The sequence below is a fragment of the Hyalella azteca genome, unplaced genomic scaffold, assembly GCF_000764305.2.
Source record: "Hyalella azteca isolate HAZT.00-mixed unplaced genomic scaffold, Hazt_2.0.2 contig14630, whole genome shotgun sequence".
In the NCBI taxonomy this organism is placed as follows: Eukaryota; Metazoa; Arthropoda; class Malacostraca; order Amphipoda; family Hyalellidae; genus Hyalella; species Hyalella azteca.
Genome location: NW_025944508.1, coordinates 1 through 107,281, shown reverse-complemented (window position 1 = coordinate 107,281; position 107,281 = coordinate 1). Strand labels below are relative to the sequence as shown.

Below are 107,281 nucleotides of genomic sequence, written 5' to 3'. Positions count from 1 at the left end.
CTCGAACAGGCCGCGAAGCGTCATGTGGCGCTTCGACTGGTCGTTGATGATCTGGGCGTATTCCTTGTACGTCGAGAAGCTGTTGGCCTTGGTCGCGTGCTGCAGCTTGGCGATCGCGTCCGGCGTCCACATGTGCTCTTCGCCGCGCACGAGGAAGGCGCTGTCTCTTATACACATCTAGATGTGTATAAGAGACAGTTGCTTACTACTGTGACGTAATTTGGATTATAATGTGGATATAATACAAACACCATATACCTGTCTCTTATACACATCTAGATGTGTATAAGAGACAGGCTATGTCGTTTGACGAATGGGTATTGTTGTTTAATGATTGGCTATTGTCGTTTGATGATTGGCTATGTCGTTTGACGATTGGGTATTGTTGTTTGATGATTGGCTACTGTCGTTTGATGATTGGCTGTTGTCGTTTGATGATTGGCTATGTCGTTTGACGATTGGCTATTGTCGTTTGATGATTGGCTATGTCGTTTGACGATTGGCTATTGTCTTTTGATGATTTGCTATTGGCTTTTGATGATTGGCTATTGTCGTTTGACGATTGGCTATTGTCGTTTGATGATTGGCTATTGTCTTTTGATGATTGGCTATTGTTGTTTGATGTTTGGCTATTGTCGTTTGATGATTGGCTATTGATTTTGATGATTGGCTTTCGTTATGACTATATAAAGTTCAACTGGTTGAATCAAGCTCCTTTGGTAACGGATGATTAAACATGCACATTGATAAATTGTCAAAATATCAACGAGAAAGCTGACATAAAGAATTGATAATACATACGACGCAACACAAACTCTAAATATTGCAAGCAAGACAGCGGCGACAATTATTATATAAATGATAAAAACCGACACGATAATCATATTTTTGCTTGGATATCCTTTGCTTACTACTGTGACGTAATTTGGATTATAATGTGGATATAATACAAACACCATATACCATCTAATAATATTTTAATATAGTTTTATAATGAAACTATGAAATAAAGCCGCCTTCACCAGCCTCCTCGGGATTTCACCTATAAATCACATTGCATGAAAGACTGTTTCTTTCTTTAATATTGACACCGTTTAACGGCCTCATTAAATCGTGCTCCTTCTTAATTACAGTTGCTATAAGTGAGGGAAAACTAAGGTAATTGTATTCATAATTGATTAAAAAATAAAAGGATTCAGTTTTGTTTTCAAAGTTAATCCTACATTACGTAAAATATTCCAATGATCACCGATTTCTGAATTGACTTGTCACATTTAATTGATTATTTAGAATATTATTTTATAAAAAAAAAGATTAGGCAGAGAAGATTGTCGGAATGAATTCGCGAACCATTTAGTGAAGTCATATTATGTGGAATCGAGAATGGGCATGTGCATAATTTGGCTGCTCGGCAATTGCAATATCGGACAGCTAAACTCTTTTAATTTCCGAATTGCATTCGCGCGGTGACCCAACATGCGCGTAATCCCTTCATGACCTCAAGATTAACCATTTAACCGCGTCATTAGCAAACAACCCCCCAATAATGGAGGCCCCTGTAAGCCCTTAAACTGGATTGGATTTGGACAGGAATTTAGGCTTCGTTCTGATTGGCCGCGTCAGGCACAGAAGCGCGTTAATTAAATAAAAAAATTCATATTTTTCGATTTGTATTTTAGTTAAGAATTTCAAATTAGTAATATATATATTTCTAAAACTGTGCATATATATTTCATTAAATTCTTTTCTGTCGTATCGTGTTAATATTGACTATTGTTATTAAAATATTAATTACTTACTCCATACTTTTTAGCGCATTTTCTCATTTATGGAAAAAATGCACTATTGTGCTCGCCATGTCCGTCTGTCCGTGACCTCAAGTTTTCGTCGACGAGAAAATACGCTCTCTGTCACTCACTGCAGTGAGTACTGAGTTATATTTTTTTCAGCATTGAATGACGGTTTGCATTTACTTTTTCATATCTTGTTTCTACTGAACTCCGCTTTCGCTTATTGCCACGATTCCCGCACTATCTCGTACGAGACGAACACTGAAAATTTAAACGAATTCTTGTGATGAAAGTTCATCCAGCCTTCCAAAGCTCACAAGCGAGGTTTAAACGCATAACATTAAATACTTACATTCGGTAGTTTCTGGGGTTTCCTGTCGTAAAACGAGGTTAAACTTGAGGGGACCAGGGGTAACGATTACCAATGTAGAAGCAGCGAGTTGGGGGGTTCGAATCCCGGAATACATGTGGAATCACGGGTCGAAATCCGCAAGGTAACCGAGTGGTCAAGAGTCAAAGGTGACACCAAAATGCTACAATACTGTTTTGTGATTTCATCGTCTCGTCTTGGTAGTTGATTAGGGATCAAATTGGAATTACAAAATATAACTGTTGTACTTTACACATATATTTACTCACCGAATAATACAGCTATGGCCCATTAACTACCTATTTCTGTCTCCAGTATAATCTTCTGGAAATCCTTAACTTAAAATCGTTGGACCTTTTTATTGCCTATTTCTTTAAATCTGTTGGCTTCAAGATGAATCAAATGGAAAATTTTGTGCGTCCGTTATTTCTTTACATTGTGAAACAAATATTAATTAAAAGTAAATTTTTTCTATTCTCGGTGGTTTCGAGTTGGAAAGGTTTTTCTTTTTTGCAGAGTTACACTAAGAGAAAAACATAAGAGATCTTTCAATTTACGTTATAGTGAAAATAATAACAAATAGGAGCTGGAAGAATCGTAATGCGCCTAAAGAAAAATTAAAATTAATTTTTCACAGGGGTAGTAGCCAAATTTTGACGGCGTAAGAGTCAATTTTTTACAGCATAGTAGCCTATTTTTGGCCGCATATTGGCCAACTTTTTAATGCAAAGTAGCCAATTTTTGACAGCATAGTAGCCAATTTTTTGGCAACATTTTAGCCAATTTTTGAGTGCAAAGCAGCCAATTTTTGACAGCATAGTAGCCAATTTTAAGGCAACATTTTAGCCAATTTTTGAATGCAAAGCAGCCAATTTTTGAGTGCAAAGCAGCCAATTTTTGACAGCATAGTAGGCAATTTTAGAGAATTACGGCCGGTAAAAGTTTGATTATTTTAGTGATTACAAGAAATATACACAAAAACACATAGATAAGATGTTCAGTGGAGATACAAGTAAATTGAAAAAACGCGTGAGCTTTAGGGAGACAAGTAGTGCTGAACAGATTAATTTCTCAATTCAATTAATTTCTATTAATTGAAACTGTAAAAAAATTTGCAAGTGAAATAAATTTACATGATTTCTCGACAGTCGAAGCTTACTTTTTTTAAGCAAGTTGGTACAGTGAATAAAAAATTTCTAATATTCAATATTCATAATTAATCCATATATATTCATAATTAATTCACTCATATATTAATAATATTCATAATTAATCCATTGCTTAATTGAGCGCGTCAAGTTAGATATTTCTACACACTGCTGAACTACTAACGTTAAATTAATTATTTCTACAACTGCTGAATAATTACCGTTAACTTAACTATTCAAATAAAAAAACTTTTCTACTGCAGGATTTAACTCACAAACCTAAAATTATCGATATATTAAAAACATTTATATCGAATATCCGATGTGCGCGGGTAACTCAGCTAGATCAGCAAATTTCAGAAATTGTTTACCTATGTTATTGATTAAAATTAATGATAGTATTACACATTTTAAAAGTAATAATACTAAATTATCCTAACAATGTCTTTCAAAATAATTAATCATATCTTGAATACTTGCCGACCAAAACAAAACTTAAGTGCCTGTACACCAAGCTCACAAATAGACTTCCGAAAACACTTGTTCCATTCATACTCGTAAACAAAACAAAAAAAATCCAACGAACTCCTTGGTCTAACGTATCATAACTTTTATAAAAGAATTTGCCTTCTCTCTAAGCCCTATTGAAAATTTAATTCATCATGTACACCTCACATTATTCTTAAAGAACTTCGCAAGCAGGTCTAAGCTTACTAGTTAGACACGACCGTATAAAAATATCATGATTTCCTTCAATAATACGATATATTTTAAGTACGGTTAAGGCAAAGCTGGCCGTTAAGAACTCGAATATCCCGCCTATATAGGTCTTAAAAAATTATTCACGATAATTATGAAAGTTATGAAAAAAATGTACAAAAGCTGTTCGAAAATGTTACGAGTAAGACACGCAGCCGATGCAAATTAAACACATAAAACTAAAAAAAGTTTTATCTGAAGCTAAGATTTAAATGCCTGTCATCTAATAAGCTAAGAAGGGCAATTCCACAAAAAATTGCATATAATATTTCTTCAATAATATATTCAAATCTAGCAACGTCTGCGATTCGATATGTTATAATTATGGACGAGTTTTTGGAATGAGAGTATCCGTTTCCCAATTGCACAAGCTTTTCATTAATGAATAATAAGAAGTGCTTGACACGAAACAGTCACGCATGGATAATAGTGGAATAAGTATTTGTCAAGAATGTGGCTGCATAATAAAGAGAAAAATGAATGGGTCGTGCTGTCCAAAAAGTTGCACACTTTCCTACCTACAACACGAGTAATATATGTATTGTATCTACTACGTATAGTACGACGTAGCTCTATAATGCGCACTTATAAGGGCCAAACTGGGTCTGGATGACTCAGTCAAATATATGAAAGAAGGCTTAAAACTATATTGACAATTTTTTGTTAATATTCCTGAGTGTGTGTGTGTGTGTACTCAAGGCTGTCTTCAAGTGTGACTCAAAATCAGAATTCAGTGGTGGAACAGCCAACTTCATCGCTACTTTTCCGCCAATAACATAGACGAAAAATTTACATGGAAGAAATGTTTCATAAATCCATTATGAATGACTTGGGGAAATTCTCTCAATTATTCAGATCTGGATATAATGCTTTTTCATTGGCAAAGACTTTTGTTCATCGAAAATGATATAACGAAAACCATTAATCTTAATCATACTAGCCTAGATCTTCTGATCGCGGCGAACTGGTGAGTTGACTGATGACATATGAGCCTTCAGGGACAAGGAGGACACTAGACAGATCAGCGATGGTTTCTAGCTTCTCTTCGCTTTGTTATTTTAATAATTATACAGAACCCCGCGCACAGGAAACAGATAAATGAAAAAGTGTGTTATGGTCCAAGTAGGCCAATGTGCTAGAACAATGTAGATAAATCTTCATCTAGAGCATGACAATGTCGAGTGCGTCGCATGAGGCTGCGGGTGGCAGGGCCAAGGACATATCGGACAGCAGACATTATTTGTTTGCAGAAAGACATTGTAACCTTGCTTCTGGAGGTGGGACGGAGGTCAAGTTGAATTGGATAGACATAGACATAGAAGGTTCAAAAAGGTCCGTAGAAGCTGGATGAACTTCATGTTGAGATGTTCACGCACTGCCAAGTCGTAACGTCGATAACAATTTTTTAATTTGGAGCTTGTTATCGCAGATGTTCCATATTTCAGAGCTCAGGTGTTGTGGGCTGTTTTCTGAAGGCACTAATTTTGGGTTTATGCTTTCTTTTCCCTCGCTGGACCATAACTGCCGTTAATTGACATTTAGCCAAGAATATCATTGAAACATCGAATTTATTCAGGCAAAGAAAATATTACAAGTTCATTCGCTTACTCGATGAATTTGTGGCCTGATGACGATATCTCGGCACAGAGGTTGCAGCTTCTTGGATGCGTTATCGCTTCGATTGTTGCCTAAATTCATATTTCGATCAGCTTCGCTTGTGAAAAAGTTTAGGTAGCTCGTTTTTACCCTAGAATATGGTCGGAAAATGAGTTTTTTATCAACTTCTTTCTCAATTTTGATCGCCGCTTTCACCTTAAAAATATTGGATTTCGTTTCATGATTTACAGAGGGCTTTATTGCCGTTTTTTCATGGATCTTAGCATTCGTTGGTAGTGATTCTACAACCTGTTTGGGTCTCGGTTGAGGCTCGAATGATTCGTAGTCACTCATGAGCAGGTCAGCCGGTGAGCTGTCAGTGTCTTGCACCTGTGTACCATCATGTTTATTCATCAATCTCTTAAATATACTGAAATTTGTAGTCATTGGCTTTTCTCTCTCATCAATCTCACGTTTTCCTTCAAAGTTTATTCTTCCTTCATATTGTGGGAGCTGTTGCAGGCTCTGCTTTCGCCTCCACTGTAATTTCTCCAGCAAATTTTCTCTCTTCAAAGAATTTGAATTTTGCAGATGACACATTTTCTGTTGTTTTATTTTCTGTTGCTTAAATAAAAAACTGCGAGCTGGTAAATTATTTTCATCACCGCTTGAAGTGTGATCACGATCGTCAGGTCCACAAGATGTTTTCTGATGCATAATCTCATCTTGATGTTCTTGCTCAAGGCCAGATTGTTCCTGCTTCAGCTCGTCCGTTGCTGGATTGTTCCCAAGTTGTGATGTCAGTAACAATTCTGGATCTTGCGTAGTCGTCTCGATCTGATTGTTTACATTGAATTTATTGTGGTCTAGCTGGTGCTCTTGTTGGTGACGAGTCTCAGATTGTGTTTGTTGCTCGTAATGCTGATGTTTGCTTCCCGACTGATGTTGCACAAGAGGTGAAATTGGTTGAGGAGTAAGTTTTTTACGTTGTAGCAACGGTGTTTGTGAAGCCTGTTGCCGCAGTGGCAGCGACATCTGAAGTTGTAGAGGTTGTAACGGACGTTGCAACGGCAACGATGACCGAGGTTGGAGTTGCAGTGAAGGATGTTGCTTGAGGAGTTGCAGGGAGTCGCTGGACGTGTTGCAAGGCATCACGTGGGGCTGCAGGGCTGTGGACCGCGTGTTGCACGTGGTGGTGCGCGTGGTGGTGCACGTGGTGGTGCGCGTGCTCGTGCCCGTACGCCCGCTCAACGTACGCAGACGCTCGCGGCCTCTCCTGCGCATCCAAACATTCTTATCAGTGTAATTTATTTCGAATTTTTGTTGTATATATGTAGAAATATAGATATATAATACAGTTTCTATCATTGTTTTTTTATTAAGTTTTGCCATGAGGTGAAAGATATCAATTGATGAGATGGCGATGTGCTTTTCTTAACAACTCATCAAAACATTACCAATCATAATAGTTATACTACTGTGAAAAATCGGCTTCATTGATATTTAGTACTTTCATGATAACTACTATTTCTGTCATGAAACAATTGTTAATTTGCATTCAATTAATCCAGTTAAGATAATTCAAGCTTTCGATTTAATTAATCGACGCATGTGAGCGTTATTATAATAACTCATGAAAATACGAACTCCTTTGTATTCATTGACTTCAATTATTTTCAGCATTATTGACTATTACACATAGAATTTTTTCATCTCATTGTCTCCATTTCGCGTTGCTGATAAAAGCCAGTAAAAAACAATAAAAAAATAGTAAAAAAATACAACTAAAATGAAAATGAGTTTTTTATGAGCGAAAAGGAAACCCGCATATGATTCTATTGTTTGCAAAACATTGTTTTGACACAATATGGAGATGGCCTCGAGGAGAGACACTACTTTGCCTTTCTATGCAAATCCTGGCAGCGTTACAACGCTAATCTCGACAAGCTATTCATTCCGTCCATCACTCGGTCGTCCATAGAATGACTTTTGTAGCGATGTGAAGAAGCATGTTTCTCTTCCGTATGTATCCCATATAATAATTTCATTTAACTTTGTAATTAATAGTCCTAATTTTATATTAAACCGTCATTTTCACAAAGAAATTGCTGTATCAAATATCAGTTGAAGATAATTTTGGCAATATAATAATATTCAATTTTCCCAGTTTGATATTGGCACAAATCTCGTTTCTGTCACAGGAAATAGTGAAATAATGATGGTAAAAGTTCATTGATGACTAGTATGAGACTTAGAAGCCAATCGCTACAAAATGCAACTTGCAATTCCCCAACAAAGCTGCGTTCTGCCGTATGAACGCGCAAACGCGTGTTCAGAGGTCTGTCTATTCCAAGATTGAACGCAACCTTAACCATTGCTGCTAACTATATTTTGGTGATCACTTAATTCCTTTAATATATTTTATTTAATAACAAATTTCAGCCATTTCAGTGATCTGCCATAGTGCATGGAGTTAATGAAAGAAATTAATGGGTTTTATTGTACTAAAACCCATTAATCTACCAACACACTATCTGTACTAAATAAGCATTAATGCGCCCTGTGCCGGGGCAAAACTGTGTCAGGATGACACACGAGGGCAAAAAGCAAAAACGCAGCGCCATTTTGACAAAATCTCACTTATTTCGTTGAGTGCGTTTGAGCGACTCATGAATGAGAAAATATTGAAAAAAATATAACTCAGTACTCACTGAAGTGAGCGACAGAGAGCGCATTTTCTCGTCGACGAAAACTTGAGGTCACGGACAGACGGGCAGACGGACAGACAGACAGACGGACATGGCGAGCACAATAGTGCATTTTTTCCATAAATGAGAAAATGCGCTAAAAAGATAGAGGCAGACAAACCCAGAAAATGTATATCCAATTTGTGACACGCTTTCTTACCTCCAGCAACGATCAAAGAGCTCTTGATGCGCGCTTTTTGTTGGTCAAACTGTACTAAGTTGACTCACACAAATGGTAAAAGTGCATCGCGATTTAGACAAAGTCTCACCCATATCCTTGAGTGTACCCTCTGACCTCTTGTTGTCGCGCAGTCCGCAGAGGTGGAACGCGCCGTAGATGAGAGGGTTCACGAGGCTGTTCGACATCCCGAAGAAAAATATAACGTCGTCCAAGTCTGAGTCCTGGAAAATAGGGCGATTATTAACTTTTAAGTATAAGTGAATAATATATAACGTCATTCAAATCTGAGTCCCGGAAAATATTATTATTTATCGGGCGATTATTAACTTTTAAGTATAAATGAATAATATATAACGTCTGTTGAATACCTGGTTCTTAAATGCGCTTCTCTTGTACATTTCGTTCGCCGGATGCATGTGTGTCAGTGACATTTTACTTTAGTTCAGTTTTAAAAGCATCTAGACTTTCAGTTGCGGTGTTGGCTTTGGACTGTACAGAAGGAAATGTTTGGTAAGCGTGTGCTATTTTTGAAGATTCGTGTAACGTGTATATTTGACTTTTATCGTGTTATATGTTCGAAATAAATTATTTTACTTCTCGATTATACCTTTATGTGCAATACTAATTTTATGTAACCATTTTTACCTTTGTATATTGTTTGTTTACAGAAACCGATTTATAAAGACAACTGAACGAAAAATCGTGTATTCAAATCCTTCGCCAAACGAATATACGTAACAACGTTATTCAAATCTGAGTCCTGGAAAATAGTATGATTTATCGGGTGAGTATTAACTTTTAAGTATAAACGAATAATATATAACGTCATCCAAATCTGAGTTCTAAAGACATAGGATGATTTTTCCGGTGATTATCATATTTTACGAATAATACATGAATAATATATAATGTCCTTCAAATATGGGTCCTGAAAATTAGGACGATTTATCCGGTGATTATTAATTTTTACGTTGATATGAATATTCAGGTTTCGTGGAATTTTATAATTTTTGATGCACTACAACGGATGATATATCGGTTATGCTAATCTCTAGTATGTGCAATTGAAAATTAACCATTGTAAAACTTAAATTCTTATCGATGCTTGCTCTACTTCCATGAATTAATATTTTACATGCTTCATCATACAGTTCAAGTTTAGGGTACATACATGTCCAATTAGAAAGAAACTGTAGCTAACTTTAAAAAATTATATTTCCATGATATCCGTGGAGTGTAGACTACCTCAAAACACGCCTTACGTCTGAAGTTGCAAGACCAGCCCTCGAATACAATACAACGTAGATTCTTTGCGATTGCGTTTAAACCCCCTAAAAAATTACAATCCCAATTATTAAATTCTTACAAGGGATCAAACACTCAGAATTCAACATTAGATCCGCGCTGTGAGAATTCAACCCTGAGGGTCAAAGCGGTGAAAATTCAAGATCCCAACTTGGATAATTCAACCCTTGGGGTACAAACGGTGAAAATTCAACACTTGAGGTCCAAACGGCTAGAATTCAACCCTTATTGTTCATGGTAATGGTTTGCGAAGCGAGTTTAACAGTCAGAACCCAACAACCGTAAAATAAGTTTTTTAAATGTTCGGTGCCGAACCCAGCAAGAACTGGCATTCGGATGACCCGATTTAAGTTCATAGTTATACCATCGTCAAGTACTGAAGGATCAAAGTGTGATTAAATAATTCAATAAATCTGATTAAGGCGAAGAAGCTGAACCGCTCAGTGAAAATATTCAGACTAAATGCAGCCACGCAAAAAGAAAACACTATATTTCCTCCTTTGATTTTCTAAATTGAAGCCAATTTAGGGCGAAAAATTATAAAAATAACATTGAAGATGAAGGTCTGGCAACCAGCATTCTGTGGTACGGCAGACTGAGAGGGAACACGTTATGTGTCATGCTGCCATCATGCGCCAAGTGTCATGCGTCAAGTGTCATGCTGCCGCTATACGTCATGCTGCGATCCACAAGGTTCATCTCATGGTGCCTGTCAGCTTTATTGATCGCAAATAATTAGTTATACGAATAATGCGGCACCAATGAACTCGAGGATCGCTTTTAGGAAGTCAAAGATAACGGCACCAGTAGAAACTAACAAACCAACTTATAATATAATGGTACTGTAATTATCGTAATACTTAATACTCGGATCATTGCTAGGATCTTTCAAATTCGAAAGATAGTAAGTAAGAGTAAGTTTCAAGTACCTAGCTGGAATAGAGTGCTTAGAGGTTTTTTTTCATCCATCTTCTTGTCTCATGTGGTCACCAAAGACGTACAGTACAAGTCCTCCGAAAACAATTGACCGGGAGAGTACTTACCAGCACCTCGCTGCCCTGATCCTTGCTGTCACCGAAGACGTGTAGTATCATCATGTAGTAGTATGGCGTCCAGCAGATGAGGAAGGCGAGCACAATTATGACACTCATGCGTAGCGCTTTGCTTTTAGCTCGCTTGATCAGACGCTGGCGGTTGCCACCTTGTCCGTCTTGCTGTTTGTTGTCGTTGCCACGAATATTCAGCTCACTCTCTGCCATCAGAGAAGATTGTAACAGCTACATTATATGTACACTTTTTATATCGTCTACACATAAATAATGCTAAATAATATTTCTCTACTAGCACAATCTAAAAAACACTTTTGAAAACACAAAAAATTATGTATGATAATGTTCACGAAAAGTGTAAATTTCGACAAATGATTATCTTGTATTATAAAGTGGTAATCACTCACTGGTGATCACTCACTGTTAATCGTTCATTAATTATTATCAGTTACTGTGCAGGGTGATGAAGATGGTGGCGTAGGTAACCACGACGACCGTGAAAGGCAGCACGAAGAGGGTTAGTATAGACACGCTGCCGTAGACCTGTTCTAGTCACCGAAACTTCGTGTATGATCCGTGCGTCACGCACTGCTCGAACACCTCCACGAACGGTCCCAACTGCACGCTGAACACCACCAACTGCAACCACACGAGCTCATAACGACACGAGTTGTTATATGCGACGAACAATTTAGACAATCTGATTCTTGGATGTATGGAGATCATTTCAGATCCATTTTTGAGTTTTTGCCTGGGAAATGCTCAATAATGTCATATGATTACTAGCCTGAAAATTCTGAGCAATATCGCATCATTCCTTGCCTGGAGAATGCAGAGTAATACATCATTCCTTGCCTGAGGAATGCTGAGGACTGCCGCCGTAACGTAAGCGATGAAGACAGCCGCGTCGCAGTAGCTGAGGGTCTTAGCGCGCTGCATGGGGAAGCGTACGGCGACCAGGCGGTCCAGCCCCACCAGCACCAGCACGAACGTAGACGCGTACAGACTGAACATCTGTGCAGACCATGCGGAATAAAAGTAAATCAATATGGATAATATGCCTTACATTATTTGGTGAATATATATAACATCTGCGTAAGTGGTGACGTCTACGTGGTGACCTCATTGAAGTATACATGTATACCCACGGTTTAAACAAGGTCCCAGAAGAAGTCCTAGAATTTGAAACAAGAACCAACACCAGGGGCCACTTCCATAAACTAAAAAAACTGCGTTGTAACACATCCATACGACATTTCTTCTCACTTCGAGTCACCGACATGTGGAACAGGCTTCCTGATAGCATTGTTGAGGCTCTGAGTATAAACGCCTTCTAGAACAGATTAGACGAAGCTATGCAGGAACAAATGTTCAGTCTTGAAATGACTAGCACCTTACGGACCTTACAATAAGTCCAGCAGCTATCTTAACCAATCGTCAGTTAAGGATATATCGGGTTCAAAAGGCCGGATCCCATGTGGAATCAAGTCACGAAAAGCACAAGAATCGGCAACAGGCTATGGGTCTCTTTCTTCAGTGCCGACACTTCTATTCTCTTCTATTCTAAGCCAATGTGAGCATGAATAAAATGTCCAACATTGTTTATTCAATACAGGAGCGTCTTGACTGGACATCTGCAAAGCAATGCTGAATTGACCTCTTCCACCGACTTCGACCGTAAGCAAACATAAGCTTGAATATAATATAATAGAAATGTCGGCACTGAAGAAAAAGGCCTATGACCTGTTGCCGATTCTTGTACTTTTTGTGATTTGATTCCACAAGGGATGCGGTCTTTTGTGGGATGTTAGATCCGGATGCGGCATCAAATCCATTTATTAACTGCTGTAGGAACTTTTGCATGGCCCTTAAGGATTTATGGAAGATGGTTATGCTGGATGTCTTTGAGACAGAGATAAATTGATTGCATAAGCGTGCCATTTACAGTTTAGTTTAAAATCACATGCGCGATGTAGAGCCTATTGGTTCAAGCAAAAATTGCACAATCTATTGTTCTGAATGATAAAATTAACCTTTTTTAAGAAAAATAATAGCTTGATTGATAGACAATTTTTAACTGAAAAAGAAGTGGTCAAAATATGCTGAACATTAATGCAGCATTCCACTTGCCTTCATCCCGGTTATTTAAACACTGCATTTAAACTTACCTGCAAATATTTGGCAAGTTTGCAAAGAAAATCTCCGGCTAACCATTCTACAGTGTAGGTCCAGATGGTCTCCACCAGCAGGCAAGCTAATGTCACGAAAATGTCTGCGATCGCCATGTGCAGAATGAGTTTGTGCATCGTGGATCTCGAAAGTAGCTTCTTCCGTTGCCGAATGCTGTAAACTGTGGCGCCATTGCCGATCAGTGAGAAGATCGTCATGAGTCCAAGGACGATAACTTTGACTAATGTGTCATGAGAAAACTGGGGCGCGTGTCTCCCTGGCCCCTTTGAAATTGGCAGAAAAACTGAAGAGTTCGAGAGAATTGCTGACATTTTGATCAAAAAGTAGTGCTGTCAAAAGATAACAACGAAACGAAACCTTGATAAATGAGAAATACAAGTGAAAACGTGAGTGCGGTACATGTCAGGATTATTGTTATTGTGGTATAATGGAAACAAAATTTCAACCAGTCGACTTAATAACAATTTGCAAACGAAAGTACTTCAATGTAATAGAGAGCTCAATTTGAAACGATATAATAGGACACAAAAACATTTTACTACCGAAACATTTGGAACACCGCATCATTTCAGCCTAAGAATTGATCATCTTTCTTTTTGGGACCATAAATTGTTTAAATGAACATATTTTTTGGCTTACGCATTAAATTTTCAATAAGGATTTGTAAATAGAATCTAAGGTAACGAATGCATTTTTAGAATAAATCTGGTATGGATTTATGGCACTCTGAAACGCAAACAAAGCACTGTTGGCGTGAATGCTGCCTTATTGAAGATATATATATATATATATATTTTAAATCAACTTCAGACTTTCTATGTGCAAGCTCATTAGTGAGCAACTCATTATAACCGGAAATTCGAGTTATCCTAAATTGCTGCAACCCCAGACAAGTCCAGGCGCGTACTGCGACATGGAACGCGACTCAGGCACTCAGCCAGCCAGAGAGACTACTGGAGGTTTGTCCCACGCGCGGGTGCGTATTGGACAGACCATGGCTGAACTATACATGCGTCGCTTCAACCATGGGACAGACCACCCACTTGAAGATGACGTGACCTCACTCAGAGTGCAATTATCAATGTCACTAGTGCTTCTCTACTCCAAGTTGAATGTAGTACGTACACTAACATTAACCACAAGTTATCATTTGTCACTCAAAAATTAACTTTATCTTATTGTTTGCCATCATTTTTCTTTATACCCGTGATTTAGATAGAAATTTCTCAAAGCGTGAATAATACGTTGAACATGGCATGAAATTAAAATTGTTAAATCAAGTACAAGTAGTATGAGCGTTTAACTGATATAGAACTGTTACCCCGGCCATATTTTGCTAATTTAAATTATGTAAGTGAAACCTCGCTTGAATGCTTTTTCAAGAAATCGCATGCTAATATGATTTCATGCTGAAATTGAAGACGGTTGTTCATAATGGGTGCCAAACGTCAGCATATTTCAAACATTAATGTATAAATATTACCAAACAAAGTATTGATTGAACCTAATATAGAACACCATAAAAAAATACTAGTGAGACTTTAAAAGTTATTAGTCAAAGGAGAAACGCCTATGATATCAATATATTATCGACTCTTTAATGTTACTTGGCAACGTTGCGATAGCTCAGCCCTCCACCCTTCTGTAGAAGGTGGGGAGTGTGTTTATGTGATGTAAAATTAGACTTGTATATCTTCAACTCCATTTCGTTCTTTATTATTTTTTTCATTAATTTAAAATTGTGATTTTTCTTCATATGAATCACTTCAATGGTGCATCGCTTTTTCTTACCAATCGAAAACAAAACATTGAAGACGCTTTACTGTGCCTACGCGGTAGCTAGTGTACAAATGATAACTTGACTCTAAACTTTTATTTGTTCATCTCATAAATTTCCGATCCTATCTCGCAGTCGCACTGCTTTTAGTGCTTTACATTTGTAAAATTCTCTATTTTTTAATGCAATACAAAAGTTAGGAAAAACTGGAATAATTTCTATTCAACAATGTTACAGATGAATTTCAGTTGAGGTCAGAAGTTCAGAACTATTCATGTCTCTGATGTCAGGATGTGGCCCATTGAGGCTTGAGCCCACGAGCCACAACCTAATTTACGAGTCTGACCATCCCTAGTCTTAGGCTAGACAGACACTCGAATAACTGGTCATTATATATATCCTATACCTTGTAAAACTCACCTAATCAATAAATCTGTAAACACTGCAAGTGCAAGGATACTAAAAACTAAAAAGATATACCTAAATTTTATGTCTTTTGCTCTTTTTCTTGCCCTGTCTGTGAATTTGTGAAATAAAGAGTAAATAGAACTAATAATGATTTTAAATACATTTTGTGTTCGGTTGCCTCTCTTGTAAAGTTGTGAGGCTGTGATAGAGCCATTCTGAAAAATTTAGCAGAAACCACACAATGCACCCATAAATCATTAAATGAGACCAAAAATGCCCTGACTGCTGCTGGTGCCTGGTGACTGCCTCCTAACATCTAGCCAATATAAAGCATTTTATAGTTTATACCCTAGTATACCTAAATTTTATGTCTTTTGCTCTTTTTCTTGCCCTGTCTGTGAATTTGTGAAATAAAGAGTAAATAGAACTAATAATGATTTTAAATACATTTTGTGTTCGGTTGCCTCTCTTGTAAAGTTGTGAGGCTGTGATAGAGCCATTCTGAAAAATTTAGCAGAAACCACACAATGACAATGCACCCATAAATCATTAAATGAGACCAAAAATGCCCTGACTGCTGCTGGTGCCTGGTGACTGCCTCCTAACATCTAGCCAATATAAAGCATTTTATAGTTTATACCCTAGCTAAATTTCTTCCCTAAAAAATGATAAAGCAAAATAATTTTTAAAGCAATTTTTTAATTTTGTAGTTAAATTGTCATTTGAATCCAGAAATTTTGGAAAATTCAAAACCATTTTCTGGATTTTGATTAGGTATTTTAAAATATATATATATTAATAATATTATCAATTCCCATTTCCCAATATACCAGATATGCCATGAAATTTGAAATATATTAAAAATTTCTCACCTTAACCCTTTCACGGGTCACGGGTAAGTTACCATATATGATCACTTGAAATTGCGTCACAAAAAGCATCACCACGTCTTCCTGTTTATTTTTGAGGCATCCTTATAAAGTTATAATGCCTCAGTCAATCGCTAATTGTCTGACCATCGTTCTATCTATAGCTTCACTTCACCAGCTGCAAAGTCCACAAATTGAAATAGGGTAAACGCAGTATATTCCGACACTGGCGACACATTAAGGACACATTGAGAAATGAAAAACTATAAAAAAACGTATGCGTTACGTAAGTTCTGTTGCCTTCACATGACTCTCAAAACACTTTAAGGGGACTGTTTTGGTCAAAAATAGAAAATTTTGGCTTTTCTGCTTTCTAGTCTCATTTAAAAGTCCAGAAACGGTGCATCAGTGCATCTGAAGAGCCCAAAGCCATGTTTGTGTGTTCATTTGCTCATTCAAGGCAGTTGTCAAAGCATTGATTTTACCTAGGCTATGCCTTCAATGATTACAAATTTCAGTTTTTTGGCTCTCCTGATAAGTTGGAATTTTTATCTTAAAAACCTCCTATGATTTTCAAGCTGCAGCATTGAGAGATATACCATTTGATCAGTAAAGAAAACCTCTACAATCCATTTGATCATTTTTTTATTTCTTTATAGTTAGGAATTTAGGATTATATATTGGAAAAAGGAATGGAGAGTAGGCAAAAAACAAAAAAATTTCAGAAAATCCTCCCTCCCACCCAAACAAATTAAAATTTCGAAAAATTATCTGATGGTTTCTAGATATGGTCTTTACAAATCAAATGATATGTGTCTCAGACTCAATGTTGTAGTATGTTTATTGAATGAGGAGATTTTACAGTACTTACTTTTTGCTGTTTTCTATTAATTATACATTTTCTTTTATTTTTTTAAAAGCACATAAAAAGGTCTTAGATTTTTGTGTAACAAGTCTCAGAACAATCTGTCCATAAATAAAAAAGTTTTTGATCAAAACAGTCCCCTTACTAAGTAGGAAACTTTGAATCTAGTTCATATTTCATAATAACATACCATTGATACCAAAGTGAAATAAATGCAATAACAGACTAACTAATCTGTCTGAAACCAGCTCTGCTGATTATTTGGATCTCATAAAATGGCCTGTAATTTTGCAGTATTCATAAAATTGTTATTGATATAAAATTGAACTCTGTTCCACAATGGAAGTGACAAGAATAAGAAATACGTAGAAAGTTTGAAGAGGGAACCAAGGAGCTGAAATTTTTCAATCAAAGTTGTGTTAGCTGAATGCCAGACTTGCGAAACGGCAGTATTTATGAAGCAATGTTTATGCTCAGCAATAAACATATATATATAATGTGATTACTACCAGTTATGCAGAAAAGCTTCTGCCTTAACTTGAAAAGTATAAAAATATATTTATTCCATGCCTGGTTATATGCATGTAGGGGATGATGTGGCATTTCTTGATTATGGCTAATAGTTTCAATATCCTATGAGCCAGCCTGTCTAGGTTTGTTTATATTTGTTGAAATGATCCCCCTCCTTATTAAGTGAATTTGAGTCTTCTAAGTAGACCATAAAGTATCATGAATGCCAGCATTAACACATGACATATTTTTGTGAAATCTTCAAGGAGACCAGCAAATTAAAAATTAACTGGTTTTTAAACAATTTTTTGTTTGCTACTTTGTCCTTCATGCCACAAATTTCAGCTTTGTACCTATTATGCTGTAATCAAATTTATAAATCTTTGTTCTGACGTGCACTAAATATATTCTTTTTTACAAGCAGCTAGTTGAGTAAAGCATCTGCCAGGTGGCAACTTAAGAGTTGTTGACATTAGGTCATTTAAGATCTTTTGTTACCAAGCCCAAACCGGAAAAAGTTGGGCAAATGTCTCCTATGAATGAGACAAAAATACCTGTGCTTGTGGATAATTGCACTCATTCTAATCACTCTTGGGAAATTTTTTTTTACAAAAATTATGAAAACTGGCATAATTTGGCTTGCAATTCTTAAAAATCAACTGTGGAATGGTCATTTTTACCTGTCTGTAATTATATGGAAAATTTGCTCATTATCCCAGAGTGATTCCAAGCCACAACTAAAACAGTCTTGTTATTTTGATCTGTAAGAAATTTAATCCAGTGTTAATTTTTTATTTTCTTGATGACTTAGGCACATATGTACAGAGCTGTTCACAACTCCAAAGCCTGTCCATAAGGACACTAGTTGGCATGACTGCCAAGTGGCAGCAGGAGGCCAGTACTAAAAAAACTGTTTTTACTGGGACATCTACCTGTATAATTGGATTTATTACAACTAATAAAATTGTTAACCCCTCTTATCATGGTAGGATTAAAATATTTTATTTATTATTATAAATTTTATTTCCTGTAAATAGGGCAGTTGAAGGTTGTTCAAAGCACATGAAAACCTCCAGTAGTTTTACGGTTGTGCAGGCATTGTTTTTTCTGGTATCTCCGAGTCTCACAGTATAGCTGGTTGTGCCATAATCAAAATAAGCCCAACTTGGGGCATAAGAACAAATGTACCTACAAACAGCCTCCTGGAATGGAACCTACAAATGTATTCACAAACAGCCTCCTGGAATGGAACTGGTTCATTACCTGTGGACCCCCTGTGTACCATTTTTAATGTGTAGATGTCAGTCAGGGCTACTTACTACAATGTTGATTCTTGAGTCATTGACTTGTTTAGTAATGCCCCTTGCATGTTAGCACTTAATGATGTGTTCTTTAGTGTGACCATTTGAATAGACAAGTGAAACTTTTGGTGTTTGTTAAATGGGAGAAATGTTTTAATATGTTTAAATTAATGTGTTTAGAAAAATCATGAAAAGTTAGCTGATATAAAAATTAATATAAATGTATTAAAAATGTCTGATAAATTCTTTTGTTTCTTTCAGATTATGATGTGCTTAAGGAATGTGAAAAAGAAACTAGGCCACTTATTCAATGGTTGCATGCAACGTGCTACATGTGATTGCTAATCCATTGTATTCAGATAGGCATAAGTGGTTTGGTCTTTTCTTGGAAATTGATTAAGGTAAATATCTCAGAAAATTATTCATGTTTATTAATTTGTATAAATCAATAAAGAAGTATCAAAGTTATTATTTACACTAATTTGTTATTGAAGAAATATTCTTTGGTTGTGCTGAAATAGGGTGGTATAAACATAAATATGTATGTATATTTTTGTGCTTGGATATTTTTCATCTATTTGACTAAAAATATTGGCAAGGCAAATAGCTCCTTCTCATAAAAATATTCAACTTATTTTTGTGTAATGCTGTGCTATCATATTTTTATCTTAATCTTGCTTTAATTTACTACTTGCTTTCACATCCAGACCAATATTGTACGAATTTGTTGTTTAACATTTTTATAACAAATATTTAATGTCAGATTTTTTCCATTTACTCATTAATATGTTAGTTATTGCTGTCACATTTTATTTAAACAAGCTCATTAAATGCTCAAATTGTCTTGGTTATTCATGTTTAATTTCAATTATTATTTTAAGTTTTTATTCCATCATTGTGTAACAGATAATATTGTTTTTGTACAGGAGCCAGAATGCCGCTTTTAAAGCGGGTAATACAGCCAAGCTATGTGTCCCGGGTGCCTCTCGTCCCAGAGTGGGTGCGGGACGAGTCCGGCCATGTTTTCCCCGCCCTCATGCCTGCCACTGAGCCGCCTCAAGACTTGGAAGCCTTCACCAACCTTTCCCTCTCAAATCTCATCTCTCAGGTACAGAACTACTGATCTGCACAGGAGTAAACCTATCCATTTCAGCACAATTTTGAAACTTGTTCAATGGGCCAATCATGCCAATTTCTGCAGGTCCCTGCAAAAACTCTTTGAAAACTTAATTGTGGGGCTTGCCTTGATGTCAAGTCAGACACCTAGCATTTGTTTGGGGCCTTAGTTGTTTAAACCCAAAGGAGGGGTTTTTGGGCTCCTGTCTCCAATTTTGCATGAATGCCGGTTGCTGGATAGCAAATTACGCCCAGATATTTTCACTCCTATGTTATGCTCATCCCACAAATACTGCAAAAATTAGTCATCTTCAAACCCCCAAAAAATCTTTTTATTTAAAAATGCTTCCTAATACTTTTTCCGTATGATGCTGTTGGAAAATGTATTATTTGTTTGGCATTTTTCCGAAAATTAAAAAAAAATACAAAATAATGATGCAACTGGAAAAATATGCATCTTCCAGGCATACCACAGAAATTTTTATTTAGTCAAAAAAGCTTCCCCAGACTGGTTATATAAGTTGCCATTGGAAAAATTTAGTTATTGCTCAAATTAAAAAAAATAAAGAACCTATAAAGCATCAAGAGTCAGTCACATCCAGCATCCAAGAATAAGATTGACAAACTGCAAAAAATGCATCTTCCAGACATCTCAAAGAAATCTTTTATTGGACAAAAAAGCTTCAGATGCGTTCTGTGGGATGTAACTGGAAAAAGTTAGTAGTCATTGCTTAAACTTTTTTTTAATAAAAAAAATGAAAAATGACAAAACTGCAAAAAATACATACCACAGAAATTTATATATCTTCAAAAATGTTTCCCCTGCTCTCATGAGAGGTTTTTGGAAAAAATTTAGTTATTGCTTAGACAGTTTAAAAATCTCAAATCCTCAAAAATCTGTATGATCAAAATAAAAGTTGAAGTCCCTGAGGAATTTACCCTCCTCAAGGATGGGTAATATGGAGTACATATTCAATGCCATTTTTCTTGGCCAAGACAAAAGCCACAGGTGTCAAATTTTGCACACATCTTGAGCATAATTTAAACCTTTTAGCACCTCAGGGGAGGAAAATGGCCAGAGGGCAGTTGCCTAGCCTCTTAGCTGGCTCACAATGCTGGTTTATCTATTGCTCCTGCAAGGGGTTGGGTGTAAGAAGAATCTTAATCTTGCTGCAAATAAATGAGTAATTATTGCATACTACATCTTACATGCAATTGAATGAAAGGGATAGTCTCTGCAAAAGATTATGCAGTGTTGGTTTTTCAGGATGCCCAGTTTTTATGCTAGTTAAACCTTTGTTTTATTACCAGTGAAAATTTTGCTGGGGAAAGGTATAAGGGTGACTTCAGATTGCCTAAGGATATATTTTTGTGATCAATTAGCATGAATACTTTACTAACTGGAATGTAAATTTAAATAGGCACCTGATAAAATTTACCAGATTTTTGTCTGTTGTAGTGACTGAAACATTGTAACACTATCTTTGGTTAGGATGCATTAGGTTAGGTAAGGTCAGGTCAGGTTAGGTTAGGTTGAGTTAGGTTTGTATTAGGTTAGGTTAGTAGGTTGTATTAGGTTAGTAAATAGGGTTGAAGATGTAGTTTGTTTCGATTGCTGTGAGTGCATTGTTTGGGAAAGAGTTGTTGTTGGTTGTTTGCAAATTTTTTGTTGTTGGTTGTTTGCATACTGTTGTTAATTTTAATACTAATTGGATCATATTTATATCAGGCTTCAATTCATTACATATTTCATAATTCTATACATCTAAATATAATCTTAATGTAGTATTGTAAATACTGTAAATAAATTTGTGCAGTATTTATTTAGATATTTATCATTTTACCCTAAACCTGAAGCATCTCTGTTTATTGAGCAGCTGTCATCGCTGTCTAAACACGCTGAAGATCTCTTTGGAGAAATGATAGCAGACTCTACTGCTATAATGGAGCGTACCATCTCACTCCAAGGCCGAGTTGATAAACTTGCTGTCAAGGTTAAAAATCTTGACAGTAACGTTGAAGAAGGTCAGTTGAATGCAAAATAGAGATGCCGCCAATATACTGACCATATTAGTTTATATATAAATGTGCGTAAATTCTGAAATCATAGCGTTCTACAACTCTGCAATTTGTATCTGCACGAACTTTAAAATTTTGGCAATTATCATTGTATTATAATTTGTTTCAGTTTCTCTACAAGACATCCACATGCGAAAAGCTTTCAAATCATCAATGCTGTTTGACCAACAAGTGGTCAGTCGAGACACAATCCCGGCTGCCATGCTTGATATATACAATCATTGTGACCAGCCTCCTCCGCTTGATGAGCTCAACCCTTACAGGTCTGATGAATACAAAGGAATATTGTATTTTTCACTTAAAATTTTATTTGCTTTTTCCAAAGTATTTCTTGAAATATTTCCATGGCGAAATGTACATGTTAACAGATATTTAGATCATAATGCTCGAGACACATTAATTATGTGGGTACCCAGTAATTCTAATGTGGGTACCAATATGTGTGTACCCAATTATTGCGGGTACCCAATTATTGTGTGTACCCAATTATTGTGGGTACCCAATTATTGCGGGTACTCAATTATTGTGTTTACCCAATTATTGTGGGTACCCTGTCACTTCTACAGCATTGCTTGTTTGAATCAGGATCGGAAGCTCTTCTCAGTCAGCTATTTCTTTGTTGTTGGCTTTTCAGAATAATAGCTTGCATTAAAGCTGACTAATGTCTATAAATTGTGCGTTTGTCTGCAGCTAGACATGTAAGTATTTAAAAAAATTGTTTAGTGTAAAATAAAGAAAAAATTCAAAATTGCTATAGTTTTCATTAAGTTATTTTCATTGTGGTTTATCTTGCCTGTGCAGAGATGACGGTAAGGACGGTCTCAAGTTCTACACAGATCCTGCTTACTTCTTCAACCTGTGGCGCGATGAGATCACCAAAGAAACTGAACAGATTAAGGATAACAAAAAGAAGGTCAGTCTCATGATATTTATATTAATTTTATACTCTGTCTTTATTATTGAGGCGATTAAGATTATCATGATTAATGTATGAATTAATAACAGTACGGTAATCATGAGGTAGGAGGTGACATTGTGTTAGGAAATAATGTCTTGAAGTGGAAATGGTTAATGATGTTATCCGACCATCAGTTGCAATCTCTGTATTTGTATTAAATCTTTTATATGTCCTGTGTAGGTGAAAACATTTTATGACGTCATCTGATCATCGTTTACTATCTCTAGATTTGTATTTAATCCGGCCTCATGATGTGCAGCCTGGCAAACCCAAAGGCGATGGTCGGAAAAAGAACAAAATTCGACAGGCGAACACCACGCGCATCGACAAGCACAAGCAGCAAGCCATTGAGAAAGGAGAACACATCCATGGCGTCCATTACAAGACGCCTGCGCAGGTATGCGTCTCTGTTATTGCTGCTGGTATCCTACGGTGCCTTGAGCATTCTGCGTTATTGAACTTGGTAAATGTATTGTTTTTCCTGCATATAAAAACCTATTGGACTTGGCTTGTGGTTTTCACTTTGGCCAGAAAATATCATTTGTGTGCCATGGACAATTGATTAGAATTCATATTTATGTTTACCAATAATGTTGTTGGAATTGTCCCTAGAAACAGAATTATTGTAGTTGTGCAGAATATTGTGTCCATTCTGTATAATTATGATTACTGCTTTGCCCTCCATTAATATTTTATTTTGTAGGCCGAGCAGGAAGTGCTTGGCTATGGATCCACTGGCAACTTCCCTCACAGCTACCACAACCAGGAGAACTTTGGCATCTATGGCCAGACCACTTACGACCCTAATGCTGAGAACGGTGAGTTCTCATCGTTCTGGCGCCGGCAATGGTGAGTTCTGTTGATACTGGTGCTGGTGATGGCAAGTTCTGTTGATAATGGTGCTTAGAATGGTGAGTTCTCATCGCTCTGGTGCTGGCAATGGTGAGTTCTGTTGATACTGGTCCTGGAAATGGCGGGTTCTCATGATACTGTAGCTGAGAACCTAATTTGCGGCCCATTTTAATACAGCTAGAGGGCCTAAAGTTGCCATTAGAAGACGAAAGGTTAAACTTGTCATCAAAGTGTGATTTTAATATGGGCCATAAAGAATTTTTTCAGAATTCAGAATTGAAGCTGATGAATGATGAAGTGTAAAAGCTTCAAGCTTATAATATGAGTCATGGTGAGTGTTATTTTATTTGTTTTATATATGATAAGTAAAGCATTAAATTATGTTTACAGGTGGCACCCCGAACCGCAACCTGCCTCGGGTGACGTCTAACAGACCTTCTCAGCCTCCCCCAGCCCCCCCTAGTGGCACCCTCANTCTAGATGTGTATAAGAGACATACTCAAGGCTATACGTGACGGTAAAGCACCCAGAGTGATCTACTCAAGGCTATACGTGACGGTAAAGCACCCAGAGTGATCTACTCAAGGCTATACGTGACGGTAAAGCACCAAGAGTGATCTACTCAAGGCTATACGTGACGGCAAAGTACCCAGAGTGATCTACTCAAGGCTATACGTGACGGTAAAGCACCCAGAGTGATCTACTCAAGGCCATACGTGACGGTAAAGCACCCAGAGTGATCTACTCAAGGCTATATGTGACGGTAAAGTACCCAGAGTGATCTACTCAAGGCTATACGTGACGGTAAAGCACCCAGAGTGATCTACTCAAGGCTATACGTGACGGTAAAGTGCCCAGAGTGATCTACTCAAGGCTATACGTGACGGTAAGGCACCCAGAGTGATCTTCTCAAGGCTATGCGTGACGGTAAAGTACCCAAAGTGATCTACTCAAGGCTATACGTGACGGTAAAGTATCCAGAGTGATCTACTCAAGGCTATACGTGACGGTAAAGCACCCAGAGTTAACTACTCAAAGCTATACATGACGGTAAAGCACCCAGAGTGATCTACTCAAGGCTATATGTGACGGTAAAGCATTTAGTGATCTACTCAAGGCTATAAGAGATGGTAAAGCTGCCCGAGATATCTGTTCAAAGCTACACGAGCTTTCAGCAATTTCTTATTGGTAACGTTTATCTATTTACTTCGCCATATAGTCAAATGAGGTAAGAAATGACCAGCCCATTGCGTGCATTCTAACTGCACTTGGATGAATGTGTAAGAATGTGTGTGAATTTGATGGATGAATGTGTTAGAGCAACCATTTCCAGTCATTTCAAGGTTTCGTTTAAGACTGTGCTGCAAATAATAATTTTTGGCAAATTTTAAGGAATATCTATGTGAACATAGATCAGAAAATAGGCCACCTTAAGCTCTATCTAATGACATAAAAATTTTTTGGCCAGGTTTGTAGATGTAGGCAGGTAATATCAACTTTTGAGCCATACTAGGCATTCCTACCTGCTACCCACTGCCTGACATGCATTCCAAAATGGGGTAAAAAAGGACTGGGCATGGGGTAAGACGAGACCACCAAATGATCCCTTATACCCCACAAGTAGTCCTGTTTTACCCTATCGTTTATCAAACTACATGGAATAAATAAATAAAGTAATGAAAATAAACTACATGGAATAAATGCAAATATAACATTTTTTAATAAAATTTTTGTCTTCCACGAAATAACCATCTTAACTTGTTTTAATTGGAGAAATTTAGTGCACTATTGTTAATTACATCAAAGGGATGGTGAAAATAGGGATATTTCTTCCCATTAGTGAGCTACTTAACTATGTGCAGGATCAGCTTGAGGAAAAATCCATATGTATGTAACTGACTGCCTTCAAAGATTAACTGACCTGGCCTGTGCTGGACAAGACTGGATTGACAAATTTTTGAAAGGGCATGGGCTATGTTCGAAGAAGCTCACCACAAATGCAGTTAGCAAGAAAAGTCATGACATCTGACACTTCAGTTAGGAAACATGTGGTCCTGATAGTATGAAGAGAGGAAAGAGAGAGAGCAGAGCAATGGAGGTAGCTGAAAGTAGAGTGACTGTGAAAGACACATTACAGCAAAATAATAAAAGGCAGATGCAAATAGACTCAGACACAAAGGCAATTATGACTCTGATATATTATATGAATCAACCGTTAAAGTAACAATCAATAAATTGGACAACTGAAAGACCTCCAACCAAAAGGGACCTGAAGAAATGTTGGAAATGACCATGGAAAAACGTGACCAATGACATAGTGGCTGATTACCAGATCATATGACAGACAATGACACTGGTGGAATAAACATCGAGTGCTTATCAGTGCGCTACAATGAACCAAATGCGACTTACTTTTAGGGCGAAAACTATTTGCCCTAAAAACTAACTTACTATTTCTCATGACAAAAACTCCAATGTAACTTTTAATGAAGTTGACTTCCTACAACACAAAACAGTAACAGATGGTTGTTTAATCAACTAATGTGTTTGTATATGGATAATATTTAATATCAGGTCTATACATTGATTAAAAACTGTAAGAATTACTAGTTGGTTCTGTCTTACCTCAGCGATTCACTCTATTTGCTCTATACAGAAAACTTTATTGTTTTCAAAAAGTCTGAGTTTTAGCTTAGAAGCCCATTGCGCAAGCACACCTTCTGGTAGATTCAGGGTTATCCAGTTATTCATGGTATAGGTGCTACTTGCTTGTTAGTGATTTCGGTCCTGTCTTCCCCCATCTGACTATATCTAATATAACTGTGTGCAATGATCAAACTGCTTAAGGTACCTATACTCATCAGCTTAGGGTGAGGTGCTGCAGGTTTATTTTGAATTACTTTTAAAAAAATTACAACATATAATTAAGCTTTACATATCTCTGGCTCTGGTCTATTTATTTTACTATGGAATTGATGTGTGTGCAGGGATCAAGCTGCGTAAGGTTGACCCTGTAGAGCGCGGCGCTGGAGGGGCCGGAGGGGCGGGGGCGCGGGTGGTGCCTGACCCCAGCAAGGACGTCGCCTCCATCCTGCAGGAGGTAAGTGGCTCCTGCTCTTGTGTTATTGGCTACGAAATTAGAATGTCATGGGAGACTGCATCACTTAAATTTCCTACGGCCGTAACCCTTCGAGCTATCGACCCCGAGAAGGAATCAGTGCCAGCGCTTGAACATGCCATTGTTATTGTTTTGTGTGTCATGGTGAACATTAATCTGTGATTATTACAATTATAGTTAGGTAGTTGTGTATTGTATGCTTGTTGGATATGCTAGAGATCGCATTTGAAAATAACACAGGTTGTGAAGACTTGGAATCGTGATTTTATTCTTGTCTATGCAGTATATTCGCTCATCATCTCGAAATTTAGTCAGAACAAATTTTCTAATTGGCATTGAACATGAAACACAGTGATTTTCCATTTGATTATAAACTTCAATTTGAGTCTTTAAAACTTTTGCGTGCTGTTGTCTTGTAAGATCACTGATAGCTTGCAAAGTTCGCGATCCGTTAAGGCTTTGAACATGAAAGAGTTATTGCTTTTTTGATAGGAAGACTTCAATGTAAATCCTAGAAACATTTGCGTATTGCCAGGAGAGGAGATCTGATTTATTATTTGTTTTACAGCGGCGGTTTGCGTTCGAAGTGAGCGACTCTGACACGTCATCAGACACCGACAGTGACAGCGATGACTGGGATGAGACCAGCGCGTAGGAGAGCTGTAGTGGAGCCTTCCCCTCAAAGTGGTGAGTGGCAGTGGAGCCTTCCCTTCAAAGTAGTGAGTGACAGTGGTGCCTTCCCCTCAAAGTGGTGAGTGGCAATGGTGCCTTCCCCTCAAAGTGGCGAGTGGCAGTGGTGCCTTCCCCTCAAAGTGGTGAGTGGCAATGCTGTCTTCCTCAGACGCGGAGAAGCTTTTTGGTGCCCATAGGTGCCGCCACTAGTTTGCCTATGAGTTAATATTTAAGAAGCTGGGTTCAAGCGATGATCAGCTAAGAGGCTACTTTAGCCACTGAACACATATTTTACTCTGATCTAGAAACGCCTATACTCTTATTTAGAAGACCTTCGTGCGCGTGAGCAGCACCTCATACTTTGTTGTTCACTGATCACTATATTCATTGTTCATCACCGAGTTATTCCCTATTTTCACAGTTAGGACGGACGTGTGAGCAGAAGAAGGGGGGAATTCAATGAGCCACATCGCGCTCTTCGCTCCTCTTTTCGCCGAGGCATATACTCCAGAAAATCCAGCAACATGAGAGAACAAACTTCATCATCATCCAAACACCATTGTGGCTCATCATCCAAACACCATTGTTGCTCACCATTGCAACAAAATTGTGATCCATTACCTATTTATGAAGAATGCGTTTCTGCTGGTGCTTCGGACCGCGGTACCAGAGCGACTTTAGAGCATCTTTCTGTCCGTGAAAACTTGATTGTTATCCCTATAGTGAAATCATCTACGCCAGCGGGCGCTCCTGCTGCGTCAGTAAGTAGTGCAATCATAACTACAAATGTAGAATTAGATCCAGTGGGTGAAATTCTTGGAAATGGAACAAAGAGTGTCGGGAGTGAAACGAGCGGTTTTAGCAACAATACTGTATTAACAGCAATTGAAGCAGTGATACAAACTACGGATACTGCAGAAACTGCTATTGAAACGGCGATACGAAACAGATATATGATTGAAACCGCAATTATAACAGAGGTACCCGCGCGTGACATTACCCATTCTGACAACGTTGTCCCTACTGCAGCTTTTGCAGGTGGCAGTGTTGTTTGTCCCGTGACCACATCAGACATTGAGTTTCATCACAATGATACTGAAGCGATAAAATTTTGTGATGTTAACATTTGTAGAGAAGATAATTTATTAGACGTTCCTGTTGGCACTCCTGCAGACAATGCAACTTATGTTTGTTCTAATGAAAATAGAAATTCATTGTCATCTGTTAATGTCTATGATAGTGCTGGTAATGTGTCACCATCATTAATTCATTGTCAAGTTTCTCGTGAGCAGTTATCATCTGTTACTTGTGGTGTTAGTGGTACAGAAGTTATTATATGTGTCCCCCTCGCCTCCAAGACCAATGTTATTCAGAGTGAATTAAATGCATCGTTTAGTAAATTCGTTACCAGTAGCCAAGTCTCAAACACTACACCTAATATAATTTCTGAACCAAAGCCTGACTGTTGTAGCGATGTTGGTTGTAGTCGTTCTGTTGGTGCCGCTTTGGGTGCTCCCTTTAAACAGAGACCTCGTTTTCCTTCGCCTGCTGGAGGCTCACGTGATAATATTCCCAATGAATGTAAATGTGCTGAAAATATTGTGCAATCTCCTGAAGTGATTAGTGAAACAGAATATTGTGATGTGAATTTAAATGTAACTGAGAAAGAAAATAGTGATGTTTCTAGGCCTCGCGGTGATGAAGCGTCTGGAACTCTCGAGTCTCGCAGTTATGAAATACCAAGTTTATTACCGAATACAGAAGCAGCTGGAAATCCTAGTAAACTTTCTCAAGACTGTAGCACCAAGCCAAAAGATGTCAAACTCGAAAACAGAAAAAATCCTCCTCCTTTAACTTTGGCAAGTGGTGGTGTTGTTGAAAAATTCAAAGTTTTGTACGAGAATGGAATGTTTGCAACATCCGCACCTCTGTCTACGTCACGCTCCGACCTAGATGCCCAAGGACGATCTCCTGACTCACTCAGTTTCAAGGAAACTCGTCAGTTCCTGACACAAAATTTACGTTTGAGTGTCAGTCCTAAGCCCAGAAGTGGGTTCTCCTCGTCTCAAGACGAGCGTCAGCTGCTGCCATCTTTGTCAACCTTTACTGCTGCGCCAAGCAACCCACGCAGCAAGCCTTCGTTTCCTGCTACAAACTCCGTTCATGGAGGAGTCATTGCAAGGATTCTTCCTGCGACAAGCCTACCAAGCAATGCAAGCTTTTCTGATTTAATAGAGATTGAAGCTGGACGTCGTAAGCAGAGACGAATGAACGTTCAGAATAATTTATCCACTCCAGATGAGCTCGAAGGTGATGAGATAGATTCTTTGCACGAGAGTAGAATAAAGGATAATTATGAATCTCATCACAGCAAAAAGAGCGAGTCATCTGAGAACATCGTCAGTAGAAGAAAGTCATGTGAGAATATTTTCGATTTTCAGAGCAAGACTTCGATTTCTACTAAGGCATTGAACGACCTATGCAACTTGGAGCCTCTAAGTGACTTGAAATCCGTATATTTCTTGACCCAACAAAGACTATCCAATCCCGACTCTTTTGCTTCCGCTATGTGTGGTGAAAGCCGCAATATCTCGAAGTATGATGCTGCCTCAATATATTCGTGCGTTTCGTCATACAAACATGTACTCACAGATCAGTCTGTCACTGGCGATAATTTGTCTAGTGTTTGCGTTCCTGACTGCGTAAACTCTAGCGCTTACAAACGCTATTCTCTAGCACCAGCAATGCGACGCTCATACGAGGCTCTTGGTTCTGAAAGTAACTACGCCTCCATACACGAGGCCCTCAACGAGATCATCTCCGAGGTCAACGAAACTGACGCTGAAGAGCGCATGCGTGAAGACAGAGATCGCTTCAGGGCATGCATTGAAAAATCAGAAAATTTTCGCCATTTAGCGCCGTCGCTCGTGAAGAAAGTTGACCGGACGAAAAGTCAGCGCTGCGCACCCTTGCCTCCTGATCGGCTCGTCAGGGAACTGAGAAACGTTTCTTTCTCTATAAAACAAGAAATAGCGTCTTCTGCCTCCGACCGTATTTCACCGTTGTTACCATCTGGAAGTAATAAACTTGAAATGGAAGGGGAAAAATATTACGAAGGTCTTGAGTTTTACCCTTCTAGAAGAGGCCCGTCGCATCGTAATGTTGGTTTTTGTGTGCCCAGCAGCCAGGGAATTATAGAATCTGCTGCTTTTCACGCCGTACAGCCCCGACACCCTGAAGACCTAGCGTCGGTCAATAGCCTTTCTCACAGCAGCAGTCAAAGATCGTTTGTTCCTGAGTCTCGCTGTGGCAGTGAAACGAATCCTGTGAAAAGAGCTCACACTTTCTTTGGCGGACCAATGGATAAAAAACGTGTACCTAGATCCATCGATGATTTAGCTAGCGCTGTTGAAGTGAGGCATGTTGATAATACTAGCACTGCTGCAGTAAGCTACCTTGATTCTACCATCGCCACAGAAGTTCAACGCACTAGTTCTATTAGTGCTTCAGGAGCGAGACGCTTGGCGAGTATTCATTCTAGGAGGAGGACTTTGAGGGAATTCTGCTCTCCACCAGCCGACTGCATGGAGCAGGAAGATTCTGGTGACCTAAAGGAGCCTCGATTTGAGAAAACCTCTCCAAAAAACAAGTTCAAGAAATTTTGGATGCGAAAATGAGTTTGTTTTAATGTAGCACAATATTAATTGGTTACTATATTTTAATCCTGAAACATTTCTCGGCATAAATCACATTTCCAGATACGAAGTCATAAACACTAAAAATTACATGAACTTGCCTGCCTGCGCGTGCAAGTTGCTGCTTCGCTTCTTAGTCCTTCTTACCAATCGTGCTGCTGCCATGACGATTTGTATTTTTATCACTTACGCCTTTTATTATTTTCTTTGTCTCCAGTGAACCGATAAAGTCGCGCGGGTTACTTCACCATCGTCGTTATCATGGAACAACAAGCGTCAAAATGAAATATATTCCTCGTGTAATGCACATCATTTCCTGTCCATTCCCGAAAAACTCGAGACGAAAATGCGTGTGTTTACTTCACTTTCTCTGGGACGGAGCGGCATTCAAAAAGTGAAAATAAACAGTCCTATTGCCGCAGACTGAAGTGTTGGATAAAGTCTTGTTTATAATCAAGTGCGGCGTGAGTGTTTGGATCAAGTCTTGTTTATAATTATCATATAATCATCATTTGCTCTAGTTTGCTTTTTAAAATGAATGTATCTGTCGCTAGGTCATCATGTGCCTGGGAACTGGAGTTGTAAAGGTTATCACTACAACGTTTAATGGAAAAATTTTGACGATCGTTGTTAAAGGAAAGTAAGCCTTCGCGCCCATGTTAGTTGAGATCATTCTTCTGTTGTATTCCAATTTATCCACGTTTAATTGAGTCTAATGAAATCATTTTGATAAACTACGGGACGCGTTCCGTGTAAGAACGTCACCCCATCTAGTCTTTGATATCGGTACCGAAACACCTTGGTTTCGTTCAGTCCAACACATTCACAAGGAACCATGTAAGAGTCGCAAAATTTATCAGAGACACATTCTCAGAAATGTTGGTACTTTGACGGGCTCAATATCGAATTACTGGCTCTATTGCAGACCATAGACGAAATAATAAATTTCGATACATCATGTCATGAGGTAATATATGAAGCAGACGTTGAGAGATGTTAGCATCATGTCTCGCAGTTCGTTTCTTATCAATGTATACTAGCATATTCCTTTCTTATCGAGGCCAAACGTCAGGTTGTTGTTGTTCAGGGCATGGAGAAACTGCTTGCGCGATTCTTGTATTTCTTTAAGTTTTTTTTTTCTTGGAGCTTCTTTTGTAATTATGCCAATTTTCCCGTGTTACAGTATCATGATACAGGCGCAAGCAGAGGATAATAAAGCTTTCTTATACATAATTTTCTACATTGTAGTGTGTTATTTTAGTAAGATAATAAAGCTATATTAGCTCTTCGACTCTCTGAAACGCTTCATTATATCAATTGCTCGCATATATTTTAGTGCCCCATATCTGTGCACAATACATAGCATCCTTAGAACGTATAAACCCCGCTTTATGTGTGATATGTTCAGTGTTCCTCTTGTAAATCACGGTGTATAATCTTAGTTCATAGTTTGCTGAAATCTATTTTATTTCTCTTTCGATGTACGCAAATTATTTTTTAAGGAAAAGGATGGTTTCATTGTCTTGCTGATTTACAGTGAACCAGGCAATCATGTTCATGGTGTTCAAAAATTGTGTTCATTCAAACTTTTTGTTTTCAGTTACAGTGGCTGCCAATTATCGATACTTACCTAGTGCTGGAAGTTTACAAAACAAACTGTGTTTTGTAAACTTGAGGAAGTTCACAAAACACAGTATTTTATTTTTAGATTTCGCTGTCTGAAATTATACCAGGAAAAAATGTTACAATACACTGCTAACACAAGATTTTTCCAATCTTTTATATCGGTTCTCGTGCTTGAGTTTGTTTGAATTCGATCTCGTGTTTTGCCGCAGGTTCAGCTTAGTCCAGTTACTCGGCAAACCAAAATTCGCACTTTCGAAATTCGTATCACAAAGAACATTCAATATTTGTTGCAAGTCCCAAACTCAAATTCCTGTTATTTTTACAGGCTAAGCGAACCTACAACACCAGCGCCGTCTTTTTAGCTGCTATCATGACTATATAAACTGATTACTGAATAGGTAATCTGAATCGATTCAGATTACAGGCAGTTGTGACGCTCATCGCAGCCAAAAGTATCAACTAGCGCGTACCAAATTGATTCAAGTCCTAGCAAGTGGCAAGCAAGACCGTCAGAGATGCACTTGAAATGACTGCATCAAAAGATCATTGGTAGAATATTGCTGTCGAAGCTTCATCATTGAATACTTTCATATATTCTCAAATGTAACAATGATGTTGTCCGTTCAGTAACGGCCTTTGTAGCATTATCTTTACTGCTATTTCTCTCAAATATCAGCCTTTATCCAATCTTTGGCATATCTGATGCTACATCAGATCGAGCTGATACTGACGACACATTCTATTCCGATTGATGTATTGATAGATTAAATTATTCCTTGTAGAATAATTAAAAAAAAATAATATCCCTTTGACTTTATAGTACGATTTGCTGATAGATTCCGTGTACATTGCACCTCCCTAGCCCAGTCGCTCCGGCCCTCTCTTTTTCTACGTCAAGTGTACCTATTCTTTTAAGGATATCTTATCTCGATTTATTCGTGTATTTTCTTTATGATTAACTGTGGATAGTGTTCATTGTTTTATTGTTGTTAAGTTGTTTTCCATGAACGAAGTTAACTTTTCACTTTCTTTCTAACTTCCGATCGCTATCGTTAACCTCCGACAACTTACCGCGGTGTAGTTTCGTTTGACTAGCGCCGCGTTTATTCTATTTGCTAATAACGAACTTTTTTGGTCCTAGATTTTTGCTCTTGGTATTCATCTATAAAATTCTTGTTAAAATACGACTAAGTTGGAATGAGAAAATATTTATTTGTAATTAAGTTGTCGCGACTGGCATTAAAGGCCCAACTATTCAGTGAGATAATTAAAGATGAAGGGTTTAGTTTTGTAAACTCGTATACAGACTGAAATCATCTATGATATATTGTAATGGGAAGTTAGTTATGATTCACTTTGTATACTTTACCGGCATTATATAGATAAAAAATTTACGAGTAACTTGTGGCAATTTACAAGGGAACGTGAATATTAAGACTCGCATGTAGGATTCACTCTTCTATCTCTGAATATTCTGTATTGGAATTCATTATAATATAATGCGCAATGACATCTACCAAACGTACTCAACACAGGCAATACCCTGCTAACATCAATGGAGTAGTCGTGTTACGATGTACGTTCACCGTATTCACATCGTAACGTGCTTCTATGATGAACTATAGTGAAGTCTTGCTATGGAAGTAAATGTTACTATGATGATTGATGCCTCATTGTGAAGTCTTGCTATCGAAGAATGTGTGTCTTGATGATTGAAAAATTATAGTGAAGTCTTGATTGTGAAGAAAATGTTACTATGATGATTGATGCCTCATAGTGAAGTCTTGATTGTGTAGAAAGTTAGCTATGATGAATGATGAATTTTAGTGTAGGGTTGCTTATGAAGGAAGTACGGTGAAATCAATATCTGAAGAAGCGAATTATGGCTGACTGGTGAGCAATCGTGGTGTATATTGTTTGTGTCTGTGCTGTCATTTCGTGTTCGGTGTTGTGTTGTTCTCTCCATTACATGCACTGTATAATTTTATCTTCACTTGATGACGTTCTTCCTTGTGAGGGCATTTTAAAGAAGGAAATCTTTATTTATTTAACTTATGAGTTTATCACGAGAAATATTGCAATGCAGAATGCGGATTACACCTTTTCACAAATTAATAACGTGTCGGAAATTGCCGTTTCTGTTTGCAGTCGTGAAAATTTTAAACAAATATCAAAATTGTTCGTATTTGCACATGAGATCATCTGGTGTTCTACTTGACATTGGATCTCAATGGTCACAAATGATTGTAACTGATCAATTTCTCTTGTATAGTAAACGCATAATCTTTGTGTCATTGTACTGGAAAAGCCTCTGTATTTGTCATGTTCTGAGCTAGAAAGCTCTCGATCATTTCTCATTCCCCAGTCAGTGTCTCTTTAAACTTAGATATCTTCAAAAGGTTTACAAATACACGTGTATTAAGGTAGCGCTTTGTTTTTACCTTGCTCAATATTTGTGTTCACGTTACACAATTTCGAACTCAAGTCTATACTCTTGTATACTCCGTTCCTATAGAACTCCGCGCAAATGTTGTTTACTTTTAATCGAAGTTGTCTGCATTTTCTGTTATTCTGAAACTATCTGAATTGAAGTATATGTTCTAATAATCTCGCGCAAATATCTTTGTTATAAGGACATTATTTATCAATTACGTATTTAATAAGTTTTTCTATCCAACATTTTTATTTACAAGGTTTTGTGAGTTTTCACGTCCACAGGATTGTATTCGTTTGTTATTAGGGCTTGAATATTTATATTTGTAAAATTTTTTAGGAATGATTCAGATTTAAAGGATGTATCTTGAAACCTAAGCATATTGGAACGTTAAAAACTACCCCACATCCCAACGCTGCGCCGTTCAGACGTTCCAAGCCAAGCATTTGTTGCAGTTGAGAAAGTCATATTTCTAACGAGCTTTTGTTTTACACTGTTAACCTGCTTATTTATCCATTAATTGCATAGGAATATGAATTATACTATCCAGTTATTGATAATATGAGCACTGTGTCCAATCATATTGTTTCTTTTGGTTCATCTGGAAAAGCGTGTAAAATCCAAAATTTATTCTGGCCGTCCGAAGAGAGAGTGAAACGCTTGTGTAATCATTTTAGATTCACTTAATTTTAGTTACAAAGATGTATTTCAAAAGATATTCACATTTTCCTGTTCACAACATAGTGAGGCTGAATGTCCCAAACATGAAAGTGAGTCCAAAGATACGAAAGTGAGTCTAAATCTATGCATTCTAGTGAGCTTTTTGATGCACTTCAGTAGGTCACATTGACCCACTCAAAATAATTGGGGATTTTGAGTGAATAAGAGAGCGAAAATTGCCAGGGAATAAAATTGACGAAAAGTTGGTAGATTTACTCCGGGGTGGCATGAAACTTAACCTCCAAACCACGTTATGTCTCGATAATCTTGCTGTTCTTAGTTTCTACTTATGAATTCCCTGGCTGGAGTGGAATGTATTTAGATGTTTGTCTTGCTCTTTAGTATTTAACTTATCATTTCAGGCTGTACTGCAATAACCAGTGTAGTTAATTCACATGGCATATTTCCCGTATTAACAACCGTCGCCGTAATGTTCAATACAATCTGTTGTGTACGAAGCTGTCGCGTTATTCCATCGTTTCTGGCGTCTGTATTGGCTTGATTTTACTGAATATCAAGTTAATTATACACGTTCTTTTGCTCCGATGGCAGTGATTGCTAAGTACACTTCAGTTGTGATTGCAGCTCTCCCATCCGGTGATTGCTGCTCTTCCATTCGGTGATTGCTGCTACCCAATCCCATTTGGTGATTGCTGAATGTGATGGCTGCTCTCCCAGACGGTGATTGCTAATTGGTGATCGCTACCACCTGTACCGTAAAATTTTTAGAACTAGGAAGTTTCTGATCAATTGAGTCGCTCGATTGTATTTCAAAGGTTCACGTGTTTCCATGTAAGTAGGTTTCAATATATAGTTCGCGTTCCACGTACAATTGTTTGGCCACCCTATCAGAACGCAAGTTCGCTATTTTTTTTTTAATTATATAAAGATTTCGAACTAAATTAGGCTGTTTTTTCCATTGCACCTTATTATCCCAAGTTGCAGTGTTATCAGGATGTGGGGGTATTTTCTATAAGTACTTGCAATTCTATTACTTCGAGTTCCGTCGATATTTAAACTTCTCATGTCTGTCAAGTGTAAATTTATGTCATTTTATTATATAGAATCCCAACCACTATACATATAACCGTTGAAAAGAACTTTTCCCCAAGTATCAAAGAAGCTTTCCCAAATATCAATCAAGTTTATATAGAAGTAGATATTATCAAACCTAAGGGGGTTTAACAGTTAATCACGCACTATATATAATATTATATCAGCCGTTCTTGAATAATTCAATGCTCCGCCATCTAATAATGCAGAATGTTCATTATCATAACTAACTTGTATTTACTATGGCGCCTACATTTTTGAATAGCTTAACTATTACAGTGCGCGTCAGTTCGAATTGAAAGTTTTCCCCATTCTAAAATGTCGAAATAATCAATTGATTAGACAAATATTCGCTCAAATGATTAATTTTAGGAGAGTTTCTGCAATGTGCATATTTTTTTAAGACTTGCCAGTCAATAGGACAAACTACTGACATGTCTCGGCGGTTCTGATCGCCATCAGTAAAATAATGAGGTTGATTTATTGGAAATTTCCTAAGTTAAGATTTTCGTGTAATGATAACCGCTTTATGATGAAGGTATGGCGCAGAGATGGTGCTGCGTCGCTATAGTTTCATGTTCCATAATGTTCGATTTTTCTAATGGTAATTTTGCTTGATCTTTGTAACTTAATGTTATTAATATCCAAGTCTTCTTCATTTGCTGTCCCATTATCGTCTTGTTCTATATGTGTATCGTGTATAAAATGTATAAAGCCAAATTAACTTCCATTAGTTATACATTGAATAAACGATGTCCATGGAACATTGTCGTTTTAAATTCCAATTATACACGAATTAAATTCAAATTCCAATATACGCCCCAGCCTGTCGTATACCGAACAAAATTGAGATGACCCCAAAGCTAGACGCTCTTTTATATTTAAATTCATCAAAGGCTTCGATCAGGTAAAGTTTTAAGTGGTCTACGATCCGAACAATATCGTGCTCCAGTTCGCTGGCTTTTTGTTCCAGCTCAGCAAGAATGTTTGAACATATCAAATAATCTGTGTGCATAAAGTCACATAAATTTTGTTGATAAATGCCAAGGTGAAAAAACTCTATTACTGTTGATTTCAGGACAAAGTGACGCGTCGATGAAGTCGACACGAACTCCGCAGAAATTCCGTTAATCAGTTAAACCAGTTTGAAACGGCAAAAATGCGTATTGGTGCCACGTGTAAAAAGTGTCACTAATTAGACAGTATGGCTCATTAATTTTTATACGTGTAGTCACGAAACGTGATCGTGATATTTGAATAAAAGCAATTCGGTTTATGACAGCAATTTGGGCAACATGGTCGATTAGAGCCAATAAATGTCAGACAAAAGCAAAGTTTGTCACGTGAGGCGTTCGATCCGTTGTAAAATGAGGTCACCGAAGTAATTTCACCCTATTTAATGCATGCTAGGGAAATGTTTGCAGTCAGGTTTACCTGGGATAAGTCTATGCGTTGGGTTTAATTCGGTAAAGTTTGGGATTCAGCATCAGAAAACTGCAGGACATTAGACTACACATGAATTTGCGTTCATTTGTAAATTTAAATTTGTATTCTCATTATTCTCTCTTGCAAAATAAAGGAATTTTATCACATCAGGTTCACTAAGACCAACATCAGGAATCGACGGGGAGAATTGCCCTTCCGAATTCGCGCCACTGATCATCGTGCGTCAATCAGCCACGAGTGCAAATAGTAGCAATAAATAGTTGATTGGTCTGGAGTATAGTTCGTCTAAAACGCCGTAGTATTTGCTATAGTTAGGCCTTATTGGTTTATAATGTGCTAAAACAGTTTCCCAAAACGATTTCTTCGCACGATTATAAATAATTTAAAGATTGTTGAATTTTATTCAGCTATAATTTGTAGCTTTATGAAACTCATAGAATTAGTCTGAATTGAAATTTTATTTTTGTGTTTACTTATTTTCAGCTCATCTATAACTCAACTCATTTAGAACTTCACAAGGCTGGACAAAACTTCGATTCTCGTGTCTGGGTCACTTGCTGACAATGGGCGCTAATACCTACGTCGGTGCTGCGCCGTATCTTAACAAAGTAAGTAACTTGCTGACAAGCTTTGCAGGTGAGAGGTCGTGAAGGCTTTCGTCTACCGTTAATGCCGATAACCTTGCAATTTGCCAGCAGTATCGAAAACGCCGACCTTCAATAAACACGATCAATTTTGTGAACAAAAATGCACCACATATTTCTAGCACAATTAAGCAGTTTCGTTGTCATTACGTGGATATTGAACCCTACAAATCCTTAAACTGAGCAGTAATTTAGTATAGTCAGTACCAGTAATATATATATACGGTTTTCAGTGACGAGCGGCGAGGTAAGTGCAGTATCTGCAGAGTGGCGACTTATGTGTCACTGACAGTAGAAATTATGATGATAAATTCTTGTTAATTGGTAATTAATTACAATTAAATTACCAATAGATTATTTGATGAATTTCGTGTTGTGAATTCATTAAGTTTTTTATCTCAACTGAACAAATTCTTAGATACTCACACTCGATCGACAATTCTACGGACTCGCCAGCGGACTCGCCTGCGGACTCGCGCAACTGGGCCACTCATAATTCCTTAAATACTTAACGGATCTGTATGAATTTTGGAATATGAGTATTAATTATCGATACGCTGCCGCACGAATTATTACAGATTTTTACATGAATTATTTTTTAATTAAAACCAATAAATGTATTTTTTCAGCAACTGGGCCACTCAGAATTCCTTCAATACTTAACGGATCTGTATGAATTTTGGAATGTGAATATTAATTATCGATACGCTGCCGCAGGAATTATTATAGATTTTTGCATGAATTATTTCCTAACCTAACCTAACTTAACCCTATAATAAGTCATGTAAAAATCTATAATAATTCCTGCGGCAGCGTATCGATAATTAATACTCATATTCCAAAATTCATACAGATCCGTTAAGTATTGAAGGAATTATGAGTGGCCCAGTTGCTTAAAAAATACGTTTATTGGTTTTAATTAAAAAATAATTTATGTAAAAATCTGTAATAATTCCTGCGGCAGCGAATAGATAATTAATACTCACATTCCAAAATTCATACAGATCCGTTGAGTATTTAAGGAATTATGAGTGGCCCAGTTGCTAAAGCCGTGAAAAAAAATAGAGAAGGAGCTTGGTAAAAATTTAATTGCTTTTGGTTCGTTCCGGTTACAACGGAAAAGCGTTTACGCTTTCCGCTACTGACACTTGGGCAAAACTGTTGAGTCGGAAATCCCAGCCCTAAAGTCATCCGAATTTTCCACGTAAAAGTGCCTTCATCAAGTGATTCATGTTTTCGTTAGGCTGGGCGCATGACTTAGCCTATCATAACTTACGCATAGAAATTTATCCTAGTGTGCATTGCCACCCTCAACGTACGCGGGATCCAGGATATATAATGGAATATTGCATTGTATTTATATAAAGCTTTCGAATTGAAGATGGAGCTGATCTCCAAAACTTTTTCATTGAAGAAATGTTGAATATCATAATATGAATGCCATTTTCTCTGCTTTTAAATTCTTGGTGAACTTGCGACTTGAGCAAATAATTGATATAAGTTCTTATCGTGAAATATAATGTTGATATAAGTACTTATTATTCCAATGTTATTATTATGAAATAATACTTCCAGAGCGCAGGATGGGGAAGGCAGCGAGGGTAGCGTGTTGCCTGCTCTTCAGTTGGCTGCCAGCGTCGGTGGCGGGTGTGTGGTCGCATCGCTACGACCTGCTCTCCTTCTACGACTACAGGATCGCTCTTCCCAATGAAACTTTAAACGTTTCGACTCCACGTACGTCTGCCCTGTTAGCGTAAATGTAAATAATTTGATAATTATCAACGTGTGTCTTTCTGGACATATCTTAATTTACTATTGATATTTTCTTTGTACGTTAGCACTGTTGGCACCACTTAGTTGATTTCTTCTAATTACTTATTTTATACTCAGTATCGTATTTATTGAAAACATACAAACTGAATAGGGGCCTTCACTGCCTGACAATATATTTGCATGTGGCCTTACAAAATTTTACAGGATAATCAAATATCATAAACCATGTAGGAAATAATGCAATGTATTCACACATTTTGACTCATTTTTTAATTGTTTCAATAACGAAAAAGAAAAATCATGCTCATCACTTGATTCGAGTTCAATAAACAAACCCGTAAATCCGGTTGATTCAAACTCGGGAGATAAATAGTAACGAAAATTATAGACAAAAAGTTGTCGCATTTAACTGTCGCAATAATCTCATCTCTCTCGCATGCTACAGCGGGTAATAAAACATTTGCGAGTAAAATCTTCATCTCTTTAATTTAACTGTGCAGGATCTTGCCGCGCCCATTGCGTGCAGGATATAGGATGTTCAGCATCATCCGTCACGCCCTCGGACAAACGAGGGGAGTTCGAGTGCAGGATCAGCCGCGTCCCTGAGGCGCACCGCACCATCTCCCCTCATGCAGACTCCGTCGCCTTCGTCAAAGAAAGTGGGTCTCAACCTCCAGGCAATTGACGTTGAAATAACGCTGAACAAACGTTGAATTTTAACCAAAACAAATGTATTGAAGGTATATTCAACGAAATTCGCCTGGTGGGCTGTTAGGTCGTTCTTGACAGCGAAATAACGTTGGTACAACGTTTAATAGACGTAAATTTTGCGTCTTTACTTTGATTCAAAGTCCGATTCCTAGTGGGTTGCAATATATGTGGTGAGTGTGTCAGGGTCTTACAGTAAACATGAGTAAATATTGAGATAATGAAAGAAGTCCAAGACAATACTGGTGAGAGTACTAAAAAGTATTAATTGGAGTTCTAAAGAGTCATGTTGATAGCACTAGACTATATGTAAATGAGAGAGAAAGAGAGTCATGGTAAGAGCACGAGAAAAATCAATAAGAGTGCCAGAAACTCTTACTGAGAATGTATTTTAGTCAAAATGAGAGCACAAGCAAGACTTTGGAAGACTGCAAGAATTCCAGGTCAACTACACGTGAGGAATTAATGTGCGTGAGGGCAATAATTAGAGCCCTTGAACCTTAATTTAAGAACTTCCGAGTGTGACCACAATGTTCCCAGGCCAGGTACAAGTTTAAATATAGCAGTTGATTAGTACCTTTGACTACCATGCGATTAGTACGTTAGATTTATATTCACTTGAAATGACAAACTTCTTATGCTTGGTGATTCACTCACAATTTCAATTTAACCTCTCGAGGAGGCAGTGAACAAATCGAGCTGTTCTCGCCCGTGACTGATTGCCTTTATTATTAATATTTTTTGAGGTTCGTAGTCATGGACGTTTTATCGCCTGAGGTTCGATAGCGTGCAAACTACAATATCGAGACTGTTCATATTTATTTAACTTTATACCGAAGCTTAATCTTCCTTCTCGCACCAGTGATGACGCTCAGTTCAAACCTGCCTGCATGAACAAACATTCCCCGAATTTTTAAGCTGTTGTCATGATGATAGTCACAGTGATTGTGGTATCAACGTTGATTAAGCTAAATCCAGCATTTTTCCGACTCTATAGAGGACAAAAATTTGGGCAGCTTGCTCGTATAAACAGTGCGATTTAACACCACAACTCACTGCTCCAACTTTCATGTACTCAACCACACGGCCACCACGCTGATTACGGGCAGAATTGTTACAGCTCTCTAGTATCAAACCCACAATTTACTTCTCCTATCTTGACATTCTCAACTTTAAATACTCGTCCAATTTGTCATGGGCGTGTAAGTAATCAATGTCCTCGTTCAGACCAAAAGTTTTAGGTCAGCTTTACTTCTAATAAATTCCCTCACTGTTTTCATTGCCAAATTAGTAATGGAATTTTGAACCCACAGTTCGAACTTCAGCACATTTTCATTGTCAATTTAGAAGTAAAACGTATTCTGCAACCACAATGTTAGCATTTACGGTTTTGTTTGATCAATTAAATTGTGTTCAGCAGTCTTAGTTAAAGCCACAAGCGTCAATATCCGAGACGATTGCTGTCGTTATCAGCAATTATTTTCATTTTAATCCTACGATAAACGCCTGGCTGACACTATTTTTCATCATTTTATCGAGCAGATGCAATCTGTAATTATTGCGCTGTATATACATTATTTTCACCAATTAATTAAACATCACATTATATGGTCGACGTCGAATTTTACAGTTTTCACCGATTTTATCTAAATGTTATCATGAACAAATACGTACATTCCTTTTGAATGACAGAAAGCCTGATCATAACAGTATTTCTAATCGTTATTTTAAAGTGATACCAACAAAATTGTTGCAAGATACGGCCTTTCAAAAACATTTATCATGGCACGTTATAGCTAAATAACTCAAACTTCAATTTCTGTTTGAACACATCTCTCGTACTTGAAAAGTTTCGATTCAAAAATATAAATCAACCAGCTTATTAGTGGTCTATTTTGACTGGTTCAGATGAATACAGTTGGGCATTTTAATAATCTTCACCTCGACCAAGAACCTGAAGAAACATAATGAGGCATGATTAGTGCAGTTGTTGAAAATGTATATCTCATTGAAGTTTTACAATTAACAACTTTGTGCACGTGTTCTATATAGACTATATGTAAGAATCGCTCAAGCATGTGACGATGTTGCTATAAGGTCTAGAAACTCAAGAGACAAATTGTCTCATTATTTTCATTGCGATGAAAAAGTAACATTGTGTTCATCAATGCAATCCTGGAATAAATTATCTATTTAATTACTAAGGGAAGCCCAAGTTGTACTTCTGGAGCAATGGAACTGCCTTGATACCAAGCGGCTTCACCGACCTCTGCTCCAGCAATGGGGGTAAATTCGGAATCATCTTCACCATTCAAGACATCGAATACATCAAAAACAACATCATGGCAGGTGCGTGACGATATATTTCATAAAAATATTCAGCAGCAATATAAATTAGTGAGTATTTAACGCTCATTATATGTTTATTGACTGGATCACTAATGTTTGTCATATGATGACAGAGGTGAATGACACGTTGGGCTTCTTCATACCACTGGTCGGCAAGAAAGTAAACGGAACTGCATCTCAGGTGCATTGGTTGGAGGTTGAACACGGAGTTGACGACACTTACCATCCTCTAAACCTGTTCTTCTCGGACCTCAGCAACAACAACGCCGAACTCTGTCACAAAATCACCCCTGCAAACGGCCTCACTTTGCGGCGCTTCAACTGTGGCGCGGGATTGAAGAAAAAGCTGTTGTGCTACAAGTATAAGGACTGATCTCATGCTTGATCTAGTGGAAGAGATCAGTTGAGTTTCAAAATTATCTATAATCGTTAGTTATCATCAACTTCTTCCTAACATTGCCCCGATTTTACAGAAAATTTGGCGATGGGAAATGTTTGAAATTTCCAACTTTGAACGAAAATTACATGAACATGAATTACATTTTTTGTTCGGAAATTCTTTCTAAAATTAATGATAACGCCTAACAAATTCGAAGCTATTCAACTATTGAAATAATTATTTTGATTAGAGATCCACGACAGAATGCAATATTTTCAATCGGAAACACGAAACTCGACATGTTGGTTTGCTTAGTACAGCGACATATTGCGTTTTTATACGTAATTTTCTTAGCCTCTTGCTTGACCGAAATGAAATTATCAGAACATTTTTACAACAGTTCTCGTAAACTTCACTTCTTGTTGTTTGATTGTTTGTCTGTCTGCTACATATCTTATAATCGATATTTAACACACTTATACCTTATATACTTACGTAAAGTTTGAGACAATGCATTAAACAATTAACAGAGTAAATAATGTTGAAAATTAAAAAAATTATTATGAAAAAAATTAAAAAATAATTTTGTCTTCTACAAATTTTATAATGGATATTTAACACACTTCTACCTGTCCAATCGATCTGAAATTTTGCACACTTGCGTAAAGTTGGAGACAATGCATTAATCAATTGACAGAATAAATTATTTTGAATATCTAAATTTTTTAAATATTAAAAAAGTGTAATATTAATTTTTTTATATTTGGAAATAAAATTAAAAATTCATTGTACATGTGTAACCTCGGAGACACTGGATTCTTTAGAAGTGTTGTCTTTATTAGTATTTATTAGTTGTCTTTATTAGTTTATGTTTAGTTGTCTTTATTAGTATTATATTAAAAGTAATTTTCAAACGCATATTATTAAGTATCAGAGGGAGATCATTTCTGGTCCCATGGCATTTAGTTAATATTAAGATTTAGTGTTATCAATTCCGTAAATATCGAAAAATATGTCCGATGTTGTTCCAAAATTCGGTGTGATGCACAGTATCTTTCACTATACTAATATTTATGCTCAGATATTCTAGTATTTAATGAAAATTTTTTCAACTAATGCCAATATGCTAGTTTATTAATCATTAGCAAATCCATTAATACTGAAAAATCACTAATAACACAACACGACCTCTTGCCCACTGATAAGAAAAAAAAAACATTTTTTAACTCCGATATGATTGGCTTGGCCGAAGTTCCTGATAATAAAGCTTGCAGTACGCTTATCACGAGATAAAATCTAGGATTAGAACTTTTATACGTTAAAGTCTTGTGCAATATCGTGCACTCACTATTGACTGTTGCAGGCAGTGTGGCAGAGTCATTTGTGCTGTGGCTGCGTTATAGGACAAACTGATTGTTCCATGATAATTTTTACTATCATTTCTCTTCTCAATTCTCGAATTACATTATAAAAGATGCATTTCTTTGAGTATTTTACTTTAATATTGTACGTTTTATTTATAAATATAATATTATGCTCATTATGGTACATTGACAACTTTGACATGAAGTTATAAAGCTATTTATACTATTGCTGTAAAAAACATTTACTTCAACGCTTCAATTATCAGAATAGAAATTGATAACATTGAGTCGAAGATGAGTGTTAATCGTCGGCAAATATAATCAATTCAAAGCTAAATAAATTCCCGAGTCTCATGCGAAAATGACAAGACCATAAAATGGACAAATGCCAAGCAATGAATTCATCCAAGATCGCTAGTTTTGTGCACTTTTCAGAGTATAAATAATAGATCGTGTTTTACATTTTTTTACCTAATAGTTTAAGACGACGACACCCATCAATTCAATACAGCACTAAATAAAGTGAATAATGAATAAAAAAATCGAGATCTCTACGATTAAATTTGCTAATTATGACTGCGCTCAAGTTTCTTTGGGAATGTCAATATTTTGTTGGCTTACATAGAAAATTTATTTATTTTCATTTACTTGTGATGGTTAGCGAGTTGAAAGTTAAATTGAAGCTTAAAATTTAATTCTATTAAAATTTTTAACCAAAATTTTCCTTGAAATAGAATAAAATTCGTCAAAAAATAAAATCAATGAGAGTTGAAGAGATTTCGTTCCAGTGAAGTAATTAACACTTTTTATGAAAATAAATTTTAGTATAAATTAATTAAAAACGATCGGTATTCGCAGTACAATACGACCAGCTGATCAAACTGGGAGCACTTCATCATGCAATCCGACCCCTGCAGCGATATTCCGGTTCCCATACCACGAAGTGAGATTTGTGACGAAGAAAAGATGTGCGACGAAGGGAGATCGCCTGTTAAGGAAGAACTCGAATCAAAAGAAGAGCTAAAACTTAAGGATTTGTCTAAACACATTACATCCACACAGAACTACAACGCATTCGCGGATAAGGAAAAGGGGAAAGATGGAGTCAACAAAGTTTCCAGGGAAGAAATTAAACCCAGTGGAGACGAACGTCTCGAGCTCCTGGTGAAGAGCGGAGCAACCGGAGGGCCAAGCATCGTCATCGATAATGACGATGGAGATGGCAATTGTGACGGTACTGATGGACTCAGTAAGACATGTCCAGAGTGCAAGGTAAGTTTACTAGGAGAAAGTATCTTATAAATACTTTGATATCCTCATGTAACTCATGCTTGACATTCGTTCAGCACTATGCGGCTACGGCTACGCTGTAAGTGCCGAACTGGACCTAACCTGTGAGGTTTTCGTTGATTGGCTAGGTTTTTTCTATGTTTTTAGTCCGGCGGCCGCGAGACCGGCCGCGGGTCCGGCCGTAAATTTGTCCGAGATGTCGAATTCAACGAGTATAATCGATAGAGTTATCGTAGAATGATCAAATAAAAAATTGAGTAAATTTGCATTGATTAACTTCCAGTAATAAGCTTATTAAAAAGTATCACAGGTAGCGTGTGTCGGGAGGTTACCTGATCATAAAAACATGGCAATGATAAGAAAGATACATTACGCAGTGAAGTTTATTCACGCTCACTGAAATCTAGTACTCTTTTTTGCACGGAAAGCGATACATTTCAAGGTTTTGAAAGATAGCCCCCATTAAATTGCTCTCTTCGACAGGAAGGCACGATGGTCAGAATGGGTCCATGTTGTGGATGCTGCACGTGCTGTAGACCGTTCTTCTCAAACCACAACGTCCTGAAGATGCTCATCAAGGGACTCTGCAGTCCATACCTCTTGGTGGCCTATGGGTTCATTTACTGCTGCTGTCGCGGCAAACGCATGTGCGAGAAGTGCGGCTACAAAGAAAAATAGTATAAAAAAACATTTCTGCTGGACAAAATAACAGCCGTACACTGATTTTTTCGTATGATCTCATTAGTCAAGATAGACGTTGCAAAGTTAAATAAAATATTTGTGAAACTATTTCTCGACTTGCTAAAAAAACACCCTGAGTTATAAAATAAATTAGGTATTCGATGATTATTTGATATTAAAGTCGTTTTGGTTGCGAAATATGAGAGATACGATACGGAGTTTGCTACCGTGTACTTGGATATCTACAGTCTCGACTCTCGAGTTCTACAGAACTTAAGTCTTACGGCTTTACGTTTCATCGTAATGTCACAAGCCAGCATTTCTAACGTGATCTACGACTTCGTAGCTCCGAATCCGATGCTAAGTGATGTTATCAGCACTCAGCTGTGCCGTTTGTTTACGCCGAGGCTTGAGCGTTGCCTTGGTTGTAGTGTAGTTGATCGTGTTGATGAGGGAAGACCCTGGGAAGTTTGTGGCCACTTGACATAGCTAGCCAACGGCTGGGTTCCTGTTAAGGTTTTTATTGAATACGTAGTAAAATATCTGGAATGATCTTTGTAATTCATCTACTCATTTGGAGAGTTTAGGTAGCTACATAACACTATGGTATAAGTATTAGGCCTACTCATTTACTGTATTAGCTAGCAACAGTTTATTCAGAGCCCATGCAATGCAAGAGGAAGCATACTCACTTTACTCAGAGGAAGAGGTAGAGATTGATCATCTAACACAAGTTTATCAATTTATTTTTTGGTACCTAGGCCTAATATTGTTTTGCCATGGAGAAGGTGATTGCATTTTAATGATTTTAGTTTTATATAACATTGTCATTGTGAATTTGTGTGTAGTTTACTTTACTGTAGTCAGTGTAGACTGTAGTGTATTCTGAATCCTGATCAAATTCAAATATCTAGGGTACCCTATGAGGCTATGGTAGTGGGGTAGTCTACTATGGTCTACAAATATTGTTACTATTGTACATAGGCCATAGCTAATAGCTATTACTTCTTTGAGAATTGAGAAAATGATTTTGTATATTTTAGGCTTTGGAAAACAATGTAATTGATATTTTTAATAATCAAGATTACCAAAGCAAATAAATGAAATTTTTTTTTTTATTTGTCACCACTCACCACTCACCCTGGCACCCATTCTTGGACTGTGGCTGTGAGGCAGAATATATTTGATTGAAAACCTGAAACCAAGATGTAATTTTTTTTTACTAAAAGACTGCAGTGACTGCACTTAAAAAGTCAGGCTGTCGGAGGAGTGAGACAACTGACATAGGGTAAACGCGGTATATTCCGACATCGTAGGTAATTCCGTCACTTCTCTAGTTTTTCCTTTATATTAAGCTTTGTTTTAGTTCCATGCTCAATGCAAAATTTCAAGAAAATGTGTAATTGCTCTGTCCAGTCTTCTGAAGACAAAAAAAAATACCCAACGCCAACTGAAAATTATTATTTATCTCATTGTTTATAAAATTGCATGATTAGGCCCAGAATACCAAAAATAACTGAAAATTAGGCAAAAGCTGCCTAAGAATTGGACAAAAGGCTCTTGCATCTGGCTAATTTTCAGGGTGCAGAAGGTGGAAGCAGCGTCGCCAATATATGGATTTTTAAGCCCAAAGCGTCACCAACCATTTTCAAGATGCATCGCTGGGTAATTTTTAATGAAAAAGCCATTTACGATGAGTAATGAAAAACTATTTACAAGCTACGAACTTATTTACAAGGTTGAAGGTTGTATGCACATGTTACCCCAAATAACTAATTTTACCCTAAAAACAGTCTGATTTTAATCCACATATATATACAAAAAAGACTGATTTTTATATGTATATGTGGATAATTTCTTAGATTGGTAGATTAAAGTTCACATCCATGTAGGGACGGTAAAACATAAAAATAACTGTAACTTTTTTTACTGTATCTAACCCTGGGGTAACCCATACTAGTTCGGTTGGGTTAATTGCAATAAAGTTGCATTGATATGTTTTAAAAATGTTTTATTATCATTAAATGTTAATGAGTAAATCCCTATAGCAGAACAATAAATATTTAGAGGTTTCCAATAATTTTGGCCATTGTAGCGGCTAATGTAGCGCGCTACATTTTACCGTAGCGGTAGCGCCCGTTACAATCTAGTGGGTGTAGCGGTAGCGGTAGCGCCCGCTATATTTAGAGCATGTAGCGGTAGCGGTAGCGCCGCTACATTTCCAAGTAGCGCTGCCCAGCTCTGCCCATTATTATGGCCTTATCCAAATTTCTTCAGTTAAAATTAAGAAAAACAGCCCATGGCCCCATTATTACCTGTGAAATGATTGATTTTACCTCTTATTTAAAGAAATTTATTTCCGATATTCCAAATCAAATTCCAAAAATAAAAAAATTGGTCACTTTGCAAACTGCAACATTTCAGTCATGAGTAGGAAATTTTCAACGTTTTGCTGAGCATAGTTCAACAAGTGAATTAGCGGTTTGTTTACATTTGTTTGTCAGTTGCCAGCCAACTTCCATTATGGTAAAGGGTCAAGATAATTCAGCTAGTAAAGAGTTAACCAGTAGACATATTGGGATGGCAAACACAACCAATCACAGCCTGAAGTGGATGACATCACAATCCCATAACCAATCACAGTCTGGAGATGGTCATGCATCCACAGTCTGCCCACAAATGACAAAAACTTTGTGCACTAACCTCAAATTTTACACTGTGTTGACTGTTGAGGATACCAATTGTAATGCCTAGAAGCCAAATGTGATCATTCATTGCCTTGATTCCATGATTTCCATTGAAGTTGATGAGGCTAATTCATTGGACCAAGCCAAAGATGCAAATATGTGATTTAAACAGATGACAGACTGTGTCTGTGCCCAGAGCCCCAGACATTTGCAAGTGGCAAATGTTGGTAACATCATCCAATTACATATCTTAATGGAGTCCATCCCAATCCCATAATTTATAATTGATATAACATTTAATGATTTATGGCTGATTGCTATAATGATTTATGTCTGACAGGCATCACAAATCACAATATCGTCATATGTTCTTTGTTCGGGCAGTTTGGCCACACAATAATCATGTGTATCAGTCTTGAAATGTATCTAATTTTCAAGTTGTGACTAGAATTCTCCCATCATTTTTTGGAACTGTGATATTCCTGCTAGATGAATTATAAACCTCCTATATACTATCAAACGGGGTAATAAGGGACAGGCGGGGTAAATCGAGATGCGCGTCCCACATTTCTTATGAATGTTGTAGCACCTAAACTAATCAGAATATTGCAAAACCAAAAATAGTGGCGTATACTTCAACATTTTTACTATCTATAATATATAAAGCTAGTCAAGAAATCAAACATTTACTATCTCTAAAAAAAGTGTGAAAAGTTTGATTTTGGAAAAGCACCTCTACTAAGGTCTGGAGCAAAAAAAATTTGCCATATTAAAAAATTTTACTTACATAAAAGTTGCACACAGGTGTCAGCTTGAAAATGCTATTGACAGAATTTGCCTATCTCATTCAAAAAAAAAAATGGCAGCTATTTCCGAGCGACGGGGTAATAAGGGACACCCCCCTGGGGTAGTATGGGACACCCTTAAAAACGCATTTATAGTAGAACCTCAGTTAGCAAAGGCTCCAGTTAACAAAAAATGGATTAACAACAAAGAATTTTGATTACATTTACCTTGCTCAGTGAAAAATTTTCACTTATCGAAAAATTAGTGCATCATTGGTCATCACAAAATTGTGCATAGAAGGTCATAGATAGAATTGTACACCGGGCATCATAGAATGAAAAGTAATTGACCTAAACTTTGATTTATTTCTCCAAAACATATGATGGTTGGCACTAAAACATTCCTTTCTGTTTCAGGTATGTTTTTCATGATCTTTTTTTTTTAATGGTAAATTCACTTAACCCAATAAAAATGGTGTGAAATTACAAGCTGTCCTGTAAGCTTACAGATACAGAAGAAATGCTATAAGGCTGCTGATATGAAGCTTGCAGTGGACAAGGTCGTTGTAAATGCTCAGTGGCAAGTTCATGGATATGGTAATATCATGTCAATAAAGGAAAAACAAGTAAAAATCACAGAAAATGTCATTTATTCTACATCTACATCATCTACAATGAAAGAGGAGGACTTCAGAGTACTGTTAGTAATGGATGAGTGCACTCTGCATGCTTCAAACGTTTTAAAATTAAGTTTTATTGCTAGTGTCCCAGAAAACCTTGTTCCTAGTGGTAATTCGGGACACTTTTATTTTCGGTCTGGCACCTCACGTAATGCATATGGAATTTTTGGAGATGCCATCTGATAGCCCTCGCTAAGAGCTTTGAAATGAGCCCAAACTCATTTCTGAAATGTTTCATGGTAAGGAGTTATTAACAAAAAACGCTCAAAACCGTCCCTTATTACCCCATTTGACGGTAGTTGTTAATAAGAGTGCTACACTGGGCCACAAAATTATTACAAGGATATTGAATATCTGTCACTTTGGGGCTGCAAAGTTCCTGAAATAATTAGGAAAATTCCCATACAGATGTGTATCAAATGATATGTCATGTCTATATAGTTTTGTGTATCTAATGATTAGATATTGTTAATGTTTCCATCTCATAAATTCCAGATGATAAATCTCACAATGGCCTCTGCCAAATTGAAATGTGATGTGTTTGAAAACTTGCCATGCAATACAGTTTTCAGGTTCAGAAAACAAGCTGGAAGTAAATATCACAAAGTTATAATAATAGATGAAGCAAATTTGTCAGCAGTCTTCCACATGTACAAATCATTTACCATTTGGGTTTTGGATAACATAACTACTGAAGTGTTGACAGAGGAAATTGGCAAGATACTTGACCAACTATCACGCATATCCCAGCTCCAAAAAGTGATTTTCATCTTTGCATGTGGGTACTCATCCCTTCTTTCAAGAAAATCAATGGCCAACACCAACTCAATTAGCAGCAATTGTAAAGATTGCTATTTCTATCTGTTGAATGAATCACCAGAAAACATAACTCAACAGATGCAGTTGGTGAGATCACTTATAATGGTGAACAGTCCCCAGTGCTACTTCCTGCCTGTTGCATTGCCACCCTTCTCATTGGAGTTGCATTTATTACAAGTGAAAGGAGACCATCAAAAATGCTGCCCTCAATTTGTAAAATCTCTATCTACTCTAACTTCATTAGAGATCAGTCAAATGCAAAAAAATTTGGACCTTCTGGTAGCTGAGTATAATAAGCAAGTATCATTTCATTGCTTGAATGTGAAATTGCCTGTCATAGATTGGTCAAAAATTTATTTGACAACAAATAGATTGACAGAGAGGCAAAGCATTATCATGCAGAAAATAAATTCCATGATTTGTGATTTCATCCACTCAATATATCAGGAAGAGTGTGCTAAAGAGCTTAAACACATTCAAAAGGCCTTACAAGATGAGGATGTGGTGATAAAAGAAGAGCAGACAGAAGAATTTGATGTAGACACATCAGTGCCTCATGACTGCAATGAGAATTCACTTGCTGCAATGGAAATTTCTCAGCCTATTCCTGGAAGTGAAAATATAACTGATGTCAGGGACTTGTCTTTACTTGAAGTAAATATAGATGCTAACAATCAAGAGATGCTTGTAAGCCAATCTCCTTCTGGTGTTAATTCTATGGTTACCTGTGTAGAGTCGTCTGCGTTGTCAAAGCTGGATGAAGAAAAGAAAATTGACAGTCGAGCATCTGAATTACTAGATTCTAATGCTGCACTTTCTGGGAGTCTGCTGTGCTCTCCTGCAAAGTCTAGAGCTTCACTTGTTGAAAGTAGATTAAAATCAATTATATGTGGTGATAACTTGGTTGCTTCACCCTTGAACAAAATGAAAGCAAAGAAACGTCTTGATATAATATCAAATGAGGATGATGTAGTACAGCTTGAACCATCAAGTAGTAGAGGTTCTTGCAATGCAGTGCCTGCTGAACCCAAGTTGCCAGAAGAGGAGGTCCAGGTTATTGCTAGAGGAAGCAGGTCAAGAAGAAGTAGCAGTGTTTTGGTAATTAATGATGGTAATTCACTACAAAATGATGTTGAAATCTTGAGTCCTGTGAAGACTGGAAACAATGTTGCATCGAATTCCAAAAACATTAATGAGGTTAAAAAAGTTACGATCAGAGAAAGAAAGATGAAGAGAAGATCCAGAAGAAATAATGTGTTGAAGTCTTGTCAAGATCTTGTTATACTTGATGATTCTTCAGTCATCAGTGATTCTTCTATTATGAGTTTGAGTACTCCCAGCATTTTGGATGCTGCACGTGATGACGAGGTCTCATGTACATCTTCTGACTATGCTTCGTGTGATGAAATTACTGATGTGCTTTGTGTAAAGGTTACTGGCAGGGATAATAAAGCACCCCTGCTTAGGCCTGAAGTTGAATGCTTACAACTTTCAAAAAAGCAAGTTTCTCCACCAAGATGTAAAACTAGAGATAATATAGCTAGTCCATCAATTTGCAACACTGCTGCATCATCTTCCAGCTCAAACACAACAAGTGTAATAAATTTGCCCCTGGGTGATGAGCCACCAACAGAAAATGTGCCATTAGTTGCCTGTGAATCTTTAAACAAAAACAAAGGCAGCAAGATGGACAGAAAGAAGACTGGACCAGAACAAATAACTATCCAAAACAAAGAAGCTAATCAAATAATCCCATTGCAACTGGAGATCAAAATGTGAGTTTTTCATCTTTGGTTGTTCCCCATTAGCAGTTTTCTCCAATTCCAGGTTTTGTTTCTCAGCTGCCTTTTTGCCTTTTATTAACAATTATCAGGACTGTTCCTTAAATATTATTTACTTTTTGCTGCTTTTCTCTGGTCATAGTGAATTCTCTTAATCATTAATTTTATGTTATGCATCATTCAGCTATCATATCATTGAATCAGAACTGTAAATTTTGCTTCATCCGCTGAGTGACATACCGTATGGCATTTTAGTTTATTAACTACATAATTCTTGAAATTTGTCGTAAGATTGGTAAATGCTCTGAAATTCTCCTTTGGAATTTCTTTGTTTGGTTTCATGCTCTGAATCCTCTATTCATTGTCACTTGTGCCTTATGTGTGGTGATTTTATTTACTAATCCTTAATTTTTGTTTCAGAAAAGAAGAACCTGATGCAGCACATCCTACTAACGGGTGTGATGTGTCTATTTTCAAGCGCACTGAAGAATCAGGTAAATATCAGATGTAATATATCTGATATATTATCAGGCAATATATCAGTTGTGCATTTTATGGTTCCAGTGATGAATTGTAAATTTTTTACCTTGTGGGTAATGAAGACTTTGCTTCTACTTCAATTTAATTACTGATTTAATTCCAGTACTCCACATAAGTTTAATTACTTGATAAAGATCTTCAATTACAAATCATTCTTTGGTTAGTACTCTTAACTCAGTTTTTTTGCATGAAGTAGATTTCAATTGCTCTCTGTCTATTGCAGGAGCAAAACATTGAAGAATTTTAGTATTGGCTTACAAATAAATTATAAGATCGCAAGTAAAAAACAAAGGGAAATTGATGATGGATAACATCAAATTAAATGTATAACTGCCCAACCAACCAAAACACAACTGCTCGTAACCATATTTTCTCTACTTTTACTCTTATGTTTTATAGGAAGAAGCTTCTGTGCTACACAAAGAATTTTGAAAAATACATTTTCTCCTCGATGATATGATGCTACTTTGCAGCTTTCAAGCTGAAAAGAAAACTTAGCTCATTAGTACTGTACAAATCAACCTGCTCGCAAAATTTCATATTGATTGGAGCTTATGAATTGAGTTCCCTGAGATCATTTGAGCATGTAATCATGAACTCATTTCAATGAGAGACCCAAAAAAAATCGTTATTATATTATCATTTTATTATTGATTATTATAATTGTTATGTTCTTTTTTCAGGTAATGTGCTACGAGTGTTGATTACTGAAGACAGGTTCTTCAACCTTGCTGACTTGCTGAGTGATCAGAACTGCAAGAACTACATGCACCTGAGCTGTCGAGGAGGGCTCATCTGGCGATACATCAAGCCAATCCTCAATGCTGTCAGGGAGACCATGGACCTGAAGATGAACAAGAACAAGCACCTCCTAATTGCCGTCTGTCTCGGCTCGGAAGACATTGTTAATTCACTGAAGTTGCCTGAGTACAAAAAACACGCTCCATTTATTCACTATGGCAAGATTACTCATGGGGTGGCGCAGAAAGTTAGTAATTCATTGATGGCCTTAAAGGGTAGAATATTACAGTTATACCCAAGGGCACGTATTATTTTCTTCAAAATCCCTGCGTTTTCTAAAGAAGGAATGTTGAAAAAAATTATTGAAATGACAAATAATCGTATTCGTGATATCAATTTTCGTGACAAAAGTGTGTCAGTTTGCCTTTCCCATGATTGTCCCTATAAGACTCACTCTATGGGTCATCAGTATGTGCTCACTGAAAGATTCATTGAGAGCTGGCTTAAAGTATGTCAGTGGTACCTTAAAGTTCTTGAAGATTCTGTTGAAAACACTTGCACATCGGGTGATCATGTCGAGAAAGTCTCTCTGAAGAGAAAGCGACGTTCATTACAAGAAATTCCGGCAGTAAAGCATACGAGAAGAAAACTTAGAAACAAGGACTACATTAACACGCACACAAACATAGTTTGCTCCACTGCCGGAGGTCGAGCAAACTTGAATCAAGTTTCAGATCAAGCAACAGACTCTATTTCGGAAGTTGATGTTGAGAGAGCGACTGTTGATGATGAGTCAGACGAGACTGTACTGTTCAGTGATTCAGACACCGAAACTAACAGCGTTTTTGACCAGGACTTGAATGACCAAATAACAACCATGGTAATGTTGCTTGGAAGCGCAAACGAAAGCAATCCTATAGTCAGGTTAAATTTCAACAAAAACTTTTTATCTACTAATGTCTGCGCTCTCATTGCTGTTGGTAGAATCACAAATGATCGAGCACATGAAAAACGCCTCCTGGAAATTGCGTGTACATTGAAAGAAAGCGAGACCAGCTCGCCTGTTCCCCCTCATTTGAATGCCCAGCAAAAGAAGAGCATCATTTTGGGCATCGGGAAGGCTGTGGACTATCTTGATGACGCAACTCTCAGCCAAGCTGCCAACGATCTACTCTACACCTCTGTGCTGAGCCTCAAGAGGGTCTATGTCTGATAGGGCTATACTCAATGAGTTTATGCCCCATATGTCTACACATGATGAGTCTACTACGTCTGATGTGTCTATGGCTGCTAAGACAATATATACGTGAGGTTTCTGCTGCTAATGAGATCACATCTTATAAATTTGCGCCTGATGAGTCTACGCTACATTTGTCTTCTAGAACGTTGCTGTTGATTCCTCTGAAGTGAATCTGAGAGTTTTTTGGCATGCGACCTGTATTTTTTACGCCAATATGAAGCTTGTATTGTGGATGGCAAGGAAAAGTGCACATGGTTTTGAATTGAGCAGGAATCAGACGACCTAATGTTGGCTACGGAAGTAAAGAAGATTATTTCTAGCAACTAGCATTGAAGTTTAATCAACTTGAATTATATAGCTTGCTCATTGCTGTTGCGTGATGGAGTGAGTTGTAATTATGTTGTGGACTGAGTGGTTATTGAGTGGTGGAGGGAGTGGGTAGTGGAGTGAGAAGGTTTGGAAGCAGACCTTCAATTTTAGCTTGCCAATTATCTTTTCTGCCACGGTATGCAAATAGTTATAATCATAGTTATTTCACGTCTTCTTAGTCTTAAAAGTTTTCTGTCTTAGTTATTTCACAAAATATTTAAATATGTATATCCTTTGTAGTGAAGAAACTGTTGCAATCCTCACTTAGATTGTTTGCATGAAGAACTTAATCAGATTATTGACTAGAATTTCCCGTGGAGCTCGGGTTGGTCAAGGCTTTTGATGTTGTTAGATCGCAAGTTTCTATACGATTTGAACCCATTATTTTCTTCGTTGTTCTTTGACCTGTTGAAATACCTCTCCTTGGATTGAAATACCTCTCTTTTCCAAGGCAGGATAAATTATTCATGGTTGATTGTTACAAGTTAGCAACATAATCAGTTGTGCTTAGCATAAGTGGAAAAGCTCCATGTTGTTTTGGGATGCAAGTGTGACGGTTTTTTTTTACTTGATGGTTAGGCGATCATCAACATGCATAGGTAAGACCTGCCTTCTCATGCTTATTATTTTACTTTATTCTTGCAACCATAGATTTCATGACGAAAATCCTTTCAGTTCTTCCTTTATAAGGAAGAACTTTCTTTTTGTTTGTCCCTTAAACTTCCTTTGTTAGGTAGGTCATCTTGGGATATGCGATTGTCGTCACACTGATAACCTTAAAAGGGCTTATACAAGTCATATTTTGTTAATAATTTATGACCATTTCCATTTTTATTATGGTTTACGATTATGTTTTAAATTGTTTAAACCTCGTCTTGTAAGAAATTTCGTACTGAAAGTCTACATTGATCATAAAAATAGAAAACCTCCTGTTGATCTCCTGCCTCGTTCGTGTATGTGGGCTGCCTGATATGGATTATATTGCACCTATGATAACAGGTTGCATGTATAGCGTTATGTCTAATGTGCACTATGTTTAACTTCTGGAATAGGTTGCATGCCTAGCGTTATGTCTAATATGCTATGTTTAACCTCTGCAATAGGTTGCATGTCTAGCGTTATGTCTAATGTGCTATGTTTAACCTCTGCAATAGGTTGCATGTCTTGCGTTATGACTAATGTGCACTATGTTTAACCTCTGTAATAGGTTGCATGTCTAGCGTTATGTCTAATGTGTTTCATATTGCGCGAATGAGAAGAGTACCGTATATATGTCTTCTCCGCCCACTCGATGCTTCTAGAAAGATCATTGTGTATTTTGCCAAAAGTTAGAAGCTGTTTTTGGGCTTGTTACCATCATGTATCATTTGTATCAATGTATCATTTACGTACGTCTGCTACGAGCATCTGATTAGTGCCGTGTAAAAGAACGGCCGCACATTATTGACGATGATGTCATGTTTGGCGGTTGTAAGATCTAGTTTAGCAGAGATTATTATTTTTATTCCTATAAGTTATTTGTTGGGGCTGATAAATTATTGATGATAACTTATCCCTGAGGTTATCAATTTAATAATACCTGTATTACATTTTTTACCTGATGCCAGTGTGACGTTCTAAATAAAGATTCTTGGAAGATTCGTGGGTTTTTCATCATCGAAGAACAGACTGGAAGACCATTGGAAACGAACTCCTCGAAGTTGACTGGAGATCAGAGTTCCTGGACTTAAACGCCGAAGCAATGTACAACTAGCTGTGCGAAGTATTACTGCAGGTATACGCACACTGGCATGTGCGAACTTCTGGGAGCGCAGTTTGAGAAAGTATTCAGCAAACCCCGATACTCAAGACAAGAGAACGAAATTGGATTCATTAAAGAACTGCCAGTGGGGCAGGTGATGATGAACTTTGCGTTTGAAACACCGGATCTAGAAAGGAGTATCCAAAAATTATCGACTTGTTCGGCTCCCGGTCCAGATGGGGTCTCTGCCGTGTTTCGGAAAAAATGTGTGACTATGCTATGGAAGGGTGGATAGCTAGAGGTCAGCATAGCCCAAGTCCACAGTGCGATTCATATACCTTCCCGAGCGTAACGCAGCCGGGCATCTTCACGGCTTTTGACATAGAGCGCCCATCACAACAGCGCCGTTCAGTCACAGGCCGGAGTGCATACAGGCCGCAGCACAACTGGCCGGGGCGCAACAGGCCCTACCGCAACAGCTACTCCTAAAGTAACCTAACCTAACCTGCGCCGCGTGTTGCGGTAGGGCCTGTTGCGCTCCGGCCAGTTGCGCTGCGGCGCTGTGGAGCAGTGACTGTGTTATGCAAAGCGGATTTACTGTTAGCCGGAGTTACCCACAGTTCATTGGTCTGAGGCTATGTGTAGATATTGCATACTGATGGTTGGCCCAGGGCCTGTTTACGAGTCAATATTGTTACCCACGGCTGCGCTCCCCTATGGAAAACATCATTGAAAGCAGGAAATGTTCCTAGTTACCTAAAACAAGGACTAATAACACCAATCTACAAAGGAGGTGCTAGAGACAAACCCCCAAATTACTGGCCGGTTACATTAACATCACACGTAATCAAAGTATTTGAGAAGGTTGTTGCCAGAAGGTTGGTGCAGTACATGGAGGAAGCTGACCTTTTCAACAGAATGCAACACGGTTTTAGGCGAAACTGCTCCTGTTTGTCTCAGCTGCTGGAGCATCACTACCAAATCCTGGCCATGCTGGCGGAGGAGGCCGGGGTGGACGTGGTGTATTTAGACTTCGCGAAAGCATCTGAAAAAGTTGACCATGGAGTGTCAATCAGAAAATTAAGACTACTGGGGGTCGGAGGTATATTTTTGTCATGGATCCACAACTTCCTAACAGAAAGACTACAAGTTGTTGGAGCGAAGATAAGGTGAAGAGTGGAGTACCACATGGAACGCTACTCGGCCCAATCCTCTTGCTCATTTGCATCGCCGACATAGATGTGGCTGTCAACCACGCCACAGCATCGTCATTCGCGGACGACACCAGGATACTAATGACCATAAAGGTGCTTGCTTGTGCACGGGGATAGTGCAGACGGCTAGTAGATCTGGCGAGTGTCGGTCGCTTGGTGACAATCCGGCAAGTAAGTCTGTTGTACACAAGGAGAGTATTTTGGCAAGTTCAGGGCTTCACTCCCCGTCGCGCCAGTCTCGATGGTCGGGACTGCCTCAGTCCGGACTAAAAAAAAACAGTTTTTCAGGCGTCAGTCTCGCAGAGTCTCATAGTGGAAACAGGCCTTAACGACGCACTGGCGAGCGCGAGCGAGAAGATAGCGGCACCTTGACAGATCTGCGGGAAGAATCGCTTTCCGTGGCAGGGCCGAGGCTGTTTAACGTCCTATCAAAGGATCTAAGAGAGGGGGAGTTCACCCTGGAGACCTTCTAGAGATGGCTGGACGTGTTCCTGGGCACAATGCCTGATCGACCTCCCCTGTAGTTACCAGCAGCGAAAAGCAAGCAACAGCTTCGTGCATCAGCTGGCCAATTGCTTCCCTAAATGCAGGTAGGGTAATAGGAGGATGCGGTCAGAGGTTTCGTGTTTATTTAGTTTGATGTCAACATGTACGGTAAATAGGCCCAGTGTATAGATATCACAACACCTATAAAGAACTACTAAGGAAGGCATGGCAGAGAACCTCGCGTGTTGGCGTCAGGGCAAGAATGAAGGGCTCGGGAATCGGGATAGGCCTCCGGGAAAATCCGGAAGTCTTTCAAGAGGTTGCCATAGTTAGGTATCAAATTGTGCTATGGTTGCTGTTCTAGTGTTTAATTTTATAATTGTTCTTATCGGATCTTAAAAGTATTATAAAACACTTAGCAAATTATGTATGTTATAGTTGACTATGATTTTTGTTGTTACTGACCGTTGTTACTGACCATTGTTACGGATGACAATATGTACAATATTAAGTTAGCAAGATGTCTACATCTTATCTTATTCTAACAATACTGCCGAGATCACTACAGTATAAAGGTGCTTGTACACGGGGATAGTGCAGACGGCTAGTAAATTTGGCTAGTGTCGGTCGTTTGGTGACTATCCGGCAAGTAAACCTGTACACATGGAGAGTATAAAGGCCCGTTTCCACTACGGGACTGATTTTTAAGGATTGAGACTGGCCTGAGACCAATAAGCCACATGGCTGGGCCTGAAAACTGGCGTGCGCGTTTCCACTACGTGTGTGTGCTGGGACTGAGACTGACCGTCTGGGCTACCGCACTCGCTGGCCTTTGAAGATAGATTATGCTGCCGCTCTTGCTTTACTAGCTGTTGTCACTATGAGCAGGAGGAAACAAAGATCTATTTACCTAATAGCAGTTATGAAACGCAAGAATGGTTTCAAACTTCTCATTAACGTAGTTTATCCGTGTAATATGATGCATTCACCAAGGAATTAAGAAACAGCATTATCTTATTATACTACCTTTAATGTGTCGAGAAAATTAAATGTAATAAATACGTCACAATGTATAACCATGTCTGGTTTTTGGTCTATAGATTTAGATAGGTATCATAGCGTGTTTCACAAATGCTACTACTATTATTAGTTTATTATTTATTGTGTTTATTTACTATTTACTGAGGATACATACACTGTAAGTACAATTAGAAAATTAAGATTTTTCAATTGACGGACGAGTGAATCCATGTTAATAAACTGATGAAATCCGTTAGGTTAGGAAGTATTATTTTCATCGATGTTCGTGGATGGATTGGTTACATTAACATCACACGTAATCAAAGTATTTGAGAAGGTTGTTGCCAGAAGGTTGGTGCAGTACATGGAGGAAGCTGACCTTTTCAACAGAATGCAACACGGTTTTAGGCGAAACTGCTCCTGTTTGTCTCAGCTGCTGGAGCATCACTACCAAATCCTGGCCATGCTGGCGGAGGAGGCCGGGGTGGACGTGGTGTATTTAGACTTCGCGAAAGCATCTGAAAAAGTTGACCATGGAGTGTCAATCAGAAAATTAAGACTACTGGGGGTCGGAGGTATATTTTTGTCATGGATCCACAACTTCCTAACAGAAAGACTACAAGTTGTTGGAGCGAAGATAAGGTGAAGAGTGGAGTACCACATGGAACGCTACTCGGCCCAATCCTCTTGCTCATTTGCATCGCCGACATAGATGTGGCTGTCAACCACGCCACAGCATCGTCATTCGCGGACGACACCAGGATACTAATGACCATAAAGGTGCTTGCTTGTGCACGGGGATAGTGCAGACGGCTAGTAGATCTGGCGAGTGTCGGTCGCTTGGTGACAATCCGGCAAGTAAGTCTGTTGTACACAAGGAGAGTATTTTGGCAAGTTCAGGGCTTCACTCCCCGTCGCGCCAGTCTCGATGGTCGGGACTGCCTCAGTCCGGACTAAAAAAAAACAGTTTTTCAGGCGTCAGTCTCGCAGAGTCTCATAGTGGAAACAGGCCTTAACGACGCACTGGCGAGCGCGAGCGAGAAGATAGCGGCACCTTGACAGATCTGCGGGAAGAATCGCTTTCCGTGGCAGGGCCGAGGCTGTTTAACGTCCTATCAAAGGATCTAAGAGAGGGGGAGTTCACCCTGGAGACCTTCTAGAGATGGCTGGACGTGTTCCTGGGCACAATGCCTGATCGACCTCCCCTGTAGTTACCAGCAGCGAAAAGCAAGCAACAGCTTCGTGCATCAGCTGGCCAAAATGAGGGCGGATGCACGATAGTCAGAGGCCGCGATCCTTCGTGGCCTGGGACTGCTACGTCTGAATCAAATATACTTAGGATAATAAGGATACTAATGCTAACTAAGGAAATATTTACAAAACGAATGCCTCGACGCCATCATTGTCAGAATAGCGGTACAAATTAGCGATGGATTTTTTCAAATTACCTAATGTTAGGAAAGTGTTCATATTCTAGCAATTAATCGTTACCTCTATAATTGAACTATGTTCCTGAAACCACTGAGAATATTCATATCTTTGTCAATTATTTAATAGAATAAAGACAGAGCGCTATCATCCGTATTCGATTATTTTTTGTCGCCAGAACGAAGAAGCTTAAAACTTAAAAGAGCTTAAGCAGCGAGTGTGAGGAGGCTGATCTTTTCTGTTCATATTATTTCTCGTTGATATTATTTAGACAACTAAAAATCGGTTGAGGAAGATGTTAGAAGTTATAGTTTTAATAATAAAAAGAGAACCATCCAACGGTTTGATCAGATGTTTTCCTTTGTAAAATGCCCGGAAATGCTACTCGTATGTGCTTGAGGCTGGACACCATCTCCATCAATCATTCAATAAACAGGTCAACTAAATCAGAAATATTATATTTTTCTTCCTTTGTAAAACAATTTTAGTAAAAATTCTTTTTAATGACATTTGAAACTTCAATATGTAGAAACCGATCTACACCTTTAAAAATTTAACGCACAAAGATTATTTAGATGAAAATGTTTGCCGCTGCCTGTCTCACAACTTCTACTGACTTGCGCTTTAAAACTTTGTGCAACGGGGTTTAATTTATTTAGTATTTAAAAATCTATATATATGTTTTGTGATTGTCCAGATCATTGTAGAAATTTTCATAATTCGCACTTTGATATCTTGTGGAACTTGTGCATATGTGTAAATAAAAATCGTAAGATAGTAATGACCATATAAAACTGATACTTCACCTAAGATATAATGTGATGCAGAAATCTACAACACGTCCAACAATTTCGATGCATCCTGGTATGTGTTTATTAAATATATCGAACATTTGTTATGCTACTTATTCCTCCCGATTCAAAATAGCACTTGAACTAACCGATTAATATGAATATTAATAAAAAAATGCAAGCTCATCCGCATCTTGAAGATCAATTAAATAAATGAGATGAATATAAAATAATAAATTAAATAATGATTTAAGCCGTAATTAGGCTCTACGTAAGCAACTTGTTTGTGACAGGAAAGCACGAGCTGGCCGGACGCCTGACCTCAGCACCGAACATGTGTCAGGATAACACACTTCCTTCTGCTACTCAGTGTCATCTTGATTTGCTTATTTCGTGATGAAAATCCATAACGGTTCATTATTACTGTAGTGACAACTATTATTTGTTGAGAGCTCGTCTTGAGATTCATCGTTAAAAAAAGGTAGACGATCTGTATAATTTATAATCATTCATTTTCCTTATAATTATCGTTTTCACTGCTTCAGCAAAGCCTATTTTATACTAATATGAAGAATGAAAAAGTTTGCTATCATACTTCCAGGCCTCAACAATTACATCATCCAAATGCGCTCAGCCAACAACTCAGGGCTAAAGACCCAGCAAATTATTAGGTGCCATTTTCGTAAGAATTTAATGACCCAGGCGCATCAAATAGTTAATCTTGAAAATTATATTGTATTAAGCTTCTTTTTTTGTTGCAAGTGCTCGTTTTTTAAATAAACCATTCCAAATTGCAAACTCAAGCAGAAATTATGCAAAATATGACTGATTACGTCAGACTTCGCGATGAAAGCAAGCAGTATTTTGAATGTGCTGGAGAATTTTTGTGTCGAGGTCGCAGATACGCTCATAAGATAGGTACGCAGATACGCTAACGCGTGTGCACCGAAGCGAAGTTTTGAACTCTAAGTCATTCTTATAAAACGCCGATTGCTTGTAATTAAAATGACTGAACATTGAACAATCTGTTGTGCTGTTTTTAAACATCAGAATCTTTTCCCAGAACTGACAATACTTGCTGCTCATAAACACCACGCACTTACGTCATACCTCTGACCGTTGGTGTCAGGCTGTTTCCTGCGCCGAGGCAAGTGTCGTAGTTACGGGCACGACATGAAGCTCTGAGGTTACAATTATATTGCTGAGGCATTAAAGTGATGCAGCATTGAACAAGTACTTTTTGATAGTCAGAAAATCTCTGCGATGCCTCTGTACATTTTTTATGGATTGGTGGAGTTTGTATCGAAAGTATGGTGCAGCTTCTGAGGCTTTCTTTCGTTTTCAATTTGTTCTTCTTACTGTTGCCTGACATTACCGAGAATTATTGTTTTGGTGGCAAACGGCGATTAGGTAAACGGTTCAGACACTAGTCTAAACTCTTTTAACTGACCAAAAAATGAATTCATTGTGCCTCTTAATCGTCACATGACGCCTGATTTCTAACTATAATTTGTGAAACAATAAATGTAAATGATACGGTATAATCTCTCCAGTATAATACCGAAGGGTGGCCGACCGAGTCGCTAAGATAACCGAGTCGTAAGTTGAGGGTTTGAAATCCGCAGCTTTTTGTTAAAACTTTGGTCGACATCGACCAGAAAATAGCCGAACGATTATTTCAGGAATCGGCTACAGGCCAAAATGGCTTAACCGAAACTTGCACTTGTAAATATTATGAATATATTAGCAGCCCACTAGGCATCTGACGTTGACGTAAGGAAGATAAAACGTTTTATCAACAAAATCAACTCGTATGTAACGCGGTTTTAACGTCATTAGGCCGAAGGGAGGCTGTAGCAGTGCACCCATCATCTACCCAGCGATAAGTGTTCAGTACAACGTCCCTGGTGCCGATATCAGCCCTGCTCTGGCGGGCGGATGCTGGAGTTCGTCTGGCACAACCAACACGCGGGTGCCCACGAACCTCTACTTTAGTCTCCTCCTTACTTAGCTATACTTTAGTCTCCTCCATACTTAGCTATACTTTAGTCGTCTCCTTACTTAGCTATACTTTAGTCGCCTCCTTACTTACCTATACTTGAGTCGCTAGCCCGCACTTGCCGCCGCTGAGTACATAGTAATTTATGTCGGAATGTTGGATGAGTTGAGTGAAATGCGAATTTGTTAAGTGTTACTACGAGCTGGAAATTGTGTCATGGAATGGAACTTACAGAGATATATGTCACGTATTCCGTTTTTTGCTTGAAAAAAATCAGAGTGAAAATTTATAAAATGTGCAGTGTTTTCTAAGTGGAACATTCAGGGAAATATAATTGCAGTGAAATCATTTCCTTCAAATTTTTGCGGGTAACCTGCGAGTCACTAGACAGGATATTTTGGAAGGTATGTACATATGTCTTCAGCGATATTTTGTTTAGAAACGTTCAGCCATTTTCGTGATTCTCCATCAACCGATGCATTGAATTTGAATGTTTCGCTTTACAAACTAAAAGTTCATCTTTCAGGACATTTCCATCGTAATGAACGTTATAGCATCTTCTTTCTATGGTCAAGTACTGAGCTCTGTAATTATGCTTTGGAAATGAATTACGAGTTTATGAGATTTTGAACCAACGGGAAATTCATATAATAAGAAGCTTAAATTATTACAAAATAGATTTTAGCTCGCAGATCATCGCCTACATCTTCTGGCGCCTTAAAACGAAGTAAATTTTCATGGTGTAAGTATTATTACCCAACTAATTCTGAGGTTTTATAATGCTGATTAAGTATCGATTAATGGAAAAACTGTGTTAACTCCTTTAGCCTTCACACCTAATTGGTGTACAATTATTGGAAGTCCATGAATCTTTGTCTAAAATAAAACTGAATAAATGTTGACCAAATGTACAACATTTTTCAATAAAAATGGCAAAAGCATCCGATTCAAGATAAAAATTAAATATAAGACTAAACATGAGTTATGGAAAAAGATTGTTTCAACCAGCTTTCGTCCAAATTTCCTCTGAGCGGATAATTTTGAATATACTATCATTACTATGAATACTAATCGATCGTTTCGTTGCACACGTGTTTCTTCGTGCCCATAGAAATCCCCTTGCCCCTTTTATTTTGTTAGACTAAATACTTTTCCAGTGCATAATTTTCATAATCAAGTAAAGAAATAAAATTGCAACAAATAATAACATTTCCATGAACAAATTGAGATTTTATGATTCGATGCTTCAAGCCTGCACAATTAATCCAATGTTGCAGCAATCGAAGACGCAAATTTTTACTGTACATTTACCAGTCTTTTATAACGCTAGAGCATTCCGCGTTTTATTGCTGTTCAATGAATACGTTTGCGGTTAATAATACGGTTTGCTAAATTTGTTGACAAATTTGCTGTGAAATGAACGAATCCCACAACAAGCTAAACGAATAGAACCATTAATCTTAGGTCGTTTATATAATATAGGGTGCAATTTTTAGTTCAATTTGGTTATTGAAGGCGCAAAATGTGCAAGGCCTGTAAAGATGATTATGATTATGATATGATTTAATTGATTATGTATCTGAACTCTGTTCAGCTGCATAAAAAAAGCAAACTTGTCTCTGAAGCAAGCTCAGTTCGTCGACTGTGTTCAGTCTGCAAACTCGTCTTACGTGATATGCTAATTACATGAAGACTGTAAACTCATCATATATTCAATTTGAACTTATTTTTAGAATAAACAAACATTAAAACATGTCAAGAAAAGATATAGGCGTCGAGTGATTTTTTTTCAAAGCCAGCTACCGTGAACAATATAACGATTATACGATATGACTTTTTATTACTACTGTCCCGCTAATTCCATCAAGCTTGTGTAAAGTGTGCATCACTGAGAGGAATGAGTGAAGTTTTCTCCATATGTTAGTGCATTTTTTGCACTTTATGGGTCATCCTAACCTAGTTTGGCCCGACGAGAGCGTATCAGTGCTACGTCCGCTCCCTGGTCGTGCTGTGAGTGAAAAAAATGTTTCACTATTTAGATTTTAGACCATTTGATCCATTCATTCATGTGAGTTTATATGCTTTTCGATACTCACTCATTATTATTATTTTTATCTGGACGTGGCAAGTTGTGCAAGTCTCATAATCACACGTGATTTATGGTGTACACTCCACAGTTTACAACCGTACGTCGAATGACATTACCAGGTCAATAGCATACGTTGCTCTAGATCTGCTTGCTAGATATTGCGCTAAGCCTCATCTCAGCTACTTTTCTTCACCTAAATTTCAAATTTTGTCCACTAATATCAACACTGATCTCTACTTCTGATATCTTTAGAGCGGAAAAGATCGTGTACATTTATGGGCTGAAATGCGTTTTGAATTCCGTGTAAGGATGTATTCTTTAAATATAAATCAGATGATTTATATTAATGTTATTCACTAAAAAAAAGAAAAACAGGAGTTCAAAGTGATGCAAATGACATGTGTTTGTCATTTATACTAAACTTATATAATAATATAATTAACTAATTAAAAATATTGTTGACTTTTGATTTGCATATTTTAAGCATTTTAGGTGGCAAGCGACACACACCGTCAATTGTTTGAAATGTAATTATTCTATTTATAAAAAAACATCTATAATCATGAAGCATATAATAATTATGAAGTAATGATATAAAGTTATCAATTTCGCTAAACATTCGTTACATTACATTCATTCCATTAATGATATTTTTTCTTATATCATGATCCGTCCATGGGCATATATATTTTTATCACATTCCGAACTGTAATGGCTTCTTTGATTTATTTTCTTCTCGTAAAAATATTCACTAAAACTTGCAAATTTTTCGCAAGACTTATATTAATTAATTATCAATCGTGGCGAGGAAAGTTTAAAAAGCGCAAAATGAAAATAAATACATCCGCTTCCACCCGAGGGCGCTGTCTAGGGGATGACTAAATTATTTCATATAAATCTATGCTATAACAACAAACACTGCACTAAAATATATTAAGGACATCCCTTGAATAATTAAAATCTATGTTCCTTTTCACGTAGAGTTGAACCAACACGCATTGTTGCTATAAATGAAATTTCATTTCAGTTACATCAATTCTTCAATTCTAATAATAAAAAATCTTCTCATAGTACTTTCATGGCATACCAATCGCTTTCTACTGATTGGATCATAATTCGCATTCCTGATTTGTGAGAACTCGCATCAGTCGATATACATGCGCACTATACATAAGAAGTAACTTTTGATTTCACTATTTATACATTTTGATTCAAGGACATTTTCACACTTGTATTATGATATTAAGATTTATAATTTACAGAGCCATTTTCATTGCTCGTTGTACCTTAGTACCTTGAGAAGCCTTGGCTTGCTGTGACATTCGTCTTAAGATAAGGTTGTTATCGTCATGTGTGATACTGTTATCGTCGGGGTCTGTCTAGCAGCTAGTTAGCAGCTTCAGTACAAGACTTGACCTAACAAGCCTGGTGCGCACTCTGCTCTTTTTGACTATCAATTTTCAGTATTTGATGCGTATTTGGGCTATCAATTTACAATATTTTATGCTTTATTGGCCGCTAATTTCAATATTCTATGCAGTTTTGTCCAGAAATTTTCAGTATTTGATGCGTTTTGAAGCTAGCAAATTACAGTATGCGATGCGCTCTAGGCAATCAATTGTCAGCTGTGATATGTTTTGGCTATCAAAATCCACTATTAAATGCTTGCAGAGTCGCACTCAAGAACTGATGAGCATCACTAAGTGATAAATTCAGCGTAAGAAGGTATTTTGAACAGTTAAGTCGTTAGTTATCAGTGAAACTTTCAACTTTTTATTGTTATTCGTTTAAATATTTGTGCTGCTATCATATCTAATAAGGTTTCTGTTTGTGATTGTAATTACCAATTGCTATATATATACTGAGAATTTTGGATATGTAAGCCATATGAAATATTCTGACGTTCGCGTGATCAGATCTTTCTAATTATTATCTATACAAAGTTCAGGTCTGTAGCTTTTAAGGGTTTTGATGACTATTTAATATAATCACGCATTAATATACAATATCTCAATTTTGAAGATATTTACAGACTTTGAGTGGTGAAAGAGTCTGTTGCATTTATTACTTTGTGAGATGTCGCTGAGAACTTGTTCAATAAATGGGGCACTAATTAGCTTAGTAATTTGATAATACATTGATATTGGAAATGTCTGGGCACTGAGCTAATAGGGACAAGTTAGGTCCTTTGTCTCATTCCACTGGTAAGATCAAAAGTCCCTTTTAAAATTATAACAGTTCGTAACATAGAAAAGTATAATGATGCTCAACCTGCCTTAAGTTATCAATTAATTTTATTCGTGACTCTAATGCAGGCGTTGATTAACTATTTGTAGTGGTTTTGTTTAAAGTTTATTTTTACGTAGCGATTTGTTTTATTATACATTAAAATTGAACATAGGAAGAATTATGACTAGACGATAAAATTATAAACATTTGTGACCGAAAAATGTATTAAAACAATTCGCAGACTGAACTCCTAGTTATAAATGAATTAAAAATTTTCAGGAGTGCCCATCACATATTAGTTAATTGGCTTGAATAATAATTCAGACTGAGTTTGAAGAGCGAACAGCATAATTGAGCCCGTATGTCGACAATCCGTGTTGAGAATCATACTTAATACTTAATACTTAATAATACTTAATAAGAATACTTAATATACTTAATACATACTTGATATACATACTTAATAATACATACTTAATAATAATAAACCTTGACCGCGTGCACATACGGAGAATTTCAACGCAATCAAGCAAAAAGACGGATTTGCAATCACTGTTTCAAGACAATCCCACAATCCAACGCTGACCATGTAAGTTATGTAACAATATTCTCGCAATTATTTATTTTAGTCATAAAGCCAGATGAGTTAATGGTCATATTTTTAAAAGCTCTTACTGCCACCCCCATACCCTCTGCCACCCCATACCCTCTGCCACCCCCATACCCTCTGCCACCCCCATACCCTCTTCACATCGACTTTTCTACTCCATACAAGCGGCTAATTTAGCTCAAGATTTACATGTTTATTTTATCGCTGTGTTTACAGCTGTTGATCATTGTTGATAAAATAATATATTAATAAAATATTAATAGATGCTATAATGTAATAATAATACATAATAGATAATATATCTCCAGCTGTTACTATTTTCATGTCAATAATATGTATATCTTTATGTGAAGATTATTTAAATTAACCATTGCAGCTTGAGGTTGTCTATTTCATCAAGTAATTAATTAACTTCTGTATAAATAACACGCTCTGAAGCTTACAGAGACTGTCATTACATGCTTAACTAAGGCTTACAGGCTTAACTTATATGAGTTCACTAAGAATCGTGTGATAAGACAATTAATGAGCCGTAGCTCGGTCTTGCTGAAATTATATAGATAATTTTCGTTGTATGATTGATAATTGTTGATAATTATCGTTAATATTGAAATCATGAAATAATTTTTTAAAATGTATATATTTTAGGAACGCAATAAACTGGGCAGGTTGGCCTATAGGTGATTACAGTTCAGAGCACCGAGATAGGAGCAGTGAGTTGTGGGTTCGATCCCAGCTCCCTGCGAATAGTTCTGGTCAAAATGGGCGACATGGCTGGGTGGTTAAAAATATCAAAGTTTGGACAGGGATCGAGTTGCGATTTCGAAACTTCAACAAGGTGTAAAAATTCTGTGATATCTAGCGCCGGAATATTTCTAGGTGCAGAAACAACACTGAAACAATTATTTATATGGCTAATACTTATAATACTATCAACATTAATATAATCATTACTATTACTAGTAATAAACAACTAAGGTTGATTTGTTAATATGAATCAAGTCTCTTGTGTCTCGGCAAATGATATCATTTCTGATGTTATACACGCCATCATCAAACACTCCGCACGCTCAAGTTTTGTGATGCTGATAAGAGTTCACACTCAGACGGCCTGCGTTATTTGATGATGGCAAATAATAATGTTCGTCTTAAATTCAAGAACAAAGCCATGATTTGCCGATAATGATTCCCTAGTTGGTAAGGTAAACTTTGTGTTGTCATTAAAAGGTCTTTGTATAATCTGTTGCAAAGTAAGACAATACATCTATATAATCCTACGCTGACCATGTAAGTTATGTAACAATATTCTCGCAATTATTTATTTTAGTCATAAAGCCAGATGAGTTAATGGTCATATTTTTAAAAGCTCTTCTGCCACCCCCATACCCTCTGCCACCCCCATACCCTCTGCCACCCCCATACCCTCTGCCACCCCCATACCCTCTTCACATCGACTTTTCTACTCCATACAAGCGGCTAATTTAGCTCAAGATTTACATGTTTATTTTATCGCTGTGTTTACAGCTGTTGATCATTGTTGATAAAATAATATATTAATAAAATAGTAATAGATACTATAATGTATTAATAGTACATAATAGATAATATATCTCCAGCTGATACTATTTTCATGTCAATAATATGTATATCTTTATGTGAAGATTATTTGAATTAACCCTTGCAGCTTGAGGTTGTCTGTTTCATCAAGTAATTAATTGACTTCTGTATAAATAACATGCTCTGAAGCTTACAGAGACTGTCATTACATGCTTAACTAAGGCTTACAGGCTTAACTTGTATGAGTTAACTAAGAAGCGTGTGATAAGACAATTAATGAGCCGTAGCTCGGTCTTGCTGAAATTATATAGATAATTTTCGTTGTATGATTGATAATTGTTGATAATTATCGTTAATATTGAAATCATGAAATAATTTTTTAAAATGTATATATTTTAGGAACGCAATAAACTGGGCAGGTTGGCCTATAGGTGATTACAGTTCAGAGCACCGAGATAGGAGCAGTGAGTTGTGGGTTCGATCCCAGCTCCCTGCGAATAGTTCTGGTCAAAATGGGCGACATGGCTGGGTGGTTAAAAATATCAAAGTTTGGACAGGGATCGAGTTGCGATTTCGAAACTTCAACAAGGTGTAAAAATTCTGTGATATCTAGCGCCGGAATATTTCTAGGTGCAGAAACAACACTGAAACAATTATTTATATGGCTAATACTTATAATACTATCAACATTAATATAATCATTACTATTACTAGTAATAAACAACTAAGGTTGATTTGTTAATATGAATCAAGTCTCTTGTGTCTCGGCAAATGATATCATTTCTGATGTTATACACGCCTTCATCAAACACTCCGCACGCTCAAGTTTTGTGATGCTGATAAGAGTTCACACTCAGACGGCCTGCGTTATTTGATGATGGCAAATAATAATGTTCGTCTTAAATTCAAGAACAAAGCCATGATTTGCCGATAATGATTCCCTAGTTGGTAAGGTAAACTTTGTGTTGTCATTAAAAGGTCTTTGTATAATCTGTTGCAAAGTAAGACAATACATCTATATAATCCATGGTGCTGATAGACAACACATTGCAATGCGTGGTGAATTTAAACGATGAAAAAAAATGTTATTTTTATACAAGTCGGGAAATTAGGTGGCGTTGCAGTTACTATCACGTAGCTGCAAGCAAAGTAATAGCTATTTCGGCATCTGTACTCCTCGCAAGCAAGATCCCCGCACTCCAAAATTCAAATGTGTTATTCCAAGGATCCTCATACAAGTAAAAAAACATATAATATTACTGAATCACAATCAACTTTATTATTATTATTAATAATTTTATTAATAGCGTGGTTGTAACTATGTTTTGAGATAGATCGAATGTTTTAATCCCCTCTAGCAAGACTACTGCCCTATCTGTGTTACTAACCTGCATTTGATATGGTTATCTTAGTTTGTTATATATAGCAACGCTCCGGATAATCTGTGATTAAAGAAATTAATCTGTACTGTTTATTTTTATTATATATAATAATTCAAATCACTTAAACTTGGTTAGTGTTCATCACTAGACATTACACGGTGCACGTTCACTCAGGTCGAGAATATAACGTCTTGCGAAATTTACAAGCAATATAATTTAAAAAGAAGCAAGACAGCTACGGAGATTTCTTTCTCGGGTAAACAACTACGTTTGTTCAAAGTTGCTTCTTCTCCCCATTATTTATCATTAAAAAAAAACCTTAATTTTATTGCGACAAAATATTCTTTGGTTTATCCTTGAAGATTTATTAACGTATTTGTGATATTGAAATTGACACGCTATGAATGTCTCATTTTCCCAGTGTACGTACTGAATATAACATTGAATGCCATCATCATTCATTCACTGAGACTGAACGAGTTTAATCGTGAGCAGAAAACGTACGACATTTTAGGTGTATACTTCTTAAAATTATTTTAGGACACTTTCCTGCTTCACTGCTATCTTCTCCTACTGGTATATATAAAATTTAAACCTCAGTTTTAATTAACTTAATTAATTAATTTAAACTTTAACTTCGGCTTAACTTTTTTTCGCTTAATTGATATCCCGTACCCAAATTAATCCAAATACATTAATTTTACAATGGCTAATAGTGTTAATACTTCAGCAAAAATGCACGTTAATCTAGTCATAAAGATTTGAATGACGCTGTCCAAAGACAATCAGATGACAATGTCCAAAGACAGTCAGATGACAATATCCAAAGACAGTCAGATGACAATGTACAAAGGCAGTCAGATGACAATTTCCAAATACACTCAGATGACAATATTCAAAGACAGTCAGATGACAATGTCCAAAGACAGTCAAATGACAATGTTCAGTCAGATGACAATGTTCAAAGACAGTCAGATAAATATGTCCAAAGACAGTCAGATAACAATGTCCAAAGACAGTCAGATGACCATGTCCAAAGACAGTCAGATGACAATGTCCAAAGGCAGTCAGATGACAATGTCCAAAGACAATCAGATGACAATGTTCAAAGACAGTCGTATAACAATGTCCAAATACACTCAGATGACAATACACAAAGACAGTCAGATGACAATGTCCAAAGACAGTCAAATAACAATGTTCAGTCAGATGACAATGTTTAAAGACAGTCAGATAACAATGTCCAAAGACAGTCAGATAACAATGTCCAAAGAGAGTCAGATAATAATGTCCAAAGACAGTTGATAACAATGTCCAGAGACAGTCAGATGATAATGTTCAAAGACAGTCAGATAAATATGTCCAAAGACAGTTAGATAACAATGTCCAAAGACAGTCAGATGACCATGTCCAAAGACGGTCAGATGACAATGTCCAAAGACAGTCAGATGACAATGTCCAAAGACAGTCAGATGATAATGTCCAAGACACTCAGATGACAATGTTCAAAGACAGTCACATAACAATGTTCAAAGACAGGAAGATAACAGTGTCCAAAGACAGTCAGATGACAATGTCCAAAAACAGTCAGATGACAATGTCCAAAAACAGTCAGATGACAATGTTCGAAGACAGTCAGATGATAATGTCCAAGACACTCAGATGACAATGTTCAAAGACAGTCACATAACAATGTCCAAATACACTCAGATGACAATATTTGAAGACATTCAGATGACAATGTCCAAAGACAGTCAGATGACAATGTTCGAAGACAGCAGATAACAATGTCCAAAGACAGTCAGATGACAATGTTCAAAGACAGTCAGATAACAATGTTCAAAGACAGTCAGATGACAATGTCCAAAGACAGTCAGATGACAATATACAAAGACAGTCAGATGACAATGTCCAAAGACAGTCAGATGACAATGTTCAAAGACTGTCAGATAATGTTCAAAGACAGCCAGATAACAATGGCCAAAGACAGTCAGATGACAATGTTCAAAGACAGTCAGATAACAATGTTCAAAGACAGTCATATAACAATGTCCAAAGACAGTCAGATGACAGTGTTCGAAGACAGTCAGATAATAATGTCCAAAGACAGCCAGATAACAATGTCCAAAGACAGCCAGATAGCAATGGCCAAAGACAGTCAGATGACAATGTACAAAGACAGTCAGATGACAGTGTCCAAAGACAGTCAGAAGACAATGTTCAAAGACAGTCAGATAACAATGTTCAAAGACAGCTAGATAACAATGTCCAAAGACAGTCAGAACACAATGTCCAAAGACAGTCAGATGACAATGTACAGAGGCAGTCAGATGACAGTGTCCAAAAACAGTCAGATGACAATGCTCAAAGACAGTCAGATAACAATGTTCAAAGACAGCCATATAACAATTTCCAAAGACAATCAGATGACAATGTTCGAAGACAGTCAGATAACAATGTCCAAAGACAGCCAGATAACAATGTCCAAAGACAGCCAGATAACAATGTCCAAAGACAGTCAGATGACAATATTCAAAGACAGTCAGATGACAATGTCCAAAGACAGTCAGCTGACACTGTCCTAAGATTAGTCAGATGACACTGTCCAAAGACAGTAAGATGACATTCTGTTTCATAGCATTGAGGAAATGCAGATAACCAAGCATTTATTGCAGCCAAATGTAGCTCTTATTCCAACTGAACCAAATGCATATTATTGTAAATTATATATTTTAACAAAAGAAGATTGCAGGACAAATTGTAGCCCCGGTGCTCGAGCTATGCAACGCTCGCATTCATGAGAGTTTTCGCAAAAGGCGCACCAAATAGAATAGATTAATTATAGGCTTGTGTAGATCACAATTACAAGGCCAGTGAACAAAGTAAATAAAACCATTAGCAGGTTGAATGTTGATAAATTTCACTGTCATTTTGTGCCATGGTTTCGCTCTGCATGCGGGGACCAAGTGTGTTCATGAGACATAATGAGACAGAATTAAAAACTTTGCACGCGATATGTCAGCTGTCAATTATTAGCTGTCTTCCTTGTTATCAGTGACTCCGGCCGTAAGTTGGAGTAGTTTTCATGCATTAGTCACGCAAAGTTCAAGTATTTATGTTGAATGAAGAATCTTATCTGACGATATAAATTGATGCAATCAGTTCTGTTGACATGTTGAAATTTTCTTCAATGAGACTCAGAGACTTTTACCGAGAAATCTCCTTATCCATGTTGATACCAACAAGCTTTTTAATCGTGATAGCTGGCCCTTGAAAAAGTATAAGATTGAAATCATCAACGAGTTATTACAGAACTGACAGCATGGGTAGCGCAATTTGAATGATTCACAATGAGTTTCCGAGAAAAAAATAAGGTTTACCTGTAATATTTTCACTTTGTCAAAAATAATACAAGAATGTTGCGGCCAAGAAGAATGTTCAAAAATTTCTACACTAATTTGTTAGAACAATGAACATATTTCCACCTCACTACTACTACCGAGAATTTAATCAATTTACACATTTTGAGAACCTCTGCGGAAGAGCAATGATCGAACGAGAAGCAAAAACAAGAAACGTGTAAATGGGAATGAGATAGAATGCATATTTCATTATTTTTAAAAGGTTTGAGAATTAGGGTTTGATGTTGCAGTGAAGGCTTCATATTATTGGATATTGTGTGGTCTCTGGCAGATAGATTCGTGTTTCCATGCTTCCCCCGCCGATTCATTTTTTTTACTGATATGTTGTAATTGGAAAGATAATTATAATTGGTGCACTATATTTACAGTATTAAATTTGTCTGTATGTCGATTCGTTTTCATAGACATTGTAATGGATAAAATTAACGTAAGCGTTCTATGAGAAATATCACATGAAATTTATCGCTCTCATTCGGCTCAGTCTTCAAGATATCGGTATGGATAGGATTATAGATAATCGTTATGGAGCGGATTATGGATGAATGTTCTTAGAAAAATTTCAATGACTCTGTAACTATGGCGGTGAACAAACGCAGCATTTATAGGCGAGCTATGTAACCTTCACAAAATGCTGTTTGATTATACATTATTGATCCACATATTTTAGTCAGATTTTACGATAAATTCATTGTCTAATATTTCTTATTTACTCTCCTTAATATAAACCGAAAATTTTCTCTATCTTTGCAGCCCATCAACATGTGGGGATGGACATCATAATTAAGACAAAAGTAATTTTAAAATCTGTCTGCAATCTTTGAGTGGCATACTACACAGTAAAGCCACACGGTGCAGCTTATGTCTGCAATCACTGAGTGGCATAAAAATACAATACAGACAATCACACAAGATGACACATCAGCTGGCAGTCTCCCTGACAGTTCTGTTAGCCGTCAGCTTTGTCTCTTCTAGTGAGTCCTTCAGTAGTTATGATTAACTAGTTTCTTGCCTGCACAGATATATTTTTAGTATTAATTTCAAGCTAGTTCCTTCCGTCCACTGAAATATTTCAGCGTTATAAATTAAAACAGTCAAAAACTGTGGGTATCCTTCTTTGACGAGATGTGAACTTTGATTTTAGTTTTTAAGATAATTTTAATCGAACTTGATGCGCAATAACATCAGAAAAATGCGATCTTGAATATGAAAAAAGTTGAATGACCTGCTTATGGATAATTAAACTTGACTGATATCTAATTATATATTAGCCGTTCAAAACGTCATTTATTTCAAAACGTTCCTTAAAAATACAAATTGGTCTAATTGAATGGCAGCAGTTTTTAATTAGAACACAGCATGCGTCACCGCCTTCACGCAAATATCATTTTTGCGGTATTGAATTGACTGCCAGAAGATAAAAAAACTAGATATAACTTTAAGAACAAATGCACATAACTAACGCAAAGAGTTTATCAAAAGATGAGAAATTTTGTTAGCAAAATAATGTTTGTTTCAGCGGTCATAGACGCGCCAAGGATAAATCTGCCGTCGCAGGGTGACAGCTTCGTCGCGGATGTCCATTCCTCCGTGCGATTCAAGTGCTCCGGCTCACGGCCTGTCCAGTGGCGGGCGCAGCATCAAAACGTATGGAATCATAGAATATAATTATGATAAATTTGCACTATTTGAGCAAATAGCTGTCCTCTGCGCCAATGGCATCAAATAAAAATGAAGCACTGATATTATTGGTCGAAAGCTATCTTCTACAGCCAATGGGTTCAAATGAAAGCACAAACAATATTTTTCATCGGCTGTCTTCTACGGTCAACGCTATTGAGTACAGCCACTAACATTGTTTTTTTTTTTAAATTAAGGTTTGCATTTACCACCAACGTTTTAAAATGATAGTGACTACATCCTGTCATTTGAATTTAGTCTCGTCCGCGATTCGCAACCCTGTAGGTTTACCAGATTTTGTTAAAACTTAAAAGTACAGAGAAGTGCGTATACTTTTATAAAAAACTGACGATTAAGGTTCAATGGCTCGATTTCTGGAACAACTCACGATAAATTGGGATTGTAGGAACAAAAATTTGACTTTCAATGCTGAAGTTAAAGGAAAAATAAAGATGGAAAAAGTTGAAAAATTTAAATTCTGAAGTTGAAAAATTCAGATAATGTATTGTGGTCATTGTCTGCTTATTTAGATAATAAGTTAAGAATTTATATCAGCCAGACAAAACGTCAAGAAAATTCCAAATATTTTTCATCAAATAATTTTCACAAAATTATGATGAAGATCCAGTTTATTTTTCTAATAAAGTCTTACTTGCAACCACGCACGGAAATTTTTAAGATGGAACAGAAATCGGCGTTCTTTATGACAATTTAAATTAAATAATTTTTATCGTTGAAATATTTCCCATTTTTATGGTTGGCCATTAATTCTGTTATTTGGCTTCCTACAAAATATAAACATTCAATTCAATATTTAATAAATAATAAATGTCCCATGAACGTTTTATTCTTTTATCATCTCTACCATTATCCTCACACAGAACTTCGCGCAGAACACCTTCAAATTCACCGCTCAATTTGAGGTAAGAATTAGACCTCTTATATTTACCCTAATTCGCAACCCTCATGAATGTTAACCATTTAGCAAAATCTGTACTTTCAATAAAGTTAACTTTTGGGCTAATTCTTGGCCCTAAGAAAGTTAACTATTAGCTTATTATTAGGTAACCATTGGGTAATTTTATAATTAATTACGATGATCAACCCTATTATAGACAAATTACTTAAAAAATTTTATAATTATCTATGATGAATAAATTTATCAGAAAAATATTACGAAACTCTGCAGGCTAACAGGTTCCTTTATGATTCATTTTGTTTAACCAACTAATTTAGAATTAATAATTGCTGCTAACAATCGTATGCTAGAATAGCGTGGTAATTCTATTCCTAATTGTCATATAATTCACGTCAATTCAAGTTCTGTACCTTTATGGGGAAAGATGAACATATGTTTACCCCACTTTTTTTCGTGCGTGTAAGGGCCATTAACAGATTATATGTATTTTTGTCTTTTATTGTTCGTGTTTATGATGATTAACTTAAGTTTGTAACAAATTCATCAATTAACTACTTTCAAGGTTTTTCTTGCCCTGCATCCTAAATTATGATGCACAAACTTTTTTTCGATCTCTCGTGTATTTAAAGTTACAATTATACTACACATGAATTCTTCCAAACTTTGGACATCAGTTACATACTGAGAAACTGGGGTAAATTTTCCAATTAATTATATGAATAATTTTTGTGGCAGTTACACAACGTAACTGTGAGCGATGTTGGCTACTACACCTGCGCATACGTCAACTGTACATCATCGTCACCCTCATGCAGCTCCAGCATCTACCTCTACGTCAAGGGTGAGTGTACGCTCAACAAAATACAAGCAGAAATATATCTCAATTAAAGCACTCCAAACACTCATTCACTGCTAAAAACTTCCACCAAGCTTTTTGCGTTTCGACCATTTGTTGCAACCTTTTCGGTTCCCGATGGGTCAATACATTATTTTATTAAATAATTACCTATATAGCCATGCTTAATTTATCATTATATATGATGTATTTAAACTCGTACTGCATTAGAATATATGAACTTTATAATGTATGGAATGGTTCAAATTTTATTAATAATGCATTTATTATAGTCATAAAATCATTTCTTATCGTAGATATGAACCAGATTTATTTCTTCGCGCAGACGAGGATAATCTTCTTACGCTGCAGAACCAAGTGTACTTCCTGAAGGTTCCTTCAGACCAGGACTTCGTCGTCCCCTGCAAGCCTTCCTTCCCGCAGGTCGAAGTCTCGCTCACCCAAGCCAGCGGCACCGAGGTCCGTCTCTAGATATTATTAATCTTATCAATCTATTCGTATTCCTCTATTTATATATTCTTCAATTTATATATCTTAATATTAATTTCCTCTTTTTGCATTCCTCAACTTTTATTTATATGATTCTAGTCCTAAAACTTTTAGAATCCTAGTCTTAGAACCCTTACAACCCTAATCCTAGAACCCTTAAAACCCTAGTCTTAGGACCCTTAGAACCCTAGTCCCTGAAATCAATAGAAATCTAATACAAGAACCCTTAGAATCCTAGTTCTAGAAAACTAAAAACTAAAAACCCCAGTCGTAGAACCCTTCGAACCCTAGTCCCTAGATCCCTTAGAAGTTAGTCCTACAACCCTTCAAACTTTAGTCCTAGAACCCTTACAGCCCTAGTTCCTAGAATCCTTACAACCCTAATTCCTAGAACCCTTAGAACCCAAGTCCCCAAAACACTTAAACCCTTTGTCCCTAGAACCTTTACAATCCTATATATAGTCCTAGAATCTTTAGAACCCTAGTTCCTAGAACCCTTAGAGCCCAAGGCCCTAGAACCCTTAAACCCTTTGTTTCTAGAACCCTATCAACTCTAGTCCTAGAACCCTTAAAACCCTAGTTCGGTAGTACAACCTACCCTAAACAAGCGTTGGCACGGGCTGTAATCGATTTTTTGTCCACTATACTGAGTTTAGTGCTTCTTCATAGTATTTTATAAATTGTGTTCTTTTTACCATTCTGCTTCTTGTATTTACTTCAAAACGGGTTATAATCAACTGATTTGTTTGATATACTTCTCTCTGGATTGACTTATTCCTACGGGTTCTTATAAATTGTGCATTGATGACCATCATATAAAAAACTTTACAGGTTTCGCATTTATAACTATAACTTTCTGGGCGGTGCCTTTTTAACTGAAACTTTACGGATTTTACCTTCATAACCATAACTTCATGTACAGTACATTTTCATAACAATACTACAGGTGTCACCGGAATTCTTCGACAAGAAGACAGGCTATAACATTACTGCGTCCGAGACAATGGTTATGTTCTTTTGCTACGGCATGTACGCCTCGGCGCTGTCCTCCGTAGACTTCATGGTGCAGTGTAGGTGCAGTGCACCGTGCATGCTTGGTTCTTGATAATAAATTTTCGAGTTTCAAATAACATTGTTGCACGGCTTTATTTTACACGCGAGCTGATGGAACGTTATCTTTGTTGTCATCTATACATTTGTGCATTATTTTGCTTTCGTCCATATGTTTCTCATTCCGGTTTAAAAAGAAAATTAATTCTGTTCTTCGTCTCCGAACGCATTGCTGGAATTATTTGAAGTTTGCCTTGCAGCATCTAACTACTAACATCATGCATACTAATAATTAACTAACTTTATTAATAATTAGAACTTACTAATGAACCTATTCCTTTTATTGTTTTTTCACTAACGCTTTCTATCTTGCTAGCCTTCGCTACGGAAATACATGTATAAATCACTACTACCAATCGTAACTAAGCAACAGAGAATTCACATGCACGTGACCTATAGCAGTTCAAATGTTGTGCCAGTGCACGGAAAATTTGCTTATTGAGGCATGCATGCTTATAGTGTACATTGTGTTTCGGAAGAAAATACGGACAGTGTACGAAGAAGGAATTGATAAGCATTCAAGGCTTTTATATTAGAAAATTAGCGTTTATTTCTTCAAGTATGGGGGAATTTAGAACGCATTTTTACTTGGGTACTTGTGAACGAAAAAACGCATTTTTACTCGAGTACGAGAAAACGGAGAAAAGACTTTTACTTAAATGCGGGTGAAAGAAGAACGCATATTTATTTCAGTACGGGTGAAAGAAGAACGCATATTTACTTCACTACGGTGAAAGAAGAACGCATATTTACTTCACCACGGGTGAAAGAAGAACAGATATTTACTTACGTACGGGTGAAAAAAACAAGTCATATTTCCTTCAGTATGGGTAAAAAAACGACGCACATCTTCTTCAGTACAAGCAAAATAGAAAATGCACTCATTTAGGTTTGGTTTTTGGGTGCAGGTGACGTGGAAGTATAGCCCCCAGGACGGGTTTGCCGCCAATAAAACGTTGCTCACCCACACTGGAATAAAGATCTGTGAAGGCATCTACAAAGGCATCCGCACAAGTTATTTTATTCAAGGTTTGTTCAATTTTAATAACATTAAAATTAAATAGCCAGCGACTTAACGATTTTATCTAATTAATGTTCCTATAACTGAGCTAATTGATTACTTGTTAATGACAGTTTCTTGAACATACGCTGTTCATACATTATTAACTTATAAATGATCATGCTAGAAAAATGAAGCTCAAAAACTCGATCCTTAATACACTCTCATGTTCTTCTTCGCGGTAAACATGCAAAAAGAGAAATAATCATTTAAAATGGCATCGAAAAACTTATGGACAAAGAAAATAGAATTCGATCGTATTATTAACAATAAAGTGATCTTCAGTTACTAATAAGTAATGGATTTATAAACAGCAATATTTGGGTGAAAGAAGAACGCATATTTATTTCAGTACGGGTGAAAGAAGAACGCATATTTACTTCACTACGGTGAAAGAAGAACGCATATTTACTTCACCACGGGTGAAAGAAGAACAGATATTTACTTACGTACGGGTGAAAAAAACAAGTCATATTTCCTTCAGTATGGGTAAAAAAACGACGCACATCTTCTTCAGTACAAGCAAAATAGAAAATGCACTCATTTAGGTTTGGTTTTTGGGTGCAGGTGACGTGGAAGTATAGCCCCCAGGACGGGTTTGCCGCCAATAAAACGTTGCTCACACACACTGGAATAAAGATCTGTGAAGGCATCTACAAAGGCATCCGCACAAGTTATTTTATTCAAGGTTTGTTCAGTCTTGATAAGATTAAAATTAAATAGCCAGCGACTTAACGATTTTATCTAATTAATGTTCCTATAACTGAGCTAATTGATTACTTGTTAATGACAGTTTCTTGAACATACGCTGTTCATACATTATTAACTTATAAATGATCATGCTAGAAAAATGAAGCTCAAAAACTCGATCCTTAATACACTCTCATGTTCTTCTTCGCGGTAAACATGCAAGAAGAGAAATAATCATTTAAAATGGCATCGAAAAAACTTATGGACAAAGAAAATAGAATTCGATCGTATTATTAACAATACTAACGCTTTAACAAAATAATTTAGAATTAATAATTGCTGCTTTCATCTCAGTCAGTTAATAATAAGTAATGGATTTATAAACAGTAATATTTTAGTTGATGACAAATTATTTTTGGCGACTTTTTGGACTTTTGCACTAACATTTGCACGCATGAATAACGCATGGATGTGTGAGTTGTTTTTACCAACACGCTTGACTTAGCTTAAATAACCCTCATATAATATATATGAATAACCCGCATATAATATCTTAAATAACCCTCATATAATATATATGAATAACCCGCATATAATATAAAAATAACCCGCATATAATATATATAACATAATGATTTGCTTCTATTTTTGTAAGTCTAGAGATAATGTTGATGGAAATACTTAGTATAATGAGCCAATTAGACATTAAAAATGCCTTGAGAGTTCATGCGATATAAATGTTATTCTTTTTATTCTTCATTGTAATTGCAATTGCAAAAATTAACTTGATATTCGAGTCACTATTTAATTCAGTTAACCACAATTAAGTTATATACAACAATGGTTTATATGAAATTGAGCTGTGTGCAGATGTATTTATACAATTGAGTTATAGACGTTCATGTGTCGTCACTTAGGCCTTATGTTTCGTTTATACAATTAGATTGATTCTTTAAATTAGATTGTATTTCATGATCAAATCAGTATTGAAATTTGTTAATTAGGTAGTGTTATCGTGACCTATATCGTAAGTCGTACAAAACATAATCGTCAATATTAAAGAACTCTTCTCTTTATGCCCCACGCATGCTCCAATTGAGCCGTTAATCCAAAAGCAACATTTCCAAATGTTCCTTCGTTAAATGTTAATTATTATTTATTAGTTCCGTTTGACAACTTCACTAGTTCATGAATTAGAATCACACTATCGTCAAATATAAATTCAAAAGTTTGACCACAGATGTTTTCTTTCAATTATAAATTTCTGTACAAATCACTTTTTCATCATGTTTGGAACGATAATTTACGAAAGGTAATAGAACGATTATTCTTTATTATATTTATCCGTTTTAAATATTATTATATTTAATTCATTTTTAATTTAATTTTTAATTAATTATTAGTTATTAATTAATTAATTTTTTAATTTATTTACTTAATTATTATATTTATCCGTTGTGTATGTTTATGAAGATGTGCTCTGAACATGCGTACCCAGACGTGAACGAGCCGATCACGCCGTGGGTGCAGGTGACGGGGGCGTGGCAGATGAGACACGCTAACATGTCATTCTATGACGTGCTCGAGGGCACCTCCGTGGCCCTGCACTGCAATAAGATAGAGCGCACTGATGGTGAACCTTACTGGCTCTACGACGTGGCGCACACTCACCAGGTCATTACTATGTTCAACTTATTAATGCTTTATAATATTCATCAATGCATAATACAGTATGTATGCAATGTATATATAATTTAGAATAATATAATATCATATCATTTCATACATGCGCGTAAATGTAACCAAGAGATTAAGTTCATGTGCTGTAATAAATTAACAATTACTGTTACATTATAGTAACTCCATCGACAAAAATACCAGCGTTAGACGCTAGTAATAAGAGATGTTCGGGTACTAAATAAGATGTTTCAATTTCATTGTCTGTATATATCTCCATAGTATCATTTACATAACATAGTGATGTCGGCGCTGAAGTGTAGGCCTGATGTGGCCTGTCGCCGATTCTAGAACTTTTCGTGACTTGTTCACAGAAGATCTAAACTCGTGTCATTTGACCGGATCTTTTCATGACTGACGATAGTTTGAAGTAGCTACTAGACTTCCACCACGTTCGATAAGGAGCTAGGCATTTCAAATCTGAACATATATTTTTCCATAGCTTTATCAAGTCTGTTCTTGAACGCGTTCATACTTGGAGCGCCAACGATGTCATCGGGGAGGCTGCATGTTGTTCACGATTCATATTAATTCAGCTGAATTAAACTATGTCTTAGGAGGAGCGGTTTGCGATCGAGACGAACAAGATAGAATCATCGTCTATCCTGACCATCACAAATGCTCGTGTGGATGACAGTGGCACGTATCACTGCTACGTGGGCAACAGATACTACAACTCCTCTACCGTACCCGTCTTCATTCAAGTGTTCAGTAAGTGCCGCTCAGATTATGGATAGTTAATACAGGCCAAATGTATTGCTTGATTTTTGTCTAGAAATATCGACGAATATATTTTGCAGTTTGTCTAACTATAATTGTGAAAATTCTTTGTATATAGTTTTTTCAAAATTTTCAGTTTTTTGCGATATTAGGGATTTTCTGATAATATTTTCAATGTAAAAACAAATTACCAGCTCCCAATACAACCATTATTACCAGTCCAGAGTTTTTCCTAACTCTAAACTGAAGCATTTTTTTATCGAATCCAAACTTTCGGCAGAGAATGATACGGCAAGCGTGAGTTTCCCGAATAACTCGTATAATGCTCGTGTGGATGACAGTGGCACGTATCACTGCTACGTGGGCAACAGATACTACAACTCCTCTACCGTACCCGTCTTCATTCAAGTGTTCAGTAAGTGCCGCTCAGATTATGGATAGAATACAGGCTATATATTGCTTGATTCTTGTTGAGAAATAGCGAAGAATTTATTATGCAGTTTGTCTAACTATAATTCCGAAAACTCTTTGTATATAGTTTTTTACATTTTTTCTTCATTTTTTTTGCGATGGTGAAGATTTTCTGATAATGTTTTCAATGTAAAAACAAACTACCAGCATTCAATGCAACCATTATTTACAGTCCAGAGTTTTCTCTAACCTTAAACTGAAGCATTTCTTCTTAAAATGTATCCAAACTTTCGGCAGAGAATGATACGGCAAGCGTGAGTTTCCCGAATAACTCGTATGACATTCACTTGGACGAGATGAATGACATCATTCATTGGGTCATACTTTACGAGGGCCATCCTAGCATCCCGAGCATCAAATGGACCCACAACGGTAAACAATTCATTTCAGAGCATAAAGGCTCTGCCCCGTTCATCAACTTTTCCACAGTTGTAAAGCATTATTAATGTATTCCTAAAGTAACAATATACTGAGTAATGGCTTTTTATGATAACAATATAGTTGTTGGTTGTGTATTTAGGCTAATAAAAGACACTTATGCACTTTCACACCATGTTTTCAAGTGAAATTCATAAACGAGACAGGATGGAATAATTATTTGGGACCGTCTAGTGTAAGCTTGTAATGTACATGGTAACATGGGCACAGTATATGTTTATAACCGATGATCCTGAAATCAGTAACGATCTGACCTTTGAAGTGAGAGTTTGCAGCGCTACGAGTGCTCTTGAAGACCGCTGGCTGTGATCAGGCTGATTCGTCCTATATGAAAATGCACGGTCAACGATTTACGCTCCACATTTTCAAGGCTCCAAAGCATGGGTCAACTGAATTCTCATCAAAAATCTTTCTTTTTCCACCATCTCTCCGCCCATTTTCTTTTGTGAAGCAGAATTTTATGTTGCATAAACTTACGTTTCGTCAAGAGGTTACCTTGGAAAAGTCTTTACACAAAACCTTTGCCTTTAATACCAACGAAAAGAAAGCAAATGCCTTGAATTATACTAGTTTATCCAGACCAAAATTTCCGCTTCAATGTCTCAGGTGTGGTGCTAGCAAGCACCGCAGCCGGGGCGGTACATGTGGTCAACGATCGCTACCACATCAACGTTAGTCGAGAAGACGGAACTGTGATATTGCGTATAACTAACCCGTACATGGGTGATGTGGGCTCCCACCAACTAGAAGCCTGCATTAAAGCCGTCAACGAAGTGTGCAAGAACATCTCGTTCTCTCTGACCGTTCTAGGTGAGTTTTCAGCGCGGGTTTATTCTTCAAATTTCAGTACCGGTAGCTCTGAAGAATATATCCTTCAGTAGCTCTGAAGCGGGTATATACTTTAGTAGCTCTAACATCTTGCGTGTTTTTCATCAAGGATTTGGCATGCAAAGTAAATTATGATTACGAAACGAATTTGCCAAGACTTGAAGTAGTTTTTAGTAACACGTCGAGAATAGCCTGCATTTGGTTACTGTTGGCCAAATCCCCCTGTTTGAATGAATCTGAATGAATTTGGGGTAGTGGAACTGTGGGCTAACTTTAAAAGTGCCAAGTAAACAATGGTACGACTGTAGCCTGGTAAAAATATTATTATTCACCGAGATTGGTGAGATAAGAAATTCTGCATTTCGGATTTTTGATCACAAATAAACTTAGACTTATATCTGATTCCGTGGTAACATAACATTTTCAAATGAGTAGTCGTGATCGATTCCGCTAGGAGCGCTGACTCTTGCGCTTTAGTTTGGATGAATATTGTTAGAAAAATATTTTGGTCTGTTGAAATTTGAAGAAGTATACAATTTCGATTTCTGTGTCGCACCTAATGCTTTTCGCGAAGTGTAATAAACGATTTGCTGGCTTTCGATTTCCAAATTCATTAAAGGTACATTGGGTTCATTGCTACATTTAGTATGTCAGGGCAGTCAGGCGTATGCAATTCTACAAGTACATGAACTATTCTTGAGACCAATTTCAGTTATTTCATATTGCCTTGTAATCGAAATACTATTTTTAGATCAGAATGTTTCTATGAATTAAACTTACGCCTGTTCAATCCCAATATTTCTATAATTTACAGAACTTCATTGAGCCCACAGTTCTACCAACAAGTAACAAAATAACGAAGAGGCAGAATAAAATAATATAATAGTTGAACAAAATTTGGTCCGAGATGTCGAATTTACGAGTACAATTTGCATGGCCGTTTCAAGCCTACATATAATTGCTCCATAAGCATATATAAGCCTATTCTAGAAATGTTCACTACGACGTCGCTGCTAATCCTTTTTTCCAGGCGGACCAGAAGAAGTAAAAAGTTACGTCCAAGGAGGCGTGAAAGTTGCTGCAGTAAATTCTGAAGTGGAAGTGTCGTGTAGCGCACTCGGCAACCCTAGGCCTACTTTATCTTTGCTATACGCCTACTGCTCGTCTCCTAGCAACTGCTCGGCATACCAACATATAGCTACAGAGCTACAGGTAGCGGTATTAATATTACTATATTTTATTCCGTCTCATTTGCTATTGTTGTGTTAATTTTACATCTTCTGTGGTATTGTGTAGATTTCACAACTCGTATTGCATTGTTGCCTTTGGCATTCCTTGATTGCCGTGTTGTTCAAGTATTGCTGACTGGAGATCGTGAGCAAGTGAACGCTAACTATATAACCTGCTGATGAGTTACGAGAATTGGAACATAATTGAACGTTACTTTTTTCGCAGCGAAATGTAGAAGATTAATTATTGAATATTACCTCAATTTCGTTGAATGAATTGAAGACTGTTATTACAGATTGTGTGTGGTTTAACTCGTAACTTTTTTTGAGCAGTTTGTCACTTAATTGCATCTAAACGAAAACGCCAGCTTTCTTAAGATGGTATTTCGATTGTGTTCAGTTCAGACTCGTCTTATCTCTTCAAAATGTATTCCTTTTGACTGGAAATCTCCGTCGGGCATTGAGTTAACAATGAAGTGCTGCGTCTCATACACGAATCCATAGGTAATGAAATTAAACTGATTCATGTAGAAAAATTAAACAGAACCTTCCCAAACTGCTGTTTTGTTAAAATTAAGATCGATTCCATGCATCCTCTTCCAATGCTTGGTCAACATAAGCAAACCTGCTCTGTGTGATCGAGTCCCGTAAACTAAAGCTTTGTACGTAAAATTGTTCCGTGCGACGACCGCCATTCAGTCGGTCAAACTTCAACTATGTTGAAGTCGGCTGATAATGGAGTGCATGCATTTACCTCTACATTCATCGCTCGAGGAACGAAGTTGGTGCTTTAAAATATATTTTTTGTCTCGGAACTGCAAGTCGCTAGTCCCGTAGTCGTATGTTGAATAAATCATTTGTGTAAGAAACCAAAATTCCCTACCTCGCGTGCCGACTATATAATTTAGAAAAAAAATTTAAGATTGATATTTGATAGCAGATAAATTCATGCTCGGGGGAAGAGGTGAGCGAATCCTGTGATGGCTTGCCTGCGACTGCGGCTAAGACGAGCTACAAGGTCCATATCAACACTTCAGGCATGTTTGTATGTGAAGCGAACAACACACACGGCAGCGTCAGCTCGGCCGAGTACTTTGTTGCTGCCATCGAGAGCAGTGAGTATTGGGAATACTACTGTCTTAAACAGTGTTTCGTAGTGAGTGTGACAAATACTGTAGTCTATAACGCAGTTTTTTGTGCTGGTAGCAGTGGGTGGGAGGGATACTGCAGTCTTGAACATAGTATTTCGTACGCGGCGAAATTTCAGCCCTGAACATAATGTTCCTCACAGAGAAAAAAAGACAATGCGCCCTGCTAATACCTGAGAGTCTTTCTGGAAACCCTCTGTCTACTGACGATAAATCCAATCCTCAACCCTTGTTTGCGAATAACATTGACCAAGCAATACGTATCTATTGATAAAGCTGAACATGATGAATTGTGTGATTGATATATGGCTCAGAATATATAGCAACTCAGTCATAAATGTGGATTAAAATCGGTACCACTGTATTGATGATATTGTCACGTTCATGGTCAAATCCTTGCTCGATGTAAGATCCAGTATATTTTTATTACGTGTACAAAAAATCGCGCCTCTTACATCTGCATGGTGAGATAAAATTTAAGCATTGCCTTTAGTTTAGATTATTACCTTGCCCGTTCATGATTTTTTTCTGCATTTGTTTTTTAGCCCAAAGTCTTTATGCTTTGCAGAACAGGCGAAAAACCTAGAAGCCCTTTCGCTGAATTATTCCTTGGACGGAACGTCTACTGGGAACTGCAATCACCAGGCGGATGGATGTACAGTCTACACCCCGGCGACCGTCTCTCTTACGTGCCAGGCTAACATCTTTCATTTCTGGGACAAGAAACCTGTCATCTTCGCAGGACATCTCGAAGACTGCGCTGCTGAGAAAGACTGTAGTGGACTTACTGAGCTGGGTGTCAACGGGGCCAATGTCATTCGTTGTAAGTATATATTACGTGAGAAATGTATTCTCCTTAATAGTTTTAGAGAAAGAGATTAAAGGATCGTGAAAGTGAAGAATACAATCTCTTAATTAACAAGCAATTAAAAATTATTAATGATCAAATACTAAGTAATCCTGATTTGTGCGTTATTTTACAGGATAATCTGGCTTCCACAGTTGATTTAGAAAAATAAATCCTTATTAAATATATCTTCTTACTAAACACTAATAAAATTTAGATAAAATACAGGCCACGAAGACCACAAAATGCGAAATGCGTAATGCGTAGACATGTCGCCGGATTTTACCGCCCAAAATTTTGCCCTTGCTGCTTCTTTGATGTTCCTCCATTTTGGTCGTACGCAGCTTTTGTCGGTTGTTCATTGTTCAAATGCCATGCTTGTCGTGACTTGGTCTTATCTCTTTCTTGTTTCGCCGCTAGTCATTGAGTGGTCGACTGCTCTGACCCACTTCGTTAATGTGAGTCTGGCGCTGGACACCAACAGTGAGAAGTGCTTGTGCTACGAATGCGTTCTGCCGTCCGAGCGAGGCAGCACTAACGAAAAAGTCGGCCGGCGCATGCGCATAAGAGGTCAGCTACGCAGAAATATCTGCATTCAATTTATAATTGTAAAGAATGAGGTTCTCCAACTGAAGGTTAATCATACTTTGTGAATACTTGACCGATTAACTGGGATAAAAAAAATCACACGTAACCATATACTTCACTAAACATTAACTATAAAAAACGGTATTTTAAATCGACATCTTACGAGAAATGATTCCACCATGCCGGTACTGATAGTTTCACCTTGGTGGTACTAATAATTCAAATAAAATAGATTAATCTATCGCAGTTTTAAGAGAAAATTTATAACTATGATATTTCTTGAAACTAATGACCTAAAAAGTGTTTCTGCTACTCAAAGACGTTTTCAATTCACAATAAAGCATGGGCCGTAGTATCAAAACCCGCTTTAGTACACGTAGTGGCCCAGATACGCGGAGCGGCCTAAGTACAGGTAGCGGATGATTCTCATTTGTGATTGGCGTGTTCAGTTTGAACGACAGTCGGTGATTGGCTAACGATGTCACAAACGCTTAAATATTTCTTATATTACGGTCCCTTGTACAGAAAAGAGCGAGCCGTGGTTCGTAAGTAACTTAAAGCCGGAGTACGAAATTAAGGTGCAGGGCGAACTGCACCTCTCGTGTGCCTTACAGGGCCAGCCGCTACCCAGGGTCTTCTGGTACAAGGCGAGTCAAGTCATGTTGCCTTCGTAAATTTATAATGAAAGTATAATCAAATAAAATGATATTAAATTTGTAATTAATTATAATATTATAATTAGTAAGAAGCGAATACAGCACCTAAGCCACGTTCAGTGATTGTAAGTCTACGGTTACACATACGAGGGTTTGAATATCGTATAAATCTCTGTCATCTATAATTACTGCTTGGGCATTGAAATTTGTTTTGAATATCAACTGAAAAAGAGCCCATGAGTGTTGATTTTGACACGCAAACAATTACCAAACTGAAACTGTAATAAAGCAACAAACTTGACTTTAGTGATAAAGTGTACTAAATTGGGTACATTATCTCCTAATTTTTTGTGTTTCACATGAAGATTTCTGGTCCTATAGGACGAAGGGAAGCTGGCATATGATAGTGACCACATCGAGATCAGCGAGGACGGACAACAGCTCACGCTGAAGTTCTTGCGAGTAGACGACAGCGGCTCGTACAAGTGCCAGGTTAGAATACTAATCATTTAGAATAGAAGTGTCGGCACTGAAGAAATAGGCACATGGCCTGTTGCAAATATATAATCCACAAATTATCCATTAGAATTACTGAAATAATTGATTGGACTAAAGTTAAATTGAATACTATCTCTGGAAATGTTTCAAGTATAATCCTAATCGAAATAGGGGTTCCACTATAGATACTTTAAAACTTTATGTAACAATATAAAGTAAAGAACTATAATTGTTATAATTTCAAATTTTAATAGTAAACTATTGTTTATCGATAATGGTCGTTGTTTTAACGAAGCATTGAAGCTTAGGCAGAACTAAATCAATACATTTTTAATTTGGCTATACATCTTATATTTTAATTCATAGTTTAACTTTATATTGAATCACTTTCGAAGCATCCTTGTCAAGGCAGATATATAGAGCATTGAATCTCGCTTGTATTTCGTGCGATAGCCGAGAAAGTCTCTAGGATATCCACTTGAAAAATCTTGCCTGTATCCACCCACGCAAATCTAAGCGATATCCACCCTAGCAAATTATAGCTTAGCGTCGGAAAAAATATTCTCTACTCGTTCTGTTGGATGGCTTGTTGGAACGGATTGCCCTATTTAAACCCATCATGGATTGAAAAACTCAATCATCCAAAAATTTTCAGTATTTGTATCCTTTCTATCCAAAAATGTTCATCTTTATATTATTTTTGTCTCTTTATGTACATTTTTTGCCTTAACATAATTAAGTAATAACATAGTAAAAATATCAATAATAATATAATAATTGAATGATAATAATAATAGCCCAAAAATAACATTCAATCCATGTATCCATCAACACGAATATTTTTCTATCAATATATACATCACTAAAACTTTATCTTCTATCTATCCATGTACACATCATTAAAACAATATTTTTCTATAAATGTATGCATTACAAACACCATGTCATTTATCTATTTATACATTATTAAACCCTGTTTTCCTATCCATGTGCACATTGCAGACAGCGTTTTTATAACCATCTTAACATTACAGACGGACTCGAATTTCGGCTTCAAAAATATCAGCCAGAGTACGAAGGTGGTCGTAGTGGACCCGAATGCCCGCCAAAAAGAAATTTTGCTCTACGCGGTTATCGGCTTTTCCGTCGTGCTCGGCATCATCCTCCTGGTCAGCGCCGTGCTGCTCCTGCGCTTCCATGTGAGCATGTAGTCAAAATGTCCTATACTGGATTCAGTAAAAAATATTATATGATTTCGGAACAAGGTACGTTGGATAGAATAAAAGATTTTACGTTAAAATGTCATACGCTGGTTTCAGAACTAGGTAATTTGGATAGAGCAGAAGATTTTTCGTCTAAATATGATTTACTGGTTTCAGAACCAGATACCTTGGATAGAACAAATGATTTTCTGTCAGAAGATCATTTGCTGGTTTCAGAGCTAAGAACTTAGGATAGAATAATAGATTTTTCGTTTAAATGTCGCATGCTGGTTTCTGTACCATTTACTGTACTTTGCAAAGAACAGCATATTTTTCGTTAAATATCATTTACTGCATTCTGAAGCAGGTACTTTGGATGAAATAGAAAAATAATCGAACAAAATATCATATGTAAGTTGTAGAACTATTCGTTGTCCAGCATGGGATCTCACTACATTAGATACAGTAGAAGATTTCCCAGTTTATAAAAGTGTACTTTTGATGTCAATCGGTACTTTGATGAGATACTAATTTTGTAGAGTCTTTGTGAATTTTCCTGCCAAAAGAGTCTCTTAAAAAACGAAGTTGTCATTAAATTCTTTAACGTCATAAAATATTTGAGCAATTCTTACTTTTCTGAACTACCTATTATAGGAACCATAATTTGCAAGAGATTAAAGCGATATCCACAAACTGCTTGACTATTCGAAACTTTGTGAGAGCGGAATGCAGTCACCATTTTGTGATGGGAAATTTAAAATGAAAAGCTAGCATTTCGATATTTTCGTGCGAGCGTATAAATCAAAAGTTATTTACTATTTTGTTGCGGAAATTTTCAGAAGAAACGCAAGTCGCAAGAAGAGCAAGACTTCGCACAGTTCATAGATGGAAATGAGGACCGCTTAACGAGAGACATTGGTTTGAGCGAACAAGCTTTACTGTTACCCATGAAGAAGGAATTCCAATTTCCCCGAAATAAATTGGAGTATGGTTAGTAGAATAATAAAAATAGATGTACTATGAAAATTGTTTACAATGGCTGTACAGTACTTGGAATGATTTTTGCACAAATGGGACTAGTATCAAATGGAGACAATGTTGGTACGTTCAGTTTGATAATGTTAAATAAATGATTTTATATTGTTCAAAACCGCCAATGCTTGCTTATTGTAACACAACATTTTGAATTTTTTTCAGAACAGGGATCATTTCAAGTTAAATTTTGTGAAAGTTCCTGATGTTCCCTGCTGATATTAGATCAATTTTTTTAATTCAATAATGTCATAACTGACACACTAGCAATAATATTTTTTACCCAATTGTACAGAAAAACTTCTCGGTTCGGGAGCTTTCGGGATGGTGTACCGAGCGAAGGTGCGTGGCCCTATTCGCGGCGAAGTCCATCCGTACGTAGCGGTTAAAGAAGTCAAGTCTCGTTCTGACGAGAACCAACTCAAGTGTCTCGTGTCCGAAGTCAAAATTATGATGCACCTCGGCAGACATACTAACGTCGTCAACTTACTCGGCGTCTGCACTGAAAACTATCGATTAGGTATGAAGTATTAATTAATTAACGAGTTAATGGAAATGGTTCCACACGTATTATTAGTCAACTTGAGATACAAAGCTCTGATTAAGTTTGAAATGCAAATGTCCCTCGTTTTAAGCAAACGGGTAGATTAGTTATTAACGGACAGACAGACGGACAGACAGACGAACAGACAGACGTACTTGACGAGCACAACAGCGCCTTTTTTTCCAGAAATGAGAAAATGCGCTAAAAATCGAAAAAAAACTCGTTCCACTTTAAGCGCATGAAGATGATGACGGGCACGAGGGCTGAACGAAAACTCGTATAGATGAATGAGGTGAAATTCACACACATTAATACAGCAAATGATGAAATTTTAAAACAATTATTATTTCAGGCCAGTTCCAGATAATCGTTGAGTATTGCAAGTACGGCAACCTACTCAATTTCCTGCGCGAGAAGAAAGCCGCATTCATTAACGCCATGAACAGAGATGGCACCTTACGTAACCGTAAAAGGTAAGCTTCTGATAGAAATTATTGGAAAGGAAACCTAAAATGTGTGGGGCGATATGACAGATGCGGAAATGAATTGCAAGGCCAAATCATAGAGTTCAAAAAGTTAACCGCTTTATCTTCATTTGGAAACTGTGAGTAAAAAGTGAAAGTTGGGTACGATTTCTACAAAGTAACATATGAATAAAGTTAATATGTGTGCAAAAACCTTGTTTATAATTTATTTAATAGTTTCTTAAAGTTTGTTCGCAATAGATGTTCTTCGTTCGAGTTCTCCTTTACTTTCATTTTGCGTGACTGCTTATAAGTTTGCGTTTATTATCACATTTTCATCTAGTTGTTGGAACTGAAATGTTTCCTTTGAATTTGCATGACAAAATCTCAAACTATATGCAGACGCTTTTGGATGCAAATTAAGTTCTTGCTCATTTTCTAGGGAATAAATCGAATATATATAAACTGAGGTCATTAGGCCTCGAGGCAAGGAATTGCGATACTGAGTGCGAAAAGTTTGTGTAAATGTTGCTATCTCTATAGAATTTGTGCGTCCTTTCAACTTAAGATATGAACATTTTGCAGCCTCTGTAAGCAACCAATGATATTTCTTATTGTTCAATGATCATTATTATTCATTTGTACATAAACCTCAGTAATTAACTATTCCAACCACTATGCAGTTTTTCAACCCTTCATATCACCATTCAGCAGGCTGAGCAGCAACTGCGTATACATGAACATGCCAAACCCTGGCAACCCAACGCAAACCTACACTAGATCCCGATCCCAGAGCGCCGTCTCGACCCTACGCCGGGAACCTGTCACTCCTCCGGCCGGCACAGCAAACTCAAAATTCCCAAGTCTACCTAACTCGCCAACTTATAACCCTCAAGAAGCTAATTATGACAAACCATGCCCTCAAATGAGCAAACTTGATGCAAGCAATACGATACCTCGGTGCCGTGCTAAGTCTTCGTCTGACGCCAACTCATCCATGGATACTATCAGCGGGTCATCCACGCTTGTGAACACCGTAAATGGGTCATCCTCGATGTTGAACACCGTAAATGGGTCATCCTCGATGGTGAACACCGTAAATGGGTCATCATCGATGGTGAACACCGTAAATGGGTCATCCTCGATGGTGAACACCGTAAATGGGTCATCCACGCTTGTGAACACCGTAAATGGGTCATCCTCGATGGTGAATGCGGTCAATGGATCACTCGGAAGTGGCGGCGTGGAGTATGCAAACCTGATGTCTGACATGACCCAGACTGTATCTGGTACGATATACTGACTTTAAATAGTTGTACGTTTCTACTTATAATATTTATCTGCAAAATATCTGATTATCCTCGCTACAAACCTTCACTGTAGCCCCTCGAGGCGTAACTATTTGTGTTTGATTATTTACAAAAAATTATGGCATTATCTCTGTTGCTGTCTACTTGTCCCTTCATTCCGAGTCACGCGCTACTCCTTTCTTCGACGCTTTATCCCTCCGGGTATTTTTCTTTCCTCTGACTGACTATCACCCGCAAATATTTTTTATGTACGCATTATTTTTTAACTTTTATGTGTGTATAATATTCCAGATGGCGCTACGGATCCCGTCGAAGAGCCCGTCATATTTGACATCAACAACTACACGCTGCTGGGGTGGTGCTATCAAATCGCCTGTGGAATGGATTATTTAGCCAAGCATAACGTGAGAAGCATAGGCTGCTATCTTCTCAATAAAGTATTATTGGAGTGGCCGATATAGTGAAGTTCGCTAAGTTTAGGTTCATGCAGATTGCTTATAGGTCATGCAGATTGCTAACTTTATAGTCCATAACTTGTGATAAATTTTATCCATATTCTGAACAGTAATATTATTGCATGAAGGAGTACGTCTAACTAGATGTACACTCTACTCATAAAAATGATTTATTCTCCAGAAGTTCTACATGATATTTTTTGTCGTAGGTGTCATATTATGTGAAATTATAATCAAACGTGCGCAACCGTTCCTGTGAGTTTCGCCTTAAAGGTTGTACATTAAAATGCCTGTGTGATTTCAATTCTGTACATATTGACGTAATTTCAGAATCTAACCTTGAAAATTTTATTCAATTTAATTACTTATTATTCTGCCTAAAGGTATAATTTGCACTAAAGTGCAAGTTTTTCCTGTGAGTGACCTAAAACCATCAATTTGGTCCATAATGCAGGTGCTGCACGGAGATCTGGCAGCTCGTAACATCTTGTTGGCTGAAAATAACATCGTCAAAATCAGCGACTTTGGTTTATCTAAAAGCTTGTACAATTATCAGTACAAAGCCAACTTCAAGGTGAGTAAATGTATTTCTTTTCACTAAATTTCTTGTAGCATCTTTGTTAAGCGAGACATTTACTCAAGCAGGCGCAAGCAGTTCGACGCTTTTCATCGTCATAATAATTTAATGTATTGGTTCATCACAAAATATCGATGGTTATCCTACAGTTTCATTGACTTTATGTATCTGAATTAATCGAATGTCTAAAACGTTGGCAGAATCCACAAAATTATCATATGCGTCATTTTACTCAAACAGATTCACGGATCCATATATATCCAAATGTTTCCCTTCTATGTTAAGAAATTTGTCTCGTGTCGACAGGATGTGTGGTCCAGTTTCCGTTAGTGGAACCTTAGTTTCCGTTTTTTTCGAACTTTTCAGGCACTCGTCTACGGATGATTCATCCTTCGTTAGTGTTTTTCATATGCAATGGTCTGGTGCTAACCAGAGCTACTGTCAGTTCAAAAAAGATTATCTCGTATACCCCAAAAAAATACATTAGTCGTATTCAATATCTGACCAGGTAACGAGTTTTGACGTCAGTATGCAAATGGCTCGTCCTTCGGCTACGGATCCATTGATCGTCGTCAAAGCTATCGTATTTAGAGGCCAGGAGCTAGATTTATTTATAGCCAGATGACAAATGATTAAAAACTAGAAGATTTATATTCAAACAATCCATACAGAAACCAATGCCGATCAAGTGGATGGCGATCGAGTCGCTGCGGGACGGAATTTTTTCGACCCAGAGCGACGTGTGGGCGTATGGTGTGGTCATGTGGGAGGTCTTCTCGCTGGGACAGGTCCCGTACCCAACCATCGACCTCAACAAGAACTTCGTGAACCAACTCGAGAGCGGCGTCAGACTCCACAAGCCGCAGTATGCCAGCGAGAAACTGTACGTGACGTTGCGTCTTTCATAAAAATTTTTATTGTTGTTACTGCGACCTAAAACCATCAATTTGACCATAAAAGGAAACAATTCGGTTACTTATTGCAATTTATTTGTCACTACGTAGAGCTTGAAAAAGATGTTGACGAAAGGAATGACCAGTCATAAAGCAATGGATGCAACGGAATTATTCCATTTATACTATATGTAACCCACAACTTAGGCAGCGGTCTATTAATGACATGGTTTACACGCATTTCGAGCTCAAAATAATAATGCAAGAACTGCCCCCCATATATATCTTCAAACCAGTGCTGTCATTAGTCATATTTTAGGTGGGCTTCTTTTCTCTTAAATAATTTTACGCTCGTTTGTCGATTTTGTTTTCTAATAATAACGTGTCAATAAATTCAATAGAATGTGGCATGAATATGAGTTTTAATAAATAATCATACAAGTTCATGAGGCAGGTTTGATGTGATGCGGTTATGTTGGTTGGAGAATCCGGCAGAACGACCTAAGTTCGACGCTCTACAGGAATTGCTGCAAGCCTTCATGGACGATAAAACAAGGAAGGTGAGACCATCGATTTCACAAATGTTATTCAAACCTTTTTGCGTTATTTCATTCGAATAACAAAATCGTCGTTGGTTAAAGTAATAGCAAAAGTTTATTTGAAAATGAAATTATTGCAACCTTCATTAACCTTAATCTGCTAATAGAAGCAAAAATTGTACAGACAATTAGAATCTCAAGGCCTGATGCGACTTGAGGTGCTCTCAGTAAATAAACTGATGAATTCAATTCATTTAGCATTCATATTGATCGTCACCGCTGATGAAAACTTGCTTTTTTTTAGTACTATGAAGATATGAACGTCACTGATAACGAGCCTGTCGAAAACTCGCTACTGAGCCGAGTCCGCAGTCCCGACATCCGAGCTATGAGCATCGACGCGGATGGCTACGAGGTCCCGAAGCAACATCCTGACTCAGGTCTTTACGAGAACGGCATGTTACATCGCAATATTAATTCCTTGTCCCTCACAATACCGCCCAGTGATGAACTGAGAGACGAAGTTCCGATGCAGCTTATGAATGAAACGCCGTGCACTTCCCCCCATTCCCCGAGAACTTTCCCCCAATCCCCGTGCACTTTCCCCCAATCCCCATGCACTTCTCCTCAATCCCGCGCTTGTCGGAGTGTCACTCCACTCAGAGCCATCAAATCCCCACGCAGATTACGCTCCGTCTCAATTTCAGCATCTCCAGCTACCATATATGAAGAAACAGTCTTCAATTTTCCACCAACAAGCGATCAACTAGAGCCAGAAGTCGACTTCGTTAGGCCTGGGCATGATAGCGGAATTTTCAATTCTCCTACTCCATTCGTAGATAATCCAGGATATTACACATTAGGTTCTAACGAATTACAGAGCGAGAAGACACCAGTTCTCTACAAGCAGGCGAGTCGCTTGGAAAAACGAGAATCCGAGACATCCAGTGGGATAGGGTCTTTGCACGGGCCTTCCTTCGACAGCGTGAGTTCTCTTTCTCCAACTTCACCAGAATGCAGACCGCTCCTTCAGGCCGTGTGAAATTATGCTTTTACCATAGTAAATATTTTTCATGGTCAACAACCAAATTTATAATAAGGTAAATTATTTTCTACTTAGTTTTTATAGGTGTAACTCCCAAGACTTGATAAGCGAACCCGTTCTATGGAAAAGTAAGTATATAAATTCAGTGGCTTCTATAATATGTGTGTTGATTTTCAGAAGTAAGAGTTACTTTCTAAGTTAAATGAATTTACAGATGTAAAATAGATGTTCGGTAGATGGTAGACGATCAACTGACATTGTTGCAGCTTCAAATTCGGCAAGGGTCTTGGTTAGCTAATAAGCAAAACTTATTAAAAAACCGTTCCTTGTACAACGAGCGCAATACATGTACAAGGAAGCCCAATTCAAAAGAGCCTATTATAAAAAAGGAGGCACCCGACCTAACGAGTGGACTACCTTCCACTGTAAAACTATAAAAATTGGCAAATCTTACATTATGCGCCTACATAGTTTCCAAGGTGAGAGAATGAATGATGATTATTGTGTAGTTTATCTTTGAGGTTTTAAACTGTATGCATTCCTACATACTATAATACGCATTAATTGAACTATTGTTTACTGCTGTCTAAATACTGAAACATTTAATGTCATAAGTGTTTACAATACGTATTGCTAAGCTCATTGTAGATAGAAATGCTAAATTAGACTAATTTATGTTTTCAAATGATCTCTGTAGTTATTTGTAAATAACAAATTCTATTAAATGATTTATACATTTTCATTTTATTAATTTAATTAACTCCAGCGGCCACCCTTGGTAGGAAATCATTTGATCAACTGTTTATAAACAGGGCGTTTTTCAAATACGTTTCACTTTAGCCATTTCTCAATGAGGCGTAGGTTGAAGGCTGATGAAATTTAGAAAATAGACATCGAGCTGATATCAATGAAAAGTTCGAAAAGTGATAAACTTTAATAGAAATAATTACACCACTACATTGTCCAATGAATTGTGGACAGCTCTACTGTATCAAGTGAAACGTTTCATATTCATTAAATGCAAATTGCGTCTTTAAATCTCGAAGATACATTCCTAGCCACAAATTCTTACAGTTTGCAAGATGAATTTAATGTTTCCTAAAACTTCATAATTGTAATGGAAAATTTCGGGAATTACCTTCATTATTAAATTGAAATAAAATGAGTAGGTTAATATAAAAACTTGAGATCTATTCCTCACGATATTCATATTGATTTTGGACGTTAGATTTCGGTATACATCACTCGAACTCTGTACAATTCTCATCAAGCCTATACCTCTTGGAGAGCATTTTCTCGCTATCACCCACACAATACCTCAGTCTGATGTCAAGGGAACGCTTCTTGTGTTGCGCAATTGTTACCTCTCCAGAAAACGCTGTGTCTTGCACAACTTTGGTGGGCGGTAGAGGGAGAACTGTGTTTTGCCAGTGGGTGTCCTCGAGGTCCGGGGAAGTAGAGAGTTTCACCCCGCCAGGGAAGAAGACGTCAAACCAGAAGACGAGGCAGTTCAGCCGCCGGGATCCCATGCTGGACAGTTTGATGTCAGCCTTGACACTCAAAAGTTGCTCGGCTGTGACAGTGTTCAGGTCAAAGTCGCATACAGTTGCTGGTAGGCTTAATACGTCCTTCTGTGGCATCATGAACACGTGTGCGTACTCTGCAAGTGGAAATGGGATCAGTATAAACTTACTAGAGATAACTATGCAGAGAATATTCTAAAATATACATATATGAACTTGGTACGTTGTAGTTATTGTCAATTATGTAGTAATTATGTTGTAGTTATAGTTAGTATTTGCAACAACATAATATAGTATAGCAAATATAGTATTTGGTAGTTATAAATATCGTTCATGTTTATAATATATAAACACTGAGTAACCAACGAGACAAATAAGGCGATTACTTCACGTTGGATCTCGATTTACTACTTTGCATATTCTCTATCGAGTACATCAATGACGATTAAAACGTCACGGTGTCAATAATTGATTTGGGTTCAGCACCTTCGAACAGAATTGCGGTGAGTTTGACCAGCATTGGATAATTGTAGTGGCGATTCAAACTATTGAATTAACCTTAATCAGATAAAGTTTATCACTAGATCTTTGATCAAGTGTGAATTGATCAATCAACATCGGCGCGAATTTGGATAAACTTACTTTCATCAGGGTTAATTTTTCCAATGTTGGCTGGGTGAACTTGAAGCATTTCAAGATTTATAGGTTGACCGTAAAATATAAAACAAACGGTAGCTTTTGTTTAACATAAATTATTTATGCAGTTTAAAAAATCGCTTATTACCTGAAGCATCAGAAGTCCACATAAAAATTGATTTTGTTGACTGGAGAGCCAAGAGCAGCGTACCAGATTGATTACCTGGACTTTAGAGCACAAAGCTGTGCAAGATCTATCATTGAACTCACCGCTGTATTTTTCTACGGCATGGTCAGCAAAGAGCGTCATGTCCAAGCCATACATGGGGTTGAGCGCAATCCAGAAGTCATAAGTGTTCTCTTCATATTTAGTGATCCACGAAGCTTCCCCCATTGCTACTTTGAGCACCGCGCGTTCTGGAAACATCACGCCTCCCTGTAAAAGAAATTTCACCTCAGTCATTTGAATCTAGTTAAAAAACTTGCTTCAAGAGGGAATTTGCTTGATTTTTTTAATGTACAAATTTTTTCCCTATGTGACTCGCAAAATCTAATGGAAGGGAATTTCCTACAAGGGTACTCCTTAATTTGATGCTTTTCACACACACTAGTGGAAATATTATATTATTAATCAATTATTAATTAATTAACCAGCATTGCTCTAGTGAGAACATACAATGACTTAAGTCACATCATCTCATTACAACAATTCAATTATTTACCCAAGTAGATACTTCAGGAAGGAGCAAAAATGTTTTGTACACAATCCCTTAATAAGCACGACTCAAAAGGGACAATATCAACAAGAAATCAAGAATCGGACATAAAAAATTTCCAATATTAATAATACTCAAAATAACACAGGCAATAATTGTGTTGAAACTTGAGGAATGATGATGAGAGATTTTGATCAAAGCAAATTCATATGCATCAACAGAAATTTTTTTGGTAGAATAAGAAAAATCTTTTGGTAATTTCTTTGTTGAATGATTGAGGTCATTGGTCAAATCGTCACTGCAAGAATATATGAAAAATAACATTTGTTTAGTGTTTTTCAGTTAGGTTACCATAACTTTGGCAGCAAGGACTGCTATTTACTACTTATCCCTGCTGTGCAGCACTGAAGGCAGCACGGTCTAGTTACAACTCACCGGCTTGAGCCACTTATCCCTGATGTGCAGCACTGAAGGCAGCACGGTCTAGTTACAACTCACCGGCTTGAGCCACTTATCCCTGATGTGCAGCACTGAAGGCAGCATGGTTTCATACAGCATCATGTAGCCCATCCACTCACTCACTATCACATCAACTTTCTCTGGTAGCTCCACATCCTCAGCTCTTCCCTCAAGAACTGCGATGAGAATTCATTTCAAAATATATTCAAGAAAAAAAAAAAACACAACTACAAATAATTCTTTTATTGCAATATGTTACCTGCAGTGGTTCAGATGGTTGTGAGTGGTTCTTATCAATTCTACCTTGTTCAGCAATATTTTGTCATTTACTGGGTACAAGATCATAATAAAAGCTGGAAAAATGGAGTCTATAATTAAATCACACTATAACTGAGCTGACTTGCTTTGTCAAAAAATAGTCAAGTGTGTCCAATGAACTGTACATATGAAATCTTGATTGTGTAATGATAATATAACTAAAGAAAAAATTGTCCCAATTAATTATCACAAAGAAAATTGGCTTAAAAAGAACATATTGTGCACTAAAATAAAGAAAAAAAAACATTCAAGGACCTTACCAGTGATGATGTCTTCAAATCCATTAGCAATGACTGACTTCTTGGCAAGCATAGCAATTTGAGACGCCTCAATGGCATAAACTTTCTTGGCTCCAGCCTGAGCACAGAACAAGCTCAAGATGCCAGAACCACAGCCAACATCACAGACAATTTTATCTTTGACAAAACTTGGGTCTTGCATGATAGCTTTATGGTACGCATCCGTCCGCACCTGGTCTTCAATCATTGTTCGATGAACCTCCGTGTCAGCATATGAACTGCAATTGCGATAAAAATTAGACCCTGCCTGAATCCTGTATTTTTATACATACATACACCAAATTGATTTTAAATATTTTTGTAAGTGATTTATTCAGTCTTTCTACAGTGATGAATGGAACAGAATATGATCAACTTAACTAAACCTTGCAATCTATCACAGACACAGAAAAAACAGGCATAAATAAATTAATTGATTTATACTAAGTCATGAACAAAGCTTGAATATTCCAACAATTATTTGCTTGCTTGTATGAGCATGCAATGTCCTGTCTATCATTATTTGATCAAATTATTCTTCTAGGCCAATTAAACTGTTCAAAATTTTTACTGAAAACTTGTGGGCTCAAAATCACAAATTTTGTTAGAATTTTATATATTCTATCTCAATCAGGCCATCTATTTAGCAAATGAATAGAATTTAATTTGCATAATGGAAATCTTGCAGCTCCAAAAATGGCAGGAATGCTCCAGTCACTGCTTAAATGGTAGGTAGATATTTTTAGTTAGGAACCAAAGATACAAACCATCCTCATTTTGTCATCTTTATTGGGATGATGAACAAGAACATATCACATAGAAATGTAATGAAATTGAATTCTTCTACTATTTGTGTAATTTTGGGTATTCTACTTGTATTGAATAAAACAATATAAGAAAAAATATATATCTCTGTCATAACATTTTTATACCAACCTGAAATATTCTTCATCAACAAACTTTTCAAAGTTTTGCTCATCAGATTTTCCATTCTGCACATCAGTAGGTTTTCCATTTTGTACAATAGGTGAACTAGTCAATTCCTGCTCAGGGGTATCATTACATCTCAAACTGTACTCTTCTACATGATCAACTTTCAATTTTTTTGCTGGATTTGACACATCCATTATTGAGACTGAGTGTGGGGTCAAAAGATGTCTGCAAAAAAAGCATTAAATTTATTAGTGAACATTTATACTAAATTAAATTATTTATATTATTAAACTTTAAATTTGTCCCTTGGCATTTTTTGGTAAATTAAAAAATTGCAAGTTAGTATCCTGAGCCTCGATACAATAATTCTGGCCATACTGCAATGCACCTAATTTATTGGGGCAAGGTCTCCCTGGTTTGCTGTGAGCATTTGTGCAATACAATCAATTATAGTGAGCACTCAGCACTGAGCTGTGACCCCAACCTCATGGAGACATGATTGATAGTACAATCTTCCTTGACAACAGGAACATCAAAGGGGCCTTTACCATCATTCAAGTCACAGATAGCCTTGAAATTTAATGCAGACAAATCACCATTGCTTAGGAAGTTGACTCTTAAGTGACTTGACATAGCAATGGCCATTGGCCAAGTTGTCAACCTTTTCCATCAAAGTTGACCTTTTCCATTTTCCAATAAATCTAATTGAGGGCAATGTAAGCCTTTATGTTGCTTTTGCATCATTGTTGAAGATCACAAAATTTTAAGATTCATGGCTTATCATGGTCCACACTCCACAGGGCAATGAGGGCATGATCCAGACTCTAGAACATGGATACCATGCTAGACTAGGTCTAGGTTCACTATACTGTCCACACTCCACACAGTACAGTGAGTACACAGCCACTACACACACTGCATGAATGATGAATGCAAGGCTGTGATATATGACTCAAAAACAAAC

The 107,281-nt window shown here is 37.1% G+C and overlaps 8 protein-coding genes across 10 annotated transcripts; 6 read left to right on the top strand and 2 right to left on the bottom strand.

Annotated features, from left to right (window-relative positions):
* Positions 1–5,941: 5,941 nt before the first annotated feature.
* LOC108679809 (gonadotropin-releasing hormone receptor-like) lies at positions 5,942–13,448 on the bottom strand (the record flags this gene model as incomplete). The annotated part of the gene is given in 6 exon segments (XM_018168535.2): positions 5,942–6,939; positions 8,706–8,812; positions 10,940–11,148; positions 11,398–11,584; positions 11,801–11,959; positions 13,114–13,448. Coding segments are annotated over 6 exon segments (1,993 nt in total), but the record flags the coding sequence as incomplete, so codon positions are not given.
* A 5,678-nt stretch (positions 13,449–19,126) lies between these two features.
* On the top strand, positions 19,127–23,647 carry LOC108679808 (wiskott-Aldrich syndrome protein family member 3). Its single transcript, XM_047884099.1, has 7 exons — positions 19,127–19,266; positions 19,792–19,973; positions 21,859–22,006; positions 22,170–22,323; positions 22,862–22,973; positions 23,278–23,440; positions 23,631–23,647. Exons 2-7 carry the CDS (start codon positions 19,800–19,802, stop codon positions 23,645–23,647), a joined length of 768 nt encoding a protein of 255 aa, XP_047740055.1. The 5' UTR covers positions 19,127–19,266; positions 19,792–19,799.
* A 721-nt stretch (positions 23,648–24,368) lies between these two features.
* LOC125179034 lies at positions 24,369–37,952 on the top strand. 2 transcript variants are annotated; one of them, XM_047884096.1, is made up of 4 exons: positions 24,369–24,387; positions 26,858–26,970; positions 27,557–27,675; positions 28,082–37,952. In XM_047884096.1, the coding sequence occupies exon 4, from the start codon at positions 28,185–28,187 to the stop codon at positions 31,335–31,337; it is 3,153 nt and encodes a 1,050-aa protein (XP_047740052.1). In that variant the 5' UTR covers positions 24,369–24,387; positions 26,858–26,970; positions 27,557–27,675; positions 28,082–28,184; the 3' UTR covers positions 31,338–37,952. The 2 variants fall into 2 exon arrangements, with proteins under 2 accessions (XP_047740052.1, XP_047740053.1); XM_047884097.1 differs by lacking the exon at positions 24,369–24,387 and adding an exon at positions 24,402–24,428.
* Positions 37,953–39,392: 1,440 nt separating this feature from the next.
* LOC125179035 lies at positions 39,393–44,507 on the top strand. Its single transcript, XM_047884098.1, has 5 exons — positions 39,393–39,525; positions 40,854–41,012; positions 41,552–41,710; positions 43,965–44,108; positions 44,222–44,507. The coding sequence occupies exons 2-5, from the start codon at positions 40,862–40,864 to the stop codon at positions 44,479–44,481; spliced, it is 714 nt and encodes a 237-aa protein (XP_047740054.1). The 5' UTR covers positions 39,393–39,525; positions 40,854–40,861; the 3' UTR covers positions 44,482–44,507.
* A 2,068-nt stretch (positions 44,508–46,575) lies between these two features.
* LOC108679814 lies at positions 46,576–48,899 on the top strand. Its single transcript, XM_018168538.2, has 2 exons — positions 46,576–47,123; positions 47,625–48,899. The coding sequence occupies exons 1-2, from the start codon at positions 46,749–46,751 to the stop codon at positions 47,817–47,819; spliced, it is 570 nt and encodes a 189-aa protein (XP_018024027.1). The 5' UTR covers positions 46,576–46,748; the 3' UTR covers positions 47,820–48,899.
* A 3,570-nt stretch (positions 48,900–52,469) lies between these two features.
* On the top strand, positions 52,470–59,102 carry LOC108679818. Its single transcript, XM_018168546.2, has 3 exons — positions 52,470–54,568; positions 54,995–55,068; positions 55,798–59,102. The coding sequence occupies exons 1-3, from the start codon at positions 52,470–52,472 to the stop codon at positions 57,066–57,068; spliced, it is 3,444 nt and encodes a 1,147-aa protein (XP_018024035.1). The 3' UTR covers positions 57,069–59,102.
* A 7,579-nt stretch (positions 59,103–66,681) lies between these two features.
* On the top strand, positions 66,682–102,080 carry LOC108679815 (platelet-derived growth factor receptor beta). Its single transcript, XM_018168541.2, has 28 exons — positions 66,682–66,885; positions 78,183–78,403; positions 78,949–79,076; positions 79,991–80,032; positions 80,764–80,869; positions 81,210–81,343; positions 82,320–82,443; positions 85,732–85,907; positions 86,528–86,681; positions 86,971–87,105; positions 87,399–87,533; positions 88,206–88,409; positions 89,458–89,639; positions 90,597–90,771; positions 91,373–91,627; positions 92,072–92,221; positions 92,765–92,886; positions 93,277–93,387; positions 94,428–94,592; positions 95,435–95,585; positions 95,923–96,147; positions 96,524–96,644; positions 97,347–97,924; positions 98,237–98,349; positions 98,855–98,974; positions 99,649–99,860; positions 100,325–100,430; positions 100,714–102,080. Exons 2-28 carry the CDS (start codon positions 78,343–78,345, stop codon positions 101,449–101,451), a joined length of 4,923 nt encoding a protein of 1,640 aa, XP_018024030.2. The 5' UTR covers positions 66,682–66,885; positions 78,183–78,342; the 3' UTR covers positions 101,452–102,080.
* A 292-nt stretch (positions 102,081–102,372) lies between these two features.
* On the bottom strand, positions 102,373–106,544 carry LOC108679816 (protein arginine N-methyltransferase 6). Of its 2 annotated transcripts, XM_018168543.2 has the most exons (6): positions 106,321–106,544; positions 105,367–105,623; positions 104,847–104,964; positions 104,765–104,783; positions 103,884–104,049; positions 102,373–103,114 (listed from the first exon to the last, which is right to left on the bottom strand). In XM_018168543.2, exons 1-6 carry the CDS (start codon positions 106,509–106,511, stop codon positions 102,696–102,698), a joined length of 1,170 nt encoding a protein of 389 aa, XP_018024032.1. In that variant the 5' UTR covers positions 106,512–106,544; the 3' UTR covers positions 102,373–102,695. The 2 variants fall into 2 exon arrangements, with proteins under 2 accessions (XP_018024032.1, XP_018024031.1); XM_018168542.2 differs by lacking the exon at positions 104,765–104,783 and having other exon boundaries at positions 104,828–104,964.
* Positions 106,545–107,281: the final 737 nt, after the last annotated feature.

What these genes read in the sequence shown, in the direction of transcription:
- LOC125179035 (XM_047884098.1), top strand. Translation starts at nt 40,862, where the DNA reads ATGGGGAAGGCAGCGAGGGTAGCGTGTTGCCTGCTCTTCAGTTGGCTG. An exon ending in CGTCGCCTTCGTCAAAGAAA is followed by an intron (nt 41,711 to 43,964) that starts GTGGGTCTCAAC and finishes TTAATTACTAAG; the next exon opens with GGAAGCCCAAGTTGTACTTC. An exon ending in CAAAAACAACATCATGGCAG is followed by an intron (nt 44,109 to 44,221) that starts GTGCGTGACGAT and finishes ATATGATGACAG; the next exon opens with AGGTGAATGACACGTTGGGC.
- LOC125179034 (XM_047884096.1), top strand. Translation starts at nt 28,185, where the DNA reads ATGAGAGAACAAACTTCATCATCATCCAAACACCATTGTGGCTCATCA.
- LOC108679818 (XM_018168546.2), top strand. Translation starts at nt 52,470, where the DNA reads ATGATAAATCTCACAATGGCCTCTGCCAAATTGAAATGTGATGTGTTT. An exon ending in TTGCAACTGGAGATCAAAAT is followed by an intron (nt 54,569 to 54,994) that starts GTGAGTTTTTCA and finishes TTTTTGTTTCAG; the next exon opens with AAAAGAAGAACCTGATGCAG. An exon ending in CAAGCGCACTGAAGAATCAG is followed by an intron (nt 55,069 to 55,797) that starts GTAAATATCAGA and finishes TTCTTTTTTCAG; the next exon opens with GTAATGTGCTACGAGTGTTG.
- LOC108679815 (XM_018168541.2), top strand. Translation starts at nt 78,343, where the DNA reads ATGACACATCAGCTGGCAGTCTCCCTGACAGTTCTGTTAGCCGTCAGC. An exon ending in ATATAGCTACAGAGCTACAG is followed by an intron (nt 89,640 to 90,596) that starts GTAGCGGTATTA and finishes ATTTGATAGCAG; the next exon opens with ATAAATTCATGCTCGGGGGA. An exon ending in GCGGCTCGTACAAGTGCCAG is followed by an intron (nt 93,388 to 94,427) that starts GTTAGAATACTA and finishes TTAACATTACAG; the next exon opens with ACGGACTCGAATTTCGGCTT.
- LOC108679814 (XM_018168538.2), top strand. Translation starts at nt 46,749, where the DNA reads ATGCAATCCGACCCCTGCAGCGATATTCCGGTTCCCATACCACGAAGT. An exon ending in AGACATGTCCAGAGTGCAAG is followed by an intron (nt 47,124 to 47,624) that starts GTAAGTTTACTA and finishes TCTCTTCGACAG; the next exon opens with GAAGGCACGATGGTCAGAAT.
- LOC108679816 (XM_018168542.2), bottom strand. Translation starts at nt 106,511, where the DNA reads ATGGATGTGTCAAATCCAGCAAAAAAATTGAAAGTTGATCATGTAGAA. An exon ending in GTTGATGAAGAATATTTCAG is followed by an intron (nt 105,624 to 106,320) that starts GTTGGTATAAAA and finishes TCGCAATTGCAG; the next exon opens with TTCATATGCTGACACGGAGG. An exon ending in TGCCGTAGAAAAATACAGCG is followed by an intron (nt 103,115 to 103,883) that starts GTGAGTTCAATG and finishes TTCCACTTGCAG; the next exon opens with AGTACGCACACGTGTTCATG.
- LOC108679808 (XM_047884099.1), top strand. Translation starts at nt 19,800, where the DNA reads ATGCCGCTTTTAAAGCGGGTAATACAGCCAAGCTATGTGTCCCGGGTG. An exon ending in TGACAGTAACGTTGAAGAAG is followed by an intron (nt 22,007 to 22,169) that starts GTCAGTTGAATG and finishes AATTTGTTTCAG; the next exon opens with TTTCTCTACAAGACATCCAC. An exon ending in GATGAGCTCAACCCTTACAG is followed by an intron (nt 22,324 to 22,861) that starts GTCTGATGAATA and finishes TTGCCTGTGCAG; the next exon opens with AGATGACGGTAAGGACGGTC.